This window comes from Hibiscus syriacus, unplaced genomic scaffold (assembly GCF_006381635.1).
Source record: "Hibiscus syriacus cultivar Baekdansim isolate YM2019G1 unplaced genomic scaffold, ASM638163v2 tig00110247_pilon, whole genome shotgun sequence".
Taxonomy (NCBI): Eukaryota; Viridiplantae; Streptophyta; class Magnoliopsida; order Malvales; family Malvaceae; genus Hibiscus; species Hibiscus syriacus.
This window is the reverse complement of record NW_024062645.1, coordinates 623,394-746,527: the sequence shown is the minus strand read 5'-3', so window position 1 is coordinate 746,527 and position 123,134 is coordinate 623,394. Positions and strand designations below refer to the sequence as shown.

The following is a 123,134-nucleotide window of genomic DNA, read 5'->3' as shown; positions in this document are numbered from 1 at the left end:
ATGACTTTAATAATTAAAAAATGTTATTCTTTTTTTAAAATTTTAAATTCGATCAATTATATTTATAAAAAATATCATAAATACGTTTAATGTCAAACCGGATATTATACATATATTACTATTGAGTAACAATTAGTTGATTCTTATTAAATAATCAGACAAAAACAAAACAAAATTTAAATTATTTTTTTTATAGTCACTTATATTTATTTTATTAATTTATTATAAAGGCAATCATTCAAAACAGCGTAGTACAGGTCATCATAGGACCCATAATGACACGTAAGAAAGCGCGAACCCATTTATAAGCTTACAAAAACGCCAGCTGTGCTTCTCAAAACGACACGTTTCATGTGAACACTGCTTTTGTGTGGTCGCCGATTCTTGCTCAGAGGTCCCACCTCTGCCTCTTGTTTCTGATGGGAAAATTCATAACTTGAATGTCAAAGATTTTGAAGGGATTAAAGTTTAATTATACTATTTTAGGGGAGCTTGGTCAAGTTAATAAACTTGAGCAATAGTATTACAGTTTATAATTGAATCACGGACATGGAAATGAATTGTCCGATGGCGTTGGCTGGTCCATCAATGACAAAAGACTCGATTCCATTGGAGATAAGATACCGTTCCCTTGCATGATATTTTCCTCTTCTTCCCCCCCCCCCATTTATTCGCTCTTTCATATTAAAACGTCAACCTTTATTGGTGTCTCTACAGCATCCAAGCCGCGTGAAAGCTAGCCTTTGATTTGGACATTCCAAACAAGTACGAGGCACTAGCAAGAGCAGAAGCCATAAGTTGTGGGCGCATTGCAAGTGGCAGTGAAATAAAGAATCAAATTCATTTATAGTGGGAGGTGAAGGTGTTATTTGAGTCGTTCATGCTTAACTTTATTAGGTTTGATGAATCAATAAATGTTCGATGTTGAACACTCGGTTGATGATTCCCCGTAGTGTAATGAAAAAAGTTGATTAATATTTAATGACTTGGACAAAAAATTATTAGTAGATGGATTTTAATTCAAAATTTTGGAAGGAACGAGAGTCTCAGAGTTATAGGTTAAAGGCTCCTAGAATTGAGATATTTTCAGTCTCTCCAAATCCTCAAAAGCTGATCAATGGTGAGACAAGATCAATAACAACTCCCCCAAGAGTTGACATGTCCCATTCCCAAATCTTGTTCGATTTTTCTGAGTCCCCAGAGCTAGGTGATTTTGTCGGCGGCAAAGACCCATCAATTTTTTTCGGACCTTAAATCGGAAATATCGTAAGTCGATGCGTTGATTTGCAACACCATGAACCATGCACTCTAACCATTGTCCCATGGAGGTACTTCATTGTATATAACCATGAATCTCTTGCCAAAACATCATGTTCGGATGGTAGGAAGATACAATGGGCTCAATTCTTTTAATATTTCCAAAAAAATAATATCCGACACTAGTATAATATGTGAAGTGCAAATGATCATACGAATAACAAAGCAACAAACAATAAAAAATATAGGATTGCCGTCGACAAAATCACCCAGCTTTAATACACTTTAATGGCGATTGAGGACACGACCATTTTTCTCCTTCTTGATCTGCTTTTCTTTGCTTGGTTCTTGTCGTTTCTTTTGAGTATTTGGTTGGGTTATGTCAGGAGCGTTTCTGCTGACTGGAGAAAACTGTTCGCGGCGGAAGATGAGCAATAGTTGGATTTTTCTTGTCGTCAGAGATTAAGGGTTTGTTGGCGGTAAAACCGCCTTGTGCTGTGTTTGAAGAAGGCATTTCAGAATGGAAAAATGCATTTATGGGTCAGTTTGTAGGTTCGGCTCCCAATTTTGGATTTCTGCAGAAGACGATCGAGCTATTGTGGGGAAACCTCTCCGATGAAGGTGAGTTTGGATGGCTCAAGTTTATTCGTATTTTCTTTTGTTAATTCGATTGCCAGGGATTGGGTTTTAGAGAATGGTTCCTGGCATGTGCAACATAAGCATATCTTTCTTAGAAAATGGGAACCAAACTTGAAGGAACTGAGTTTCGATTTGATTCATATGCCAGTTCGGGTTCATGTTTTTCATGTTCCTCTTGAGTTATTCTCGAAAAAGGGGCTTAGCTACATCGCAAGAGCATTAGGTAAACCTTTACATATGGATACTATAATTGCCTCTAGGGAATGACTTGAGTATGCTAAAGTATGTGTTGAAGTTGTTGCGGGTTATAAATTTCATGATCAAGACATACATCAACATACATCCATCAACATACATACATGAAGCATGAAATTTGCATCTTTGCATTCATCATTATGTACAATAAAGACCTTGATTTTCCCTCTCTTGAGGACAAATTCAATAAAACATCAAATAAATTTCATCTTGGCATCCATCATCACATCGAAGATAGTCAATGCATAGTTTTGATTTTTCAGGAAATCAATGTGCAAAAATGATCAGATGTCTCTAACTTGAAGAAACAATGATTTGACTTCCTAAAGTCAATAATCATATCTTCTGAAGGCATTTCCTCCAACAGCAGGAACAAGCGGACTATCGGTCTACTTTGAGATTGTTTCTTTTGAAACAAAGGGTCGTCTCGCTTAAGACAAATTTTCTTAAAAAACAAATTTGTCTCACTTGAGACAATTCCTCAAAACAAATTTCATTTCGTTTGAGACATTTTTCCTCTAAGATACAAATTTTGAGTTTGTTTCACTTGAAACAAAGTTGATATCACTTGAGATTGTTCTCAAAACAAGTTTTGTCTCTCTTGAGACAATTTCTTTTGAAAAAAAATCTTTGAGTATGTTTCTTTGGAAATAAAATTTTCTCTTTTGAGACAGTTCCTTTTGAAGAAAAAACCTTTGAGTATGTTTCAATGGAAACAACGACCATCTTTGAGATTATTTCTCTTGAAACAAGTCTTATTTTCCTTGAGATCGTTTCTCATGAAACAACAAACATCTTTGAGATCATTTTCCTTAAAACGAATTTTGTCTCTTTTGAGACAGTTTCTTGTGAAATACTCATATTTGAGATCATTTCTCTTGAAACGAATTTTGTCTCTATTGAGACAACTTCTCTTAAAGCACTATCTCTGAGTCAGTTTCTCTTGAAACCATCACCCTTCCTAAAGATGACCAAGACTTATCATAGTATGAGTAGTGTCATCCCCGACCATATATCCTTATCACGTAGGAGCCGTGTCAACCCTGGACAACCAAGACTTATCATAGTATGAGCAGTGTTATCACCCTTCCTAAATATGGCCAAGACTTATCATAGTATGAGCAGTGTCATCCCCAACCTGATCTCCTCATCATGAAGGAGCCATGTCAAACACAGATAACCAGTTGTCCTTATCACCTTTATATGGTCAAGACTCATCGCATATGAGCAGTACCATTCCCTGGCCAAGACTCATCGCATATGAGCAGTGTCAACCCTTGATAACCAGCCGTCCTCATCACGTAGGAACTGTGTTATCACCCTTATACGGTCAAGACTCATCGCATATGAGCAGTGTCAACCCTTGATAACAATCCTTCCTCATCACGTAGGAACCATGTTATCACCTTTATATGGTCAAGACTCATCACATATGAGCAGTATCATCCCCTGACCAAGACTCATCGCATATGAGCAATGTCAACCCTTGATAACCAAAACTCTTCATCACGTATAAGCCGTGTTATCACCTTCCCTAAAGATGACCAAGACTTATCATAGTATGAGCAGTGTCATCCCTGACCAGATCTCCTCATCATGTAGGAGTCGTGTAGACGACCCAAACTCTTCATCACATATGAGCAGTATCGTCCCCCAACAATAAACATTATCAAGGCCCAAAAAAAAAGGACTAGACGAAAACCGGTTGTCTTTTTCATCTTTGCCCTATTCTTGTTAACACAAGAATGTGCAAAGAGGGGCAGCTGTAGACACCCGTTTTTGTCCGGGCTTTAAAAATTATTATAATTACTTATGTTGAATTATGTTTCGATATAACAAATTTAAGGCAAAATGTTTTTGGACATGAATTGAATTTATTTAAAGTTTTAAAAAGGTTTCAAAAATAATTCAAAGTCCATTAAATTTGAATTTGAGAAAAAATGCTAAAGGGAGTCAAAGTGCATCCATGCACCCTTGCAGTGCATCCATGCACCTGCACTAGTGCATCGATGCACCATGCAGTGCATCCATGCACTCAAACACCGAATACAATTAGTGCATCGATGCATCCTTCTGTGCATCGATGCATCCTGCTGTGCATCCATGCACCCTGCTGTGCATCCATGCACCAAGGCTGCAACGGCTAGTAACGGCTAGTTTATTTGAATTTAATGAAGGGGTATCGATGCACCTTGATAGTGCACCGATGCACCATGTTATGGGCATCCTTTTTGAGTATAAAAATCATCCCCAAACGGCTCCAAAACATCCCCAACGGTTATATACGTCATCAAACACATTCCAAGCTATAAATACAAGCTAAGGACACTTGAAGAAGTAAAAAGAGAACAACCATCCAAGCAATCAAACACAAGAGAAGAGTTTTTCATTCTTATTTCATCTTTCTCTTGTAAATATTTTGTTCTTGTGAGCTTAATTCTTGTAAACACCTACTTTAGAAAGGTTTTCTTGTTTACATTTCTTATTCTTTTGTAAAGGGGAAAGGCTCTAGCTAATCCCGTGTAAAAGCTAGGGAAATGTTCTAGTTTAGCCCGGAAAAACTAGGGAGTTTGTAAGGTTACTCTTTATCCTCAAAAGAAAGAACAAATTAAAGATAATTTGTTGGAAAATCCTTAGTGAGGAACTAAGGTAGTAGACGTAGACTTTGGTTAAGAAATTCGAACCACTATAAATCGCTGTGCAATTCTCTATCTTTCAATCTCCTTACTCCCTAAACACAAAACCGTTCCGACCCCTCTTTGCAAACCGTTCCGGTTGTCAATTTGAGCTTCCGAAAATCCTAACAAATTATTATTATTAAAATTAAAATACAAATTTTGCAGGCTTTGAAGCCCAATTCAGTACAAGCTACCCAGGACCCAGTTATCATCCAAAAGCCTAACCGAAGCCAAATGGAGGTACCCAACACGGATCCAGACCAAGACATCTGGTTCAGACCTGAACCAACACAACAACCTGACTTAATATATTAGGGTTTCTAAACCCTAATTCAACCATCACCACCTCTTGGCTTTCTAGTTCCCAGCCATATGTGAACATCAGCCGCCACCGCCATGGCCGAGCAGTTCAAGCCAACAATATCTAGTCGCACCGCCGAATGCTCCAGCCGTCCGTCGAGCGAAGCCACCACCAACAACCGCCACATCATCAAATCTGTCAAAATCCACCAAATCAATAAAAATTATCACCACTAAAACCCACTCAATCCACCACTAAATCCCACACAAAATACCTACTTCACTATACCCACTAAACCTAATCATTCTCCACAAAAAAAACATCATAAATACATCACATGCAACCACCATTGGAGAGGAGGGATTTCGAACATAAAGAAAAAAATAGAAAGAGTTTACCTTTGATCCCTCGACGACTATAGATCCGATGATTGGACTACAAATCCGAGTGGTGAAGAGGCTTATGGTGGTGGGTAGGCCGACATATCTTAACGGTGGCCCCATCGGACGACGGGTTTAGCGGCGACATAAGGTAAACCTTTCGGTTTCCTTTTGTAGATCTAGGCTTGTGTGGACGTTTTTAGGCTAAACTAAGGCTAAATATAGGTTGAGGGTGACGAGATGATTAATTTGGGGTTGTTTTATCACTCCAACCGTCGTGTCGACCATCGTGGCTATCATCGGTGAATGACGACCACCTTCTCCCCGATGAAGGAAATTGAGAGAGTTCTATCTATGTTATTTGAAAACGAGGAGAAATGAGAGAATGAGGAAAAAACTTGCGTTTTGGGCTTAAATACGCTGATCGGAACGGTGTAGTTTCACACCCATATCTCAACGTGTTTTCACATTAGGGGATATTATCAGTTTAAGTCCCCCGTATTTTGTAATTCCATTATGAAACCACTATATGAAGTTCCATTATCTTTGACTTCGAACACTTACATTTCAGAATTTATATTTAAGTCCTTAGTTCATTTATTTTATCATATTTGTTTACATTTGACTTTGATAACATTATTTATAATTGTTTTATTTTAGTCACTATTGGATATTTGTTTAATTACTATTTGATCCTTGTATGTTTCTATTTATTTTATTTTAATCCTAGATATTATTTATGGATTATTTTTATTTTAGTACCGGTACTATCTAATGTTTGTGATTTTGATTCTAATTTATTTAAAATTATTGTTCAACCCTTTAATTTTTTATTTTTGCTATTTTAATCCTTTAAATTTCTGTTTTTGTTATTTTTAGTCTCTTAAAGTTATGTTTTCGCTGTTTTTAAACTTTTAAGTTTATATTTTTGCCATTTTAATCCTTTAAGTTCATGTTTTCAAGATTTCTTATCGAGTTTAAGGATTTTTCTCTGATTAATTAATTCGAAGCAAATCAATATTCAATAAACGAATCATATTTTAACTTGATATTTGATTCAGAATTTCCACCATTACGACAACGTGTAGACACAATACCAATTTTGGGCGATGTGGGGGTCTTAATCCTTCTCCATACGTAACCGACTCCCGAACCCGTTTTAATCAAATCTTAGGTAAACACATATCAGTTTTTTGTCTTAAAAATGATTTTTCTTAAAATTGTTTTTAAAAAAGACGTTTTTAGGTATTCGACCTACCTAACCTAAAGGTTGATGGCAACTCCTTTCCATTTTATTCAAAATCACCCAGAATTTCCAAAATTAAAGTCATAATTGTTTTTAAAACAATAAACAATTGTTTCACCTAAAAAATGGTTATGACACGTCCTTTGTGAAGAACATGATGGAGGGGAAATTCCAAGGGATTATGCATCCAACTACGCCAATGGGTTCCCTTAGAGTGTAACCTTGAAGCCCCTTGGACAGTTTCAACACGGTTCCATGGATTTTATCTGCTGCACCTGCATAGTAACGCAGCGTGTTGTCTGCAACTGGCACGTCCACGAACTTGCAAAGAGAGAGGAGCTTTCCCCCGTTAATGGCATCCAATGCTGCTATTTCTTCTACGTTTTCTTTAATCATGTCTGCTAACTTCATCATCAACCTTCCTCGCTCCTGAATATCCACTTTACTTAATAACAATGTACTAATCTCGGGATGTAGGAGGGACCTTATAACAATTTTATCAATATTTAAACAAGCGTTGGAGTCATTGCACGTGTGTGTGTAGGGGGGGGGGTTCATAAAGTAAATGCTAACATGGGGATCTAGTTTCATGGAGAGCATTGACCAAACCAAATAATCCACACGGGGACTAATTGTGTAATTGGACAAATGGGAATATAAGAATAGAAGAGCAGAAATTACAGAGCCAGAGAAGCGAGGCCAAGGACCATGGTCAAAAGCATGACGTGCAGCTTTCACAGCCAAATCAACATACTCAATGTCTGCAGCTGAAACTCTGTTGATCACATCCCCTGTTCTTGGATCCATTGTTTCCATCGTTTTCCCTGCCAATCTCGTTGTTTTCTTATAAAATAAAAATACTTGGAATGGATATTTCCTCAAACAAAATGGTAGGCAGCTTACCTGAAATGGAATCCACGAAATGGCCGTTTATAAAGAGTTTGGTGAATCTGATTGGTGGGAAGTTGGAACTTCCATTGCTGTGATTTGCCATCTCCAACTTCTCTTGCTTAGATCTTTCAGCCTCAACTTAAGCTCCTTTGCTTGTTTACTGCTTTTAATGAGTAGGGAGGGGCGGCATTTGACCAGACATGCACATGTCAACACTTGTAATATGTTATTATATAAATACTAATAACTTCTCCTCTACAACTAAGATTCCTTAATCAAAACACGGAAGGCAACATGTGATTGCTCTATACTAACTTGCCCTCAAAAGTCTCACATTCCAACTTATTGTGTTGAAGTTTATTATATTTTTTTATAGTCAATATTCGATTTACAGATCATTTTAATTTAAATCAATTATTATAAAAATAAATTTAAACTTAAAATGATAGTATTAATTAATTAGGTTTCTGTTCAAAAAATAATTAAGTAGATTAACTAATAATATTATAAAGTAGACGATCAAAATAACCTATTGAGATTAAATCCCAAATTTAAACATGGTTCAAAAATAAAATAAAAATTATAATATCATTAATTATTTCAAATAATTAATAATAAAAATTAATTAATAAACAATGAACAAATAAATTGTAAATAGGTGTATTTATTATTTTTAGATGTAAATAATCATAAATAAAATAAAGACACAAATGATTTCTTAAAGGAAGCATAAATTGTTGGAAGCTTGGTAGGCATTCAATAAACTTATAACTCGTATAATATTATTAATACAATCAAACTACGATAAAACCACGTATTATTAGTTTCGGTTAATTTACAGACACTTACGAACAAAGCTTTGCTAAGCTTCACTCTATCTAGCTTTTCTAAGCTTCACTTCTTGTCTCTCGGTTTTGTACTCATTCATACATATACATCAACCAAAGCTACTACACATATTTATAGGTAAGATAAACCACCTCGTCAAACTGCCACCTTATCTCCTTCATTATTAAGCATCCAAATGTTACTTGCTACAATTATATTCTATGGTGCTGCCACCATCAAATGTTACTTGTTGTCAACTCAAAAGAATCAAGTTTGATTCTAACACTCCCCTTCAAACTTGATATACCATTCCGAGTTTTTTCCATTTATCATCTTCAATCGATTCTTCATTTGTTATGAGATCACTCTTTGAAAAGAGCCTGAAAAGTGAAAATAATCGTTGTACCTCTTTAGTATCCTTCTTCCCTCGTAGATCTTCGAAATTTTGTGGGAGATACTTTAGGATTTTCTTGTCCATTACTATCATAGTTGTTGCTTATTAATGGTGATGCAATTGAATTTTGTTGAGGACCTTAATCATTATCTTTCTCATCTTGATTGATAAGATCTTCATCGTCTTTATCTTTATTAAAAAATAGTTCTTCAACTTTCTTTTTTTTTCCCCTCTATTTTCAGTATTTTGCCTCATCGAATTCGACATCTCTTGAAATTATTATCTTATTTGTAAGGAATATAGAGTTTATAAGCTTTGCTTCTTTCATCATAGCCAATGAAAATACATTTCTCTCCTCTTTATCATCGAGTTTCTTTCTTTTTTGCTCAGGAACGTGGGCATATGTGATGCACCAAAAATTTTGAGATGTCCAACTCTTGGTTTCTAACTGCTCCATGCTTCATTTTGTGTCATATACTTCACACTTTTGGTTGGACATCGATTCAACAGGTAGATTGCACATCGAACAGCTTCGGCCCAGAAATTTCTCGATAGATGCTTACCTTTTATCATGCTCCTCACCATGTCAATGATTGTGTGATTCTTTCTCTCAGCTGCTCCATTTTGTTGAGGCGTGTATCTAACTGTCAGTTAATGGATAATTTCATGCTCTTTGCAGAAGTCTTCAAATAAATTTGATGTATACTCGCCTCCTTTATCAAATCTAAGTATCTTTAAATATTTTCCACTTTGCTTTTTCTACCATTGCTTTGAATTCTTTCAATTTCTTTAGTACTTCAGGCTTTTCTTTCAGGGTATATATCCAACTTTTTCGACTAAAATCATCAATAAAAGTTAAATAGTACTTGTTACCTCCAAGTGATGGTATGTCAAAAGGACCATATATATCTGTGTGCATAATCTCCAACTGCTTTCGGGCTTGTCAGGGTCTACTAACTTCAAAGCTTTGTCTGTGTTGCTTTCCTTTAATGCAAGCTTCATATAGTTGATTCGGAGGGTTGATATATGGTAGTCCTTTCACCATATTTTCTTTCGATAACATCTTTAGGCTTAAAAACCAAGATGTCTATAACGTAGATATCACAACCATGAATCATCTTTGATTATTTTCTTCATGCACTTAACTTCTTCTGACTCGATGTCAATGGTAAAGAGATGATTTTGAGTCATACAACTTGGGAAATTAATTTTCTATCTTTATTTTTTATGGCAAGGGAGTGATTCCTCATCTCAACTTCAAATCTTTTTTTTCAAGAGTTGACCAAGGCTGATAATGTTGCTTTTTAAAGTCGGTACATAATACACATTTGAGATGTATTTCTTTTCACAATTCTTTTGTGTAATCATAACTTCACCTTTGCCTTTTACTTAAGCGTGTGAGTCATCTCCAAAAGTTACTCGACCATAGACGACTTCATCTAACTTCACGAACAGTTCCTTTCGACCACACATATGATTGCTAGCACAATTATCAAGATACCAAATATTTTTCTTAACTTCTCTATTTCCTTTGTGAGTTAGGAAAACATGAGATTTTTCAATATTTTCTTCTTTAGCTGATACTACATTATTTCTTTCTTCTTGTTTGGGAGTTGATTTACACTCGTAACTAAAATGACTATATTTATTGCAGTTATAGCATTGTACCTGAGATTTATTTCCCTGTTGATATTTGCCTTGGCCTCGGCCTCTAAATCCTCTTCCACAGCCTGATGTCTGATTGTTTTCATTTGTCTAAGTGGTACCATATGATTGACCACCACATCCACGTGCTCCTCTTCCACCTATAAATCTTCCATGATAACCACCACGGCCTTATGTGTAGCTGCTACTAGTTTCACCTTCATGAATATTAAGCTTGCTTTGTAGAGCTTGCTCTAAATTTTCAGAATCTTCATTTTGCATCATCTTTTGCTCATGGGCTTGGAGTGAACCCACAAGCTCATTGATCGATATTTAGGATAAATCTTTCGATTCTTCGATTGCTACGACCACGTAGTCAAATTTTCGTGTTAATGACCATAAAATCTTTTCCATCACTCTAATATCGTCGAGTGATTCTCCATTCCTTTTCATTTTGTTTACTACCCCTTTCACACAATAGAATCATCAATACATTCTGAATTTTCCATTTTCAACATTTCAAACTCTGCTCTAAGTTATTGTAATCGTAATTTTTTTCCTTTTCGACACCTTGGAGCAATTTTTGCAAAATCTCTCACACTTGTTTTGCGGTCTTCGCATCAGATATTTTTTCAAATGTTGATTCTTCAACACCTTGAAAAACAGAAAACAACGCCCTCTTGTCTTTCTTGCGAGATCCCTTCAGTGCCCGTTTTTCTTCATTAGTCAAGGCTACTTTTGTTGCTGGATTCTCGGGCTCAATGTGCCCTTCTTCAACAATATTCCAACAATCCTGTCTTTGTCTTTGTCTGAATGCTCCAATTGCCATAGTTTGTCTTTGTCAATCTTGGGATTTGGGTTGAATCATGTTAGCCATCTTCACCATCACGTAAACTCAAACCAATCTCAAATTAAACTTTGATACCACTTGTTGAAAGCGTTGGTGGATACTCAATAAACCTATAACTCGTATAATATTACTAATACAATCAAACTATAATACAACCACGTATCACTAGCTTCAACTAATTTACAAACACTTACAAACAAAGCATTGCTGCTGACTTCTTGTCAGAATCAAGTTTGATTCTAACATAAATAATAGGAGTATTGTTTGGAAGTGAACAAATTTTATTCGCACTGGGGTTGATAAAATGCATACGGATTGTGAATGGAGGGTGTCTTAAAAAATAGATGGGATGACGACACATTATAATGAATCATTCATTTATATAAGGATAAACTATACAAATAGTCTTTTATGTTTTTGGCTTGACTAATTTTGGTCTTCAATTTAAAAATTAAGTAAAAATGATCCCTAAAGTTAGCGATCCATTCAATTTTAATCCCTCAGCTATTAATTTTCGTCAACCCTTTTGTTAAGTCCCTAATAATGCTAAGATACTAAAATCGAACGGGAGTTAACGATCAAATGACTAAAATCGAACGAATCGATAATGTTAGAGACTATAATCAAACAAATCGATAACGTTAAAGACTATTCTCCTTTAATTTTTAAATTGGTATCAAAGTTGATCAAACCGAAAACATAAAGAATTATTGGCCGTCCTTTTCTCCTCAACCACAGCTTTAAGCAACACATGTTTCATATTTGGATTTTTAAACAGGTAATTGTTTAAACATGAGGTGAAGAGAAGCAAGTATTTGGGGCGAAAACCGCATTTTGATACAACTAGGAACGAGGGTAGAGGTCCAACATGTAAAAGAAGCTCATCCATCAACCATTACAATTTCATTCTTGCAATTTGCAATATGATGCTTTCTATCTATAAGCATGCATAAGAAATGAAATAATTGCAAGAAAACATATATGGGAACATCCCAACATACGATAAGGCAACTGCATACTGTTTTCAGGAATATGAACCAATTCTTGCTTAAACTTCCAATGAGTTAAAAGATAGGAGTACAAGAAAATGAATGGCTTCAACGAAACCAATGTGGCTCACACAACAAGGTTCCACACTTATTGGGTACTTGAAGAGGGTTGGTACCCACTAGAACCGTAGTCATATGCTCCATAACTAGTCTGACTCCCATAACCACTGCTGGTCGCATAACCAGAAACACCCAAATTTTCCACTGGGTGCGAGTAGTGCTGTTGAGTAACTGCCGCAGGACTTTGAGTGTGGGTCACACCATATGCTGCTGATGCATAAGCAGTAGGAGCCTCATAAACATTCTGCCCAACATAGTTATATTGCCCAGAATATCGAGCCGCTGGGCTTTGCTGTGCAGAGGGAGCCGGGTTTCTCCGATGGAAAGAAGGATAGGGACTTGAAAACTTAGCTTCTTTTGCTGGACGGAAAGCAGGTGGTCCACCGCCCCGAGCACTACCAGCACTATGACTTCGCTTATTTTGAGGCTTCCCAGCAGCTGATGAACTCTTTTTCCTATCTGACTTTACTTTTTCCAGCTGAGTGGCTCGCTTCCTTAAAAATTCAGTAGAGAACTCTGATTCAAGCTTATGGTCTTCAACGCATTTGATGATGGCTCTGATTGAATTCAGCTCCACATTTTTTGACGACTCCTGCATGATTAAACTCACTTTAATCTACAAATTTTTGCTTAAGGTTCAAAAACAAAATTCTACCCATAATCTTTTATGCTATTAAAAGATAAAAAGTGAAAGCGCATATACAGTTGCAGCTGTAGAAAATTTTCCATTCTTCAATATAGTGGTGGCATTCTTTTTGGAATTCTGCAGATAGGACTTAAGTAGAGAAACGGGAGGAAATCTTTCAGTAAGGCCAGCTGCTCTGGCAAAGTACACCGCCTCGATCTCTTTTCCATTCTTTATTAGTTCATCAATAATATCTGAAATTTCAGAAATAGTTCAATCAATGAGGTGCCATTCACTTAATTTCCCAGATAATGATGATAAGCATAACCAATACAAACAATTTGTATGATGTTTCTGGTCCCATTCACCTTTAAGTGATATCAATCACAAAATTCGCTTTTTTTTTTCTTGGAAGGGTATTCTTTTAGCCTATACTTTAGGTTAGCAAATAATCATAAAGAAAATGCCAATGACCTGATTTACTATAATAAATTGCAGGCTATATTTATCTACCTTTTAGCCCAGGTTAATAGTAATTTTTATTATCATAGATTTAGCTTTGTAGTTTAAAAGATTCTCTTTACATGAGAAGCACAGAAGCATAGATCTACAAGCTAAAGTTAGAGGAGGTAGGCAAACAATTAACATGAATATTGCGTGTGATTTGCTTCAGAAATCAGAAAAAGAACCACTTCACGACGACCAAATTGAAAAATTGAGCTTCATCTTACAAAAACATTGGCAAAGATTTGATGTTTTACATTCCAAAAGTATTTGGGTGTTGACATCCATTCTTATCATAGAGAGATGCAAGGCAGTCAAATACATATGGGTTATAATACAGCTCCTAGACATGACAAGTTCAAATGAACGATTTAAGTACAAGTAGATTCCATCAATGAATAACACATCCAGAGAAATAAACAGCATGGTGAGTCATTAGGTAAGTAAAGCCCAAAGTAAAGGTTAGGGGTACCCATGTTAAATAAAATACTCCAGAATTGCATCTTGAGACTCGTATAAATAATGTCTTAAAAACAGGATGGACTGAACAGATACATATTAATACCTACTAACACGCGTTACACAGTTTAAGGCAGACAATGATAATAACTCATGGTGTGAATATCCTTTCAGTGGCTGGTCAGAATGATGCAATCAGATTCACCAGAGATATCCACATCTATAAGCAGTAAATTGGAAAACTACAGTCATCAGAGATGAATACTAGGAGTCTAGGCCACATTATCCCAACTAGAATGCTTGATACAAATAAATTGTTGGGATGCATTTAAAAAATGACCAGTAACAATGTCGAACACAAAGCCAGCACCTAACCACATATAATTTCATCCTCAAAACATATCTATTTTCACATTTATTATCCCAAGCAAACTTAAAGCAACAAGCAAATCACAAAACTTATCACTTGAAAGCTACAAAATGAAAGGATGAAAACAAACCTCCCATTTTATTGCCAAAACCCAAAGCAGCAAAAAGCTTAGCCATGTCCCTCCTCGAGGAAAAATCCAAAACCAGTTTCCTCAAAAACCCCTCATCAAATCTCTCTTTCAACTGAAATCCAACCACCATATGCAAAAACAAAACAGCCTCCCCCGGAGTCAATCCTTCCCCTTCAATATCCAGGTGTGTCTTCCATTTCTCAACCAACTCCGCCGCCCTTTTCCCAATGCTCCTCGAAAACTCTGGCCCTTCCCCTTTCTTCTCCTTCCAACTCGCCTCGGGAAACAATGCATGAACCAACATCCCGCAAGCCCATCTCTTATCAGTTAACCCTAACGTTTTCCCGGTTTTCTGGGAAACAAAGTCTTCAAAAGCTTCTAAAACAAGCCGGTGCGGGTCGACGGTTTCGGATAAAGCGACGGAGATCTCCTCACGTAACGGAACGGATTCTTTCCGTTTCGAAACTATGAATTTAACTAACCCCGCCGAGTCCATACGGCGGGAGAGGGATTTCAACGTTTCGGAGATCTGGGTCGAGCATTTGGGGTCTCCGAATTCGGCGAGAGCGGCTGCTTTTAGGGTCTCGACGCGGGCGGCTGCTGCGGATTCGCGGTCGGGGAGGGAGGATTCTCGTTGGGAAAGGGATTCGAGGGTTTGAGCAAATGAGGAAGAAAGAGAGAGGGATTTGGAATCAAGGGATTGGGATTTTTGGGAAAGAGAATTTTGGAGGGAATCGAAATCGTTGGTCAGTTTTGTAAACAATTCGGTGCATCTGGATATGATTGCCTTTTGAGTTTCGAGGTCGTCGATGAATTTCTGAACTCTATCGGCCGTAACCGGCGGGTCGGTCGACATCGGTGATACCAAAACGGCAGCGTTTTGACGGACGTCGGAGGAGAAAAAAACTAAACACTAGCGAAGAAAATGGTCGGAATGTGGAGGGAGGTTTTAACGAGAAAGAGCATCGTCTACTATATATCTGAAAATATTATATTTATTTATTATTAGTAAAATTTTGGTAAAAATGTAAAAAAAAAATTACTGACCCTATTATCATATATAATAGGGCAAAGAGAGAGAGGATAGTATGTTGGCTCCCAACGTCAGATTTAAAGCAGTTTTCGTGGGAGACATCCGACAGTCAAAATTATAAATTGTCCACCGTGGGACTTGATCCCGACCACAAGATTAAGAGTCTTGGGCTCTTACCAACTGAGCTGGATGGATAATTTTAAAATGTAAAGTTAGCATATCTTATACACTAGGAAATGTTTCAGGAAAATCGTATTAATATAAGGTTAAAAATGGAGTGGTCAAAAATTTAATAAGATAATTAATAAATTTGGTAAATTGTTATCGAAAATATTGACAGTCGCATAATGTTGTAAGTGAAAAATATAAAAAAACTATTAAAAATTTGGTAATTGGTAAACTTTAGTTATTGGTAAGTATCGATATATATATATAAAAGTATCTATACTTACTTCAATGTAGAAAACAATAATTTAGGATTATCTTTTGAGTGAATTTTAAGATATTAATTTAGTAATTATAATCGTCTAATGATTTATTTTTATGTTGTGGTATATATTATTATTAAATTAAACATAATAAATATATATATATATATATATATATATTATAAATTTATTATTATGTTTAGTTAAAATTATTATATTTAAATTTTAAATAATATTTTATAAAAAATCTAAAAAATCAAATAATTTTTTATGTAAATGAAATTATTAATATTATATGTGAAAAATATGAAGAACTATTAGAAAAATTTGAAACATAAATTGTATAGTTTCTATCTATATACTTACTCTAAAAATATAAATATTATTTCGACAGTAAGCTATGTCCAACTATTGTTCTGAAAAAAGTATCCATACCTATATTGTATGTATCGATACTTATATTTAAAACTTAACCAATTAAAATAAAATAGACGATACCTATTATGTTAAACTACCTACCGTTTTGTTTGAAGGTTATTAATAATGTCAAGATAAAATAAAATAGGCGTTATCTATTACATTAAACTAGCTATTGATTTGTTTAAAGGTTAATAATAATGTAAAAGATAAAATAAAATAGACGTTATCTATTATGTTAAATAGTCTCTACCTATTACGTTAAATAAATCCTACCTATTACTTTAAACTAGCTATTGGTTTGTTTAAAGATTAATAATAATAATAATGTAAAAGACTCATAAGGTATTCAGTAATATATTGATAATATTGAAAATAAATTAAGTAATTAATCTATTTTGTTATCGTCAGATTTTTAATATCCCGTCAACTTCAAATAGACTCTACATATTACATTAAGTAAGCGCTACATATTATGTTATTATGGTTGATAATGTTTTCAGTAATTAACATATTTTGTTATCATCGAATTTATAAGGCCTATCAACTTAAATTTTGGTAATATTTTAGGTGCTACCTAATATGTTGATAATATTGATAACAAATTATGTAATTAACCTATTTTTTTATCGTCGAATTTCTAAGGTCTCATCAACTTTAAACAGACACTGCATATTACATTAAATAAGCGTTACTTGTTATGTTATTATGGTTGATAATGTTTCAGTAATTAACCTATTTTATCGTCGTCAGATTTCTAAAACTCCATCAGATTAAACTTTGGTAATATTTTAGGCCCTACCTAATATGTTGATAATATTGATAACAAATCAAGTAATTAACCTATTTTGTTATCGTCGGATTTTTAAGACCTCATCAGCTTTAAAAAGACGCTATATATTATATTGCATAAGTGTTATTTGTTATGTTATTATGGTTGATAATGTTTCCGGTAATTAACTTGTTATGTTAAAGTCAATATTTTTTTGATGCATTTTACATACGACGATAATATTTTCGGTTGTTAGCATTAATACTACCAACACAAATAACATTTTCGGTGAAAATATATAGCATTTCAAGTAGCATTTTTAACCGGTCACATATTTAATCAGTCATACTTTTTTTAATCGTATATTAGTCTGTCTCACAACATAACATTCCTTGTATATATTGTTAGTGAGAATCCAAAAAGTTGGCGTCGTCTTCTTTTTATTTTATTTTTTTACTTTATAATTTTAATATTAGTTGTCAATTGTTGGTGAGTATTATTATTTTTATTTTTATTATGTTTTTATATATTTTTTTAATTTTTTAATTTTAAATAAGAATATATGTTCTTGTGACACTTTTTTTTTGTTATTGTGACACGTTTTTCTTTGTTATTGTGACCCGTTTTTTCTCTTGCTCTTGTGACATGTTCTTTATGGTTTTTGATAAGTTTTTTGCATACCTCTATGGTAGTGATGTTGTTTACACAAAGATCCTCACGACATTTGTTTTTTTTATTAGTTTGTGACGATGACAAATTATCAGATCCTTCTTTGATAAAAGGTTAATTTGTCGATATAATTAAAATTATATAGCGAAATAGTTTGCCAAAATATTTGGTTCAGTCATTGCCCCTTTATCATTTTATAAAACGTCTTATTCGATAGAGACAATAAGTTTTATGAATGTTGTTGGATTTTTTTGTATTAGACGTGATTTTCAATGTAGGTTTTGTTTCTTTTTTGTATCTTCAAGTTTAATATCGGTGACTACTGTATAATTTTCTTTGAGTGCCTTATATTTTGATTCATTACATTGTTTTTATTAATGAAATACAGTTAACATACTTGAAAAAATGTTCACTTGTGTAGAGTAGCGCAGGCCGAAGCAAAACACAAATAAAACCAAAATATTCACATTGCTTTCATCTCCGTTGGCATTGATACAATCAGCTATATGTAAACCATGTTGTTCAAACCGCTTCCAGGTGGAGCATCTGTTGTAGTCTCCGCACTTGTGCTCATCATCTTCGTCGTGGTTTTAGTTACTTCACCCTCTTCAAACCCAAAGACCCAACCATCATCCTTCAATCCGTTACCCTCCAGAGCACCATCATCCAGGTGGTTCTTTCCCCGGACCCTGACATCAAGGGAAACGCCACCATTGGACTCACCGTCACGGTGGATAATCGCTTCCATCTCACCTCGATCCAAGCACAACATCAGCACATCGTCATCGTCTTCGTCTTCTCCCACAAGTTGGCCGCTTGAGCGGGGTTTTCAATTTCGCTTCGTCCACGACGTTGCATGGCAAAGTGAGCGTCTTCAACATTTTCAAGTTTAAAGCTTCATGTAGCAGAAATTGTAATATCTCTGTTTTTCTCCAAAACCAGAACGCTGATTCCGTTTGCACGTCAAAAATCAAGTTATAATTTCACCATGGATTCTGCTCTCCCACTATCGTTGGGTTTGACCCTTAAAAATTAGCACTAGAATTATTATACTAAAATTTATGTTATTAAATTGAATAATTAGTTTTCTATTTTGATATTAATAAAATAAAGTTTAAATTAAATATGATGGCCTTAGAGTGAGATTTTCAATAAACACAATTAGGACTTTTTCAAACTAAACTGGGGCTATATCTGTTACTTAGACCCTATAAGTAAGCAACAAATAACCAAATGAATCCATGAAACTGAACAATCTGCTGATGCTACAACAGATTGATGGAAAATTTCTTCATGCTATCATCATTCATCGTCGTTTCAGTCTCCCTTGTAATTTCAAAAGCTGAATCACAATCACACCTGATCGACCATCTCCTCGTCCTTCAGTCCCAATCGAAATCGGGAGTCATCCATTTAGACGATCAATCTGTCTCCAAGTTCTTAAGGTCCCCGAAAACCCCACGCCCTTACTCTCTGCTCATCTTCTTCGACGCCGTTCAACTCCGAGATAAATCCGACCTTAGCCTCCGCGATCTCAGCCAAGAGTTCGCCGTCGTCGCCTCTTCTTTCATCGCCAACCACAACTCGGCCAACCCCAAGCTCTTCTTCTGCGACATCGAGTTCCGCGAATCCAAATCTTCTTTCAACCTCTTCGGCGTCAATTCCCTTCCCAACCTCTACCTCGTCGGCCCCGCAGCCAAATCACTGAAAGATGACTCGGAACGAATGCAGCAGGCCGGCTTCACTCGATTCACCGAATCACTCGTCGATTTCATCGAGTCTAAAACTAAACTCACCGTGGGTCCCATCCACCGTCCTCCCATCATTTCGAAAACTCAAGTCGGTAGCATCCTCGGGTTTTTATTGATCTGGTCTGCGTTCGCCGCAAAAAAGGTGTTCAGCGGCGAAACCGTGTTACACAACCCTAGGATTTGGCTTTCAGGAGCCATTTTTGTTTATTTCTTCAGCGTTTCGGGAGCAATGCATACCATAATAAGGAGGATGCCGATGTTCTTGATGGACAGGGACGATCCAGACAAATTGATCTTCTTCTACCGAGGAACAGGAGTACAACTTGGATTGGAAGGGTTCGCGGCGGGTTTTCTTTACACGGTTGTGGGATTGTTGCTTGCATTTGTCTCCCATGTCCTGGTTTATGTCAAGGATCCAAAGGCGCAGCGTCTGGCTATGTTATTCTCCATCTTAGTATCTTTCTGGGCAGTCAAGCAAGTGATTTTCTTGGACAATTGGAAGACCGGATATGCCATTCATGGATTCTGGCCTTCCTCTTGGAACTAAAGCCCATCTCCTTTTAATAAAGGGTTAACTACATGGAAAATCACTTACCTCTATCTTTTGTCCGCTTTTAGTCACTTATTTCAAACAATATAAGATATGATCACTTTCATTTTTATTTAATTACGATGTGGTCACTTTCGTTTTTTATTTAATTAAGATGTGGTCACCCCGAGTTAATTACCGTTAAAAATAGTTAAATATATTGATATAATCACATATTTGGTGCCTATTATTTACATATTCTTTCAATTTAGTCATACTTTTCATAAACTCAACTCGACTAGAAAAAATTTCAAATTCAAATCGAGTTGTAAAATACAACTTGAATAACTCAAAATTTTTAGTAATTAGTGGATTGATTTTTAAGTTTGAGTTGAGTCTCTTGACTTTGTATCATAAATGTATATCACATATGAAGAAATACACATGTATTGTATACGGTTATAAAAGATCATTTAAATTGGAAAAATTATCATAACATTATAAGTATTTATAATTAAATTTAAAAAAAACTCAAAAAATTGACTAGACTCGACTCAAAAAAATTCCAAGTTAACTCTGAGTTGTAAAATAAGATTAAAATTATTTTAATTTATTAAAAGTATGATTAAATTGAGAGAATATGTAAATAATATGGATCAAATATGTGATTATATCAAAAATATTTAATTGTTGTTTGTCGCAACCGTCTTTCGGTTGTGCCCCCGGAATCGGGCTTCGACTTAAAAAATATGGATTGAAAAATAGATTGGAGTCGCCACCGATTATTTATTTAAAAATAAATAGGTTAACCGGATACCTTATTTCTTACCTGATCTGCGTCTTACCAAAGATATGTCGGATTCGGGAGTCGGTTACAGTCAAGGAAGGATTAACACCCTTGAACTGCCCTTTCGGTACTACATAATTTCCAGTTGTCTTAAATTAAGAAAATTGTAATTTAAATCAAAAGGTAAAATATCGATCCGAGTTACTTACCGTAGATTGCTTAAATTGTGCCCTTTGATAATAAAATGTTAGATAAAAAGGTCGAACCAAAAAAATAGAAAAGGGTTAAATTACAATGTTTCAAAGAATGTATACGATGAGGAATTAATTGAAATAAATAATGCAAAGAAAACAAGTTTATTAACGCAAAAAAAAAAAACATGCTAAATACGAGATTAAACCATAAAAGGACCACAAATAATGAAACAAATAAATCCCCGAAAATGGTTAAGAAATAAAATAATAAAAGGAAGTAAAGTAAAATAAAATAATAAAACAGAACGGAATAATAAAATAAATAAATATAAAGTAAAACAAAATGAAGGGGGGAATGAAAAGAAAATATGCATGTGGGATTTAAAAGATAAGTTAGAATAAGATATTTATATACATATAAAACAAGATGAAAAACAAAAAAAGGAAAGAGAATAAGAAAAAAACAAGATAATGGGCCTCTATGTCATCAACGGGAAAGATATAGTGAAGGGGAGGTTAGGAAACCAAGAGCCTAGGAAGAAGAAAAACTTAGAATGGACAAATTAGTTAGGTTATATATATATATATATATAATATGAAAAAAGTATTAATATAATAAAAGTAGGAAAGAAAGACTAAAGTAATATTTAACAATTTAAAAAAGGAAAACAAAATAAAAATAAAAAATGAAATAAAAGAAAGAAAAAACGAAATTAACAAAACAACTAAATAATTACCCCACTACCTAATAAAATAATCAACACTACATATTAAGATCACTACCTATTAAAATAATCAACACAACATATTAAAATAATCAAACCACTACCTATTAAAATAATAAACTACTACCTATAAAAATAATCAAACCACTATCTATTAAAAATAATCAACACTACATGTTAAAATAATAAACCCTACATATTAAAATAATCAACCACTACTTATCAAATCAAACCCACCATCAAAAATATATATATATATATATATAAAATATAATATAATAATAAATAAAAAAATATATGTAATAATAATAAACGAAATATAAAATAAAATAAAATTAAATTAAAATATGAACTGAAGGGCTAAATTGAAAATTAACACGAATTAAGTGTTCGAATTAAAAAAAAAATCAGAAATGTAGATCGATTTACAACGAAGTTGGGACCAGAATAGAAGTTTTCAAAATGACATTGACCAAAGCAGAGTTTCCCATTTTTTTACGAAAACACGCGGGTCTAGGGGTTATGGACCGGGTTGGGCGGTCCGATGGGTTCAATATTTAAGTTAAAAAAATTTTTAGCTTTCATAATCTCTCATTCTCAAAACAGAGAACCCTCATCTTCATTCGTTTTTCTCTCTAATGTTCTTCACAAATGAAGAACATGAACAAGCTTTCCAGAATCCGGCCGTAGGCCGCCCTTGCGCCACCTCGCCGCCGTCGTTGGTCGGCGACGGCCGTCGATCATCGGCGGCAAAAATATTTTCTTGTTACTTTTTCGAAAGCTTTTCTTCTCTAGTTTTCAAAAATCAAAATATTTCTTTGAAAACAAAGAAGCCTCGGGGTAGATCTGAGATCGAAAGTTTGAAAGATCCACCCCTCTGTCATCGGCCAAAAACGGTTTCTTGTTATCGTTTCCGAGTTATGTTTTCAGCAACGTTCAACATGTAAGCAAAAGAAACGAACGAACAAAGGTAAGAAAGAAAAAAATGCTACCTTTTTATTGTCTCTTTCGAAAATCTTTACAAGGGTTTGGATCTTCTTGGCTATTATGTGGGAGTGATTGCTACACAGTGAACTCGTGTGTGAATCCAGTGTAATCCGTGTTTTTTGTGTGTGTTGATTACAGCTTATTTATAATCTAGAAAAAAACCTATTTTTTTAGAGTTCTAATATGATTACAACACTGATTCTTTGTTATCTTCGTGAGTTGTTGGCGAGATTGGTGTTGCAACTACTGAGCAAGGGAAACGTGAAGGACAAGGAGTCTTCGACGTGGAGGAGTCTGTAGAGGAAACGACGCTGCTGGTGAGGGTGTGCTAGGGCTTCCTGATGGTTTGCTGCTGCTGGGCCATCTGGGCTGCTGAAGATGGGCCACAGTTAGGCCTAACGAATTGTAAAGGCCTGTTACAGAAATGTAAATGTATTAGTTTTGAAATAATAATATTCATATATTATATATAAAATGTGTGTCTACATTGTTAATGACAGTTAACTCGGGATGACCACATCTTAATTAAATAAAAACGAAAGTGATCGTATCTCATGTTTTTTTAAATCAGTGACCAAAAGTGGACAAAACATAAATGAAAGTAGTTTTCCATGTAGTTAACTCTTTAATAAATTATAGACTCATAAAATTATTTTATTTTATTAAATATTATCAATATTAGTTATATATTTATTTATGTTGTTGCATTAACTATTTAAAATATATATCATCACATATTTCTCTCATATCATATATAACTAATTTATAAACACCAAAAGTTACTACGTATATATACGAGGATAAATATAAAAAATACATAATTTCTACATACCAATTGCATGCTATGTCATGATCCAAATACGTAGGAGTAAGTTTGATCATCATATATATATAGGTAGGAAAGGAATTGAGATTAAATAATGAAAATAACCAAATGTTTAATTCTAAGTTATTAAACTAATAAATATCTAAATCAAAATTTAGTAAGATTGTGCTTAATTTTAATATGGTTTAGATTACGGTAAAGAAGATGATTAAAATGAATTAAAATGGGATAGTTCAAGTGGTAAATAATTTGATATCCTATCAGTAAAGTCTCAATTTCGAATAAAATTAGGTGTCCACCGCAAATTGATCCGGATTAACTCAAGCAAATCCTTGAAATAGGAAATACAACAAAAAAATAATAATGAAGACTTGTGGTTCACCCTTTAATTAGGCGCATCTCCATGAAACCATGCATGCATTAGGAAGATTAAAAAGAAAACCCATCACCCACATATAAGGGGATAGATTGAGATGTTGCTCTTTCGTACTGGAGTGGAATCATGATGGCAGAAGCTATCGGTTTATTAAAGCAGACGATGCTTTTGGAGGGCTCTCAACTCTCAAATAAGCACCCATTGCCCAACCTTCGAAGATAAACCAAATGCTTATTCCTCTTTGTGCTTATACCTTCCTTTCCTTCCTCTAAACAATCACACCATAAAATATTCTTTGCTTTTCAAGCTCTTTCACACGGCAACACAATAAATCACCCCAGAGTGAAAGGCCGGCCAAAAAAATGTGCTATGCAAACATAGCTTGTGCTGCCAAACGGGACGAAGATGGTTGCTTTTTGCAGGTGGCTGCTGAGCTACATGCACCAACGACTCGGGTGGCAAGGCAGATCAGGTTCGATGAAGCAGTGCATTTGTTCAACTACGAAGCACCCAGGGTCATTTCGGTGTAGGCACCACCATGCGGAATACGTGTGGGGTGGTCGATTCGTCGCTAAAAAGTAACTGAACTGCTATGTACGAGTAGTTGTAAGGTCTTAAAAAATTTGTAAAAAAGGGTTTGAAGAATGTGTGGCCTATGGTTGGGCAAATTAAAACGCTTTCTTAAATGGCTTGTCTTAATGTAAGATTTCAATATTTCAATGTAAAAAGAAGCTGTACAAAATCAAGGTAATGAGTTTCAGATTTTACCAGTTACGATCCACTCACAAGTAAGGAAAATTAACAACCTAGGCTTTTGGCCTTATTCCACTGTTCAAAAAGCTGTCAAAAGTTGATTCCTCGCCTCAGCAGCAGTCCTGACGAATAATTGTATGGTTTTTCATATTTACAAACGCCCCGCATAATACTTTTGCCTGAAACACAAATATAATGGAAGTTGGATTAGTAATACTTAGCTTTACTTCCGTTCCGGTCAATTAATCAACCAACCTGTGAACCATTTTCTTGAAATTTGGGTCAAATCATAGGCTTGCTTTGTGATTTCAGCATATCCAAAAATTCCTCTACTTAGTAGCATGAGAGCTCCTTCATAAGTGGTTAATATTACATATATTTGTTGTTATTTACTCTTTATTTTTGATTGGATGTTATTGATTTGTCCAAGGCTAATTCCTTGATTTCCAGTTCACTTCTTCTTCTTCTCTCCATTTTCTGCATTTATATAATATCATCGTATGAATATCCATCTAATATGTGTATAACTAATGTAGGAATCAACAATTGGAGCAGCTTTCTTCACTTAGGTTTTGTCACTGGATGAAGCCACCGTAAAGTTTAACATATGGGACACGTCAGGCCAGGAGAGATACCATAGCTTGGCTCCTATGTAGTATCGCAGTGCAGCCGCTGCTATTGTCGTCTACGATGTCACAAGCTTTGTAACTTGCCTTATCGATACTAATAGATCGCGCCATAGCCATACTAACGGTGATCGGTCTTTTCCAGGACACGTTCGAGTGAGCGAAAAAATGGGTTCGGGAAGTGCATAGGCAAGGTAACTTGACAAGCAATCTAAATGTTCTGAATGTTTTACTCCAAGGACTGAAGTTCATTTGAGGTGCTTGTGCCATTTGCAAATGAGAGCATATGAAGTGAGCTAATAATTCGTATTCCATAGATCATAGTACGTTGTTTGATTCATTTTTCTGCTTCAGGAAACCAGAAAATGATAATGTTCTTGGTAGCAAACAAGGTTGACTTGGAAGAAAAGAGAAAAGTGGGAAATGAGGTATCTGCAATCTGATGCTTTCTCCTACTTAATGAGTTACATACAACCAACTCCTATTAACTTTTGCGCAGGAAAGCGAGCTATATGCTAAAGAAAATGGCTTGACATTCCTCGAAACATCGGCCAAGACTGCACAGAACGTCAATACACTCTTTTACGATATCGGTAATACCGTGTTATATCATTTATTACCTTGACCTTCCTCTCCATTGTAGAAGGATTTGAAGTTGAGTTCTCAACAAGCTTAGTTACCATGAAAATTTACGACACTGGTCACAGAAATGCAGTGATGGAACCATAAATATTCTCCTTTCGAATTGAATCATCCTTCAAAATTTACCTGTTTATTAACGATTAAGTCGAGGGAATTTTCGTATCTTTCATGAAATATATGCCTAAGATCACGCATCTCTGGCAAGTCAGAAAATCTAGCAGTTGCAAACATTAGAGATGATCAGACAACCTCACTGCAATCTTCTGGCATTTATAATGATAATAAGCAACTGTTGTTTTTCATCTGCTTATCAATGATAAATTTCAAGAGAACAAACAATAAAGAAGTTCATAATTGTTTCATATCAAGAATGTAAGAAAACTATAATCCATCTTATGCCAGCTAGACAGGTAAAAAAAACCTTTACTGTTGAAGCATAGTTCCAAGGAAAAAATCATAGTGGAAAGTGAAACAAGAAAAAACCTTCCAGAAAATATGATCTGATATACCTTACACAATCCTTATCTTTTAATAAGCCACCCGTTTTGGCCAACAAATGCTTTAAGTATTCTTAAAACTCATGTTTTCTTTACTGTTGGCATCAGGAAATTTTGTAACTCCATTTGACCTCAAATCAAACTTGGAGCGACGATTGGACTCTAATAACTCAAAAACTGATTCCGTGAATTTAAAATGTAGATAAAGGAAACACAAAATCTGCCATTAACGAAGAAGAGGAAGAAAAGGCAGTTTGGCTAAGCTTCTTCACTGCCGTTTTCTATTTTGAAACGAACACTCGATTACAGGTCCACTGTTCTCAACTGAAACAAAAAGGCGTGGTATATCTACGACGTATACCCACCAAAGCGAGTTTAACGAAAACAAATGAAGGTTGAATAGAATGAGCTGTGAAATCAGTGAAAAAGTGTTACTAACGAACATGCATGAAAAATGGGAGTTTGGGTCAATATAGAGAACTGGAAATATTTACAAGATATTCACACTACGAAAACAACAAATTTCTTGTCTTTCTTTCTTAATCACAATTAGATCAATCATAAGAGTCTTTAAATGATGAGGAGCATCATAGCGACAGTGCGGTGGTAAAGTCTATCAACTTGGGGGCCTAAGCTCTCCATTGAAGCTCAATGTCTTCAGCTACCTTTGTGGCATGGAAGAAAGCACCCAGCAAACCACGCCTCGTAAACCCTACTGCATATAACCCATCTTCTCCTTTTCACCCGTTTTGGAATGGCTGCCTCATCAATGATTTTTTTTATATTATAGAATGCATTGTTTAGCTGAAAGCTATGTTATGAAATATTATCATAGACCCTTTCAACCCTCCCTCCAAAAATCAAGGAATTTGCAGTAACATTTTTCTCTCTCCACTATATCTGATATAGATAAGATGAAAACCTACGTCATCTTCCCATCATCTTCGTTCTACATTCAAACCCCGACTTTCACGCATCATTTATCCAATTTTCCACCATATATTCACTGTTTTGTTGTTTCTGCACTATCCACTTGAAGCAAAAACTGAATCTTCAACAAGAAAACAATGACAAAGTCAGCAAGTTGTTTGTGGGTGACATGTCCTATCATAATCGGTGCTGGCCCTTCAGGTTTGGCCACTGCCGCTTGTCTCAAACAGAAAGGTATCCCTAGCTTAATCCTCGAGAGGGCAAATTGCATAGCTTCCTTGTGGAAGCTAAAAACCTATGATCGCCTTCACCTTCATCTCCCAAAGCATTTTTGTGAGCTACCTCTTTTGGGGTTCCCTTCACATTTCCCCACCTACCCAACCAAAAATCAATTTTTGGATTACTTAGAGTCATACAAGAATCATTTTGGTTTAGAACCAGTATTTAATAAGGTTGTAGTGAGTGCAGAATTTGATCATCGACATGGGGCTTGGCGAGTCATGACGTCAGGGCCGAAACAAGAACATATTGAGTATGTGTCACAGTGGCTTATTGTGGCCACTGGGGAGAATGCTGATCAAGTGGTGCCGTTTATCCAAGGACTGAGTGATTTTGGTGGGCCTGTGATTCACTCAAGCTCCTACAGGAATGGAAGATTGTATGAAGGAAAGGAAGTTTTGGTGGTTGGGTGTGGGAATTCAGGCATGGAGGTTGCTTTGGATCTTGCCAACTTTAATGCTCGCACATCACTCGTCGTTAGAGACTCGGTAAGCATAGTTTGTTTCTTTCTTTCTTCCTTCTCATAATCATCTCTTTTTTAATAGACAATTCGACATTCTTGATGACATTATGGCAGGTGCACGTCTTGCCTCGTGAAATGCTAGGAATATCAACATTTGGATTGCTGGTGCAGATGCTCAAGTGGTTCCCCATTCGATTCGTGGATTGGTTTGTGCTTCTGATGTCGCGTTTGGTGCTCGGAGACACTGAAAAGTTCGGATTCCGTCGTCCCAAACTCGGTCCACTGGAACTGAAGAGCATATCCGGAAAGACACCTGTTTTGGATGTTGGGACGGTAGCAAAGATCAAGAGTGGAAGCATTAGGGTTGAATGCAAAACTTTTATCCATATAAATCTTGCATTCTACGAAGTGTTGTTAATTGAACTAATGTAGTACTGTCTATATAATGTGTTAGGTTTATCCTGGAATAGAACGAATAACGTTCCTAGGGCTGAGTTTGTAAACGGAAGGAATGAGAGGTTCGATGCCATAATTCTTGCCACTGGTTTCAAAAGCAATGTACCCCAATGGTTGAAGGTAAATGACCTTAACATGTGTATTTAGAAGTGATTGGAGGAAACGTTGTTGGTAATTTAATGTGCATGCAGGGGGCAGAACTGTTTTCAGAGAAGGATGGGATGCCGAAGCAGGCATTCCCCAACGGGTGGAAAGGAGAAGATGGGTTATATGCAGTAGGGTTTACAAGGCGTGGTTTGCTGGGTGCTGCCTTCCATGCCAAAAAAGTAGCCGAAGACATTGAGCTTCGATGGAGAGCTGATGCCACCAAGTTGCTCGACTTTACCACCGCACTGTCGCTATGATGCTCATGATTCGAAGAGACTCTTATGACTGATCTACTTATGATTAAGAAAGAAAGACAAGAAATTTGTTGATTTCTCAGTGTGAATATCTTGTAAATATTTCCAGTTTTCAATATTGACGCAAATTCTCAGTTTTCATGTTTGTTCATAAATAACACTTTTTCAGTGATTTCACAACTAATTCTATTCAACTTTAGTTTGTTTTCTTTAAACTCGGATTTGGTGGTTATAGTACAATGGTAAGTAGTTTTGTGAAAAAGTAAATAATGAGACTAAATTATATTAAAGAGATGTATATTTTGTTTGTTTGTAATATTATATCAAGATAATTTAGTAATTTTAGAAATATTAGAATACAATTTTTTTTTTTTGGAATTTGCATAACATAATTTTAATATTTATTTATAATAATAATATTTATGAATAAATGTAATTTTTGTATTTATCTGGAAAGCAGCAGAGTTGCACCAGTACGATACCTCTAAACTAAGAATTACAAAGACACCCAACCCAAAGTACAACCCCATTAAGTACAAAGATTAAAATTAATCAAGCTATTTATATTAACAAATTTGCCAAGAAATCCATATCTAATAGCCTCTTTAATATTCCTCAATACATCATGTCCAAGTCCCTACTTCCACTGGAACACCTTATGATCCCTCTCCCTCCAAACAAAATAAATGAAGAAACTCCAAATCAACCTCAAGATAACAGTGAGTAGAGACTCACCCTTCAGCTTCATCACAGCCTAAAGGAACTCCAAGTGCCAACCAAAACCCCCCTCTGCAAGCCATAAAGTCTCAAAACAACAAGCCAGATCTTTCTAGAAAAAGTGCAACCAAAGAAATTGTGGTCTCTCGATTCAGGCTTCATTCCACAGAGCACACAAGACTCTTCCACTTGCATCCCAAAAGCCTAAAGTCTATCCTTTGTTGAAAGTTTATTAACAACAACCATTCAAACAACCATAGAGTGTCTAAGAATATGAAAAGTGTTGGTAATATTGTGTGTAAAATCACACCGTTAGCACTGACTGAAAAATAAATAAATAAATAATTTAAATCAACCGAAACTATGTTGTGGTAAAAATCACTGTCTTAGAAACGAATTTGTCCCGATATGTGTAACCACTCCAATAGATGTATCGTCCTTCCAAGGTTAGCACACTCGCTCTAAATTCTGTACACCCGAAATCGGAGTGGACTGCTGGTGGTATTGCTCCTCTGATCGTCGAAAAGACTCAGAAGCTTATAAAGCTTTGAGAGAGTTGAGAGATGTTTGAGTGAATTGTGGATGAGTTGAGAGTGAAATGAGCTCTATATTTATAAGATACGTCCATGGTAAAAACGTCCAAGAAAAATCAGAATTAAAATTCTGGTTTAATTCTAGAAATTTAAACTTTTGTAACTCCTAATATTAATCATATTAAACTGCTAAAATAACACAATGAATCTGATCCTCAACACGTCCATATTCATTCTATAAAATAAAACTCATTTGTAACTACAGAAATAAATTTATGTAACTCTTGTAACCGACCCATTAACAACTTGTTCTTTATCTTGAATAAGGCTATGAAATAGTCCAGGTTCATCCAAATATTTCTCTGATTAATATTAAAAACTGACCGTTTGAATTATTATTTCAAAAATCAATACATACAGACATTTAATCATCTGTTACCCTCTGGAATTATAGAATTCAAACATACCTCTCGAACACCCTATAAATATAAGAAGAAATGTTCCTTCACAATCATTTCTTTTGTTCTATGAAAATTCCTTACGAATTTTCTCTAAAAAGATAGAATCCGCCGAATATGTCGAAGAAACATATTGCCACGAGTCATGATCCATGATCCACGACCTCAACCTCGACCCGAGTCAAGACGAGACAGACAGACGACGACATTGCTCGAGAAGCCCGCTTGTTCTCTATCACTCAACAAGGGAGTGGAGAATGCAAACCTTAAATATCCAATCCTAATGTATTTACTCACTCAATGTGGGATTGAGCATTACTAACATTACCCCACTAATGCAAAAGAATTCTTCTAAAAGTCAAAATAATCTTTCTAGAAGAGCAATAGCGAGATTAGTTTCTTAAGAACTAGTGAACGTATCTTAAACTAGTACACGATGATGATGAGCAATCCTTCTTTTAGATAAGTGAAACTAGTCTTGAACTTTCTAAGATAGGGGTAAACTCATAACACACAACTAACCCCTTCATCCAACTGAGTCCTCAATGTGTAAGATATATATATACAAAAGTATATATTTGGTCATCTTACCTCAGGATTCTAGTAAGTGTGCTATAAAAAACCCAATGTTTTTCATAGAAGGTGGCTAACCCTTCTCACTTATGTAGGTTATTTCATCAGGTTTATCTCGATATAAACCACCCTTAAGAGGGATATGAAATAATTAAAAGCTTATACAACAACTCAACCTTACAAAGGGTATGGTGACTTTCTTCAAGTTCATTATAAATGAACCACCCAAACTTTGGGATAATACGTCATTAAGAATAAATATTCAACCAGTTTAGTGGGTTAATTCGATATGTCATTCTCACTAGGACCATCCAAACTTTGGATTTGAATTCATTAAGAGTTTTTCATAAAACTCAACCTTTTCTAGCGATAAGCTCATCTTATCATTCTCAATTAGAATTACCCACTCAACTCTAGATTATGAACTTGTTAAGAATAGATATTCATCCAAAATGCATAAATTCATCAAGTCTTTCTCACTAAGACCACCCAAAACCCGTACTATGAATTTATTAAAACAATTAAGCTTAACCTGGGCATGTACATTATTCGTCATATGGATAGACATGGAGAAATGTACACTATGAGTCTTTTCATGGTTTCATTTAACCACTTTGAACTTAGATAACTAAGTTGGGTATCCACCATGAATTCCTCAACCAATGGGCTTTAAACCCATCCCCCTTAATGAATCTAGGACTAGCTTCTGACTTAACCCTTTGGTAAGATGATCTGCTAGGTTTATTTTCAACTTCACATACTCTAAGAAGAGCGTTCTATTTCTAATCAAGTGTTTAACATATTCATGCCTAATGCGAATATGTATTTTCTTACCATTGTAAGCTTGGTTCTTTGTCACACATATCACAGCTTATGAATCACATAGTAAAAAAAACAGAAGGAGTCGATCTTCCCCACAACGAAATTTCTGCTAACAGATTTCTGAGCCACTCAGCTTCTTGCCCAGCTAGATCAAGAACTATAAACTCTGACTCCATGATACGAGCAATACAAGTCTGCTTTGCAGATTTTTATGAGATTGTTGCTTCGCCTAAAGTGAAAATGTACCCGCTCGTAGAGCTTACCTCATCATTATTAGAAACCTAGTTGACGTCACAATATCCTTCTAACACTATAGAATAGCCAACAATCCAGTGCTCACCACTTGGATTATGGGTATATCTACTAAGTATGCTCACAGATAGGCAATATCATACCAAGTATAGTTCATTAAGAACATTAGGCTTCCGATCGCTTTATCATATTTATTTTGGGAAACGCTACTTCATTTATTCTTAAAGAGATGTATGTTAGGGTCATAAGGGATTCGAACAGGGACAACATCAAAACTGTCAAATTTCTTCAACAATATCTCAATATAATGTGCTTAACTCAAAGAAAATCCATTTTCGATTTTGGTAACTTTAACTCCTAAGACTACATCAACTTCTCCCAAATTCATCATCTCAAACTTAGTGGAAGAAAATCTTTTGTTTTATTAATGAACTTAATGTTGTTACTGAAAATCAACATGTCATCAACATATAAACTTATGATAACGCAATCAGCACCAAACTTCTTCGAATACACGTATGTATCCGAACTATTTACAATAAAACCAAAACTAAGAATAGTTTTGTGAAATTTCTCATACCACTGTTTAAGAGCTTGCTTGAGGCCATAAAGTGACTTTTTAAGTCTGCATACTTTGCTTTCCATGCCAAGTGCCTCAAAACCAAGAGGTTGCTCCATATAGATCTCCTAATCTAAGTCTCCATTCAGAAATGCAGTCTTTACATCCATTTTATGTACTTGCAACTTGTGAATAGAGGCTAAAGTAAATAATGTCTGGATCGTTGAGATTTTCGTTACGGCAGAGTAGGTATCGAAGAAGTCTATACCGAATTTTTTGAATGAACCCTCTGATAACTAGGCTTGCCTTGTACCTTTGAATATAACCATTTGGCCTCAGTTTCTTCCGAAAGACCCTTTTTTGCTGATAGTTCTATATCCCCTAGGCAAGTCAACCAATTCCCAAGTATGATTATACATTATCGATTCTAGTTCATCATTAATAGTTATTTTCTAGAAACTAGCATCAATGGATCGTATAGCTTTCTCATGAGTCTTAGGATCCTCATCTAATAGAAATATTTGAATTATAGGATCAAAAGAGAGTCTAAATCATTTATCTCAGAAATAAAGGAAGTTATGAAATCTGATCCAAAAGAGGTTTCAGTTCTTTATTTTTTACTTCTTCTAGGTTCGAATTCAATTTCTTGAGTAGATCTAGCAGGTACACTAGAAGAAGCGGATGGAATATTTTCTATTTATGTTTCTTTATTCAGTTTATGTTTCTTTAAAGGAAAAGAATTTTTGAAGAAAATAACATCTCTCAACTCACAAATAGTTATAGAAACATGAATCTGTATGTGGCACTGCTTGTAGTATACCCTATGAACACTGCATCAACATTTTTTGATCTGATGGTGAACTTCTTAAAGTTTGACAATTCCACTTTAGCCAGACACCCCCATACTTTCAGGTATTTTATATTTGGATTGTATCATTTCCACAACTCGTATGGAGTAGAATCTAATTTCTTATGAGGTACTCGGATCAAGATATGATTTGCTGATAGAAAAACGTCCCTCCACATGTTATCAGATAACCCAGAACTTATCAAAAATGAGTTCATCGTCTCTTTTAAAGTTCTATTTTTCCTTTCGGATATATCATTTTGTCGAGGAAAATAAGGGGTTAAAGTTTCGTGAATTATGACATTCTTCAAACAGATCTCTTTTAAGAAATTTGATTTGTATTCACCATATCTATCAGATCTAAGTCTTTTGATTCTCCTATCTAATTGATTCTTAACTTCTGCCTTATAAATAAGAAAGAAGTTTTCACCATCGTCTTTAGTTATAAGGAGATAAACCTTTATGTATTTCGAGTAATCATCTACAAAGGTTATATAGTAGTGTTTTCTTCCTTTACTTTCAGTGTTTATAAAGTCATCTAGATCAGTATGAATGAGTTTTAAGAATTCAGTCTTTCTCTTAGAAACAATCTTAAAGTGGGGTTTAGCATTCTTGGCTTCTATACAAATTTCACATTTGTTAAAGCTGGTTATGTCTAGTTTAGGCAGAACATTCATTTTCATCAATTTATTTAAAGCATGAATATTAACATGTCCTAACCTAGCACGCCACATAACAACATATTCAACAATAAAAGCAGAAGTAGTAGATTTATTCTCATTAAGTTGAGTTTCTATGACAAATAAACTCTCATTTAAAAAAACCTTTCCCTACATAATCACCGTTTTGAGAAAGTACAAGTTTATCTGCCTCAAAAACTAACTTAATGCTTGCCTTATTCAAAAGCCCTCCACTTATTAAATTTCTACGCAAGGCAAGTACATACAGAACATTATTTAAGGCCAAAGTTTTACCGAAAGTTAGCTTGAGTAAAACCTTGCCTTTGCCCAACACTTCAGAACTGCTGGAGTTCCCCATATACACTCGTCCACCTCTGTTCCCATCCTCAAACTCGGTGAAAATATCATTCCTTGCATATAAGTATTTGGAAGTGCCAGTATCAACCACCCACTCAGAAATATTCTCTACTAGGTTGACTTTGGAAACTACCACAGCAATGATGTCATCATTGTTCTCCGCAACATGCATCTGTGGCTTGTTGTAATTATGGTGGTCTGAGCAGTGTTTACATTTATAGGCTTTGTGACCTGCTAGACCGTAAACATATCACTTGAGCGGCTTTCCATCAGCTTTGGCCTTTCATGTTTTCTTGAAATTTGTGCCCTTCAGAGGTTTCATCTTTTTGTTCTAATTCTCTCATTTGACGATCTTTTTGAACTTAGATACTAAGGCACCATCAGATTCAACCAAGTTAAATTTAAAAGATATATGACTAAAGGAACTCGTAACCTTATCATTTATACAGTTGGTCTCCTCGATTTTCATGTGGCCCACCAGTTCCTCAAGTAAAAGAGCTATCTTCTTATGCTTGGTTGAATTGCGGTAGTCGGATCAGGACTTGGGCAGCTTTTCGATGATGATATTGGCTTAAAGTACTTCACGCAATTGCATTCCTTTAGCAACGATGTCGGCCACCATATTCTCCCAGTCATGGACTTGATCCATTATGGGCTTATCGTCCATCATTTAGAATTTGAGTCATTCTATGACAACGCATTTCTTTATGCCTACATCGTCAGCACTGTACTTCTTATCTAGAGTGTCCCAGATTGCCTTGGCACTTCTTTCGTTAATGAACATGTCAAATAATTTGTTAGACATGTGCCTGAGAATATGTCCTCACACAGTCTTATTGTCCTTCTCGTATTTCTCAGTAGTAGCAACAATCATAGTAGCAGCGGTTAAAGTGACATCAGACTGGACCGTATCGGCATTATCTCCGGTAACTGAGGTGGTCGGTGGAATGATAGGTGGTTTCTTAAGCAAAACGTAATTCAGTTCAAGCTGCTCGAAGAATATCAGTATCCGTTGGGACCATCTCCAGTAATTCTTTCCATCGAGTGTGTCGAGCTTGGAAAGATCGAGAATCAGCTTGCTCAAATGTGATGTAATATTTGGAGTATATGAATTCATTTCTAAATTGTTAGTAATATTGACTGCAAAATCACACATGTAGAACTGACTGGAAAATAAATAAATAATTTGAATAAACCAAAATCGTGTCATGGTAAAAACTATTGCCTTAGAAACGAATTCACCCTAATGAGTGTAACCGCTCGAATAGATGTATCCTCCCCCACAATTAGCACGGTCGCTCCAAATTCCGTACACCCAGAATCAGAGTGGACTGCTAGTGGTACTGCTTCTCTGATCGTCGAAAAGAATTAGAAGCTTAGAAAGCTTTGATAGAGTTAAGAGATATTTGAGTGAATTGTGGATGAGTTGAGAGTGAAATGAATTCTCTATTTATAGGATGTGTCCAGGGTAAAAACGTTCAAGAAAAATCAGAATTAAAATTCTGATTTAATTCCATAAATTTAAACCTTTGTAACTCCTAATATTAATCATACGAAACTGCTAAAATAACATAATAAACCTGGCCCTCAACACGTCTAGATTAATTATGTAAAATCAGCCCATTTGTAACTCCATAAATAAATTTTTGTAACTCTTGTAACCGATCCATTAACAGCTTGTTCCTTATCTTGAACAAGGTTGTGAAATAGTCCAGGTTATCCAAACGTTTCTCTAATTAATATTAAAACTAACCATTTGAATTATTATTTCAAAAATCAATACATTCAATCATTTAAACAGTTGTTACCCTCTGACCTCTTAGGCACCCTATAAATATAAGAAGAAATGTTACTTCACAATAATTTCTTTTGTTCTGTGAAAATTTCGTAACTATGCGGACCTGTCGAAGCCACGTATTGCCACAAGTCATGACCTTGACCTCAAGTCAAGACGGACAAACGGCGACGGTGCGGAGAAGCCCCCTTGTTCTCTATCACTCAACAAGGGAGTGGAGAATGTAAACCTTAAATATCAAATCCCAATGCATTTACTCACTCAATCTGAGATTGAGCATTACTAACAAAAAGCATGCCAAAGTAACCTACGCCAGAACACCTTTCCCTCTTCAGCTTGATAACAACCCACACTTCAGTGGTGGACCTATGTGGCCCAGGAGGTAGCAGTTGCATACCCATTCTCCTTAAAAAAATACTGATACTTAATATATTATATCAAGACTTAAAAATTATGCACACTTTTTTTTTAACTTTTTTGCACACCTTTTTTTTAATTTGTGCTCAAATGACGTGAGTAAGAAGCTAATATCAAGTGTCAACCTTCTATTCCATATTTTTAAATTAAAAAACTATTGATTAAAATAATATATATCATTTTTATATTTATAACCATTAATTTTACCTTTTTTAGTCTTTTACTCTTAAACTAAAGCTTTTGTTTTGTTTTCTAGTTCAAACCCACACAGGCCCCAACCCCAGCTGCTACTCAATTGTCGGTCCCTTGTTTGAGTCTAAACCAGCCGCCACAACGCCGTTCACCGGCAATTTTCTAGTGAACTTCCCCAACCAAGTTGCATGTAAGTTGTTGTTCATTTCTTTTCCTTAAATAGTTAGGTTATTCACTCATTCTTTTACCCTCTTAAATTTAGTTAAATTTATATTTGAGTTTTTAAGTTTTGAAATTTATTTTTAAATTTGAGTAAAATTAAGAGATAAAATTAAATTTTGAATCAATTTAATATATTTTAGTGATTTTATGAAGAATATTTGAATGTTAAATTGTGATATGTAAAATTACTAATATGTATTTTTGGGAAGGAGAAAAAATTGGTATACTAAATTTGTGCAATTTAAGTAGAAGTAATTTAGATATTTTAATTTTTAAGTTGAATCCATTAAAATTATTTAATTAGTAATTAAGATCTTATTTTTTTGATAATAAATATAACTACTAATAGTAAATTATAATCAATAATTATTGTGATTTGTAAATTTTGTAATTGTAGTAGTAAGAAGATGAACGATGAAAAGATGAACTCTCAACGAAAGAATAAGAATAGAACGTTGGATTGGTTTGTTCAAAAGTCCAAAAAGAATGATGCAAGTTCTTCTCAAGTGTCAATTTGTGTCTCATCACCGACTCAACCTTCAGCAACTCAAGTCGAACAAGAATTTTTTTTTCTTTCAAATAATATTCCCCAAACTCAAGAAATCAAAATGAGATCTACATGTATTACACAAGATGATAGTACAAAATTTGCATCAAGAGAGATGGAAAGCCAAGTTAATGATATTTCTATTCCACATAATCCGACTAAAAGGAAAAAATTATTGATTATCATCCAATGGATCTAGAAGCAGTGAGGAAAGAATACATACAAAAAGGTTCTTGCCAACCAAATAAGCACAAATTTCCTTAAACGGACTTCGGAAGAGGTACATTACAACGCTTTAATAAATATTGGTTTAATAAGTATTCTTGGCTTGAGTATAGTGTTTCAAAAGATGTTGCATTTTTCTTTGTTTGCTACTTGTTTAAGAATGAAACTACGTGAGCTGCAGGAGGAGATGTATTTTTTTTAATGGTTTTAGAGGTTGGAATAGGCCAGTTCGGTTTAGAAAACATGTTGGTGGAATTAATAGTGCTCATAATCAAGCTTTTTAGAAGTTTGAGAATTTAAAGAACTTTAAGTCATCCTTGAAAGTTTCTTTAGACCAACAAACCGAGCAAGCTAAAAGTTACTACCGAATTCGCTTGACTATTTCTCTTCATTGTTTGAGATTTCTTTTACATCAAGGATTGGCATTTCGTGGTCATGATGAATGTGATGAATCAAGTAACAAGGGAAATTTTCTTGAAATTTTGAATTGGATTGTGGAAAAGAATGATGATGTGGGAAATATTGTTTTGAAAAATGCACCTAAAAATAATCAAATGATTGCACATTCGATTCAAAAAGAGCTTATCAATTGTTGTACAAAAGAAACTACCAAGGCAATTGTAGAAGATCTTGGTAAGGATTATTTTGGAATAATAGTAGATGAGTTAAGTGATGTGTCTCAAAAAGAACAAATGGCTTTGTGTTTCCGTTATGTTGATAAAAAGGGAATTATAAAGGAACGGTTTCTTGGAATTGTTCATGTTGGAGATACCACATCTTTCTCTCTAAAAGAAACTATCTTTTCTTTGCTTGATGAGCATTCTTTGTGTTTTTCAAGAATTTGTGGGAAAGGGTACGATGGAGCTACTAATATGAAGGGTGAACTTAATGGTCTTAAAACTCTAATCATGAGAGAAACACAATCTGCATACTACATACATTGTTTTGCTCACCAACTTCAATTAAATCTTATTGTCGTTTCAAAGAAAAATAAAGATTGTGGTTAGCTTTTTGATAAACTTGGAGATTTGTTGAATGTTGTTGGATCATCATCTGGCGAAAAGATTTGCTTAAAGGAAAACATGCTGAAAAAATTGCAAAAGCCTTTGAAAATGGTGAAATTATGACTGGAAAAGATTTTGAATGTGATTGATTTGTATTATGCAATACATGAGGTGCTTGATTTGATTGGTAATATGCTCGAAATGGTGATGATGCTCAAAAAGTCGATAATGTGAGTTTTACAATAGAGTCATTTGATTTCATTTTCATGATTCACTTGATTAAGAGAATATTTGGGATTATGAATGAATTACACAAAGCTTTACAGAGAAAAGATCAAGATATTGTTAATGCTATATCACTTGTTACTTTAACTAAAGAAAAATTGTAAAATATGAGGGAAAATGAGTGGGAGTCTTTTTTTGCTACAATCACTTCATTTGTAAAAAGAATGACATTGATATTCTTAATATGGATGTTGTGTATACTCCTCCGGGAAGAAAGAAACGTTGTCGTTTAGATACTACTAATATTCATCATTTTTGAATTGAAGTATTCTTGGGAGTTATTGATATTTAGCTTCAAGAGTTAAACAACCGATTTTATGAGGTTAGTATAGAGTTATTTACTTATATGGCTTCTTTGAGTCCACTTGATAAATTATCTTCTTTTGACAAACAAAAGATACTTAGACTTGTTGAATTATATCCCGATGAATTTGCAAGTGTTGGTAGACTAGCCCTTTATGATCAACTTGATAATTATATTGTTGATATGCGGAGGGATGATAGATTTTGGGTATTGAAAGATATGGGTGAACTTTCCATGAAGCTTGTCGAGACAAAGAAGCATCAAGTGTACCAACAAGTCTATTTGCTCTTGGTATTGATTCTCCCGTAGCAACCGCAAGTGTGGAAAGAGCATTTTCTAAATGAACATCGTGGAGAATAAGTTGGGAAATAGCATAGGTGATCAATTTCTAAATGATTATTTAGTCACATATATAGAAAGAGATGTTCTTGTCCACATCAATGATGAAAAAATCTTGAAATGATTTCAAGGAATGAAAGCTCGTCGAGAACAATTGTAATTGTTCCTAGTGTTTAGTAATTTTTTGTGTTTTTTGAATGAATTATTATTTTGGATTTTTAATTATGCAACTTTTTTTATTAATGAATATTATAATATTTATTTTAGACCCCATTTTTTAATTTCTCGATCTATCACTGCCACACTTTCCTTCAGGTCACCCTAGAATGCATCACAAGGCCTTGAATTCTCGAATAGATGTATAATATTCTACATATTCAATTTTTACAATAAAACCATACGATAATAGTAATGAAGAACCTCTTCGATGTCGAGAACATGATCCACACTGCTCACTTCCATCATCTCTATCTCCTTCAGCTTTTGCGCCACTGAAAATTTCCTCCAACATGAATACCCTTCTTCCCTTTTCTCCACGTTGCCACCGCTCCTCGTTTCTGACTCATCAATGTCGTCATCTCTTCTTATTTCTCTTCTTTGTCTTGACTTTGTTGGAGCCCCACGTTTTAGTGAACTCGGCGTAGAACTTTTCATGCTCTTGGGGATTCATGGGATTGTTGTAAGGAGGAGAAGCTTTGGGTAGCTTATGGTAAGGCTCAACTTCGTACCCAATGTTGAAGAAAGATTTGAAACTCTGTAGGGTTCTACGAAAGAAGTTTTTGGTGTTGGAAATGGGATTTCTAAGCAGCATTAGTAAAGATTTTTGTTTGTTGATGGTGATGAATCTTCAACATGTAAAGTTTTTCTTTATAAGGCTACTTCGTTCCATTTTAATCTTGCTTTCGCTTCGCAGACGCTGTATTGATGTCTTCGTGTTTGATTATTGGGTCACCAAAGAGTCCCCACTGGCTGGTGAGCAAACGTATTAAAATGGAAACTTTGGGTTATGATTAATTATTTATGAGAAAATAACTTCAGTGACCGAAAATACCTTATAATATATGATTTTAACCAACCTTTTTTGGATTTGCGAAAATGACTAACAAATTCGCAACGCGAACTCCAATTTCACAACACAGGTTCCAAAATCGCAATGCGAATAGGTAAATCGCACCGCAAATTTGTAAATTCGCAACACAGTTTCCAAAATCGCAACACGAATTTGTAAATTCGCAACACATTTTCCAAAATCACGTTACGATAGTATTGTTTACCTATATCGGTAATTAGCATTGCGAATTTGAAAATCGCGTTGCGATAACACTGTTTACCTATATCGGTAATTAGCGTTGCGAATTTGAAAATCTCGTTGCGATAGTTCTGTTTACCTACATCGGTAATTAGTGTTGCGATTTTGGAAAATCGCGTTGTGATTTACATATTATCGTTGCGATTTACATATTCGCATTGCAAATTTGGAAAATCGCATTGCGATTTATCTATTTGCCATGTGAATTTGGAAAATCGCGTTTCGATAACACTGTTTACCTATATCGGTAATTAGCGTTGCGAATTTGAAAATCGCATTATAAATTTGTAAATAATGTTACGATAGTACTATTTACCTATATCGGTAATTAGCGTTGCGATTTACAAATTATCGTTGCGATTTATATATTCATGTTGCGATTTACCTATTCGCGTTGCGATTTTGGAACCTGTGTTGCGAAATTGGAGTTCGCATTGCGAATTTTTTGGTCATTTTCGCAAATCCAAAAAAAGTTGGTTAAAATTGTATATTATAAGACATTTTCGGTCACTGAAGTTATTGTAACATCCCCCATACCGGGTTAGTGATTAAATTGTGAAATTTTAAAATTTAGTGATCAAAGTTGATAAATTAAAAGTTGAGGGAATTGATTGAAATATTTGGTGTAGGATCAATTAGCAAAGCATGGGGAACTAAAGGGGCAAATGAGTCTTTTGACAAGGAAATAATTAAATGTTTCTTAAGGATATTTAATAAACCACGTGGAAAGCTAATGAGAGAAACAAGGTTCTGGATATTTCTTTCTTCTTCCTTCTCTGCCATGAAGCCAAGCTAAAGGTGAGTTTTCTTGTGACCAAATTCTTGATGAATTTAAGGTTGCTTATTGATCCTTAGTTGATAACTAAGCTTAAGGAAAGCTTAGATTATCTTAAAACCATAAGATGAAGAGAATATGAAGAATTAAAGAAAGGAAGTAAAAAAGTGAAATATTTGATTAGAGTTCCTAATAAGAATTAGAAGTGGGATTTGACTTGTCATAAAGCTAACTAAGAGGTATGAAGTGTTAGAATTCAAATTAGAACATGTTGGAATTTTGGTTAGATTCTTAAACTCTACATGGAGAATTGGATTTTTAAGTTTTAAAAGTATAAAATGGATAATAATTAGTTTAAATAAGAGTATGCAAGTTAAGGATATTAAAAGAGGGGAAATATAAAATGTTAAGTAGACTAAGAAGAGATTTCCGTGCTAAGATGACAATTCTGGGCAATGTGCATCGATGCACATTCATTGTGCACCGATGCATCAATAATAAATCCCAGAAATTGTTTAAGGTGCATCGATGCATTAATTTAAAAGAAAACATCGAATGTCATCGATGCATCGATACATAAGGATTGCATCGATGCACCCCATTAAATACAAACATCGAATAGGATTTATGCATCGATGCATGGTGTAGTGCATCGATGCATACCTCAATTAAAAGATGAAAATGGCTTTTCTTTTAGCCTAAGAAATGATAGTTTAGAATATATTAATTAGTATACTGATAAGTATCAATGAATCACTATGTAGATATCGAGCCTAAACGAGTTCTGGAACAATCGACAAGTAGGATTGATCGAGGGAAATACAAAGAAATCTAAGTGAGTGCATATGCATAACATGAATATGTATTCTATTTAGTTCTAGACTTGTGATAAGTCTAGATTTAATATTTTAATACATGATCGCATTTCATATTATGATACATGACATGAATTCATACTATATGCATTATGTGACATGATTATGCAAGAAAAGGTGTATGAGCTATGTGATAAAAGTATGAAAATAATATGTCTACGTGATACAAATTATGTGAATTGTGAAAGCCCATATTATGTAGATGAGAACTATATGTATAGTTGGCATGCCAAGGGTAGAGGGTCTACGCGGTCCTTCGGGATATATATATTTTCTTTGGAATATGTGTAAAGTCTTGTGAGACACATACTTGATCCCTAATATATGTATATGATTCTTAAGGAATGATATGTGGTCCTTATGGACATTATTATATGGCACTACGATGCAATTCTACGCGGCACTCCGGTGCAATTCTACGTGGCACTTCTGTGCAATTATACGAGCTGTGGTGACAGCATAGTGCACAACCTCACAATACTCACATACCTTAGGTTCTCAGTATGGTACCATGGGCTAATGAACTTAATAAGGTGAACTTATGAATGTGAATGTGATAAGTATATGTGTAAGAAACATGGTTCTGGTTATTGCATTGTTTACATACATCTTATCATTGCAACCCATCTTATTTTGGCAATTCCTTTATATTTATTGATATTATTATATTACCTCACTAAGTCGATGACTTAGCATATGAGTGTTTCACACGTAGGATCCGATAAAGTAGACGATCGAGGTTAAGCAGCTGGACAACATTACTCCTGCAACTATCAGATCAGAATCAACTTAATCAGTAGGTCATTTTGTTATGGAAATGGATGTTGGCATGTAACTAAAGGGTTAAGTTGTGTATGCTTTGAGTATTTTGATAAACTTGTATTAATATATGTATATTATTGTATTTTTAATAAAATAAGTTCAAATGTTTTATCAGTTTTTTTTAAGTATTGTTTTGTTTAGTCAATGTGACATCCTGGACTCGTATCCGGATCGGATATGAGTTGAGGGTGTTACAGTTATTTTCTCATTATTTATTCATCAATATAAGATAAAATAACTTCAGTGACCGAAAATGTCTTATAATATACGATTTTAACCAACTTTTTTTGGATTTGCGAAAATGACCAACAAATTCGAAACGTGAACTCCAATTTCGCAACACAGGTTCCAAAATCGCAATGTGATTTTCCAAATTCACAATGCGAATATGTAAATCGCAATGATAATATGTAAATCGCAGCGCCATTTTCCAAAATCGCAACGCGAATATGTAAATCGCAACACTGATTACCGATGTAGGTAAACAGTACTATCGCAATGCGATTTTCAAATTCGCAATGAGATTTTCAAATTCGCAACGCTAATTACCGATATAGGTAAACAGTACTATCGCAACACGATTTTGGAAACTGTGTTGCGATTTACAAATTCGGGTTACGATTTTAAAACCTGTGTTCCGAAATTAGAGTTTGTGCTACGAAATATGTGGTTTCTCTTGTATGTTTTGAAACGTGCCATTATTAGGTGGATGGCTATTTTGGGGGCTTCCCACCAAAGATTGATTATTGAGTATGGGGATTGCTACGGATTGAAAGTGTATGTTTTATGGTGAACCTGAAACTTGGGATCATCCTTTTTATGAATGTTTATTCTATGTGGGTATTTGAGAATCCACCACTGATGGAGTGGGATGATGAGCTCAAATGGGTCTTGTGATACCTTAAGGGTAAATCTTTGATCTCCTTTCTCCTTAAGATTACTAGATGTTCATTTATTTACTTTGCTTGGGAGAAACGAAAAATGAGATAGTTTAAAGGTGTGAGTAGGGAGCAATGTGATATTTTTGAGCCATTGTTGAAGTTATTAGAATGAAAACTATACATAGGGGTATAGATACAATAAATGGTGTTAATATGAGGTTTTGTTCTAGTTGGGGTATTCAGGTGTAAATATTTATAGGCTTTGTTTATTGGTTAGTTATTTTGTAGCTGTTTGGCTCTTTGGCTTATATTTGTTCTGGTTGAATGTGGACGGTAGTTGTTTCTACTTTTTTTTTGGATAAATGCAAACACAATTATCTAAAAAAATATAATACTCCAATATAATTTATGGTTATAAAATTAATGAATAATAAATCTTTATGTTATGTTTAAAAGTAAAATAATTTAGAAATGAGTTATACCTCCACAAATATCTCCGAAAATAGTATAACCATCCATATTTCATTTAGATATCATACTCCTAAGACGATCACAACTCCATAAATAGACCTTCAAGAGTCTCATATGATTTATAATAGTCAAACTCGCTCTAATAGTTGTAACCATCTTGTGTAAGTTAGCTTACAAATAATAATTGTTATCATGAGTATAACACCAGTCGCATTATAGTTGAGGCATTTATATCATGAGGAAAGGGAAAAAGAGGGGGTTCTCTCTCTTCCTTCATTTTATTATTCTTCTTCACTCTCATCTTCCCCTCATACTTTTATTTATCTCAGAGAAAAACACTAGCTAACAGTTGTTATCTCATCAATTGTGGCTCTTTACCCAAACTCGAAGGATGAGTTGTCAACAGTCTACGAGATAAATTTGTTTACATCAACAATTGGTATAGTGAACATTAACAACTTCTAACCTAAAAGAAATTAGTCTAGAATGGACCTAAAACCAAAACAATCAAGTTAATCTCCCTTCCTTTTTCTCAAAATCCTTTCAACCCACTTAATCTCCCTGACCAACAATAATAGTACACTTACGATTCATCGTATTTTAGATCTTACCAGACTTATTATGGCTCATATGATTAGTCTGGATAATGCAAACTAGTACTATCTTCAACCGTAACATCAACAAAAGCTATATTCTTGTGACTTAGAAAATCAACAAATTCAGTCTCAAAAATGAATTATGAAGCTTGCAATATAGTTCACGACTCCTTAAGGGTAAATCGAGGATATAGAGGTTCTTCCTCTTCAAGTAGCAAAGGATACCACAGGAGCAACGCGATTTAAAAATTCGCAACGCGATTTACAAATTCGCAAAGCTAATTACCGATATCGGTAAACAGTGTTATCGAAATACGCTAATTACCGATGTAGGTAAATAGTACTATCGCAACGCGATTTTCAAATTCACAACGCTAATTACCGCTGTAGGTAAACAGTGTTATCGCAACACGATTTTCAAATTCGCAACGCTAATTACCGATATAGGTAAACAGTACCATCGCAACGCGATTTTAGAAACTGTGTTGTGATTTACAAATTCGCGTTACTATTTTGGAACCTGTGTTGCGAAATTAGAGTTCGCATTGCGAATTTATTGGTCATTTTCGCAAATCCAAAAAAAGTTAGTTAAAATCGTATATTGTAAGGTATTTTCGGTCACTGAAGTTATTTTCTCTTGATATAATAATATCTTAATTACTAAAGTCGTTTAAATCATACGGTATTAATAATAATAATAAAATACGATAGAATGTAGAAATTTCGAGCTAGGGTTATGCTTTATCTTCCAATCAACTTTTGGTAGGAACATTTTGGATGTTTAGATGAATTGATTTTTTTCGCTTGTCTCAATCCGAGTCTGAGAGAAATATAAGCCGGGGAAAGATGAAGCACCACAAAATTAAAGTCTCACACAACTCCAGTCCGAGATGAACCCAAACTTTTAATAATATAAGCTCAATATAAATTAGTATAAAAAAATATAACAATTTAATATGATAAATATTTAAAATAGAATGAAATATAAATGAATAAATGGTAATTATTTAATTTATAAAAAATATAAATTTGAGGTCTTAGTTTGAATGCATCTAAGAATGAGGTATCCATATTTGGTGCTTCAGATAATCAATTGGAGGTGATTAGGTAGGCTTTTAGTTTTCAAATTGAGAAGTTATTTGTACGTTATTTTGGGGTGCTTCTTGTCACAAGGAAACTGACTGAAAATGATTGTTCTGCTCTTATTGGGAAAATTCAAGATATGCTCGGTCAATAGGGGCTAAGTGGCTTAGTTATGCTGATAGATGTCATATGATTCAGTTAGTGTTGTTTGGCATGTCAAATTTTTGGTATAGACAACTTATATTGCCTCAAACAATTATTAAAAGGGTAGATCAATTGTGTGTTCGATATTTTTGGAAAAGTGAGGACTCTGTTGCTTCAGGGGCCCGTGTTTGCTGGAAGCAAGTTTGTTTCCCTAAATCTAAGGGGGGTTTGGGACTTAAAAGTACAAAAAGCTTGAATAAAACTTGTACCTTGTCTCTGGTTCGCAAGATTCTGAAGGGAGAGGATTCTTTATGGGTTGCTTGGGTTAATGTTTATGTTCTAAAAGGTATCAACTTTTGGCAGTTTGAGGGAAAAGCTTGTGTTAGTTGGAACCTTCAGAAGCTGTTGGATCTGTAATGCCCGAATTTTGGGGGAGTAGTTTCGGTCAACCCGTCAGTAGATTCCATTAGATTTTTCAAGTCAGTTTTAGACCAATTCTTAAGAGTGTTAGGCTTAGGTTGGCCCAATAGTTATAGAAAAGTGGTTTTTTAAAAGTAAGTAAATAGAAGAAGGACCTAAAGTGTAGTATACCCTTTTTGTCAAAGCTAAAAATTTCCCCCCTCTTTTTATATCATTTCAAGTAACCAAACTCCCCATGATATCTCACCCACTCTTCTTCTTCTTCTCCCTTCAATTAGTTTCCATTTCTTCTTCCTATCAAGAGCATCTTAAGCTCCATTTTGTAAGTTTTCAAGCTTAGTTTCAAGTATTCTAAGCTTAGTTTGTTGTAGCCAAGGTAAGAATGTTTTCCTCCATCCTTCAAGCTTTGTTTTAAGCTTTATTTTGCAAGTTTTATAATTTGTTTTAAAAAATGGGTTTTATGGAAGTCAAGGGGATCCATGAATCCAAGGTTGGTTATAGTGTAATTCAAGTTACCTAGAGCATCTTAAGTTTTAATCCAAGAGATTAGTTAGTTTAGTAAACCCTTTTCTTGTCTTTTTTTAGTGCGGGAGGTGGGAGAAAAATATAAAGCAATACGGAAAGAGAAGTCACCCCTTGGTTAACTTGAGAGAGTTTCTAGCAAGCAAGAAGCAATGTAACACACTATTAACTCTTCCATACTCCTAGTGATCATTGGAAATGAGTTCTAGCTTGAGAGTAAGTTATGAAGCTTAGTGTTATATGTTAATGGTAGATTACATGATTTATGTTTTAAGCATGATATAGAGCCTTATTTATGATCCTTGTAATCACATAAGACTTTAAAGAATGCTTGGGAACCTCATTGAAATATAGCATTTTCATATGTGTTTTATGACTTCTGCAGGTAGAGTATTGATACTATAGGGATAATATCTATACTTGTTCTTTGGTTTGGGCAAATTCGTGAGTTTTTGGGCAAGAGTATCGAAACTTTGGGTCATAGTTTTGAAACTCCCAGAAAGTTTTGAAACTGGGCAGAAAAAAATGTTTAAAAGTATATGTACTTATATAAAGTATTGAAACTTTTGTAGGAGTATCAATACTCTTGGGCTAGTATCGATACTTTCAGTATGTTTTGGGAAAAAAGGTCAGTTTTTAAGGGAATTAGACTCAATGTACCCCAACACTTCAATATTTCCTCATATAAGACTTCAAGTGAGAACATTAATGATGTTTAATTCAAACGTAGAAACGAGAATAAAGTAAGGTGAAATAATACTAGCCTTATTTGAATGCTCAGGAAAATGACCAGGACACCCGAGTTCCTTCAGAAAATATAGTGGAGTCAAAAGTATAAATTCAATCTGAATATCCTTAGGAAGTGCGCAAGGCACTTTAAGATGACTTGTTTGGGCACAAGGTCCGACACTCAAGGAGTGGGCTGGTTGAGAGTATGGTGTCCGATGCAGAGATTTCGAGGGCCACATTCTCGGTAGACTAGAGGGGTGTGTGAGCTCCGAGATACAGATCCCTCAGCTGTACCATGATGTCTACCATAGAATAGAGAGTGAGTATACGAGTATACTCACTGAAGCATAACAGAACATATCAATAGACCAGATAGCAATAGACTTGATAGTTTGAGCATTTCAGTGACAAACTTTTAGTATGTTTTAGTTGTTAGTGTGGAGTTTAGCTAGTTAGCTCAGCCTTCGGATTGTTTTTCGTGGGCAGGTCAGTAGATCGACAGTTCGAGAAGGAGTATATAGATTATGGTCAAGACCCAGTGTAGATTCAGAGTATGTCTCAGCAGTTTTTGAAGTGCGTGTATATTTTATAAACCCTTTTGTATCAGTTGAGTCATACATTTTATTAAGAGTTGGTCTGTAATATTTTGATTGTAAATATTTATTTTGGGAGCTCCCCATTATAAAGTTTTATATTAATTATTTCATGGATGTTTTATTTGTGGAAATGGTCGTTTTATAGTACAAGAAAAGAGTAAGGTGTTGGTCAGCCACTCCGATAATTCCATATGGCATCTTACATCGATCGACTGTGTGTTGTACTGATCTAGGTTGTTACATGACCTCTGTGATTAGGCTCGTTCAATTTTTAGCATTGCACCTAGCCTTTGAGGCATTATTATTCGTTGTATTTTGGTTTTGGATAAAGGTTGGGGGTTAAAGTGGTTTGGCATAAGAGTATGTTCTTCCCTTTGTATGTTCTGAAACGTGCCATTATTAGGTGGATGGCTATTTTGGGGGCTTCCCACCAAAGATTGATTATTGAGTATGGGGATTGCTACGGATAGAAAATGTATGTTTTATGGTGAACCTGAAACTTGGGATCATCCTTTTTATGAATGTTTATTCTATGTGGGTATTTGAGAATCCACCACTAATGGAGTGGGATGATGAGCTCAAATGGGTCTTGCGTTACCTTAAGGGTAAATATTTGATCTCCTTTCTCCTTAAGATTACTAGATGTTCATTTATTTACTTTGCTTGGGAGGAACGAAACATGAGATAGTTTAAAGGTGTGAGTAGGGAGCAATGTGAGATTTTTGAGCCATTGTTGAAGTTATTAGAATGAAAACTATACATACGGGTATAGATACAATAAATGGTGTTAATATGAGGTTTTGTTCTAGTTGGGGTATTCAGGTGTAATTATTGATAGGCTTTGTTTATTGGTTGGTTGTTTTGTAGCTATTTGGCTCTTTGGCTTATATTTGTTCTGGCTGAATGTGGATTGTAGTTGTTTCTACTTTTTTTTTGGATAAATTCAAACACAATTATCCAAAAAAATATAATACTCCTATATAATTTATGAGTTATAAAATTAATGAATAATAAATCTCTATGTTATGTTTAAAAGTAAAATAATTTAGAAATGAGTTATACCTCCATAAATATCTCCGAAAATAGTATGACCATCCACATTTCATTTAGATATCATACTCCTAAGATGATCACAACTCCATAAATAGACCTTCAAGAGTCTCATATGATTTATAATAGTCAAACTCGCTCTAATAGTTGTAACCATCTTGTGTAAGTTAGCTTACAAATAATAATTGTTATCATGAGTATAACACCAGTCGCCTTATAGGTGAGGCATTTATATCATGAGGAAAGGGAAAAAGAGGGGGTTCTCTCTCTTCCTTCATTTTATTATTCTTCTTCACTCTCATCTTCCCCTCATACTTTTATTTATCTCAGAGAAAAACACTAGCTAACAGTTGTTATCTCATCAATTGTGGCTCTTTACCCAAACTCGAAGGATGAGTTGTCAACAGTCTACGAGACAAATTTGTTTACATCAACAATTGGTACAGTGAACATGAACAACTTCTAACCTAAAAGAAATTAGTCTAGAATGGACCTAAAACCAAAACGATCAAGTTAATCTCCCTTCCTTTTTCTCAAAATCCTTTCAACCCACTTAATCTCCCTCACCAACAATAACAGTACACTTACGATTCATCGTATTTTAGATCTTACCAGACTTATTATGGCGCATATGATTAGTCTGGATAATGCAAACTAGTACTATTTTCAACCGCAACATCAACAAAAGCTATATCCTTGTGACTCAGAAAATCAACAAATTCAGTCTCAAAAATGAATTATGAAGCTTGCAATATAGTTCACGACTCCTTAAGGGTAAATCGAGGATATAGAGGTTCTTCCTCTTCAAGTAGCAAAGGATACCACAGGAGCAACACGTTGGAACGGTTTGTGCATAGGGGTAGACATCAAAATGAGGTCTAGTCAGAGGAGCAATAATAAAGACTCGCTCAATGAATCATTGACTAATCTTCGATGTTTGAAATGTTGGTGAAAGGTATGGACAAGATTCTCTTATAATGATATGCAATTGTAACCTATGATGGCAAGAGGAGTCCATATCATAATCTTCTAGACAGCTCCCCATCAGGTATGAATCCAAAACCGCTAGAGTCCAAACAAATCTAATAAAATTTGAACCCGAAAAGACTCGAGCTTGAAAAAAAATTAGATTAGAGTCGAGACGATAAAAAATGACCCGTCCCTACCCGTATACATTCCTAGTTTTAAGACTCGTTAGAGTTAAGACTACCAAAAGCATAAAATCTTTTAAGGCTGTCATGTCAGGCCGATTCACAAAGAACACAACATTCAAATGAGAAAATCCCAATAAAACATAGAATGGACTTGCTACTAAGGTTAAAGTGCTACACCAATTTGTCCGTGGGTCCCAACCATCACCAAAAATTGTGATAGATTTTGATTAGAATCTTTAAAAGGGCTTAATTAAAACCATATTTTGAAGAAAAACAAACCATGTATTAGACCATAAGTTGATGACATGCCGAGTGGCTCAATAACCCAGAAAATGCGACAAATAATGGGGGAATGTTAGGCTGGCAACCCAACGAACAAGACAAACCAAATACATATGTATGTATGTATGCTCACTGCTAAAAACCAGATATTCTTTAATTTGCGTTCCTGTTTAAGGAAATGGGTGTTCTGCAGATGTAGGGGAGCTCATAAATGCAATAGCTTTGGAGCTCAAAAGGGACAGATAGAGAGGGAAAAGTAAAGAGAATGGTTCGGTGACCGGGTCACACACTGCATTTTGTCTTTCTTGAAACCTCAATTACCCATTTACTTTACCACTCTCAACTTTGTCATTCTCTTAAGTCTTTTACGTCCTCCCCTGCAATTTAGGATTTGTGATTTATCCATGTTGATGTATAACGTTAAACAAGATGATGATTTATGGTGGTTAAGCCGACTAGTCAATGATTTATGACGTTAATTGTCCACATGTTGACAAACTAATTTTGATGATTTGTTCAATAATATAATGTTGTATTGTATTAGCCACATGTTTGAAAGTAAGTCTCCATTGTCAATGGAAAAACTTGTCCTGCCCTCTTATTCCCTTTTCTTAGTTTAGGTGTTTACTTTTGAAAAGCAATGCTCCTTTGGTAATCATTAATGTAATTAACTTAGGTACTTCTTTGTTTCCTTTTTATCATCATTGGTCCAAGATTTATGTACACAGGGACAAACTTCCTTTATGTTTTGACATTTGCTCCATTATACGTCCGGTATCATTGCTCTCCTTCACAATCTCGAGTCGATTTTAAACATGGTTTAATCTTATAAAGTCGAGTGAAAATCTATTAATTTTAGTTTTGGTAAGCTAAGCACTTTAATTCAACTCTAAAGTCTAACTAAAAGCTACTACAATTGTCGATCACATGCAGTGAAACAAAACAAGTTAACACAGTCTGCTTGTTGCTTTCTTCTACATTTTCTATGACCAGTTACAGAACAATGTCTTCCAAATCTCTGTAAAAGCCTTGACGATTATCCTATGATGGTGATGAGAGTTCAACGACAGTAAGCACTGCAACAGCTGTTTCAGATCGTCCGCTCCAAACATCTGTCTCTCGATTATCATCTCCACCATTGATGTCCTAAAATCATTGTACGGGTCGCTGGAATGTTTCACCACAGCAAAGCTATCTCTCACTTTGTTTTTGTTGTTGTCATTATCATTATTGACCCCTTCCAATGGTAAAACCCCCATGTCGCAGCTCCGGTTCTTGGCCTTTCTCCGACGGGCATTACTACATCTTCTCTGGTCGAAATGTTGCCGGCCGGTGAAGGATTCGGTTGAATCCGACGAGAGGTTTCTCGAGGAGAAAAGAGTCTCGGTTTCGTCTTCACTGCTAAGCCACCACCAGCCACCGTGATGGCTATTAGCACTTCCTTGAGAAGACGAGCTGAAAAACGTGGCACCGGTCGACGTATTCTTGCTTTTGAGGTGAACCCTTTTCTTCTTCTTCCTCGTGATGCTTTTTTTCTTCTCGTAGAACCCAAAGTCTTTACAATCGGAGAAAAGATTCAATGGTGATAAAGAGTTACTACTACCGGCAGGGCATTTCTGGCCATCAAAAGCAAGGGCTGAACCCGAACCCGAACCCGAAACAACAAAAGGAGTGGAACGAACGAACATTCTACGTCGTGGGATAGTTTCTCTCTGTGTAATCATGACACAGTCATGTTTAATGGCGCTTTGGGTTGATTCATGGCGTTTGGGTTTACAAATGGAAGGGAAAGGTCGAGCCTTTGGCAGCGACGGTGACGGCGAAGGGTTGAACAGTTTGACGCTGTTGGGGGTTGGAGGTGTGGAAACGGGTTTTTCGACGACGTCGGAGACTTTTCGGCTCCGGCAGGATCCGAATGAGGATCGGAACATGCGAGAGATTCGTAGTTTGAATCGATTTTCCATTTTTGGAGAGGAAAACGGAGAGAGTGAGAATGTGTGGGAGGATTCTTTGTTTTTGAAGGGAGACTGGCTGTATATATAAACAAATAAAAGCTGCTGGTCTGGGGGGTTAATTTATAATTACTCAAATAAAATGCGTTCAAAAGTTACATCGTCAAACTTTTTAATATGGGTAAGCTTTTTAATATGGGTAAACTATGCGGTGGGTAAATTATACGAAGAGTCTCTTATGTTTTCAGTTTAACCGACTTTGGTCACCAATTTAAAAATTAAGTATAAATGGTCCCTAACATTATTAATCTATTCGATTTTAGTCCCTAATATTATTGATCCGTTCCATTTTAGTCCCTTAGCTTAAATTTGAAAATTAAATAATAATAATAAAGAATTAGATGGGACTATTATAGCAATTAAATCAAACTGCAACAACCAAAATTGGACCTAACGTGGAAGATGTAAAATGCCCCTTTCGGATTGTCTCATGTATTCATTGCTATTAATTATGCCTCCTCCACATCTCACTTTTACATTATACACATCTACCAAAACTATTCAAGTGACCAAACATTATTCAATTAAAATATTGCTACAAATATATTTACACAGGTATGAATATCTGTACTGGATGTTGATAGAAGCAATTAACCTTTATCAAGAATCACATCACCTGTGCTTTATCTGCATTTTGAGCGATTCACGAGATCCAGTTAACTACAGAAGAGTTCCCAGAACCAGAGATCTACTGCGAGGACTGAAGAAAGTACGAGTAATGCCAATGTCTGGTAACGGTTTAACGGCCACCCGGAAACTTCAGCCATTGTCTTCAAAAACGGAAGGGAACCATCCTGGAAATCTCGTTTCGTATTGGACCAAGACGTTACCCATTGTACACGGGAAGGAACCAGGTCGAGTTCCTCTCTTAACCGTCTCCCTAAGTCCGGCATGTGGCCACCTCCATATAGTATGGCCATCTTATTATGACCATTATCGATCGCTTGTCTCAGTGCTTCTATAGCAGCCCTGTTCCTCTCGCCGATGATAATCGATCTCTCTTCCACATCGGCAGTCACTTGAGAGAACCTACACATATCAATAATGCTTGTGACTTGATATACATGGACTTATGTTCAATGCCAGAGTACCCAAATACAAAAATGCATAGCTACTAACATTCAAAGCACAGTGACGCAAAAGTACACTCCCAACTCCCAAGTCCACAACTAACTCACTCGGAGGTTAGTCGTTTTGCCAGGAAAACCTTCATGGCAGCACCAAAGTCGAGCATCGATAAAGCCTCTAGCTCAGCATAATCTGATGTCTGGCTTCCCCCGTCTGCCTAAACACCGCTAATAACGAGAAAACCTACAAGTGGCATCGGTAGCACACGAGAAGCCCACAGAAGCTTAGATCTCCAAGGTTCAAGGTCCTCTGGGATTGAAACATACTGAAAAAAAGCTTTTGTGGATTTAAGAGCCATATCCCTTGCAAATGTGAAGAAGCTTTCACTTTTTTCGAGCTGGATAAAATAATATTTGAACATTAGGAGTAGGAGCATGATGAGCATCCAAGTCCAGAATGCCATGTTACCCGAAGTAACTTGAAGGTCTCGTAGTCAAGATCAGCATGGTACCAATTATGAGCTTGGTAATCAAGACAATCTAATTGGAAATCAAGCATAAGTATCCAAGCCATCTGTCGTTGAATGCATCCCAGAATGTTGAAACCTCGTGAACGAGAGCTTTTGAGTCTTTTCGCTGTCGAAGGATTCTTCTTATTTTCCAAGCTCTCCCTGATGGCCACCATCTCATACAGAACACAATCATATGGTGCAAGCTCCTTCTGAAGGGTTTCGAAGTATATGTAGCCAACAACATATCATAACATAAATTACTTGTAATATCATAACAATTCTACGTTTGAATTAGCCAAACATACTCTGCATCCGCGATATGAATCGTTGAGATCAAATCAACCTGAAACCATCAAAGAAGAAGAAGAGAAAACCCAGAATTAGAACCCAGAAAACCGATTCTTCTTCGAAGTGTTCATAATTCAAAAGTGGAGCGGTGGTATAAGTACCCGAAGAAAGGGATAAAAAAATAGACCAAGGGAACCTCTTAGGGTAACTAACAATAGCCGTCTGCAACTCGTCGCCACCGCTTCGACTCCCTCTCTTGAATCTCATGAAATCCGCTATCGAACTGCAGTTCAAAAACTGCTCCGGCGACACATCTTTAACAGTCGAGGAACACCCCAAGAGCTTCAACGATGGGTGTTTGGGAGTCTTTGAGAATATGGGATCGGGTTTAAAGAGTACAGGCCAAAAAGAAGTGGAATTGGGAGATGAATCAAGGTTTGAAGTTGAAGGAAATGACAACTAATAATTTTGCATGACAACTAATAATCTCCCACTTGAAGATTTGATTAGAATAATCATATCTTCACACCATTCTTTCTATCTTGTACCTTCATGTTGCTTACATTTCTGACAGGCCACAAGAGGATCGACATCAGGTAAATTTATCAGCATTAATCGCTTTCGTCATGAAATCTGCTATGTTGTCTTTGGTATGGATCTTCTGCATATCTACCGTCCCTTCTTCCACCTTTTCACGAATGAAATGGTATTGAACTAGTATGTGCTTTGTCATTGAATGAAATGCTGGATTCCTTGCTAGATGCAAGACGCTTTGACTGTCACAAAACAAAGAGACATACTCTTGATTATGCCCAAGCTCCTCCAATAGCATCTTCAACCAAATTGCTTCTTTACTGGCTTGTGTAGCTGCTACATATTCTGCTTCTGTTGTGGATGTAGCCATAACTGACTGCAATTTTGAAACCCAGCTTACAGCTCCACCAGCAACTTTAAACACATATCCTGTAGTAGATTTGTTTTTATCCAAATCCCCTGCATAGTCAGAATCGACATACCCATTGATAAGTAAGTTTGATCCTCCGTAACATAATGTAACATTTGAGGTCCCTTTGATGTATCTCAGGATCCTCTTTACTGTATTCCAATGCTCTTTGCCTGGATTCGCCATGTACCGACTAACCACTCCCACTGCTTGTGTAATGTCTGATCTTGTGCATATCATAGCGAACATTAAACTTCCCACTGCTGATGCATACGATACTCGAGACATCTCCATCCTCTCTTCTTCACTGCTAGGACTCATACTGGAGGATAATTCGAAGTTAATAGGAAGAGGGGTAGAAATTGGCTTACAATCTTGCATGTTGAATCTTGACAAGATCTTCTTCAAGTAATTCTTTTGTGAAAGCCAAATCTTCATATTACTTCTGTCTCGGTGAATTTGCATCCATAAAATCTTGTTTGTTGATCCCAAGTCCTTCATTTCAAATTCCCTAGCCAGTTGTGCCTTCAATTCTTCAATATGATCTTTGTTGGGTCCTGCAACCAACATGTCATCCACATACAACAGCAATATAACAAAATCGTTATCACCAGACCTCTAGAAATAAGCATAAGGGTCTGCATTAAGTATGTTGTATCCAAGGCACATAATGAAGGAATCAAATCTCTTATACCAACACCTAGGCGCCTGTTTTAGACCGTACAGAGATTTGTTCAACCTGCAAACCAAGTTCTTCTTTTCTTTTTCTTCAAAACCTTCAGGCTGGAGCATGTAAATCTCTTCTTCAAGATTTCGATGAAGAAAAATTGTTTTAACATCTAGCTGCTCTAGATGTAAGTTCAATGTAGCACACATTTCCAAAACTACTCGAACTGTTGTTAGTCGAACTACAGGAGAAAAGATTTCATTTAAATCAATACCTTCTTTTTGAGCATATCCTTTGACCACCAGTCTTGCACGATACCTCTCAACTTGATTGTCACCATTTCGCTTGATTTTGAAGACCCATTTGTTACCAATTGGCTTCCTTCCTTGTGGTAGTGGTACAAGGTCCCATGTATTATTTTTATGAAGGACTTCGATTTCTTCTTGCATCGCCATCATCCACAGTGAAACATCTAAGTTGTTTATTGCCTTCTGGTATGTTGATGGCTCTTCGTCCTCTGTTAAAAGGCAGTATGCAATATTACCTTCTATAACATAATCTGAGTACCAATTGGGACGTCTTCTCACACGATCTGATTGACGAGTTGTTTGAGCTTCAGAACTCTCTGGTTCTTGTTCATTATATGATGGTTCTGCTTCAGAAGAATCTCCTTGTTCAACCTCTTTTTCCACATGTATCTGTGTAGTCTCTGACTTTTCAGTTCTATCATCATCTTCTTTTCTTTGTAGCTTATCTTCTATAAAGATAACATTACTGATGATGATCACTTTGCGGGCAGTGGGATCCCATAAGCGATACCCCTTTACTCCATCAGCATACCCCAAGAATTTGTATTTCCTGGATTTTGGATCAAACTTTGAAATTTCTTGGGAGTTGTACATCATATACACAATACTTCCAAATACATGAAGGTTTGAATAATCAGCTGGTTTACCAGTCCACATCTCCATTGGTGTCTTCAGTTCTATTGCAGTTGATGGAGCTCGATTAACCAAATAACAGGCGGTATTGATTGCTTCTGCCCAAAATGATTTTTCTAGGCCGACATCCTTCAACATTGCTCTTGTTCTTTCTAACAAGGTTTTGTTCATCCGCTCTGCCACTCCATTTTGTTGAGGAGTGTTCGCCACTGTGAATTGTCTTTTGATGCCTTCTTTCCTACAAAATTTATCAAATTCTTCGCTTGTATATTCTCCTCTATTATATGTTCTGAAACACTTGATCTTATTTCCAGAATCAAGTTCCACCCGTGCTTTGAAGTTTTTGTAAGTTGAAAACACATATGACTTCTTCTTAATATGGTACACCCAACATCTCCTGGAGTAGTCATCAATAACTGAGACAAAGTATTTTGCTCCGCCTAGGGATGTAACTGGTGCTTGCCATACGTTAGAGTGAACCAATTCTAGAACACTTTTGCCTCTAGAATTTGATGTGTTGAATTTCAACCGGTGCTGCTTACTTGTTATGCAATGCTCACACAAAGTAAGTGATACTTTTGTTAAGCCTGGAAGTAGCTTTTTCTCCACAGGGACTTTCATTCCTTGTTTTGATATGTGTCCAAGTTTCTGATGTCATAGCATTGCATAATCTGAACTACATGAGGCAATAGAGGCTTCTGCTTCTAGCAAAGTCTCTCCCTTTAGCATGTACAAGTTTGTTGTTATCTTTTCGCCTTTCAGCACCACAAGCGTTCCACATAACACCTTCATGATTCCTTTTCGTGTTTCAATCTTACTTGCATTATTATCCAACAATCCGTAGGATAATAAATTTTTCTTCAGGTCTTTCACGTGCCGCACATCTCGAACAACTTTAATTGTTCCATCATACATCTTCAATTTGATAGTTCTCACCCCAATGATCTCTAAGGCATGATCATTGCAACTATACACAGATCCTCCTAAGACAGGTTCATAATGATGGAATCATTCTCTTCTTGAGGTCATGTGATATGTTGCTCTCGAATCAATGAGCCATATGTCTGCATATCTCTTTCTACCTTCTACGGTGGTTGACGCTTCACAACATAGAGCATCTCTATCATCTGAAGTGTTTGCAGTATTTCCTTGTGGATTGGAGTTTTTATTTAGACTCCAACAATCCTTCTACAAGTGACCCTTCTTTCAACAGTTGTAGCACTTTAAATTCTTCTTGCTTCTCGACTTCGATCTACCATGTTTGTAACTGCTGCTTTGGCCACGTTCTGTTGATCTCCCTCTCATCGTTGTCAACGCTTCTACTTGCTGCAGATTTACTTGTCTATCTTCCTTGTTCTTGCGTCGATTTTCTTCTTGTAGAACAACAGCTGCAACGTCATCGAAGACTAGACTGATGACATTATTGTTTGTCAAGTTGATGATGAGTTAATCATACGAATCCGGTAGACTTTGAAGTAGAAGTTCAGCACTTTCTTGTTATACTATTTTACAGCTTAAGGATGTAAGTTGAGAAAATAAAGTGTTCAATGTGTTTAAGTGCTCTGTCACTGAAGTAGATTCTGACATCCGGAGAGTGTACAATTTCCTCTTAAGAAAAATTTTATTGTGCAACGATGTGGCCTCATACAATTTGGTGAGATGATCTCATATCTCGTTAGATGTCTTCTTCTCCTCGATGCTTGACAATACTTCATCTGCTAATGCTAGATGAAAGTTTGTCATAGCATTCCCGTCCATTTCGATCCATTTGTTGTCGTCTGTGAAATCTACCGACCTTTCACTAATAGCTGCTAGACAACCGTCTTTCCTCAGGATGACCTTCATCTTCAATTTCCACAATGAGAAATTTCTCCCATTAAATTTTTCAATATCAAATTTCGTTGTCATAGCTTCTATTACGGATAGCTCCCACTATTTCAATATCGTGAATAGTTCTCTGGAACCTTCAAAGAATGGGTAATACCTTCTTACTTTCTTATGTTGGAGGATCCACCTTTTGGTGGCAACCACAAAAACAATAAGCAAATATTACACACTCAAATCTGGCTCGGATACCAATTGTTGCGGAAGACGGCTATCGAATAGAACAAAATCACAACTGATAATTTGAGAAAATAAAAATGAAGATAAAAGAGACGCAAAATTTACGTGGAAAACCCCTAAAAATTTAGGGTAAAAACCACGGACAACGGTAGAAGAATTTCACTATCAGAAAATAGGAATTACAACCTCTCTCGATCTACCAAGGAGAAAACAATGATAATTCTCTCTTGATAAAAAGGAAAAAACAACTCTCAAGAAACTCTCTAAATTCTCTCTAGTATTGGAAGAAAGCTAGAATGCTTTTGGGATGGTTTTGAAGCTAAATGAGCTAGGGTATTTATAGTAAAAGATTTAAGGACTAATCTTGAAAATATCCTAAATTACAATGACTAAATGTGAGATTTTGTCATGTCACTTTTCATCTATTATTAGTGCCAACTATGAACCATTATTAGTACCCTAAATTACAAGGACTAATATTTTGTATGACAACTAATAGAATATCCCTTTAAGGATTAGATACATATGAGTTAATCAATGTTTACAACAAAAGGAATGAATTGAAGCAAACAAAAATAAAATGGAAGTTCTTCAAAGCATAAGCTACATGAAAAACACAGCCCCATCACCAGCTTCCTAGTTTTCAGCAGCACATGCAACCTACAAATATACTCTGGAAGAAGATTGAATCAAACATTCTAAGCTTTGATTCGATGAGATCCATTAGTGGTCACTATAGAATGATAAAAGATATATATATTCATTGTGTTAGAAGCTGAATGCCTGTTTCTAGATCTTCCAATGTTATTGTGCACAGTTCATCGGCATCTATACAGTCGAAACTGAGCCGAAGATCAAGGTTCTCCCTAGCATTAACTAGCATCGGATCGACTAATCCTCCGTTCATCTCTTTGCGCTGTTTTTCTGTTGTTTCTCTCTCTATTAGTCTTGCTATGGCATCTAAACTGCATGAACTATGCAACTTAAATCCATACAACAGACTGATCTCTTTGATTATTCATCATGATATGGAGTACGTTGGCTAGGTCCTTGGAATTGAAATCACTAAAGTGAAAAAAATTTGTCACCCTCCGGCAGAATCCTTCTTTAGAAGCAATTACACGCTTCATTGGTTCGCTATATCCGGAAAATATGACTAAAACTTTTCCAGCGTCCATTACGGACATGATCTCCTCTAAAGCCTCCAATCCATTGTCCTTATCATCTGACTTTTGCATAGGTATTAACCTATATGCTTCATCAACAAAAAGAATTCCACCCTCAGCTTCTTGGATCTGCCAAAGATTAGTCCTTAGCTCATCAGCAAAAAGCATAAAAACCTCAACAACAACAAAATAAAAAATAGGGTAAAATACACGGGAGACCACTAAACTATAGTAAAAAATTAATGTGACCACAAAACTTTCAATCGAATCAATCAGACCACCCAACTATTTAATTGATTCGGTGACATGTTCGTTAATAAAAATTGGCATAATTCTATATTTGGTCCTTAATATTTATATATTTTATCAATTTAGTCATTATTTTAATTCAACTAAATAAATTTAATTATCCAATTAGAACGTTACACGTGTCAATATATAATTGGAAGATTTTATTTAAGAATTTAAAATTATTTAATTAAATAATCTTATATCCATTCAGGTGGTGACACGTTTCCCCACCCAATGGATGTAAAAATTAAAGGGACCAACATGCTCTCTAAGGTATTCGAACTAGTGTCATGCGAGGGGGAGGGATAGAGCAGGTGCCCAAACAATTGAGCCAAAGTTCCCTAATGATTTAAAATTACAACAATTTGTATTTGACTTGTAAAAGTTTGTTAATGATAAAAAAATTATACAAATTATTATTTAAATTAATTGTAAACTGTTTTTTTAATTAAAAATATTCCATTTTTTATATAAATTATTAAAAAAATTATTAATTCAAAAATTGACCGAATTAACCGAAATTTGTTCGGTTCGGTTAATAATTTTTAAATAAATTTCAATTCGATTAATGGTTAAAGAAAAAATTTTGGTTAATTCGATTTAGTTAATAATTTTCAAATTAATTCGGTTCGGTTAATAATTTTCAAGTAAATTTTGGTTCGATTAATCGAACCAAAATTAACCGAATTTTTACTTCGATTAATTCGATTAATAGTGGAAAAAACGGTTAATTTGGTTCGGTTAATAATTTTTAAATTAATTTGGTTCGATTAATAATTTTCAAATAAATTTTGATTCGATTAAGCAAACCGATTAACCGAATTTTTGCTTCGATTAATTCGGTTAATAATTTTCAAAAACAATCGGTTAATTCGGTTCGGTTAATAATTTTCAAATTAATTCGGTTTGGTTAATAATTTTCAAATTAATTCGATTCGGTTAATAATTTTCAAATAAATTTTAGTTTGATTAACCGAACTGAATTAACCTAATTTTTTTCTTTAATCGTTAATCTAACCAATATTTATTTGAAAATTATTATACGTGGAGAATTTATTTATTTTTTTTATAATTTATTTAAACAACTAATTTGTTTAATTTTTTATCCCTAACAAACTTTTACAAGCCAAATACAAATTGTTGTAACTTTAAACCAGTGAGAAACTTTGGTGCCTGCTCTATTCTTCCCCCTTTGCGTGACATTGGTTCAAAGCCCTTGGAGAGCATGTTGGTCCCTTTAATTTTCACATCCATTGGGTGGTGACATGTGTCAATACTTAAATGGATAGAAAATTATTTAATTAAATAATTTGAAATTCTTAAATAAAATCTTACAATCAAATATTGACACATGTCACGGTCTAATTGGATAATTAAATTTATTTAATTGAATTAAAATAGTGACTAAAAATATTAAGGACAATTTTATTAACGGAAACGTCACCACCTCTGTTAAAAATTAACGGCCAATGGTTTGATTGAATCAATTAAATAGTTGGGTGATCTGATTGATTCAATTGAAAGTTCGATGATCACATTAATTTTTGACCATAGTTTAGTAGTCTCCCGTGTAGTTTACTCTTTGCACTTCTGTTTACCTTGTCAGTTGGTAGAATTCCAACCATATGAAGCAATTTCCCAAGAACACGAGCAACCATGGTCTTCCCTTTTTAGAACCAATCATAAGAAGTGTGAAAACAACAGGTTTTATGGAGTATTGCTAAAAGATGGTAATCGATTTTGGGACATACAATCCTATTGTATTTACCTGTTCCAGGATTAACATGGAATGCCATATGAGGGGGTCTTCTAGTGCCAACTTTCAACCCTATAGCCTGCACCTTTCATCCAAGAGCATCTCCTTTGCCCATTTCCGAAGCTGTACTTTGAGCTCATGCAATCCTACGATATTTGACAGCTCCTTCTCAAGTTCGTCCATCTTAGCCTTTGCCTCACCGCATGCTTCTAGTGCTCTTATCTTTCGCTGTTCTTCAAGATGCCTAAGTAATAATTCCTGTAACTTCTCACTTCCAGGGCCTTTGGAGAGATGTTTTATAGGAGTCATACCCTCCTGCAGGTCAAAAGGTGAATCAACTACCATGAGTTGGTAATAAAAGATAAATCAAGCACTAAGAAATACACCAAGTAAATACGATAAATATTACACCGTCCTCGGCACTACAATCAGCATTTTACTCGAGTAGCGTCTTGACAGTTGCATGGTTGTCGGATCGAATCGAGTCCCATACAGCTAGGTGCAATGGTGACATTCCATTCTGCATAAATAACATGGATGAAGAAAATCCTCTACAGAAGTTGAATTCCACCATCAGGTTCTAATTGTGAACTATGAAAAAATCATTGGCTCAAACATATAGTTAGCGTCAGTTAAAATCATGACCTCATTCCCCATGGAATAGCTTCATTAAACCATTCCTCTATCCTTTAGCCAAGCAACTCCCTCCCGGATCTAAGCCGTAACAGCCATCTTTCATTGATCCTAATTAAAGACTAAAATTTTACTCTATAATTAACGCATTTAAAAGAGGTGCGGAAGGGTCAAAAACTTAACAAGAATTCAGGGGAAAAATGCAAGTAAATGATCAAAATCCATGTTTAATTTAAGCTCAAAAGCAAAGGAATGAATCTTACAACGGGGTTTCTCTCGTTGAGAAGAGAAGGCTTGTCATTAAGAAGCTTTTGGAGACCAACAAGATCCCAGACTGAACCAACCCATGAACTGTGATGGGCTTGGCAGATCTTGACCGTCGATCCCGACGCCTCTGCATCCTTTCAAACAAAAATAGTTTCTTTCCTCCTTTTCCTCTCTACATATGAAAAGTCAAAGAAGGTAGAAAGAAAAAAACAGAAGAAAGAAAGAAAAAAAAGAAAATGAAGAGAAGAATGAGAGGAATTGGATTTCGTGTCTTATAGAGGGATCGATTGACCCCGAATCCGACTCTCGCGCCCTGACTCTAACACTGGTTTTTCTTTAGCACTTTCTTTTCTTATATACATTTCTTTGGTGTTCTTCATTTTTACCAAATTTTTGCGGTTTGGATTTGGATCTGTGAGGACAACTAGTCCTTTACTCTCCTGTGGGCGGCGGAGCTTCCCAGTTGCCACTGGCCACCAGATGGCCACCTATTTTTAATGGAAAGGTGTGTGTGCTAACAGTAAGTGAAACGAGGATGGAGACTAAGGAATAAAAAGATGTGCAATCGAATATATTATCAAAAATATATTCTTAAACTGAGATCCGATGCTTTCCCGCTCCTCACCGCTGGTCATTTGCAAACCAAAGACATTTGGGATATTATTCGAACGCAGGAGCAGAAAGTTCCTTGGCATCGCTTAATTTGGTTCCCAATGCATGTTCCTAAGCACAATCTAATTGCTTGGATGATTATCCTCGACCGAGAGATCATCTTCAACGAATGAGAATCTGTTCTGAATGAGTTTGCGCCAATTGTAACTCCTTCCAAGAGACACGGAACCATCTCTTCTTTCTCTGTCCTTTGGCAACCGATCTCTGGAGCTCTATTCTACTGCTTAATGGTATGACTATTTCTTTCACTTCTTGGGATGAATTTTTAGATTGGGCCATCTCTGTTTGGAAAGGAAAGTCACTTATCACTGTCATATTGAAGTTTGTATGGTCTGCTTTCATTTATTTTATGTGACAAGAACGTAACTGCAGAATTTTCTCGAGTCGTTTAGAAAAACGTTGAAGCCTTGCTCAAAGAAATCAAAGAGGTCGTAGCCATTCGTCTAAGGGGCAAAACCATTAATAGACTAGATAGTTTTAACCTTACTCTATGTAATGCTTGGAATATAGTTTAGCCAATATTTTTTGTGTCTTGTCTGTTAATAGCTTCTTTTGTTGTTTGATTGGTTGTAGCAATATTGTTATTTTGGGTAATATAAAACTTTTGAATTATCCAAAAATATATATATAATATTATTAATCGGAAGTAGTTTAAAATGTTGATTTTTTTAAATGGATTTTGATTGTATATATTTTATAGTCTAAGGGTAACTTTTGTCCTAATTTAATTTTTAAAATTATTTAATTACATCATTATATAGCTTACCTCTAATTTAAAATTTAAAATTATAAATTTTAAAATAGAGTTTAGGATTTAGGGTTTAAATTAGGGGTATGATATAGAATAATACAATCGAATAATTACGATCGCTAAATTAATACGAAAATACAATAAGAGTAAAAATAATAAATTGGTTTTACTACAATGGTAAAAGTTACTCTTTAACTTTTTTATACTATTTTTTATTGATAATTGAAAATATTATATTATTTATAATATTTTTAGTTTAACTGAAAATAACTAAAATTAATATTTTAGATTACTTTCATACAAAAATATTATATTTTTATAATATTTTTTATTGTATTTATTATTTATCATCATTTAATTTTAAATTAGACAAATTTCTCAAAACTCGATATGAGTTATAGACAAATGCCAACCTTTGATTTTAAATTCTATCACAACTTTGTTCACAATTTAATAATTTAGTAGTTGGGATTTGATATTTATAAAAATATTGTCTAATTTTCTCTGATTTTCTTCTATCGTCGTTAATCTCTATTTTTCTTCTTATTTTTATGATCACAAAAATATTAATTTTGATATTGATAGTTTATTGTTGATATTTATTATTTTATTATATTATATTATATTATACCTTTATTTTTTTTATTTTTTAAGTTATTAATAACTATGATTTTATATATATATATTATTGTATGTTTTTTTACGTTTGATTGTTATTTTTGTTTTATCATTTTTTAATGTTAAATTTGTCATCGTCAAGACTGATTAAGATGACTTATTTGTTACTTGCTAATATTTAATGCTTTAAACTCTTGGATTGGATTTGGATACGTAATTGTGTTCGTGTATAGTTTTTCATGTCGTTCGACTCTGATTTGTGATTTTTCGGTAGTCTTCCAATCGACTCTTTTTATGGTTCATTTATCGATTTAGTCAGATTTGTTCGTATCTATCTTTTGTCCGGGTTTTATTTGGATATGTTTTTTAAATATTTTTCTTGTATAGTCATTATGTGATATTAAATGGCTAATTTATTATGTTAATGATTATAAAAAAAATTCTTATTATGTTTTTAATAAAGGTTGTGATCGTAATTCTTCATTGTAACTTGAATATTTTTTTTATTTTTAATAAAACTAGCTACTATTTGAGATTTATATTTAAAATTTTTTTTATATATTTTTATAAAACAATTATGATTAAACTTAAAAATTCAGAAAAAATTAATTTAATACTTTAAATTTAAGATAATAGGATTAGATATGGTAAAAATATGAATTCGAAGAGTTGATTTTATTAGATCAAATTTTTAAATCATATTTGAGAAGAATTTTATAAAATAAAATATTACAATGGAGATGGAATCAAATTTAGGGGTAATTCTTCCTTACGAAACTTAATTTAAGGTTAAAGAACGATATGAGATGAACACAATTAAAAATGTTATAAAAATTATAATATTTTTTGTTGGGTGTAACTTAAAATGTTAAATTTATAATATTTTTGGTTCAACCGAAAATATTATACAAAAAGTAACAATTTCGGTTGTCAACCGAAAATATTATAAATAAGGTTTTCAACCGAAAAATATTAATAAAATAATATTTGTTTTTGTGATTTTAGTTTTTTTATGTTTCTAAATTTCTGTATTATTGTAAATATTGATGCCATTTTAATTTAAAATCAATAAAGAATTATTTATTTTTGGTAAATTGAATTTGGGTTGGATATAATATAAGGAATTATCATTTTTCAAATTCAGAGCGGGTTTGAAATTATGCCTTAATTCTAACAATGAGAGCTTCACATGTACGTTTCAGAACATCCGTCTATAGACCCGTAGTTAATTATAGGGTGATGTTTTGTTGAATCTAATGACAGTTATAAAATATTTTTTTGATTATAGAGGATTGCTTTGTTAAGTCTTACGATTATTAAAAGTTATAAAATGACTACTCGACTATTCATATGTTTTAAACTCGTTCTTTTCCATTCGAAAAGTTTTTTGCAATATGAGTTGAATATTAACTTTTTGACTAATTTATAATAAAATATGATCTTATAACTTTAAAAGTTTATCATATCTCAATCAGTAAGTTAATGTCAAACTCATATGAGTGTAAAATTTTTTAATAAAAAAAAATTTATCTTATCAATAGTCGAACATATTAATAAAACAAGATATTATAATTGGAATCATTTATATATTTTATCTTATTATATTTAATAATAAAAATTTGATATTTTATTTTCTAGGAACCACGTCACTCTCAAGTCGTTGCAAATGAGCGTTGGATGTAAGCTGAGATTGCCTTTACTTGGAGTTGCAGGCATCTCCTTAAATAAATATCCTTCAAAATTTTACATCCTTCACCTACAAAAATGGGTCGAAAGATGAAACGACAGGTATTGGAGATAACATTTTTTTTTTTGAAAATTTTAAATTTTTATATGATTTTTTATTATTATATCTTTAATATAATTTATTGAAATTTTACACTTTTAATTATTATGAGACATTAAAAAGGTAGTTTTGAATAGGATGAGCATGGATTGGGTCGAGTAGATTTTTTGTCTAAGCATTCAACCCAAAAATTATATCATTTTCACCCGATTCAAATTTGATTCGATTTTTTTAGATAAAATTCGAACCAAACCCAACCCAACTCAATCCAAAATAATATATTTATTAAAAATATTATTTTTATTTAAAAAAATAAAGATTTAATTGAAAGAAAATAATATATAGAGGGTACTATTGTATTTATCTCTAAATATATAAAGTAAAATTATAATTTTTTTAGTCAGGTTGAATATTTTTCACTCTATACCCGAACTTGACCCGACCCAATATAACTTAAAAAAACTCGATTCGATCTAACCTGAACCCAAATTTTTTTAAAAAAAATCAACCCGATTGGATTGGATCGGTTCTATTCCCAACCGTAGTTTTGAAGAATATGGAGTCACAATCACATGATGATGGTAATCTTTAGGGAATATTTAACATTTCTCATAGCCATTTCTTGAAGCTACTTACAAACCACTTATGGCCAAGCAAATAACATCAAAGATAATGGATATGGGTGAATGAGTTAGATTTTTAGTCTATATGAAAATGATACTCATTTATTTGTTATTTAATCTGCTATTAGTTATTAGTTAGAGAAAATAACCTCATTGACCAAAAATGCTTTATAATATACGATTTTAATCAATTTTTTTTTGGTTTTGCCAAAATGACCAACTAAATCGCAATGCGATCGATAATTCGCAACGCGATCTCCTGTATCGCAAATCAGTTTCCAGATTCGCAACGCGAACTTCGACTATCGCATTGCGAACTTGGACTATCGCAATGCGAATATGTAAATCGCAATGCGATAGTCGACTATCGCAATGCAAACTTGGACTATCGCAATGTGAATATGTAAATCGCAATACGATAGTCCAAGTTCGCGTTGCGATAGTCGACTATCGCATTGCGATAGTCCAAGTTCGTTGCGATAGTCCAAAATCGCAACGATTGGTGGTATTGCATTTGTTTCTTAAGAATTTTCTCTAAAAAGATAGTGTTCGCGCGGACGTGTCGAAGACACGTATTACCACGACCACGACCCGACCCGACCCGAGACGAGACGGACGGCGGCGGCGCGCGAGAGTCCCCCTTGTTCTCTATCACTCAACAAGGAAGTGGGAAAGTCAAGCCTTAAATACCATTCCCAATAGTGTTTCCAATACTATGTGGGATTGAGCATTACCAACACTTGTTCCCAATACTATGCAGGATTGAGCCTTAAATAGTGATATTATTTTTGAATGTTTTGCTTAAAATTGCAATAATCGCGATTGATTGTAGATTGACTTTTAATTATGACATATTTAATCGTATAATACTAATGCAATTGGTTGCTGATTCAGTTGTTTTAAGGTGTATGATTGTTAATTGTTTCCTGAATAATCACATTGTATTGGAAACAAGTGTTGGTAATGCTCAATCCCACATAGTATTAGAAACACTATTGGGAATGGTATTTAAGGCTTGGCTTTCCCACTTCCTTGTTGAGTGATAGAGAATAAGGGGGACTCTCTCGCGCCGCCGCCGCCGCCGTTCGTCTCGTCTCGTCTCGTCTCGTCTCGGGTCGGGTCGGGTCGGGTCGTGGTCGTGGTCGTGGTCGTGGTCGTGGTCGTGGTAATACGTGTATTCGACACGTCCGCGCGAATACTATCTTTTTAGAGAAAATTCTTAAGAAACGTTGCGATTTTGGACTATCGCAATGAATTTGCAAGTAAATCGCAATGCGATAGTCCAAGTTCGCGTTGCGAATCTGGAAACTGATTTGCGATACCAGAGATCGCGTTTGGCAAATCCAAGAAAAGTTGGTTAAAATCGTATATTATAAGGCATTTTTGGTTAATGAGGTTATTTTCTCTATTAGTTATAACTATTAGATATTTTCAACAACAAAAAAATCTGCTATTAGTTTATAAAGGTTTTATCAGATTTAAAATAATACTTATTTCCTAATAAAAATTTATTTGATTCAACTTAATATTATCCAACCTATTATTTATATATATAATTTTATAAAAAATTAGAAAAATTAATATTAATTAATATTGGTTGTCGACCGTCCTTTTTCATATTATGTCTTTGTTTTTTTCTTGATTTTTTTCAATTTTAAATAAGAATCTCTATCATTGTGACACATTTTTCTATACTCTTGTGACATATTTTTTCTCTACTCTTGTAGCATGTTCTTTATGGTTTTTGGTAAATTTTTCGCATATTTCTACGATCGTGTTGATGCTTCCACAAAAATCTTCATGACATTTATTTTATGAATGGCTTATCGGTGGTTACGTATTATTAGATCATCTCTTTTGTAAATGGTCGGTTGCCAATATAATCAGAATTGTATAGTGAAACAGTCTGTCAAATTGTTTGGTTCGCTCACCATTTTTTATCACGGCATAAAGCGTCTCGTAGTTTTATGAATGTTACTAGATTGCTTTGATGTGTGGAAAGTTTAAGTCCCTTCGTATCTTTGGGTTTAATACTTTTATTTTATGTAAGAGTTTTTTGTGGCTATTGTCTCTAATTTTCTATTTAGATGTATTATAATTTTGAATCCTCTACTTTTATTAATAAAATTCGATTGTCATTGTTAAAAAAAAGTAATCGAAGAAATCATATAAATTTTTTTGTCCTAAATTTAAACTTAACTGGAATTTATATTAAAACACAATCATATAAAAATTAATCTAAATCCAACACTGATCCCTAATAATGATAGAAATTAATAATTACTAAATTATAGCACAACGGCTAAACTAAATAAAAGATATGTTGAACCTTAATTTATGATTTCTGCTAACGCCGCCAAAATCAGTGGAGGATTTAAACTACAAAAAATGGTCCCTGAAACTTGACTGAATAAAAAAATAAAATGTCAATTTAACCCATTTTATTAAATATTGAGGTTAAATTTATTAAATTATTTTACACTATAACTGAATTAATTGACACTATAACTGAATTAATTGAATATATAAATATAAAATAAAAAAATGTATTATTAAATTAAAATTTAAAACTATCACTTCTGAAATTTTAGTGACCTATTTAGTAAAAGGATTTATTCAATGATCGTAATAAAATCCAGCTCATAGTTTAGTGACAAACAATATAGTTTACTTTTTTTTCGTCGACGTAAACCCAATTTCCCGCAAATTTTGTTTCTCTTTCTTAAATTCTTTCCGACATTCCCTCTTTTTAATCAAAGACGTAGAAAAGTTTTTGATATATTTTTATCAGCCTTTCTTTTGTCGTAAAGAATAAAAAATGTCATCACCGTCAACGGGGGCTACTCCGGCTCCATCACCGCCGCCACCATCAACCAACTATACTCCTCCACCCTCAACAGTAGCTTCAGTTCCGCCGCCAACTAGCACTCCTTCCACACCCCCACCAACAGCAGCAACTCCGCCGCCAACTACCACTTCCTCCACACCACCACCAGCCGCTGCGGCTCCGCCGCCAACTACTACTCCTTCCCCACCACCTGCTATTCCATCTCCTCCTCCAGCTACCCCATCAGCTCCTCCACCTTCAATCACCACTCCGTCCCGTCCTCCTCCCTCTACTTCATCACCTCCGCCTACATCATCCACCTCCCCCCCGCCACCAGAAGCGGAATCCCGGCCCCCATCATCATCCAATCCTTCCATTCCGCCTCCCTCTACAACAACTCCATCGCCACCTGCCCCAAGAAGTCCAGGGACTCCATCGCCACCACCTCCTAGGAATTCGGGAACTCCATCTCCTCCGACGACGCCGACTTCTTCCGATTCGAGCAGTGGGATCTCCACCGGGCTTGTAGTGGGGATAGCAATAGGGGGAGTGGCGATATTATTGGTTTTGAGTTTGCTGTTTATATGTTGCCAAAAGAAGAGGACAAGGAGAAGAAGAGACGACGAAAGTTACTACGTGCCTCCTCCACCTCCTGGCCCTCCTAAAGGTCAGAAAATGGAATCAATTATGCATATTTATTAATATAATTAGATTTTTGGTTAGATCATTGGGAAGATGGATAACTCTGAATATGCTTTTAACTTCAGCTTTCACATGATCAAAAATTTTGACGGATTAAACACTTGCTTTTGTTCACACTGCGTCCTTTGAGCGCATTGTTATTCTTAATTGAATTTCAATTTTGACTGAGTTCGGAGATTTTATCTTTACTTGGCTGTTTGTGAATCATATAGGCATACGCATAATTGTTAAAGAATTTGGGCGATATCTTATTTTCTTGCCTTTTAACCATCATTCATGGAGCTTGTTGATTTTTACTTCCAGATAATCATGGTGGCCAGCAGTACCGGTGGCAACAAAATCCTCCCCTGCATTTCGATCATCATGATGCAGTTCCGCCTAATCCAACTCCTCCTCCGGTTACGGCATGGGGACCTCCATCTTCGGAAAGCTCTTCTACGCCACCAATGCCACCGCCACCGCCACCGCCACCACTTTTCATGAGCAGTAGTGGAGGTTCTGGCTCTGAAAATACTGTTCCACCATCATCACCCGGTCTTGCACTTGGTTTCTCAAAGAGCAAATTTACTTATGAAGAACTAGCAAGGGCGACGAATGGCTTCTCTGACGCAAACCTTCTCGGGCAAGGTGGTTTTGGGTATGTGCACAAAGGTATTCTTCCGGACGGGAAGGAAGTGGGGGTCAAGCAACTGAAGGCTGGAAGCGGACAGGGGGAGAGAGAATTTCAGGCAGAAGTCGAAATTATCAGCCGTGTTCATCACAGACATCTTGTTTCATTGGTTGGATACTGTATCTCCGGGGCGACCCGAATGCTTGTTTACGAGTTTGTTCCGAACAACACTTTGGAGTTTCACTTGCATGGTAAGATTGTCTTCGGTGTATTGTGAATGCTAAAGGACATTCGATTCTTATTGTAAACTGATCTGAATATTGGATACTAACTGCAGGAAAAGGGCGGCCTACATTGGACTGGCCAATCAGGATGAGAATTGCTTTAGGATCCGCAAAAGGACTGGCTTATCTTCATGAGGATTGTATGCTCTCTTATTCTCTCCCCTGCATAATTTGTCTAGATGTAGGATCTCAATTTCTTACTTTTGGTAACCATCATTATTGTTTTCAGGTAATCCAAAGATCATTCATCGTGATATTAAGGCGGCTAATATTCTTTTAGATTTCAAATTCGAGGCAAAGGTATTGGTTTCATTTTGATTCTTGACATTGCTAAATTGAAACTGTGTACTGTCTTGCTTCATTTGGTTACCAAACATATATGTTTTTCCCCTCTTGCTACATTTCCATTGAGATTTTCATGAAATTCTGTTTTCAGGTTGCCGATTTCGGACTAGCGAAATTCTTTTCCGATCTCAACACTCATGTCTCCACCAGAGTGATGGGTACTTTTGGGTAATAATACTTTATGCGTTGTTGTTGGTTGGTGCGTAGGATAAGTATTAAAAAGATTTGTTAGTGGTTTTAATTCACTTAATTCTCACTTTCTCCAGGTATTTGGCTCCAGAGTATGCTTCGAGTGGAAAACTCACTGAAAAATCAGACGTTTTCTCTTATGGAGTCATGCTTCTGGAATTGATTAGTGGACACAAACCGGTTGGCTCTTCTTACGCGGAAGACAGTTTGGTCGAATGGGTTAGTTATTACTTTGGTTTATAATGGTCTGGGACAAGTTGCAGCCGCAGAAGTGTCTATTTAAGCTTCTTAGAATCTTTTTTTAAGTAAACCTGTTTCGGTATTGTAGGCTAGGCCTTTGCTCTCAAGAGCATTGGAGGATGGGAACTTTGACAGTCTGGTCGATCCAAAGTTACAAAAGGAATATAACCAAACGAGATGGCTCGTATGGTTGCTTGCGCTGCTGCCTGTGTGCGACATTCAGCACGACGCCGACCACGAATGAGCCAGGTAAATGTCGAGTTGGTATTAACTGATGGTTCACGAGTTACTTTTTTTTATGTTCCCCTTATGATTTGACTCTGACCATAAACTCGAAACCAAGCAGGTCGTGCGTGCTTTAGAAGGAGAATCATCATTGTCGGATCTCAACGAAGGAATGAAACCCGGACAGAGCAATGTATATGACTCATACGGAAGCTCGGATTTTGATTCAAGCCAGTACAACGAAGACATGAAAAGGTTCAGGAGGGTATTAGGATCGCAGGAATATGGCCCTAATAGCGAGTACAGTGAGTCTACGAGTGAGTACGGTTTATACCCTTCCGGCTCAAGCAATGAAGGGAAAACCACCCGGGAAATGGAGATGGGAAGGATGAAGAAGAGCAAGCAAAATGATAGTGGAAACTCAACCTCTTGACCATGGTACACCTAATCTTCTTTGTAAAGGTCACATTCCTGTCCAAATTCCAGAGTTTTTTTATATATATTAGTTATTTACACGCAAGTAAATAATGGATACAGTCACTTTTGGATTCTTTGATTTGTTGTTGAAAATATCATTTGGATTTGTATTTATTAGCTTCTTTTTTGAGTTTGTAACAAGTTTGTCGCAAACTGTTGAGCATCCACCTTTGATTGACATTGATTAAAGAAAGCTTCACTTTCAATTTTTTAACCACTGGTTTTATCTCACAAACTATTGACACGACAATCTCTGAACGGATCTACTTGCAGGTCTTATTTCAGCTTCTTTATCAATTTATTGGTGCCATATAGGAGTGTAAGTGAACCAAGCTTTTTGTGTTTGTTTATTCTTGAAGTGTTCATGATCATTTAAATTTTAAGTTTTGTATTCGTATTAATTTATTTATTTTTGAAGGTGTTCATATTCGTTTGTTTATCGTTATAGAATATTTTCATTTAATTTTCGTGAATATGTTCATTTAACATGTTCATTTAATGTTCGGTAATAAACACTCTTTTCCTCACTTGATTGCAAGCCAAAAAAATAGTAGAGTTACATCACTAGTCCTAGTTCCTTAGGAATCACAATTTGAATTCCAAAGTTCATCATATGTTCAATTTAATCCACACCTTCATCGATATTTAGAATCAAGTAAACGAGTCAAAAAATGAGCTCATAAATGAGCCGATAAATGAACTTATTAATAATCATAAATGAATCGGACATATCTTTGTTCGTGTTTGTGCACGAACTAAATGACATCAGTGATTAAGGGGATGATTGTTATCCTTAGAGGTCCCAGATTCAAACACTAACAATTACAAGGTATTTGAACATCCATAGTTAAATGGTTGAGAGTCTTTATATATTAAATGAATATAAAAATTTTGTTTACACTCGCTTATTTAACTTAATAAATAAATAATTTGTTTAACTTAGTAAATAAATATAAAACGGACGCACACAAAAGGTTAAAAGGGTTCTTTAACAATTGATTGAATGCTTTGTTCATTTTCACCTCTACCGGGAAAATAATAGTGAAATTTCATAACCGACCGTCACACTGGAAATGCCCATATTCTTAATATCATTATAAAGTTAACACTAGTCTGTGAGTAGGTGAAATCGCAGCCGGGACACTAGGCCAGCCATACCAGAAACAGGTGATTCATGGTTCAGCAGAAATGTGTAAAAGACTATGCTGCTGCTGCAAGTAGTTGTGTTCAACTTCAAGTGGTAGACTACATCATAATGTGTTCCAAGGAAGTATTCATGAAATATATATACATATGGAAAAGAACTTGGACCATTTACATATTTCAATCCATTTGACACACCTTGGTGCCATCTAAATTTACAATTGTCAACATTACCAGTGAAGATTTTGAATCTGAGGCACGGTCGACACTTCCGGCTCTGCCTCCTTATATCAACCTAAGCTTATTTACAATGCTGCATCACAGAGCACTTGAAGTTTAGCATCTGCTGGTCCAGGGTCTGTAAAGTGGAAAGTTAGGCACAAATCTCCTCTATCAATCCGGTTAACAGCTGCTTCTCGATATCGACCACTACTTGCATTGTTTCGTTCACAGAGAATCCGTTTCTCCAACCCAAGTCCCATATTCCACTTGAAACTTCTTTGAGCTTTAAATCTCTTTCCAGCATTGAGTAAAGACTGCCGGTTGGATAGTTTTCACTGGCAAGTTCACTATAGCTTCTCAGAGACTCGATGCCATCACAAATTTCCTTCAACAAATGATCTAGAGAGATATGACTTTTGACATTTCCGACCATGGATAGAAGTGGAGAGGGGAGCATTTGAGATTTGGGAAAGCTTCTTTGTCGAATGATTTCGTTCACACAATCCAAGGAGAGTTGCGCATTGCCATCCGTGAAGTCGTTGACGCCGAGTTCTTGTGAAGGTATAAGAAGATTCACATGGAGATAAAAATGCTCCTCAACATGGTTGAGAAAAGCTGGATTGCTCAACAGCAAAGCTTTCAGTCTGGTCCCTCTCATGAAACTTTCACCGTCGGTTCCAATTGGTATGATGGGGTCATCATCGATGTCTCCGATAGAGTTTTGGTTCTTTTGATCATCAGTAGTCACCAGGCTAACATCACAAACAGAACTATCACTATTATCATGTTGTTCTACAAAAAAGAAGGAAAATTGAAAGAATTTGTTAGGTAAGCAGCAACTTTCTGCACACAGTTTTCTAAATATTACATAGCATGGTTAGCTAAAAGGCAGCTAAACAGTTCAATCTTAAACAAGGCAGCTGACTAATGTCGCATACATCAAATGCTTTAGGAAAATTTCTATCCTTCTTTATTACCTCTGCTTAGAACATCAGTGTGTTCTGTTTCCTCCTTCGTAGGAAGCCGATCTGCAGTTTCGTTGCTATCTTCTTCCAATGTAAGAGCAACCATCTTTTCTTCCGAAACTGTACTGTTTTCAGATACAACATCAATATTCTTCCCATCCCAAAGAATATCATCTCCTTCGTATTCTAATTTCTCAGTCTGCAAAGGAAATTGACCGCATTTAATTTTCGATGCCTGTTTTAAGTTTTCATAGCTTAATGCCTGTAGCAGAGGCATTTCCAATCTCTATGTCAACATGCTGTTTAATGAAAGTTAGAATTATGACTGCAGAAAATAAGCTTGACAGGACTCACAGTTAATTTAGCTGTTGTTGTAGCCTTGCTAACTGGTTTCTCCTCTCTAGTTGGAATCCTTCGCCGGTCTTTGGTAGCACGAGCTATAGTTTTCGGTCTGAGACTAGAGTTGGAGTTTGCAGTATAGATTCGTTGATTAGGCATTTTATATTTTGTAATATTTGATCCATTTTCAAGTTTACAGGACTTTGGAGGGTTAACCTTGGTTTCATCTTTAGACCTCGAAGAGTTCTTTGCTTTGGCAACCTCCTTGTTAACTGGTTTCGTGCGGCTTATCACAGGTTTCGGTATCCTTTTGATTTTCTTGTGAGTGGCCTCTTTTTTCAGCAATGGCATGGTTCGAGACCCCGAAGTTTTCATCTTCGTAGGATGCTTCTTTAAGGCCTCTTTCTCTTTGTTTTCTTTAAAACCTTCCCTCGAGCTAAGTCTCTTGATTGGAGCCTCTTGATTCGAGCTAAGTCTCCTGGTTGAAGGAGGCTCTTTTTCGAGCATAGTTTCTGTCTTTAAGCTTTCCTTCTCCTTAAACAATGGCACAGATTTATCTTGTGGTTGCAAGCATGGGTTAAGTCGAGGTTTTATGAGTACGATTGGAGGGAAATTGTTGATCAACTTCTGTTCCGAAACGAAGTCACTCCACTGATGGGAATCATTGTTGATCTCCTTGATGAAGTTGCTTTTCAATAGTCCTTTAAAATGCATGATCTCAAGTATGTCCTTCATTGTCCTACTCTCTCGGACTTTCTCCCGGAAAACGTATTCAGACTTCCTTACTTTTGGCCTACTAATTTCGAAGATATGTTTCGGTCGAACGAAAATCTTCTTACTCTCCAGCACTTCCTGGGAATTCGTCCGCAATGGTTTTGAAGGCAATTCTTCTAATCCCATAAGTTTTGCAACCAAACTGGGGCCTCTTCCCTTCTTCTCTTGAGCTGACAACGAGATAGACGAATCCATGGAAGTAAAGTTGTCGGTTCGGAGAGTTGAAGATCGGCTTGAGCTTGTCGACCGGATATCTGAAGCGGAGTCAAATCTCCCACCGAAACATCTCTTTTCTTCGACGTTTATGTTTGGCAATAGATTTTGCCTAGCTAAGCTGTCTCTAATCACTTCCCTAAGCTCCTCAATGCAATCTCTTGAAAAACCATCAGCAGAAAGGTGCAGATTTCGGCTTTCCTTGCAATAACTCCGCTCTCCAACCGGACTCGAATCCTCTCTCCGAATCACTTGTTCATTTCTCAGTCTCATCCCATCCCATTTCTCCTTTTCTTTCTTCCTCAACTTAGCCATATAATGAGAAGCTTCTTGCAATCTTCCAAGCACATGAAGAGAGTTCTGCAAATCAAGAGCCCCTTTGAACAAATCTTTCGCTGCATCTTTCGAATTCCCATCGCACCAAAGCCCTTTGGAGAATGAGTCAGTGACATGATTCAGCTCGTGAGCTCTTCTTGAAACCTCCAAGAGTTGATCCTTCACGTTCGATCGGTTCTTACGCTCCATCGTTGTCTCGGACCCGGCTTCGGACCTTCTAATTCTTCTGCACTCTACAACCCCCTTCGGATCATCACATGTAACAAATGATCTATAAACAATTGACCTTAAACTGTCTTGAGGCATGTTCTGTAAACCAAAAGCAACATTTATAAAACTAAGATGCTTGCAAAATACTCGGAAGAAAAAACCAAATCCACCAATACAAACATATTTCTCACCAGGTTATGCTTACATTCTCTTGGGGTTTCTACCCAGTTTTGACATGATCATCCAAAGCCGACAAAGCCAACACCTTGTTCGGCTCTGTTTCAAAACAACACAAGCAAAAACGTCAAACACTTTTTGTCCGCCGCCGTAATAAACAATAGCAACGCCATTAAAAAAAATGGGGAAAATATTACTCTTTCCTGTTGAAGTTTTCAACTTTCAACCTTTAGCTGTTGAAATCTGTCATCCAGACATCATAATTCCATGAGAGAAATAGATGAAGTAATTAACTTAGCAAAAGGGTAATCTTTTACATGCGAATGCATGTAAAAATAAAATAAAACAAAGAAGACCCAAGATTTTAAGCAGAGAACAGTAGGAGACTGGGATCCAATGCTAAAGAAGAAGGAAAACGGTGGGTGAACTGAATTTACACAAAATCTGTTTGGTTCTTTCTTATCCTCTATTAATAAAGGTTAAATTGACAATAAAAATATAATCTTTGAGAGTTAACTTATTGATTAGTGTTTAAATTATATATTATTTTATGATTAATTACTTAAGGATATTAAATTTCATAAATTATGTTAAGAATAATAAAATTGATTAATTTTTTATTTTTTTTTTAAATTTATGGTCGAATTAATAGGCATGATTTGAGACATGATACACCTGACATGACATCTAATCAACGTTGATGTGGCAGGTGACATGACACTCAATCAACAACTTTTAAAAGATCTAATAAGCGGTTTCTAAAAGATGGATGGATAATTGGAGCATTTCAAATAATTTAAAATTTAAGTTTTTAAGATTTATCTTTTTTATTTTTAGAATTTTAATTTTAATTTTTCAACCTATTTTTATGATTTTTAGAAGGCTACAAATACCCATTGAAGTAAGCCTAATAGAATAATCTTTTCTCTCTTTAGTTTAATAAAAAAAAAAATTTCGTTTTCTTTAATTTTCTTTTAAGTCAAGTGCTAAAGCGATGACTTAATTCTAACGTAAGAATTAAAAAACATTTGAATAACTTCGGAATATCTCTCTCAATATCTGTGTTTATTTTTCAAAATCAAAATAATTTTCAAAATCAAATATTGACTTTGGTCAAGATGTTACGATCAAATGTGTGAGATGAATGATCGACATATTGAAAACACATTCGACTTCTTGGGAACACACTTGACAAGATTGCCTTGCTAAGAGAGAATTAAGATTGAAATTAGTAGTTATTGAAACAACAATCCGAGTCGGTCTTCACGAACTTAAACGGTTATTGATTTACGACAATTGATGTTGATCAAATCAATTTCCAAAGCAGGGTCAAAGATTACCTTTGGTATTCAGTATACAAAGAAGAGTCACGAGGATTGTCCTTGTAGACAAAGTAACCCACGTAAATCCAAAGGAAAAATCTAATTTGATGATCCATAGAAATTGAGTAAAGCGATAGCCTAAGGTTGATTTTACCATATTGAATTATCTTTTAAACTTTTGTTTTAAATTTCTTTGAAATCTTTTTTATTTTTTCTTTATTTCTCTTTATATATAAATCCTCATCATTATTCAAATTCTTCTTGGCTCAAAGATTAAACAAAACACGAATAAATCAAAAAATTTCCTTAGTGTATGTGAGTAGTCTATTTTGGTTTCTTTTCATTTTCATTTACACCACCTATCAGAATTGCTTCGGCTTATTTACCATTGAAGTACACTTTAACATTAAAGTCGATCCTTTTAGTGGAAATCATGGGTATTGCCTTGCAGCTAAGGGAAGGAGAAATAGTTGGAGATCCCTATCAAAATCACCTTTCACCATCAAATAATTAATCAAACGAAGAGAATAAATGCAGTCACAAGACTCCTGCAATATCTATGTATGAATTGTGAATATCGTAAATGTAATTGAATCCTTGCTTCTCACCTCTTCCGTTGGCTGGTGCACGTGTAAAGGTTAATGCTTTCTTATTAACTTGGAATCTCCCTGCTCAGCCTACAGTAAGGTAATTTCTTTGGAAAAAGCACTCCACTAGTCTTTGTACTATATAGTATGGATTATATTTTGATCCTCTAATTTTAAAATAAGAAAATAAAATAGACTTAATTAAATGATATGAAATTAATTGACAAAATAACATGACATGTTCACATAACTTGATGTAGCCTAAAAGCACTCAAATTAAACTGATGAATAAAGCTTGAAGTTTTTTTGCTCATTTTAAAAGTATAAAAATCAAAATATAATCTTCATTATAGTATAAGGATCTGTATAGTAATTTTAATATATATATATATATATATTTAACTTTATGCTTGCTATAGTTTTCTTTTCCTTCATAATAATTAATTATGTTAACCATTTAGACTGATAAATAATATTTATAATAGAAAAAAGGGTAAACTATCTATCTAGTACCTAAACTATCAGTTTTGGTCCATTTTAATACCTAAACTTTAATTTTTTTCAATATCATATCTAAAATTCTATTTTTATTACATTTTAGTACCCTTTCGTTGAAAAACTTAACAAGTTTAGTACCTAAACTATCATTTTTTATCCGTTTTAGTACCTAAACTATTAAAAATTTTCAAAAGTTAAAGTTAACTTTTGAACGTGGTACTAAAATGAAATAAAAACTAAATTTTAGGTATGATTTTGAAAAAAATTGAAAATTTAGGTACTAAAACGGACCAAAATTGATAGATTAGGTACTAAACTCATAATTTATCCTAGAAAAAAAATAGTATATATCAAATTAAAGTAAAATGATTAAATTTCAAATTTAAAATATGGGTAAATTTTGCGTTTAGTACCTAAGCAATAAATTTTTATCCATTTCAATACCTAAACTTTCAAATTTTCAAAATTTAATGTTAAGTTTTTAACCAGAGTATTAAAATGAAACAAAAACTAAACTTTAAGTATGATTTTGGAAAAATTGAACGTTTAGGTGCTAAAACTGACAAGAGTTGATAGTTTAGGTACTAAAAACGTAATTTACCCTTTAAATATAACAGAAGGACCAAAACCATAATTTAGGCTTTAATTTTTAGAAAAAGACGGTCAGTATGGGCAATGGCTCCTCGTACTAATGTCTCTTAACTTCTGGAACTGATCTGATATGTGTAATTAATTCACAATCTTTAAGGTTTGGACATTAATTCTTGGCAGATTTGGTCAAAACTAAGCATTGCTTGGTGGAAAGAAATATTGAGGACCAACATTGATGACAAATTAAGGATATTTGATCTCTTCCATCAACCAAGAATGTTTCTGAAATCAGATTTTGATTTTAAGGAGAAAATAATAATGTATCGGTATTAAATTATGGTGAAATCAGAGTCGGATCGAGTCGAGGTCAGGTGGCTAAAAATGCACCTGACCCGCCTAATTGCCATCCCTATTTCCAGTTAACGAGCCACAGCAGTCAACCGAACAAAACTCCAACTAAAATGGGGCTGCTGAAAGAGAGGACAGTGGAGGAGTTGCAGCCATAGCTGGAAAAAGGAGAGAATTTAGTTAGAGCAGTTAAAACTTTGTCTGTTCTTCCAGGATATTTTGGGCAAAGATTTGTCCTGTCTTAACAAACGGCCATTTTTAGTGTTTTTTTTTACTGTAAAATAACAGAAAAACAACGTTAACCACTCGAAAGCTTTATCTCTTCAGTACAGCAGACAACTAATACATCCTGTTGGTTTCAATTGCCAGCCTCTCATTTCCATGGAGTAGTTTCCCCTGCACTAACAAACCGAACAAGGATAGTTTCGTTCCTTATTTATAGTCCTTTTCGGATTTGTTTCTTCTTCAATTTTTCCCTGCCAAAAAAATAAAACAAAGAAGAAGAAACACAGAGAGAAAAGAAGCTTACTTGACGATTGAACAATGGTTCGCGCATTGACTCGTCGGTACAGCACTCACAACTCGGGATCTTTCCGCATTATGAGAATGCTCGACAGTCCAGGGAGGCACCAGCAGCCGCAAAATTCGATCACGTGTGCTAATGATCACACGGATGATATCGATTATAACCTGAGAGAAAAAACAGTTCATCACCACCAACATATAGGAGATTGTTGGCCAGGAACTCCTCAGGAGAGGCCACCATCAGGTGCACAGTTCAGCATTTTTTTATGATGCAATTCATGTTTTCCTAATTTTCTTTCCTACCAAACACACTGGAATTCATTTTCTTGATAATGATATTCTTCTAATATATATATATATATATATATATATATTCGGGTTTGATATAGACATGGATATGATGAAGGAAAAGTTTGCTAAGTTGCTTTTGGGTGAAGATATGTCGGGGGGAGGAAAAGGTGTTTCTTCAGCTTTGGCTTTGTCAAATGCAATAACAAACCTAGCAGGTACAATACTCCTATCTAAAATCGAATAATCATACGCACAAGTTTTCATTCAGAAATTAAAATAGGAAAGAAACCCCGAAATCCAGAAACTTTAGGTTCGATCTCATCGATCTTCTAGCTTTTCCTTTACGTTTCCATGATGAAAAATCTTGTTCAAGTTTTGAGTTTCTTGGTCAATGATAATGCAGCATCTGTTTTTGGAGAACAAGTAAAATTAGGACCTATGGCTCCGGAAACAAAAGCAAGGTGGAGAAAAGAAATGGATTGGCTTCTATCGGTAACCGACCACATTGTCGAATTCGTTCCTTCACAACAGAAAACGAAGAACGGAACAAACATGGAGGTAACATATCTCTCTCCGAAAGAATATCAAAATTGCTGAAACTAAACTATTACTACCATTTAACCATTTTAACACCTAATACTTTATTTCAAACTTGATAGATTATGGTCACTAGACAAAGGAGCGATCTCCTCGTGAATATACCTGGCCTATGCAAACTCGACACCATGCTTATTGTGAGTAACTTTCTCCTTCTAGTTTTTAACCTGCAAAAGATCATTTCATAGTAAATCAAAGATTGATCAAATTTATAATGAAAACAGGAGACTCTTGACAGCTTTGGAGAAGAACAAGAATTTTGGTACGTGTCCAAAAATGAAGATCAAGAGAATGAAAACGGGCATAGGGATGACAAATGGTGGCATCCGACTGTTAAGGTACCTGAAAACGGGTTATCGGAAGCATCACGAAGGTGGCTGCAGTCTCAAAAGGAATCGGTGAATCAGGTGCTAAAAGCAGCTATGGCCATCAACGCTGAAGTCCTATCTGAAATGGAGGTTCCCGAAAGCTACATCGATTCCCTCCCCAGGGTAAAGAAATAAAAAATCCTCATCAACTGATTACAAAAGTTTTTATAATTTTTTCAGTTATCTTTATAGTTCTTCTCCATCATGTCTATGTAGAACGGAAAATCAAGCCTCGGCGATTCAATCTATAAAGGCATTACAGTGGAGTACTTTGATCCATCGCAATTCCTTGCAACCATGGATATGTCAACAGAGCACAAAGTTTTAGACCTTAAGAATAGGATTGAGGCCTCCATTATCATTTGGATGAGGAAGTTGCATCATAAAGATGGAAGATCTTCTTGGGGTTCGGGTGTCAGCTTGGAAAAGAGGGAACTCTTTGAAGAGAGGGCCGAGACTATATTAATCATGTTAAAGCAGCGTTTCCCTGGACTTCCACAATCTGCACTTGATATATCTAAGATCCAATATAACAGGGTAAAGCAAGCAAAGAATTTCGGTTTCACTTTTATCTATTCCGAAATGTATTCAAGGTTGATAAACTAACTTGGTATTCAATTTCACAGGATGTAGGCCACGCTATCCTGGAGAGCTATTCAAGGATTCTAGAGAGCTTGGCGTTCAATGTCATGTCGAGAATCGAGGATGTCCTTCATGCTGATAGCCTTACTCAAATATCATCACCGGCAAGATCTGAGGGGTCCTCTAGCCCCTCTGATGAAGACGCAATCGCGAAGAGTGCTGCAGACACTCCGACTCTCTCGGATTTCATGGGTTGGGGTATTGCTTCCAGAAGGAGAAATTCAACTGATCTAGAAATCTACTTCAAGGGAGATAATGACAAAAAAACTTCCAAGCCAACCCCAAAGATATCTCAGTATCTAGAGAAGCTTGAAAGCTGTGTGCTAAGAAATCCTAGTTCTTGTGATTGATAGAAGAAGGGAAACGAGAGAGAATAGAAAGAGCGAAAGATATGCAAAAACTGCGAGACAAGGATATATAATTATATATGGTTAGAAAAGAAAAAAAAGAAGCTTACCTCATGTAACTAATTTCTAGAGCTTTGTGCTGTGCTTCCTTCCAAATTTGGACAGGGAAGCGATTATGTGACTCATTTAACATTTGATGTATTTGGGAACTGCTTCCTGGCTGTCTTCACTATAGTAACTGTAATGTTTTGCAGATGAAGAGAGTTGATTGTACCTCTGGTCTTCATTCTATTTCTCAACAGTTGCTATTGTTGCTATACTATTCGGAGAAAAAAAGAGCAAATTAACATAAAGAATAAGAACTTACTGCACAGAGGAAACTAGCTAGTTATAAGCATAATCAAAAGAGGTGAATATGATGGTGATGTCTTGGCATACTCAGGTTTCACTTAAATCTGGTTAGAGCAAGCTTGTGAGCAAATTGTTCGCAACAGATATCATCAGCAGAACCTACTCTTGGAAAAAATGAAGTGAATGGTTTCCTCAAATTAGAAAAACTGAAATGGGTTTTTGTATGTAAACAAAGTTACACCTTCATATGAAGAAATTGCAACCTTATTCCTTTCTCTCTAGAAAGAAATGTCCTTCAATGGACAAAAACCTTGCTAAGCACAAAATGCAGCGATATAAACTCAGCTCAGGAGCTTTGAAACTATACAATTACAAGGGGATTCCAACTGATAGTTCATTACAATTTCCACAACTTAACATGAATGCCACTTGTCTCATATTTGAAAATCGATTACACAGTTGCCAAGAATCTCCACGGCCTCTATTCCTGATAGAACCGTGTACTGATCTGAGCAGATGGAAGCAAATGAAATATAAGTGATGTTTTTGTATATTTCCTCAGCAAGCTTTTTCGGTTTATGATAATTGCCATCGTTTAAAGGAGGAGAATTTGAATTGACTTTGGTTTGAGTGGTTGTCTTTGCATGTTCCTTATCATTAAGAGGCTGTGGATCTGTCACACAAGAAAACCCTGTGTAAACATATCAATAGGTCACAGTAAAGGCAAATCGGCTTCAACCTTCCTAAGCACATCATCAATTTAAGTCAAACAGGTGATTGAACTAACTAACCTTTCTCGACACATCCGAAAGAGATGCAAATTGCATGCATGCTTCTACTATGCGAATACTATGTATATCTCAGGAAAAAAACTTTATTCAAATAGAAATAACAGAACACAATATTAGCAATTTGTGAAGAACTATTGATGAACTAATTTTGGTCTTGCCTTCAGTTAGGGTAGCGGAATCTTCCTTCACGGCATGTGAGTTAGCTCGTCTAATGCATAACCATGTTCTTTCAGAATCATAATCAAGTTCAGATGCAATGGGAATATGCCAGTGGCCTTTTTCTGATTCTTGTTCGCGTGTCTACTGTTAGGAAGATCAATTCAGCACACCTTGTAGCTATATTCTGTCAGTTTATGCACTTACATTTATACAAAAGTTCTTAGGAACTTACCTGAATTACGACAGAACATGGAGGAGGCATGTGAAATACTGGACCAGCGTTTGAGAAACTGAAATGCACCTTAGATGCAGAAAAATATGGATTTATAATTAGGAAAACCGCTTTAGAGTATCATACTGAGAAACTGAGCATATTCATTACAAGGTTTATCAACTAGTTGGAAGTCCTTGAATTCTGGGAGCTTTAATTACTTGATGCCTTTCTTTCCATTTCGGAAAGAAGTCATTTCCCAAAAGTTGAAATGTATGGTCTCTCATCTCGTCATTAGTAACAATTAAGCACTTGAACTTTATAGCTGCATACAACCAGTACCTGAAGCACTGGTTATTACCCTTGGCTTTAAATGCATGTGCATTGGAAAAGTCAATCAGATGAAACTAAAACTGTAATGTCAAAAGTTGAAGCAATTATGCAAATAAGCAATAGTGCAGGTAAGCTGTAACTTGTGCTCGTAATTTCCTACCAATCATCATTGGATCCAGTTGGAGTTGCATATAGAGCATCAGCATTTTTCCACTTCTCGATTATTGCTTTATTTACTGGTTCTTCCATTTTCTGTCCAGTGATCCGTTTGTTATGCAAAACAATGAGTAGCCATCTCCTTGATGGAAGTTTCTGTCGTATTGCGTTAACAACAGCATTGACCTAAGAATTATCATAAGAGAAGCAATCATGAAAAAGCAAAAGAAAGCAATGTGGTGATGCTATAGTTAATCCTCTTCATTTTAGCCAAACTAACCTTTGATGGCATGAATCTTTTCTGGCTGAAAAGACCTACATTACCTGCATCAACCACAGCTTCAAATGGTCCACAGTAGTCGAGCCATTTCTGCCAAAGAGTTAATTTAACACTTTATCAAAACTTATGTACATGATTGTAGTGATTGAAAAATACATCAATACACTTTTCATACTCTAAACTTTTGAAAACTGAAGTTCTTCTCTCTTTTTACAGCTACAGATGCAACTGATTCAGCAAACTTCTCCATTTCTACAGGATCGAGATCTATTAAAGCCAACTTTTCCCCACAACATTGACATAAGGCGTCGACTCCAACAACCGTATGTGAAATATTCTACCGTCCTTTACCCAACCAGCCCTGCCCATGCCAGCCTCCGCCTCCATTTTCAATTGCCTCCTTCATTAATATCTGATCTATTTTTTGCTTCCCTACTCTCGAGGCTGCCTTGCTCTCAAACCATTTAACGATTACGTCCACGGTAGAAGGTGACACTTTTCTCACCTTGTTCTTAGTTTGTGCAGTAAATAGTACACTTTGTCACCTTTTCCGGATCCTACGCTAACTCTTAAGAGTGCCTCCAGTTCAGGCTCTTCTGGCTGAACGCCATGCCCCAACATGTGTTTCTCAACTTTGAAAGCTTTGTCGACATCTCCGGTACTGCAACAAACAGACAGAGCAGGACCATAAGACCGCAATCTAGGATTTATACCCCGCGGCTTCATTTGCTTCACCATATTAAATGCCATTTCACCATTTCCCATTGACAATTCCATTCTTGCCACAGCCGTCAACGTCGCCTCATTCATCGGGACATTATCAGAACACATCTTTTCGTAGATCTTGAATCCCTTAACAAGTGCATACTTCTTGACATCTTCACTTACCAAAATTTCATCATCTTCTTGACAACTAGGACCTTCTGAAAGTTGAGAATAAGGCTTTGCAGACCCATTCGAAAATCGATTCAAGTTCTTCTGAGAGAAACAACTGTCTATATGATTAAAACTTCTTCTACCACTAACAACCAATTCAGACGAACTAGAATTCCCAATATCATTTGAAATTTGTAACATATTCAAAGGTCGATTACCAGTACCACTTTTAGCAGGTTGAATAAAGCCCACAGCCGCAGAAGAGCAAAGATACAAAAGCACAGCATAATGATACTGCCCCATTGTAATTCCTTCTTTCAAAGCTTTATCATACAGCTGAATTGCACCAATCACATCCCCTCTCTTTGAACACATATCCAATTGACCCCTCAAGTTCACTGAAGGAGAATTAACCTTATCTTTCTTAGACTTCAGTGAAGAACTCTGAGAACCCATTTTTCTTGCAACCTTATCCTTTAAAACCCTCTTGTTCTCAGCCTTCCCTTCCAAGACAGAACTGAAAATGTTCTCCAAGTTGTTTCTTTCACCTCCACCATTTATAGACCTTGAAGAACTAAACCCAGAACCAGTTTCTTTCCCAGTATTGAAATTTGTAAACTTTCTTGAGGCTTCATGGCTTTTTATGGATAACTTTGCATTAAAGTGGTGCCTAACTGTTCTGGCGTGTGTTCTTCTATCTAAAAAAATTTGAGAAATTTGGAGTTTGGGAGGGGAGGGGTAAAGGAAATGAGAGAAGCAATTGAAGTTGAAAGCTGAAGGGTTCTTACAGAGAGTGATGGAAATGAAGTGGCTTTGCTGTTGTTGCATAGTGGTGAAAGTAAAGGAGACCATGTTTGCGAATGGAATAATTAAAAAAAATACATTTCAAATATTATCTTATATCAATCAAAAAAATCTATATCCATTAAAAAAGTAGTTATTAATAGAAACACATACAAAGTATAACTAAAATGAAAATTTTGTTAACGTATAGAGTTTGATTGTGAATTTGACATTTTGTAAGAAGTTAGTGGATGGCCGAAACATATAGGGTGGCCTAAATACAAATTCAATATTCTTTTGGCAACACGCGAACTTGCGACTTTCAAACAAGATGAAACCTATGCTACTGCTGTTTTGGAGATTCAATCGATCAAATCGCCCACACCAAGTATATATATATATATTGTTAGGAAAATAAACCGAGTACAAGTAATTTCCCTATAACCAGATTAGTGAGAATGCGAAATAAAAGCGGAAAAATAATACCCGAAAATTGATAACGGAGTTCAGCCAATTGTGTTTACGTCTCCGGGCTGCTGCAGATCTTTTACTAAGAGAGAAAATTTACAGGTGTTTACAAAACACTCACTACTCACAAGAAAGCTCTCTAGTATAGGAAGAAAGAAATGTTTTGGGATGATTTTGAAGCTAAATGGGTAAGGGTATTTATAGTAGAAACTTAGGGACTAATCTTTGAAAATACCCTAAAGTGCAATGACTAAAGTGAATTTACCCATTCCTATTTTCAACAAACATCTACCAAAATTTTACCAAACTTTGAAAAACATTTTTCAAAGAAACATTTACCAAACTTTGAAAAAAACATTTTCCAAAGTTGGTTGTCAAACTTTGAAACTTTTAACAATCTCCCACTTGAAGACTGATTTTAATATGTCTTCACACCTCGATCAATGCAGCAGCATGTCTGGTCTTGTTATTCTAGCATGCCAACTGAAGTTGAACACAACTTCAGTTTGTCCGTAGTCACCGTCTTTGTCAACATGTCTGCCAGATTTTGAGCTCCACTAATCTTTTCAAGTTTCAAAATCCCATCTTCCAGAAGAGACCGGATAAAATGATATCTCAATTGTATGTGCTTTGTCCTGGAATGAAAAGACGGATTCTTTGCTAGATGGATAGCACTTTGACTGTTGCAATACAAGATATTGTTTTCTTGTTTCTTGCCTAACTCTTCCAAGAAACTTTGGAGCCAAACCATCTCCTTGCTGGCTTCCGTAACAGCGACATATTCTGCTTCAGTTGTGGAGAGAGCAACTATCTTCTGTAGTTGAGAAACCCAACTCACTGCAGTTCCTCCTAGAGTATAGACATACCCTGTAGTGCTCCTTCTGATGTCGACATTTCCGGCGAAGTCAGCATCTACATAGCCTGTCAGTATCATATCTCCACCTTTGAAACAAAGTGCTTTGTTTGTGGTACCCCGAAGATATCTGAGGATCCATTTGACTGCTTCCCAGTGTACCTTGCCCGGATTATTCATGTACCTGCTAACAGCTCCCACTGCATGAGCAATATCTGGTCTGGTACAAACCATGGCATACATCAGACTTCCAATTGCTGAGGCATACGGCACCTTCACCATGTGTGCACGTTCTTCCTCCGTCTTTGGTGATTGGTCTTTGGAGAGTCTGAAATGAACACCTAAAGGTGTACTTACTGGTTTAGCATCTTGCATGTTGAACCTGGAGAGTACTTTGTTGATGTACTCAGCCTGTGATAACATCAAAGTCCCCGACTTTGTGTCTCTCTTGATCCTCATCCCAAGAATCTGCTTTGCAGCGCCCAGATCCTTCATAGCAAACTGCTTCGACAATTTTTGCTTCAAGTGTATAATCTCTTGCATGTCTGAGCCTGCAACGAGCATGTCATCAACGTACAATAATAAAATAATGAAGCTGTTATCGAACCTCTTGATGTAGCAACAATGATCTGCTTGGCATCTGATAAAACCACTGCTACTCATGAAGCTATCGAACTTCTTGTACCACTGTCTAGGAGCTTGTTTTAAACCATACAAGCTCTTCTTCAACCTGCATACCAGGTTTTTCTTGTCTGCCTCTATGAAGCCTTCTGGCTGCCTCATATAGATTTCTTCCTCCAAATCACCATGAAGGAAAGCTGTCTTTACATCTAACTGCTCAAGATGTAAATTCTCTGCAGCTACAATTTTCAACACCAGTCTGATTGTAGACAATTTTACGACTGGAGAGAAAATTTCATTGTAGTCAATACCTTTTTTTTGCTGAAAGCCTTTGACAACCAATCTTGCTTTGTAGCGTTTGCTCCCATCGTGCTCTTCTTTGATCCTGTAAATCCACTTGTTGTGGAGTGCTTTCTTGCCTGGTGGTAATTCAGCTAATTCCCATGTCTGATTTGACATAAGCGAGTCCATCTCATCTTTCATGGAAGACTCCCACTTGACTGAATCCTCCACTTGTATTGCTTCATCATAGCACTCTGGTTCACCATTGTCAGTCAGCAACAAGTAGTGTAAAGAAGGAGAATACCGTTGGGTTGGTTTAGGAATTCTGGAGGAGCGTCTTAGTTCTGGTGTGCCTGGTTCTTCTTGAACTGCTTCAGGATTGATCTGAACATCATTTCCAGAAATCTCCTCGAACTCAGCAAATTCCTTTGTTTCAGCTTCGGTATTACTTGATTCTGCGGTTGATCTATCTTTGTACATCACATTTTCATTGAAAATGACGTCTCTGCTTCTGATGATCTTCCGATTTTCATAGTCCCAAAACCGGTAACCGAACTCATCACCGCCATAACCAACAAAGGCACATTTGTTGGACTTAGCATCAAGCTTACTTCTTTCAGCAGAGTCTATGTGTACATAAGAAATACAACCAAACACTCTTAAGTGTGAAAGGTTTATTTCTTTCTTGCTCCAAACTTCCTCTGGTATTCTGCCATCCAAAGGAACTGAGGGCCCACGGTTGATCAAGAAAGCTGCAGTGTTGATTGCTTCAGCCCATAGAAATTTGGGCAAGCCGGCATGTATCCTCATACTTCTGGCACGTTCATTCAGAGTTCTGTTCATGCGCTCTGCTACACCATTATGTTGCGGTGTCTTGGGAACTGTTGTCTCCATCTTGATCCCATTGTTTGCACAGAAATCTCTGAATCTACTGTCTCTGTACTCTCCTCCATTGTCAGACCTCAACCGCTTGACTTTCAAACCAGTCTCATTTTCCACCATGGCCTTCCATTTTCTGAAGATATCGAAGACTTCTGATTCTTCTTCAGAAATAAACCCACACCTTCCTTGTTGAATCATCGATGAAGGTGACATAATATAGTGAGCCTGCAAGAGATGGAACTGGGGATGGTCCCCATACATCAGTATGAACCAATTCTAACCTTTCTGCCTTGGGTGTCTTGCCAATCTTTGCAAAACTGACTTTCTTTTGTTTGCCAAAGATGCAATCCTCGCATAGTCCGACATCTACATTTTTAGATCCGGCAGCTTCCCTTTTGACAAAAGTGTCTTCATCCCTTTCTCGCTCATATGGCCAAGCCTTTGGTGCCATAGGTTTGATTTTCCATCAGCATCTGCTACTGCAATGATATTCTCTAAATTTGAGGTTACATAGAGAGTACCAGTCTTCTTACCACGAGCAATGACGAGTGCTCCTTTGGTAATCTTCCATTCACAGCTTGAAAAAGTTGTGCTATATCCTTCTTCATCAAGCTGTCCAACAGAAATCAGATTTCTTTTGAGGCCAGGAATATGTCTCACTCCTGTCAGCTTCCAGGTGGTCTGGTTTGGCAACTTTAGTCGGATGTCTCCTTTTCCGACGATCTTTAAGGTTTCATCATCAGCAAGATGAACCTTCCCAAAATCACCACTGACATAGTTCTCCATGATTTCTTGGCATGGGGTGGAGTGGAAAGATGCCCCTGAATCCAAGATCCATGATTCAATCGGACTGTTGACGCTTAGAATCATGGCATCACCTGTCTCCTCTGTCACGTTGGCAGATTCCTGTGCACCGGTATCTTTCTTCAGTGCTCGGCAATCTCTTTTAAAGTGACCTTTCTTGCCACAATTATAACAGGTAAAATCTTTCTTTCCCGTTCTAGATTTTTCCCGTCTGGATTTTGATCTGCCACGATTTGAATATCTTTCTGAAGTTCTTCCTCTAGACTCCGTGTGCAAGGCTGAGGAGGTTGATGCTTCACCCGATTCTCTCCGTCGAATTTCTTCACTCAGTACCAGATCCCGAACATCGTCGAATTTTAATTTGCTGTTTCCCGACGAACTGCTGACTGCTGTAACAGTAGCATTCCAACTGTCTGGTAGAGATGATAAGAGAATTAAAGCTCGAACTTCATCATCGAACTCAATTTCCACTGAACTCAACTGGGTTGTGATTGTGTTGAGTTCATTTAGGTGTTGTGCCACCGATGCCCTTCCGTCATCCGCAAATTGAATAATCGCCTCATCAAATGAACTTTGTTTGAGGCCGATGGTTTCTCATACATACTGGAGAGAGCCGCCATAAGACCCGCCATGGTCTTTTCCTTTGCTATGTTGAAAGCAACATTTCGGGACAACATCAGTCGGATGACTCCGAGGGCTTGTCGGTCGAGAAGAGCCCAGTCTTCATTCTTCATGCCCTCTGGTTGCTTTCCTGAGAGAGGTTGATAAAGATTTTTCTGGTACAGAAAATCTTCAATCTGCATCTTCCAAAAGCCAAAGTCCGCACCATCGAACTTTTCAATTTTCACCTTCCCTTCGTCTGCAGCCATCGCTTCCACTCGAATCTGGCTTCTTTTGGATCGTTTCTGACAATTCTTGCGAACCACCGTGTATTAGAACACCACCGTCGACAAACTCGTATCGCCGACCAAAATTTCACTATTCACGAAATTCACTATTCACGTGAATAGTAATGAATAGTAACCTCACAGAAAAATTGACAAAATTCACAACCAAAAGCTCTGATTACCAGTTGTTAGGAAAATAAACCGAGTACAAGTAATTTCCCTATAACCAGATTAGTGAGAATGCGAAATAAAAGCGGAAAAATAATACCCGAAAATTGATAACGGAGTTCAGCCAATTGTGCTTACGTCTCCGGGCTGCTGCAGATCTTTTACTAAGAGAGAAAATTTACAGGTGTTTACAAAACACTCACTACTCACAAGAAAGCTCTCTAGTATAGGAAGAAAGAAATGTTTTGGGATGATTTTGAAGCTAAATGGGTAAGGGTATTTATAGTAGAAACTTAGGGACTAATCTTTGAAAATACCCTAAAGTGCAATGACTAAAGTGAATTTACCCATTCCTATTTTCAACAAACATCTACCAAAATTTTACCAAACTTTGAAAAACATTTTTCAAAGAAACATTTACCAAACTTTGAAAAAAACATTTTCCAAAGTTGGTTGTCAAACTTTGAAACTTTTAACATATATATATATATATATATATATATATATATATATATATTATTGTATCAAACAATCTTCAATTATATTGTTCCTCGTATTAATAGAACATTCCAAACTTTGTCCCCTCTACGGCTATATAAATAAACCCGAAGGCAATAGCAGTATAGCACTCGAAGTAACATTAACATCTTCGTTGGGAAAACCGATAGTGAACTGAAAACCAAGGCAACAGAAATAACCTAAGGAGTGAGCGATGTCGCAGAAACCAGTGACCATGGACGTCGGCAACGACGCCGTTGCAGTTGTCACCATCTTCAATCCTCCCATCAACGCCTTGGCTATTCCCGGTAAACCGCTGCAGTTCTCCATTTTTCATGTGGTGCTTTGAATTGTCCTTTTCTTTTTCAACTGTTGCAGTGATTGCTGGATTGATGGAGAAATTTGACGAGGCTTCGAGGAGAAACGATGCCAAAGCTGTTGTTTTAACCGGTGAGTTGTCATTTCCATCGAATCAATATTTTACGCTTGGAGTGCGATTTTTATCTGTTTTTTTTTTTGGTTCTGTTATTGAAGGCAAGAGAGGAAAGTTTTCTGGTGGATTTGATATCAATGTTTTCGAGAAAGTTCACGAAACAGGTATGAACTAATTGATTAGCAAGACTCTTTGCAGTTCCAGAAATGTTCATGATGGTGCTTATACAGGCGATGCATCTGTGGCGTCTGATGTGTCCGTTGCTCTTGTGCTTAATGCTATTGAAGGTCTTTCATCATCCTTTTACTTATTGTACGTGTCATAACGTTTTCAAAATAAAAATTCGAATTAAAAATAATTATGAATTTCGGGGTTTTTGATGAATTTGAGATTTGATTGAATTTGGAGTCGTCATCGACCTTTGAGTTAGGTAGATCGAATACCTAAATATGTCGTTTAAAACAATTTTTAATATGGAAAACACATGCATAACAATATTTACAACAAAAATATGAAGATGCATAGCACGTAGACATACACATATAAATATACATGCACGTAGACATACACATTAATATTTAATATGAAACACATGCATAGCAATATTTACAACAAAAATATGAACACCCTAAGTTAAGGGCTAATATACGATAAACAAATAATATAGGGATCAAAATGCATGAATACAAAAATACAAGGAGCTAATCAGACAATAATCCAAAATTTTAAGCATAAAATAGTGATCAGGGTGCATATAAACGAGCCGTCGCTATTTCCGATCCCATTTGGCCTCCACCAATAACGGCAACTTTCTTTACTTGCCTAGGTTTTAGACCAAGATCAGTAACATTTGGCACCTGAAAAAGTGAAACTTCAGGGTAAGAAATACAATGGAAGATCTCAATTGGTTCTAGGCAGGCCTGGTGCCAAGGCAAATTTGGGGCAGTCCTTTTGGCTTGCTGTCTTACAATTTTTATCACCTCCTTTACTTCAGAGAGGGACAATCATTTTTCTTCTTTGGTGGCAGCAAATGTTTGAGCTTTAGTTACGAGAGGGAAATTGACAAAGGATAAGGCAGAAAAAGCACTCTCGATGCTTTAGTTGGTCCAATTGACTTGACTCTTCCATATACAGCCCTGCCGATTTGGTGCCTCTTTTGGAGACCGTACGTACACAAAAAAACTTCCCCACAAGTCATTATTGACCTTATGACAATCGGGAAAGTGATAAAGAAAGTCCCTGTCATCGTCGGTAATTGCACCGGCTTTGCAGTCAACCGAACATTCTTCCCATATTCGCAAGGTCCAAATTTGTTGGTCAATTTAGGCATCGACTTATTCAGAATCGACCGGGTGATCGCCAATTTCGGCTTTCCTATTGGTCCTTTCCAGTAAGTTTCTTTCCTTTGCTTGGATAGCAAGGTACATATGTTTCCAGCTTAGGTGATCTCTTTTAACTGAGAGGAATTATGTTACTCCTAGTTGTGCTTTGCAGGCTTCAAGACGTATCGGGCTACGGAGTGTTGTTGGCACTTTAGAAAGAATTCTCGAAGACGTTCTCCGATCGAGTATCCATATCTCCGTTGGTTGAACTTTTGATGAAGAATGGACGAAATGGTAAAGAAAACTATAGTTGGACGTGTTTTCAAGGGATACTCCCAAGTAATTGAGGCATGTTCTGAAGTATTGGTAATTTCCAGGGAAAATCAATAGGAAGGGATATTATAGTTATGAGAAGGGAAGCAAACCAAAACCTGATCCTTCCATATTACCTATTATCCGCGAATGAGAGTATTATCTTAACAGCTATTATGTTAACTTTATGGCAGTGGTGGCATAGTGTTTTGGGCAGATATAGTTGGAGCAAATCATGTGTACAAAAGACTTCAAGAATGGTCAGAAATGTACGGAAGCTTCTACAAACCATCAAAGTATTTGGAAGAAAGAGCCATTAAGTGCATCCCACTGGTTACAACCTTAACCCCTTTCTTGTTTGAATAAAGTCATTGAATTATATTTAAACAATTATTTTTATTATTAAATTTTTAAAAGTTATAAAATGATCCTTAAATTTATCACTTTTATGAATCACATGCTCACCTTTTGTGTATTTGCAGAGTGCAGCAGCAACTTCATCTGTATCATCAAAGTCGAGGTTTTAATAAGTAGATCCTCTACATCTTATAGACATTGTGCATATCTTTGCACCAATTTCGTAAAAAAATATGCATCAACAAGAAGACATTGCACGTGCAGCCATAATAGAAGAGCGTGAAAAATTTTCATTTCAATGATGAAATAATATACATATAAACATTACGAACATCGTTGGTTGGGGAAAATAGCATCAATTCTACAAGACCGTGGCTGATTAAAGCGGTACTCGGCATTTATGTTGAATAGAATTCTAAGCTAAAACTTCATCAAGAATTATAAAATCCCCTCCCCCCATGTTTTTTTTCTTTTTGCTAAAATTAAGAATGGACTAATGAAAGGGCATGGTATGAGCTCAAGCCACTGAAAAAGAAAACGGATAAATAATTCAAACATGAGAGAATTTAATTCGAGCACCGGTCAGTGTCAAGAATGATGCCCACAATCACTTTGATATTGAATCAAAGCCGAAGGTGGGGAGTGAATGGTTGGTCGGAATAGTGGTATCATACCTTGGACTGATTGTCAGCATTTAAAATCTTTACATCTGTTTTTTCGGTTTTTGATTTAGCATCCCCGTTTTCAGGATGGTATGGACCTCTAGGAATGTCATTATCACCAGTGGTGACCACCACGGCAGTCATCTGAGATGTCTTGACTGTGGGTGGACTGACATTTTTTGCAGCTCCATTGGTAACGGATCCTTGTTGGTTCCCCGTCTCAGTGCTGGCCATTTCAGTGCCATTGCTAGGGGGTCCTCTTTGACTACCTGTCTCTGTTCTTGCTAATGACGAGCATTGTGTTTCTGTGATCAAAATAGAGCAGCATTGTCAATTCCCAATGGTTTATGCATGGAAAAGATAATACACCATGAAATAGATAACATATGAATTTAAGTTCTCCACTCTCTGCCACTCTACACTCACTTCATCATTCTGCCTCTCCGTGATGTATTACTCTGTTATTAGAAAGTTAGAGATAGTTCCATAATTTTAGTTTCTTTTTTGATATGCGCAATATAATTAGTCAGTAATGAATCAAATTTTTGGAAAAGGGAAAGGGAAACTTGCCCTTTATCTCTCCGAAAGTGATAAGCCTATTGAGACAATCTCTGAACTTTGTCAAAACAATTCTTTCCTGCTCTGCGTAAATCTCGGTCATGCCCTGTCCGTAAGGCAATTGTGAAGATGTGCTGCATCCTTGGCCCATGATCCTGTTAGGAGAAGCAGTGGCCATGAACATTGTATCTTGTTCATCACACATCAAGGCCAAAGTTCCTGGAGACATAGGCCTTCCCTTTGGCATATCAGCACTATCCGAGCTGCATTCTTCAGGGACAGCTTTATCAGCCTGGTTTGCACTTGAACAGTCATCAGCCATGGTTTTCTCGGCATCAGAATCCTTCTGGCTTTGTAGCCTGTCTTGAGCGGATGATGCAATGGAAGTTTCTGCATGATCTTCTGTCAGCTTTTTGGTCATGATTCTCTGATCTGAATGTATACAGAAATTTAAGGAAGAGCATTAGATGAAGTGGCAAATCTATTAACTTATTCTGACTCAAAAGTTTATTGCTAAAAACAAATTCAAAAAATGACAAGCAAGAATTCTTTGTGGAATAAAGTGTCCAACTATAATTTCTTACATGTACAAGGTATTTATGGAAACAACACCAGTTCCGATATTTAAAACAGTTTTAATGCATTATCCATTGACAAAGGAAGCCTAACCTTAAACACTGATATTATGTATTCATCTGAAAGAAAACCATATACTTTATTCATCAGGAAGGGGAAAAAAAGTTGAACCACGAATCTTTCTTTAACAAGTACAAGCAGAAAATTTCAATAAGCATCACAATATAAAATGTTTCTATGAACTGCTAGAGATGAACACAACGACAAAGCAAGTATAAGTTGATCATCATACATGATAATACTCACTGTTTAAGCAATAAAATGTGACAGGATTAAGCAAGTATAAGTTCAGACCAGTTATTTGAATGATTTCCCCTTTACCTGACACTGTTTTCGCAGCTTCTCCTGACAGAACTACCAAAACAGAGCAAAGCTCCTTCAAGTCCTGCTTTTGAATAATATCAGCTAACAGAGACCTTCCACCAAAATGCTTAAGTTAGTTTCCTGAACAATCGGACTACAAATATTGTTTGACCAGGACTCTCCATTTACCTATATGTAAATTTTGAAGGGCCTACTGCAGCAGTTGTAGTAGCACGAGAAACTGGTAGAGAAGACAGGGAAGAGGAGGGTGCAGAAGCTCTGATATGGGGTGGCTGATTAACAATGAGAAAAAAGAGTAGCAAATGTAAGTTCTAAGAGTACAACTAAAAGTAATTGTGTGGAAGCTTTTATGGTAACAAGTGAACCACAAATATTGAAACATGAGAAGAACTACCGACACAGTAAAGTGTTGATAAATATTCATGGATCAGACGTTTACCTGAGGAAAGCTTCCAAGCCTGGAAACAGATGGATCACTTGCGGTTGACCCAAAGAACAGTTCCTGACCTTTTCTCTTTTTAGACACTGGAGAAGATGCATAACCAGAGGACCCAATAGCTCCAGTTATGGCAGCATTTGCTGCCTGCTGAATATATGCCATATTGTTGACATGGTCACCATGAAAGAGAGCCTGTCTCTCTTCACTTCCCTCAAAATTTTTGCAGTCCAAGCATTTGCAGTTTTCGGAGCAAAGAATGTTGGCTTGGAAACACTCACAATACTTTTTAAGGCACCCGGATTTCTTACAATGACATCCTTTGTTGTGCTTTCCCACAATTAAAACTTCCCCAGCCTCTTCCTAAAAATAATTCAAAACTAATTACTATGAGAATGCCTATTGCAGCAAGCTTCAAATGACAAATTTTATATTTTGTTAATATAATTTTTCAAGAAGGAAAGGATCCTCTCCACACTACTTAGAAAGTACTGAAAATTTCCACTACTTTACCCAAGGGTGAGTAATAAACTTCCAACTAAATATATTACATAATTTTTTAATGATTTTAAATTAAAACGAAGCTAAATGAAAGCTAATTAAAAAGGATAAATGAATAGGATAAATATTAACTTAGATTTGGTTGAAACTTGAAAGTGTATTACTCACCCTTGAATTTTTCACTACTTTTTAAGTAGTGAAAAGGATCTTTTCCTTTGCAAGAATCTAACCATATAGAGTTTAGAAAAAAGGATATCAACTCTGTGCAAATATCACATGTGTAGCCATACATTTAAATGGAAGAATACCAATATAAAAGGTTATAAATATTCCAAAAGGCTCATCAAAGAGTAAAGGCAACAAAAAAATATTACCTAGATAGACATTTTGGTGGAGCCATATGAAAATTGGTATCTCCATGATAAAAGTTAGCTAAAAAATTTATGGCCTTTTGTTGAACCAATATTGTGCAAAATTATCAAGGTAAAATGTGAACTAAAATAAAAAGTCCAGCCACCATACCCTTCTATCCTGTGTGCCATGCGGGCTGCTTGCAATTTTTGGTCTGAATGCATTTGGATTGCGCTCCAAAGTTGCTTCAATAGCATCTCGTCTTGCAGTTTCATTCTCAACATTGTTATAACAATTAACACAGTTGCACCCATCACAATATATGCCAGATGCAAAGCACTCACAGTACCTGGTCAAGGCATTGCATAACTTTCTATATCTTATACCATAAAACAAATTAAATACAATTCATATAAAAAACTGAATACGGAAGAATTCATTATGGCAACAGAGCATAAAAGTCAAAGTACTTACAGTTTCAGACACCTAGAATGTTTACAGTTACACTGCTTCTGCTTCTTTGGTGTGCCATCTTTCAGTTCATTTGATCTTGGTTTTGCTTTCGGGGATTCTGGTTTTCTGAAGTGAGCAAGAAATAAAGAACAAGAACAAAGATAGAGAACAGATAATTAACTTCCATATTAAGAAATTAAAAAAAAACTGACATATTTTAAAGCAATCTTCTGTTCATTGAACCGTTAATTCCACCAGTTATTTAAACTACGTAGATTTTCATAAAATATCTCCATAAATGTCAAACACATTATCGTAAGGGTGTAAGAAAAACAGAAAAGAAAAATTAAAAGAGAATAAAACAAGTTTCATTGCAATTAAAAAGGTAAGAAAGGGGGGAAATGACCAATATGGTAATGTCCAAGAAACAAAATGTCACATCCTAGAACTACACTATATTATAGACAGAAATAATGGGAAACAAGCAGCAAAGAGCGTAAGAAGATGTCAATACCAATTTTTGGTTTCTAACATGTCATGCAGGAAATCTTGGTTAACAGAAAGTCCGGGTACCAACGCTCCCTAAGACCAACACTTTCTGTAGCAGTGCTCCTGAACAGTATCAATCCAATCCCTAAGTGCTCCAGCACTCCAGACAGTGACGGAGCTACATTTGAATATTAAGGAGGCCAAAAAGCCTAGGGACCTAAGAAGTATTTACTAAAATCTTTAGGGGAGGGGGGCAAGGCTTAATCCGATTAACATCCAAACTACGAGGGGCCTAAAATATATATAATTAAACAAAAAAGTTTGGGGGAGGGACTAGCATCATCCCTTACTATGGAGCTCCAGCATTTCAATGTTTTAACTCCAAAGCTTCACTCCTCCAGCACTTCAGTGCTTCAACACTCTAGAGCTTCAGTGTTTCAGCACTCTAGAGCTTCAGTGTTTCAGCACTCCACTGCTCTAGCACTCTATGGCTCTAGAGCTCCAAGTGTTTGCAGCTTCAGTGCTACAACGCAGTGCTCTAGCACTCCACTCTTCTGACACTGCAGCGTTTCATTCACTAGTACCGTAGCAACATAATCACGTTCTGTACTGTGGCACATAACTACTGCAGGAAGAACAGTGGAGCTAACCTGGAATCAGTGGGCAGGATTTTTGAGTTTACTTCACCATTGGGATGTTCAGGGAATGCCTCTGAATTGGAGATTGTTAAGAAGCCTCTGCCATAACCTTTTTCATTTCTTTCAGTATGCAACTTTCTCTCTATAACCAACCACCACATTTTTTATCTTCCCAAGCCACTTCTTTCCTTAACTACCACCATTTGCCAGCGTCTGTTATTCAAAATCTACTCCAATCATCCTCTCCGCCATCTCTCATGACATTCTAGATTACTAGCTTGCTTAATTTTCTCACCCTATCAGAAGAAACCCTCTACAGAAGTTATATAAGGTGAATGATAAAGTTTAGAGAAAATCAATTGATTCATACCTTCATTCAAAACAACGTTTGTTGAAGAAATCAAAGGAAGAAATAAATTATTTGAAGCAAAAACTAACTTTCCTAAAATCGAGTTTCCAAGAGGAAAAGAAAAAAACAGAATTTGACGCAAACATAGCTGAGATTACAGAGTTAGTGTTGAAGCATATGAAAATAAATGTCAATCCGGAAGAGCTCCTCACTATGTAGTATGTACACTCTCAAAAAGGAAAATAAACACGAACTTAAATTTTGTCAAACACGAACTAACCAAAGAGAAAACACCAAAAAAGTAAGAATCATTACAACAAACTAAAAGAAAACCACATTTTTTTATCAGAAGAGCTTACACAACTCTGCTCGAGGCCGTACTAGGAGGTTGCGCAGTGACAACAGGGGTGGTAGCCAAAACTGGCGGCTTTATCTGTTGCTGTTGCACAGTAATTGCAGCCGAAGACGAGGGCACACCTATCCTTTGGGTGGATTGCGGGTGTTCCGGCAAATTCACACCTCCAGAAGAAACCCCGCCAAAACCGGCCGTGAAATCGAGCTGCCTTGCTAGCTTCTTCGAAGGAAAATCCGCCGTATCAGATTGCACATTTTTTGGCGGGATTTCACCTCCTTCTTCTTCCCCCATCAATTCCAACTCCCCCCTAAATTAAAAAAAAAAAATCAACACACGGCTACAGCTAAAATATCCATCAAATAATATCACAAATTACCTTAAATCAACTCAAATTCAGAGACTTTTAGGTCCAAATCCCAATCTACAATCGAAAAAACTCCAAATTACCAAAACAACCTCGATTCCCCCAAGCTCGAGATTTCCACCATGAACTTCCAAATAATCGAGAAGATTTAGAATCCGATCGATGCATAGAGAGGGAGAGAAACTAAAGAACACTAAAAAGAGCAATATAAAGAGTTAGGGTTTGTAAAGCAGTGATTATTGAAGAAGAGGAAAAGAGAAGCAAAAGTGTTAAAGGAACTTGGTTTTGGCTTGCTGTTTCTTCTCTTCTTCCTTCATGTCTCCTCCCTCTCTCTTGCTAAGTTTTTGAAATTTATATTTCTATATATTTTTTGGGGTCAATTGGACGGTGGAGATTTCTATGGGATTGGTATCCGACGTTTCATGATAAAAATATTAATCTGACGGGTAAAATTCATAGGTGTGCGTATTGAGTGTTGCTGAACGTCGCATCTGATTTAATTAAGCTCTGGGGTTTTCCACAAGTCGTGTATGTTAAATAATTTACCTTTGAATTGTATTAATTTTTTCACTTTATTATTTAAATATTTTTTATTTCAGTTTGAAATTTCATGTCATTCCTTCACACATTTACTTTGCAAAATAAAAAAAAATTAGGTGAAAATAAAATTTATGAAATTTGAAATATTTTTTTTGTAAAATAAAAATATTAAATTCATATTTATTTTTAAAATAATTTTAAAAAATAAAATTAACATCGATCAATCGTGAATCAATATCAGTATATTCATATTTATTTTTCAAAATAACATTTCATTTAACCACTGATATCACAATAAATATATACGTGTGTCTGTTAAGGTAATCAAACATCATACTTTATACTGTAAAAAAACAGTACATTTTATAAGAACAATTAAGACTCCTCTATAAGATAATGTTGTCCAATCACAAATAAAGAAGATTATGAACTTGTACATAAAAAACAATTTCGAAGGTTTAACTTTACAAAACTCAGTAGTGCATAACTACTTTATTATACTGTACCCTATGAGGTAGATAAAATCAAATTTTCCATGATTTTCATTTCAAGCCCCTCGAGTAATCCATTCTCTTGGAGCTTTACACAAAGTTATTACAAATTCACGTGTTGTTCATACATCAGTTGTACCGGATTCATGATTTTCATCTCCAATTTCAGGTTTCAACTTCTTAAATTATACCTCAAAACAAAGAGGAACATATAATTTAAGCATTCACTATACCTCGATGCAGAGCAAGCTCAAGAGAACTGCATGGAAAAACCACTTCCGGTGTTCTCGACCTTGAAATGGCCGAAGTCACCGAAATCAGAGTCGGATCCCATGTCATCATAATCGTGCCACCCACCAGGCGAATCCTCATCGTGGTTGTTTTTTGTGAGAGGTACATGCAGCTCAGTAACGGGAAGTGGAAGAGGTTCTTCATCGAAATACTTGTCATTCAGGAGCTCCATTGTAGTAGCTCTACTAGCTGGGTTGTAACAAACAAGTCTTTTGACAATGGAGATTTCATCAGCAGACTTGTTCGGTAGGCAGGCTTCTAAACCGGTCGGATTTTCGATCTTGGCGAAAGAAATTGTTTTGTAATCAGGAAGTTTACAACAGCTAGGCCAGACTTCTTCAGTCAAATTTCCCAAAACATTGATAATTCTGCCGAGCTGATCAATGTCAGAAATTCCAGGAAAAAGCGGCTCAAGGGTTAGCAGCTCTGAGAAAATGCAACCCAATGACCACAAATCTACCTCCAGTCCATAGTCTGTCGATCCATACAGTAGTTCCGGGGCTCTGAACCAGCGAGTACCAACACAGGATGTGAGAGCACCATTTCTGCCATCCCCACCCTCTTCAGCATCGTATGAGTAAGAACTCTTGAGAGGATCATCGTCAATGTCACTTATGGTACCTGTTGCAAGACAAGAGGAGTATCCGTCGTTAATATTTGTTTCTTTGTCAGTTTCATCCACGGCATGTCGTTTAGCCTTGAGCTCAACTAGCTGTCTAAGATATTCTTCTCTATTAGTATCTTCCACCACTTGCTTATTAAATCCTTGATCTGGCAAACTATGAGCATCAGCGACAACATCTAATGGTGGAGTTACATTTTCTTGATATCCCGTGTTTTGTTCAACCGGCAGTTGATGGTTATCATCATCACCATCAAATCCAGGCTCCATGAGTATCCTTGCCTGGAAACCAAACGAAACAGACATGACACATGAAAGATGACGAGTAAAACAAATTTACATGGTTCTTAGAACACTATAATTCATATTGTCCTTTGCATTATTGAGGGACACACCATAGCATGCTAGGAAGCCAATTTACCAAGGCTGTGATAAAATCAACACGAACTAGTACTACTCAAACTAAGCACTTCTAAAGCTCTAGCAGCTAAGGAGCCATCAGCACAATAATGTAGACAAATTTTCCACTCTTCTGACAGTATCTAGTTTGAAACAGGAAAGCATGAATGAAGCACAAAATGCGGCCCATCACCAAATCCATGAAATTTCAATCACTAAAAACATGTTTTATTACTCGAAATAGAACCAAGAAACGTTGGTGCCAAATCTTGACAGCCTGTGCCTGCATTAACAGTTCATGGACACCAAAATGAACCATCATTTTCTGATAAAGCATGGCCCAATATGCTGATATTTCTCGTAATTAACCAATTATCAGGGAACCTACAGGATCTAAGGGAAGTGTTGTGATTCAAACAAAAAAGCAATAGTCCAATAGGATTCAGCATCAACACCTCTAACTAGTGCAAATGTCATCGCATCATCTATGACTAAAAATGAGGCACTTGGATGGAAAAAAGAACACCCATAATGCAGTAATTAGAAGAATCCCATCAACCTAAAGTATTCAATTTTTCACAATAACTTCACTAGCTTATGAATTCGATCACATGATTAGAAGCATCTGCTACATAGCTCAAGAACAAAAACAAGTTCAGCATAATTAAGATTAGTATTTTATTTATTTATTGTGGAGTCTAAAAGCCTAATGAACCGTTTTGGACACTAGCTACATGTTCATTGATCTATACAAGTTTACTTGATCATCGAGCTATTAACTCGAACACTTGGAAATTCCAAGTTCAACGCCTGCAACCGTGCCAGGAAATTATTAGCAAGCTCAAAATGTCAACTTTCCGATTGGAATAAAATTTAATCCAAGATCGCCGCATTTCACTTCCCAAAGCTTCACATACAAGATATGCAAATTGAAAAACCTAAGTTAAATTAAAGCTAAGAAAACTCAACATAAGTGTACCTGGCCAAAATCGGCTAACTTAAGAACCCCGTCATCTGAAACCAATAAATTCCCAGGCTTTAAATCCCGATGAACAATCATATTCCGATGACAAGCGTCGACCCCACACAAAATCTGGAGCATCCACCTCTTAATCTCACCGACCCGGATCCCTCCTTCCTTCTTTTTCGCGTCGCGGATAACCGCCGCCAAATCGGTCCTCAAGAACTCCAAAACGAGCACGGCGTCCTCGTCTTCCCGCCAAAAGTACTCGTGCAAGACGACTATGTTGGGGCAGTTATGAAGCATTTGCAAGGCCTCGATTTCCCTGAACGCCGATTGGTAGTCGTGGACTTCCTTGAGGGCGACTATGAGGTTGTCGGAGAGCCGACGCGCCCTGTAGACGTCGGAGTAGGCGCCTGAACCCACGCGCTCCAGGATCTCGTACTTGGCGATGACCTCGGGTCGGGTGTGGATGCTCCAGCTCTTCGGTAGTGGTTGCTCCATTTTCCCTTTGTTTGCCTACTGATTCTGTGAGGTTCTTTTGAGCTTCACTCTTTTCCGACTTTCGAAGAACGGAATCAAAGGATAAAGTTAGGGGGTTCAAAATTCGGTTTTAATCGAATTAGTCGATCGAATTGAATTAGTTTAATTAATTCGGTCGGTTACCGAATTAATTCGATCGGGGAACGGTTAAAGAATTTTTTAGAATTCGATTAACGGTTAATTCGGTTCGAAATCGATTAATTAACCGAATTAATCTTTAAATATAATTATATTAAGAGGCACAAACTATTTAAAATCTATTTAAAACCCAAATCAATATTAATTACTTAAAATATCAAAACTAAATGCAAAATGTTTGAATCAAATTAATTAGATATTATTTATAATTAGATATTATTTAAATTAATTGTAAAAATTTTTTTAATTAAAAAAATATTAAATTCTAAAATTCTAAAAAATTTCGGTTAATTCGAAAATTAACTGAATTAACCGAAATTTATTCGATTCGGTTAACGGTTAAAGAAAAAAAATTCGATTAATTCGAAAATGGTAGTTCGGTCGATTCGGCCACCGAATGAACACCCCTAGATAAAACGAGTAGGAAGAACGAAGAGAGACGACGTCGTACAAAACAAACTGTTGAAGTAAAAACGAAAATCATCCAACTATATTTAAATAATATTTTAGTCATTAAACTTTTAAGAATTTATTTCAAAGAAAATAATTAAACTTTATAAATTAAACATTAGATTTAATAAATTATTATAAAAAATTTAATTGTTCTCTCAGTTGACTAATCCGGACTAACTCCGTCGTGTACCTAATAAATTCGTAGAAATTATTTGTACACATAACTTATATATCAAATACAAGTAAAAACCAAAGTTGCTATTGAAGTTGGGATTCACATTATTGTGGTAACAATTAACAAACCAACAATCAATCATTTGTGTGATGTGCTTATGAAGATAACAAGGAAGTGAAGCCAATGAGAACATCAACTGCATTTTGAGCAGCCAAAGCGGCAAACAGAGAGGCTTCATTGGACAAGGCAGAACCCCCGCCAGCTAAATCAGACAAGGATCTGAATGCAATGAAAGGCATGTTCTGTTGGTGACAGACAAGGGCAACTGCAGCCCTCTCCATGTGGATTGCCGTTGCATTGAACTTGGAGTTGAAGAACTCACGATAAGCTCTGTTGTCCACAAACATATTCGAGCTTATCCCTCTTTCTACCCTCACCACCATCTCTGGTCTCGGCAAGCATGTCCCATTCACGCATCCACCGAGTCTCAAACCCTGATTGATTTTTAACACGTTAAATCTGAAGCGATTAACCCTTTTCTTGTTTATGCATTTGGCTTTTATCTCTGCGATGGCCAAGTAGAGGTGGTTGACCAGAACCCAGAAAGCATGTCGCCTAAGTTCAGGATCCCCATCCACTGGGAAAATCTCTTCGGGTTGATACCAGACGTTGTTGAGCAGATTCTCTGAAGAAATATTGCATTGTGTGCTGCTGTTGTAATCAGAGACCCTAAGGTAACCGATTTCTCTGGTGTGGTCTCCATTTGATTCTAGTGCTAGCCCATCTTCAGGCCCATCTCCGTACCTCTTTTAACAATATCAAACATTTTTTTACAAAAATGGTAGTAATTATTTAAGAATAATTACTATAACGTCTTTATATATATATATAGGGTTAATTACATAAATGGTCTTCCAATATATTTTATTATGTCCTTAAATTATTAAAAGCTATAAAATGACCTTTAGACTATAGAATGTTATTTGTTGAGTCCATCGGCTATTAAGAGTTACAAAATAGTCATCTAATTATTCATTATGTTTCAAATTCATTCTTTTATATTTAAAAATTGATTGTATTTTGAGCTTAATGTTAACCTATTGACTATCCGATCCCAGAATCTCAAACAACTATCATATCTTAGTCATCATGAAACATCCAACTTAGACAACTGTCAAATATTTTAACGGAAAATAATGAGTTTGGAATAAAATCAATAGTTGGATGATCATTTTGTAACTTTTAATAGTCGAAGAACTTAAAAAATAATATTATATAATCAAATGACCATGTTGTAACTTTTAATAATCAAAGTACTTAATAAAATAATATCATATAATCGGGGACCATTTGTGTTGGGCTGGGCCGCTGGGGTAAATGGGGGTACCTGTCCGTTCCAAAGGCCAGTATGAGCCCAAAACTGAGGGATGGTTACATCCCCAATCTGAAGCTTAGGATTTGCATTTCCTGCTATTCCATAGTGCAATACTCCCTTCACCTTGAATAAACTCAGCAGCAAGTGTGTAGCTGTCCCTGCATTTAGCTTTTTTTATATATACACCAGGAGGAAAATGGATTAATATCAATAACATCGAGGACCAAAAAAGAATAAAACAGATTATTAAATTGCAGATATGATCCATAAACTTTCATACCATGCTCAACCCTGTCATAGCAACAATAACCTTTTCATTTCTCAACCGTCCAATTCGAAACCTTCTTCCCGGATGAACAAAGTGTAAAATAAAGGGTTATTTTTATGAAGTGTAGGGCTGTAAATGAATCGAATTTTAAGGAATAAAATTGTCCTCATGTTTGTTTAAGTTTCTTTATTTTAAGGTTTATATGTATTTGTTAACAATTTTAAAATCGTTTAGTTATTTAAAATCGTATGTATTTATATTAATTTTTTAATAGTCGTGTTATATGCATGAATATGTTTATTTTATATTTTTACAAACATTAAACTAATATACGCGTACCGATAAACATGTTGACCCCATACCATAATTGTCTTATAAGCTCAAATCGGATCAAAATCTAACAAGAGTTAGGGTTATTTTTGCAACTCTAGCTATGGGGATGTAATGAATGGAGCATGAACGAATAAAGTAATGTTCATATTCGTTTGTTTATTTTTTGAAAGTGATCATGTTCTGTTCGTATTCATTTAAATTTTTAATATTGTATTCATGTTCGTTTATTTTTTTAAAGTGTTCGTGTTCAGATCGATTGACGTTTATGAACATGTTCATTTAAATACTAAAAAAACGATGAGATTATGTCACTAGTCCTAGAGCTCCTCATGCTTCATAGTTTGAACTCCAAAATTTATCCTATGTTCAATTTTGTCCCTACTTTCACCAATATTTAAAATGTAAAAAAAATATCAAGAAAAGAAAAACGGGGTAAACAAGCTTATAAGTGAGTCGATAAACGAGCCAATAAAGGAGCCTTAAATGAGCTTGTTCATGAATATAAACAAACCAACACACATCTATCAGTGTTCGTTTGTTTATTAAATGAACAGAGAAATTTTGTTCATACTCGTTTATTTTAAATAAACAAATAGTTCACGAACAGTTCATCGAACCTTATGTTCATTTACATCTCTAACCTAGCTATTCTACATTAAAAAGTTTAGCTAAGAAATTGGATGAAGTTTATAATTAATCACCTGAAAAATCAAGGTAAGGAAGCTTATGATCAGGCACAAAGGTGCCAGATTGCAATAGAGGATTCATCTCAAAGGCATTTGGCACTATTATGCCCAAGTATGGACCTTCCATGTTTATCCTATCGATCTTCCACAAAGTAGAAGGAACCAAACCATCGACTCCATTGATAACAGTCCCCAAAACAACAAGAATATGAACAAACAATACCATTTCCAAACTCAAACCCATCGTCTCCGATAACCCGAACCCTATAGAATTTTGTTTCATATGACCTGCAATTTGATGTGATTTTAAAGGTAAAAGATCGTACTCATACCCAACATGAATATATATATATATATATATATATGAAATAATGTGACAAAGTCATCAAGTGACATAAGTTAGCACTCAAAATGATAAAGTAACATGTGTCATATTACTAATTAAGTATATGTGAAAATACTTTAACTAAGGAAAGACACATGATTTTATGTTATGAGATGAACTTCTAAAATTTTAGAAATAAACGAATTTATAATATGCTAAATGGGAGAAAACATATTTTCAATAGAAAATACATAGAAATAATCTAAAATATATGATAATTTTAAATTTCAAAGGACGAATGCCCCTATCTGTCCCTCTCCGAGTCTATCCTTGATTTTGACCAAAATTTGAAACGTTGAGGCTAACATGTTCCAAAAAAAAAGGAATAAAGGCTAAAGTGAATATTTGGATAAACATTAGAGACTAATGTTGTTATTATGCTAATAACGTAAGGTCATCCTAACGTCAATTATGACACGTGTAACCCATATCAATTAGTGGGCCGAACCATGAGGGCCGGTGGTGACCACGGGTGCGGCGTGGTTGCCTTTTTACAACTATGGCCCAATGGGCTATAACCTTAACAAATTATTACATTGAGCAACTTTGTTTGATTTTAATGTTTACGAGTTATATGGCATTGCTAAGTACACCATTCTTATGGTAGGTTGCAACTTGCAAGCGTGTCGGAAGATCTCAAAACAAGGTGTCTTAGCATCGACAATGGGCTCACCGGAAGAGACGGACTCCTCCGGATTTTGGACAACGGAAATGTGAGAGTTGTATCATTCAGTGATTGGGAAAGAATAGACAATGAAGTTTGAGAAATAGATGATTGTTCCCTTTTACCTTTATAGGGTTAACTATACATATCCCTCCCCCCAAACATATACACCTGAAGACACCAAATTTTGTCCCGTTATATAATATATATCATTTAATGTCGTTACATTACATAATATACTTACATTATAGATTATATTATATAATAGTTTATTACATTTACATACATTTAGTTTACATGTCACAGGTCCGTTTCACAAATAAAAAACGTTTGCAGGCCCAACAAATCGCTGGAGTGCAGCCCACCACGCATAGGAATAGGGTTTTCTGGAAACCCTAGCTTGCCTCCCTCTTGTCCCAGCCGCCAAACGCCTCGACCGTTGGATCTAGATGAGATCCAACGGTCCACAATAGACCCTATTGTAGGGTTTTAACCTTCACTCATTTCAGTGCCACAACTGTCCCCTTGCAAGAATCCTCGTGTCCCACGTCTCACCAGGAGCCTATCCCCGGTTATCTCGGCACCAGTTCCCGATCCCCTCGGCGCAAGGAAAGCACACGAAGCCAACCATAAACAACAAGCAAGACAGCGTGTTAGTTTAGGACTTCAACAACCAAGCCGAGTTTTACTCGGATTAAAATTCTAAGATAGGGGTATTTGTTGTATTATAAATAGAGATCTAGAGGAAAGAAATAAGGGAGGAGACTGGTACACAAACACCACACATCTATAGCAAATATAGGGAAGCAAGCCGAATCTTTGTACAACGTTTGAAAGGAAATAAAGGTAGTGTTTTTACCTCGTTTTGTTCGTCCTTGGTTTCTTGCATGTGTAGTTACTCGCGTTTTGTGCTTGAAAACCCCAAAGAAAAACATTAAAAGCCGATGAACGGAGTAAGGGTGTACGAAAATTTCTTTTCTAGATCTGCACCCCTACGAGGCTTATTTTAGAAAATGGTGGTGTTTTTCGTGTCGAGGGAGAGAAGGGCTTTCGAAAAAACCATTTTTTTTAGGTTTTGCCGCCGATGAACGGTGGTCGTCGCCGTTCAACGGCAGCAGCGAGGCGGTGTATGGTTACCGAATTCTGGAAATCCGCCGTGTTCTTCATATATGAAGAACATGCGAGAGAGAAATGAAATAGGAGGGGGGGCTTTTGATTTCTGAGGAAAGAAATGAAACTAAAAAAATTTTGTTTGAGTCATATATCAAACCCGTTCCAGCCTTACGACCTGACCCGATGAACTCCTCGGACCCGCGTGTTTTTGCAAGAAGAGAGAGATTTGCGTTTTGGTTCTCCAGTTTCAAAAACATTTAATTTGGTCCTCTGAATCGATTATTGAACCCGAAATCCTTGTAAATTGACCCTTGAGTTTATTTTGTTTTCAATTTAATCCCTACTATTATTATATACTATATTTTCATTATTATTATATTTTATTCCCTTATATATATATATATATATATCTTATGTACATTTTTATTTTATTTTATTTTATTTATATTTATATATATATATATACATAACCATCATTATTTTTATTATTTTAGGTATTATTGATAGCGTATATAAACATATATATATATATTTTTTTTTCTTTTATTATTATATGTATATTCTTTATATTTTTTCATTTACTTTATTTATTTTTATTCTATTGCGTTTCCTTTTTATTTAATACATGTTTTATTTGTATTCCTTTGTTTTTATATAATTTTCATTTCTTTGTTTGTATGTTTTTTTGCTATTCATGCATATATATGTATATATACATTTATTTAGTATATTTTTTTATTATTTCTTTTCCTTTATTTATCTTATTTATCATTAGTTTATTTGTATTGTCTCCTCTTATTTGTATCATTGGTTTTGTGGTTGTTATATCTTATTTATTTTCACCACTCCAAACGTAACGTTTTCTTCTTAATGGTCTTCATTCAATTAATCAGTGGTAAGTAATTTAGGATCAAATTTTACCTTTTAATTTAAAATTACAACTTTCTTGATAAAGACAACTGGAAATTACGTAGTACCGAAAGGGTGGTTCAAGGGTGCTAATCCTTCCTTGACCGTAACCGACTCCCGAACCCGACACGTTTCTGGTACAACGCAGATCAGGTAAGAAATAAGGTATCCGATCAACCCATTTTTAATAAAATAAATGGTCGGTGGCGACTCCAATACATTTAATCTAAGTCGAAGCCCAATTCCGGGGCCCAACCGAAAGACGGTTGCGACAGCTTGGCGACTCCGCTGGGGACTCTCAAGTGAGTCAGGCTAAGGTAATTTTCAGTTGTCTTTTTAACGAAAAGGGTAAGTTTAAATTTTAAGGTAACATTTCGATCCTTATTGCTTACTTTTGATTATATTTTTTCGAGTAAATAGTTGTACTAACCGTTTTCTCAATGATTTCAGCCCTTAAAGTCTTTTTTCATCTAAGGCTCTAAACCCGAGCTCCGAACCCGTTTTAAGTGGGGGTGAAAACGACGCATTCGTGTGAATTTATTCACCGCATATGCCTAGCAAGTAGCCTTCGGGATTCATATACCTTATGTCTTCGTGTGAATTTATTCTCCGCATAGACATAAGGGAATGTGTCCCCTCGAGTTTAACTTAGTCCACACAAGCCTGTGATGGGTTTAGGACTAAGGGTCTGGTAAGCCCAAGGGGGCACCAGCAAGGAGAACTCGGGTATCGTTTTTTAGAACCTAAACCAGGAGACTTCGAAGAAATAGAGCCTGCCCCAAAACCACATTCCAAAACCAAGGACATTTCTTTCCTAACCATTTGTTTTTCCTTATGTTTTTTCTTGCCATTTATTTCTTGTTATTTTTATTTATTTCCATTTATTTTTATTTTACTAACTATTTGCCTTTGTGTTTGTTTTTTAGCATTTGCATCATAGCAAGAGGTCATTGATCCCTAAAAAGACGTTCATTACGCACAAAATAATCTGAATTAATGGATAAAGGTGTTGTAATACAAGAGATTAAAAACCCTGAGGTACGGCTATGGTCCGAGAAGACTCAGAAGGAAAAGGGAGACAGTATTCAAGACAGCTATGTGTCAGAGCTGGTTAGCTACTCCTCGATCAGCCTAAAGCAGAATGACGTACAAGAGCTCCGGGACATCTGGGACAGTTGGAAGAATGAGGTGAAACAGAAGTTCAGCCAACGGTACGGTGATGTTGCACTTTTGCTTCATGTTAAGATTGATGAGCCCCTAATTAGAGCCTTGGTTCAATTCTGGAACCCGGGATACAGTTGCTTCACCTTTAACCGGGAAGACATGGTGCCCACCATAGAAGAGTACACTACACTGCTGCATTGTGAAAACATCAAACTCGAGCGGGCCTACCTTAAGCACATTAAAAGTCAACCTTTCAAAAATGCACTAGCTAAGGTTGCCGGAGTTGATGAAAAATGGGTAACTGACCGAGCTTGATGTAAGGGTAGTGGAGAATGAATCGCTTGGCTTCATATCAAACAACTAATGAAGCACCATCCCGATGAGTGGAAGACAATAGACCTGTTTGCATTAGGTCTGTATGGTCTAATTATATTCCTAAAGACCTTGGGATACATCGATGCCACCGTAGTGGAGCTATTCGAACAACTCTCGAGAAGAGTCAATCCAGCACCAGCCATCTTGGCTGAGACCTTTCGATCTCTCAATCATTGCCGAAGAACTGGCGGAGGAAGATTTACCGGGTGTATTCAGCTCATTCAGGTCTGAATTCACAGCCACTTCTGGAAGACTAACGGGGTTGCCTACCGCCGTTTCAGCACCACCTATTCACCTCTAGGTGAATTCATCACCTTGAAATGACATGAAGGCGCTTCGAAGGAAAAATGAATGAAGGTCTTTACACATCTTCAGGACCGAGATATTGTCTGGAGAGCCCCCTGGTTATTCCTCAGTGATGTTCTTTTTCGATGTGGTGACTCCGACACTGTGACCTTACTTGGACTTTGGGGTGCAGTTGGGTATGCCCCATTGTTAGCACTTAGACAGTATGGGGCACGTCAGTTTGTCCCAGCAATATATGGACTAGCTAGATCAGAGTTTGAGTATCACGGTGACAGCTATAAGAAGATGATCAAGGAAGTAGCTGATTCATGGAGGAAAGTATTCTGGATGGATGTTGTAGCTGCCAGAAGCATGCTTACTCCTGATTATGTAGAGTGGCGAAGGTTAAGGAAAAATGACAATATTCCGATACCAGACTATGAAGACACCCGTACCATAGAGGAACATCTCATGCATGTCCCTTCTGAACTCGAGATAGCCAAGACCGAGTTTGAAGCTGTGAATAATGAGCTAAAGCAGAGGATAAGGGAACTTGAAGCTGAACGTTATCAGTGGAAGCTTGATGCTGACTCTCAGAAAGATCGAGCAAATAAACTAGAAAGAGAACAGAAAAGGGCCCGCTTTGAGCTCGAAGACCTGAGAAAGGGGTATCAAGATAAAGTCAAAGATAACTCCAAGTTGAAAGTTGCTTCCGAATACTGGAAAGACGAAGCTCATAGCCTGAAAAGGAAGTTCGAGGGGCCTGATGAGAAAGCTTGGAAGGAACAGATGAAGACTGCCCAAAGACGCTTGGCGGATAGTCAATATCAGAACCAGCGCTTGAGAGTTCAGGTAGCTGACTTAGAAAAACAACATGAGAAAAATGGCAAGATGATAGCTGAGTTGGAAGCTGTTGTAGATGGGTTCAAGAGGCGAACAAACGAGCTTCAGATAGTGCCCTTCGATAGAGGATTACAATGGCGTTTCCGTTGGGAGCAAGCACAGCTAAGGGTGAGGGCCCGAGATGCAACCATCCGAGATTTCCTGGATCAAGTGCAAAAAGCAGCCCGTCATCTTCACGGCCTAGCAAGGGAAGCTGGAGTGGTTCGACAAGGCATTCAACCAGTAACAGATGAAGGCAGAAGACTTGTCAACCTTTTGGAAGCCGTTCGGGGTCTAGAGGATTTAGTCCGAATGTACCTTTAATTTGTTTTTATGTCTCTAAAAAGATAAAACATTTTTGTCTGAATAAGGATTATTTATAATAATGAACACTTTTCTGGATCAATACCTCCAATTGCATACATCATACATTGCATTTCTTGCATTTTATATTCCATGTTTGTTTATTTTATATTTTCCATGTTTTTACATTCGTATTAACTAACAAAATATGTCTCAGACACCGAGCTTACCACCGCAAGCATCAGATACACATCACCCGCACAATACTCGAGCAAAAAAGAGACAAATGGAAGCCAGAATGGAGAAAATCGAAGAGAACATGGCAAGACTTCAAAAGGAATTAGAAGATAAGATGGCTCAGAACAGTGAAAGTACTCTGGAGTCCATAAAGAAAAATCAGGAGTCCTTGGTCGACCAAATCGTAGCCAAGTTGTCGGGTCTACAACAAGCTAGTGCATCAGGGGGCATTTCTTCCGAGGGGGTGGCCATACCACCAACCCCGCAAGTGGTTATCTCACCCGGAATATTACCCGGGGACGCATCTGCTACTAAATGGAAAGCAGCACTACCCGGGGACTCATTCGTTACCAAAACGAAAGTTGCACCTGCTGTGAAGATACAAACTTCTACGATCATCCCTGACGATCATCCGGATGATTATCATGTCCCAGACTTTGATGAGGAAGATAAAGCCAAAAAGATGGAAGAAAAGATAAAAATATTAGAAGATCAAATAAAGATGGTCCAGGGAGACCATGATTATTATGGAGTGGACGCAATGTAGCTGAGCCTAGTTCCAGACTTGGTGCTTCCACCAAAGTTTAAAGTTCCTGAGTTTGAGAAGTTCGACGGGAACAGCTGCCCTTCAGCCCATATTACTATGTTTTGTCGAAAGATGACAGGATATGGCGGGAATGACCAACTCCTAATCCATTGCTTTCAGGAGAGCCTGTCCGGTTCAGCTATTCGGTGGTACAACCAGCTTAGTCGAACTCATATCAAGACGTTGAAAGACCTAGCCAAGTCTTTCTTGGAGCAGTATAAGCATATCAACGATATGAGACCAGACCGGGTTATGTTACAAAGCCTAGAGAAGAAACACAATGAGAGTTTCCGACAGTACGCACAGAGATGGAGGGATTTATCTGTGCAAGTTCATCCACCCTTGGATGAAAAGGAAACTAGAAAGTTGTTTGTACAGACCTTGAAGGCACCTTACTTCGGGCACTTGGTAGCAGTCACGTCGGGAAGTTTCTCAAATTTAGTCATGGCCGGTGAAATGATCGAGTTGGCCATTAAACAAGGAAAGATTGAGGGAGGAGACTCCAGTAAAAAACCTCCCGTGAAAAACAAAGAGCGAGAGATTAACAATGTAAACACCTACAACGTCAGCAAGGGGGTTACGATCTCAAGCTCAAATTCCACAACAGCTGTGTCATCCGGTACTTCTAGACAGAATCAGAGAGAACCAATAAGGGAAAGGGAAAGGGAGCAGTTCGAACCCATTCCTATGACATATAAAGAATTATACCAACAGCTCTTCGACACTCATGCAGTGTCGCCTTATCCTATGAATCCAATAAGTCCCCCTTACCCGAAATGGTATGACGAGAGCGCTCACTGCGAATACCATGGCGGTGTGCAGGGGCATTCGATTGAAAGTTGTCTCGCATTCAAGAGACTTGTGCAACGAATACGGAACAAGAATTGGATCACTTTCAAATACGGAGCACCAAACGTCGCCCAGAATCCCTTGCCCAATCATCAGGAGACAGGAATCAATGCCATTACTACTGAAGGGGGCAGGAGAATTAAATCAAGTGTTTCGGAAATTAAATCTCCTTTGGCTTGGGTATGGAGCCAAATGGTAAAGGCAGGATTTCTTGCACCATATCCAGATACGACAAAAAATGAAGATGGTAACCATTGTTGTTACCACAACAAAGAAGGGCATAAAGTGCAAGATTACCCAGAGTTCAGATTGTTAGTCCAGCTCATGATGGATCGGAAGGAGCTGGAGTTTTACGAAGAAATTCAAAAGTCCTTGGAAGCAGATGTTTGTGCCACTGGAGAATCATCAGACAGAAGATTTGGTAGGGGTAGTCCTTTGATAATTACCCTTAAGGCAAGCATGATAGTAACAACACCAGCCAAGGTGGTAATCTCCTCGGCCTTTTCAATATAAGGACAATCGGCAAGTGCCATGGAAGTACGAATGTCAGGTGAGTACTTCCGGAGGATGTAATAGCAAAGTGGGGCAAAGGCCACTTGAGCCATTCAAAGAATATGTGCTAGTTGTCAATAAACCTATAAAGGAGGAAGAAGCTAAAGTGTTCCTCAAGATCTTGAAGCACATCGAGTACAACATTGTAGAACAGCTCCACAACATACCTACACGTACTTCAATGCTAACACTATTTTTAAGCTCGGAAGCACACCGAGAAGCGATGTTGAATGTCCTTAATCAAACGTTCGTGCCACAAGACATACCAGTCAGCAAGATGGATCGACTGGTGAACAATATTCAAGCTGATAATCTCATCTCGTTTTCAGATGATGAGATTCCATCCGGAGGAAGAGGCCGAACAAAGGCGTTGCACATTACTACCTACTGTAAGGGGCACGCTTTACCAAGTGTCTTAATCGATAATGGTTCGGCCCTGAACGTGATGCCCTCGATTACATTGAAGAGGCTACCAATAGATACCTCTCATATGATAGCTTGTCAGAATGTGGTCCGAGCATTTGATGGGACCAAAAGAGAGGTAATCGGAAAGATCGAGGTACCACTGACCATTGGACCAGCCACCTATGATGTTGAGTTCCTTGTGATGGATATCATGTCGTCCTATAGCTGTCTTTTGGGAAGACCATGGATTCATCAAGCAGGTGCAGTACCCTCCACGTTGCACCAAAGAGTTAAATTTGTCATTGACGGGGCCTTAGTAATTATCAACGCTGAGGAAGATATCGTGGCAAGCGTGACCACGGACGCTCCATACATTGAAGTAGACGAGGAAGCGGTAGAATGTTCGTTCCGCTCCTTGGAGTTTGTGAATGACACATTCGTGGCGGAAGAAAAGAAGATTCCAAGACCCCGACTCTCCAAATGCACAAAGATGGAGATCAAGAAAACTTTGGGCCGGGGTGCCAGAACCGGGAGAGGTTTTGGGAAACATTTGCAAGGAATGATTAATCCTGTCCTTCCTATCTCAAAATTAGACCAATTTGGGCTCGGTTTTCAGCCCAGTTATCATGAAAAGAGAAAGGAGATCCAAAAGAACCGGGAGAGAAGATTGGCCAGATTGACTGGAAACGAACTCCAATGGAAGCCTATGACATTCCCGCCGCTTTCCAGAATATTCAAGTCAGGTGGTTATGTGTTTGAGACCACCATATCCGAGTTAGAAACGGCTCTGGAAGATCTGAACATCAATGTCGTGACCACAGAAGATGTTGACAACGGAGATAGATCCGGGATATACCCTCTGCCACATGGGTTCGTGCCTAACAGTTGGTCGGTGGAAGAACTACCTGTGGTTTACAAGAATCTTTCAGAGTAATATTCGAACTATCCCTATTTGCCTATACCCGGGGCAATATGTGATCTTTTGTAAGGGTGAATAAACATTTTGTTTAAGTTTAATAAAAGATGCATTTTTCTTTTCCATGGCAAACAAATTTTTCTTTTATTTTTGAATTCATTCAGTACTTCATTTCCAGTTACTCTCAAAGTTAGTTCTTGACCGTTCCGTGTGGGATATTATCCTCTCACACATGCACATCTTCCTCCTTTCAGGTTCCCAAATAACGATAATATGGGCACTGATGATCCTGATCCAGAGATGGATTTTGAATCAACCATTTGTCTTGGGGAATTTGATGAATGCGATAATGAAGAGGAGTACAACTTGCCTACCGAATTGTTGAGAATGATAGAAAGAGAAGAAAAGCAAATACTGCCACATGAGGAGGCGATCGAAATCTTAAATCTGGGCACTGAGGAAGATCGAAAAGAGGTTAAAATCGGCACAACTCTTTCGACTGAAGTAAGAAAAAACCTGATAATCTTACTTCAGGAGTACGAAGATGTGTTCGCTTGGTCGAATCAAGACATACCGAGACTAGACACATATATGGTAGCTCACAAACTGCCAATCAAACCAGAATTCAAAACTGTGCAGCAAAAACTGAGAAGAATGCGACCAGAAATGCTCCTTAAGATCAAGGAAGAAGTCAAGAAACAATTTGATGTCGGTTTTCTCCAAGTAGCCAAATACCCGGAATGGGTGGCCAACATAGTGCATGTGCCAAAGAAGGACGAGAAAGTACGCATGTGTGTCGATTATCGGGACCTTAACAAGGCAAGTCCCAAGGACAACTTTCCTCTGCCACACATAGACACTCTGGTGGACAACACGGCCGGGAACGCCTACTTTTCATTCATGGATGGATTTTCGGGGTACAATCAGATCAAGATGCATCCCGAAGATATGGAGAAGACCACTTTCGTCACAATGTGGGGAACTTTCTGTTACAAAGTAATGCCTTTCGGATTAAAGAATGCTGGGGTAACATATCAGAGAGCTATGGTAACCCTGTTCTACGACATGATGCACCAAGAGATCGAGGTTTATGTCGACGACATGATTGTTAAGGCACAGACCGAGAATGAACATGTCGGGAATCTGAGAAAGCTCTTCCAGAGATTAAAGAAATTCCGGTTACGACTGAACCCTAGCAAGTGTACCTTCGGGGTGACATCCGGGAAACTATTAGGCTTTATAGTCAGCAGAAAAGGCATTGAGGTTGATCCTGATAAGGTTAAGGCTATCCAGAGTTTACCTCCTCCACGAACACAAAAGGAGGTCCGAGGTTTTTTAGGAAGATTGAATTACATAGCCCGGTTTATATCTCAGTTAACTGACAAGTGTGATCCAATCTTTTGCCTTCTCCGAAAAAACAGCCCTGGAACATGGGATGAAAATTGTCAGATTGCATTTGAGAAGGTAAAAGAGTACCTGTCCCACGCTCCTATCCTGATGTCCCATATCCCAGGAAAACCTCTGTTCTTGTATCTCTCCATATTCGAGAGCTCCATGGGGTGTGTCCTAGGTCAACATGACGAGTCCGGGAAGAAGGAAAGAGCCATCTACTACTTAAGCAAGAAGTTCACCGATTGTGAGGTCCGATATCCTCCTATGGAGAAGGTTTATTGTGCCCTGGTCTGGGCTACAAAAAGACTCCGACAATACATGTTGTATCACACCACTTGGCTGATTTCCAAGTTAGACCCATTAAAATACATGATGGGTGTACCTGCTCTATCCGGAAGGTTAGCCCGATGGCAGATGCTTTTGTCTGAATTTGACATCGAATACGTGAGCCAAAAAGCGGTAAAAGGCAGTGCCATATCCGATTTTTTGGCAAGAAGAACTGATGAGAGCTATGAGCCGCTGGACTTTGATTTCCCAGATGAAAACTTGATGGCCATATCTTTAGAAGAAGCAGATACTTCAACAGACATCTCCTGGAGAATGCATTTCGATGGAGCATCAAATGCATTAGGACATGGTATCGGGGCAATCCTGATCTCTCTGGAAGGGAGTCATTACCCATTTACCATCAGACTAAACTTTGATTGCACCAATAACATGGCTGAATATGAAGCATGCGTCTTAGAAATTCGGGCTGCATTGGGGCAAAATATAAAGACTTTGCGGGTGTATGGTGACTCAGCTTTAGTAATCTATCAGCTCCGAGGAGAATGGGAAACTAAGGATATAAAACTGTTAGAATACCGGAGACTAATGCTGGATCTACTCGAAGAGCTCGACGAAGTCACCTTCCACTACGTGCCTAGAGAAGAAAATCAGATGGCTGACGCTTTAGCTACATTGGCAGCCGCATTCAGGGCTGGTGGGGAGTCTGAAATGATGCCAATTAACATGCAGTTGTATGAGTACCCAGCTCATTGTTACCAAATTGAAGAAGTGAAAGACACTAAGCCTTGGTACTACGACATTCTACAGTATATCAAGCATCGGAGTTATCCAGGAAAAACCACCGAAATTGAGAAGAGAACCCTTAGAAGGTTGGCAGCTGGATACGTCCTTGACGGAGAGGTTTTATACAAGAAAAGCCATAACCAAGTTCTGTTAAGGTGCGTCGATGCTGAAGAGGCAAAAATGATAGTGGAAGAAGTACATGATGGAGTTTGTGTAGCACATGCAAATGGGCATATGATGTCAAGACAAATAATGAGATGTGGATATTTTTGGTCCACACTGGAAAGCGATTGCATCAACCATGCTAGGAGATGTCATAAATGTCAGATTTATGGAGACAAGATAAACGTTCCACCCCATCCGCTTCATGTAATGACGTCACCATGGCCTTTCTCTGTGTGGGGCATGGACGTTATCGGGCAAATCTATCCGAAGGCTT

At 36.2% G+C, this 123,134-nt stretch overlaps 9 protein-coding genes, 1 long non-coding RNA gene and 7 pseudogenes across 14 annotated transcripts; 6 read left to right on the top strand and 11 right to left on the bottom strand.

Moving 5' to 3' along the window:
• Positions 1-12,485: 12,485 nt before the first annotated feature.
• Positions 12,486-15,501, bottom strand: LOC120114855 (FRIGIDA-like protein 4a). Its single transcript, XM_039135636.1, has 3 exons — positions 14,561-15,501; positions 13,176-13,351; positions 12,486-13,064 (listed from the first exon to the last, which is right to left on the bottom strand). Exons 1-3 carry the CDS (start codon positions 15,414-15,416, stop codon positions 12,501-12,503), a joined length of 1,596 nt encoding a protein of 531 aa, XP_038991567.1. The 5' UTR covers positions 15,417-15,501; the 3' UTR covers positions 12,486-12,500.
• A 3,671-nt stretch (positions 15,502-19,172) lies between these two features.
• Positions 19,173-20,177, top strand: LOC120114856 (probable dolichyl-diphosphooligosaccharide--protein glycosyltransferase subunit 3B). The gene has a single exon (XM_039135637.1). The coding sequence runs from the start codon at positions 19,173-19,175 to the stop codon at positions 20,175-20,177; it is 1,005 nt and encodes a 334-aa protein (XP_038991568.1).
• A 4,239-nt stretch (positions 20,178-24,416) lies between these two features.
• Positions 24,417-26,971, top strand: LOC120114796 (annotated as a pseudogene).
• Positions 26,972-27,627: 656 nt separating this feature from the next.
• On the top strand, positions 27,628-29,104 carry LOC120114795 (annotated as a pseudogene).
• A 23,817-nt stretch (positions 29,105-52,921) lies between these two features.
• LOC120114794 (transcription repressor OFP8-like) lies at positions 52,922-53,924 on the bottom strand. Its single transcript, XM_039135574.1, has one exon. The coding sequence runs from the start codon at positions 53,900-53,902 to the stop codon at positions 52,922-52,924; it is 981 nt and encodes a 326-aa protein (XP_038991505.1). The 5' UTR covers positions 53,903-53,924.
• Positions 53,925-54,606: 682 nt separating this feature from the next.
• Positions 54,607-55,878, bottom strand: LOC120114793 (annotated as a pseudogene).
• Positions 55,879-60,995: 5,117 nt separating this feature from the next.
• On the bottom strand, positions 60,996-64,234 carry LOC120114791 (annotated as a pseudogene).
• Positions 64,235-71,798: 7,564 nt separating this feature from the next.
• LOC120114854 lies at positions 71,799-74,932 on the top strand (annotated as a pseudogene).
• A 1,256-nt stretch (positions 74,933-76,188) lies between these two features.
• Positions 76,189-79,676, bottom strand: LOC120114850. 3 transcript variants are annotated; one of them, XM_039135634.1, is made up of 4 exons: positions 79,288-79,676; positions 77,579-79,195; positions 77,237-77,423; positions 76,189-77,051 (listed from the first exon to the last, which is right to left on the bottom strand). In XM_039135634.1, exons 2-4 carry the CDS (start codon positions 79,190-79,192, stop codon positions 76,411-76,413), a joined length of 2,442 nt encoding a protein of 813 aa, XP_038991565.1. In that variant the 5' UTR covers positions 79,193-79,195; positions 79,288-79,676; the 3' UTR covers positions 76,189-76,410. The 3 variants fall into 3 exon arrangements, with proteins under 3 accessions (XP_038991565.1, XP_038991563.1, XP_038991564.1); XM_039135632.1 differs by having other exon boundaries at positions 76,189-77,057; positions 77,243-77,423; positions 79,288-79,675; XM_039135633.1 differs by having other exon boundaries at positions 76,189-77,057; positions 77,243-77,423; positions 79,302-79,675.
• Positions 79,677-82,917: 3,241 nt separating this feature from the next.
• Positions 82,918-91,595, bottom strand: LOC120114853. Of its 3 annotated transcripts, none has more exons than XR_005515432.1 (4): positions 91,583-91,595; positions 85,500-85,601; positions 84,138-85,358; positions 82,918-83,309 (listed from the first exon to the last, which is right to left on the bottom strand). It is a non-coding gene; the product is annotated as an uncharacterized LOC120114853 (long non-coding RNA). The 3 variants fall into 3 exon arrangements; XR_005515433.1 differs by lacking the exon at positions 91,583-91,595 and having other exon boundaries at positions 84,138-84,917; positions 85,008-85,358; positions 85,500-85,612; XR_005515430.1 differs by lacking the exon at positions 91,583-91,595 and having other exon boundaries at positions 85,500-85,612.
• LOC120114852 (rho guanine nucleotide exchange factor 8-like) lies at positions 83,137-85,407 on the top strand. The gene is made up of 7 exons (XM_039135635.1): positions 83,137-83,388; positions 83,534-83,650; positions 83,839-83,993; positions 84,095-84,169; positions 84,257-84,523; positions 84,617-84,937; positions 85,027-85,407. Exons 1-7 carry the CDS (start codon positions 83,163-83,165, stop codon positions 85,390-85,392), a joined length of 1,527 nt encoding a protein of 508 aa, XP_038991566.1. The 5' UTR covers positions 83,137-83,162; the 3' UTR covers positions 85,393-85,407.
• On the bottom strand, positions 85,911-89,394 carry LOC120114851 (annotated as a pseudogene).
• A 3,411-nt stretch (positions 91,596-95,006) lies between the features above and the next one.
• On the top strand, positions 95,007-97,386 carry LOC120114790 (annotated as a pseudogene).
• Positions 97,387-97,764: 378 nt separating this feature from the next.
• Positions 97,765-99,134, bottom strand: LOC120114849 (protein tesmin/TSO1-like CXC 5). The gene is made up of 3 exons (XM_039135631.1): positions 99,106-99,134; positions 98,449-98,868; positions 97,765-98,183 (listed from the first exon to the last, which is right to left on the bottom strand). The coding sequence occupies exons 2-3, from the start codon at positions 98,855-98,857 to the stop codon at positions 97,885-97,887; spliced, it is 708 nt and encodes a 235-aa protein (XP_038991562.1). The 5' UTR covers positions 98,858-98,868; positions 99,106-99,134; the 3' UTR covers positions 97,765-97,884.
• An 85-nt stretch (positions 99,135-99,219) lies between these two features.
• Positions 99,220-101,124, bottom strand: LOC120114789 (protein tesmin/TSO1-like CXC 5). Its single transcript, XM_039135573.1, has 6 exons — positions 101,090-101,124; positions 100,856-101,033; positions 99,836-100,195; positions 99,591-99,668; positions 99,394-99,457; positions 99,220-99,317 (listed from the first exon to the last, which is right to left on the bottom strand). The coding sequence occupies exons 1-6, from the start codon at positions 101,122-101,124 to the stop codon at positions 99,220-99,222; spliced, it is 813 nt and encodes a 270-aa protein (XP_038991504.1).
• On the bottom strand, positions 100,891-110,776 carry LOC120114848 (bark storage protein A-like). Its single transcript, XM_039135630.1, has 7 exons — positions 110,623-110,776; positions 109,601-109,668; positions 109,333-109,488; positions 108,503-108,751; positions 108,114-108,439; positions 101,159-101,255; positions 100,891-101,033 (listed from the first exon to the last, which is right to left on the bottom strand). The coding sequence occupies exons 1-6, from the start codon at positions 110,732-110,734 to the stop codon at positions 101,225-101,227; spliced, it is 942 nt and encodes a 313-aa protein (XP_038991561.1). The 5' UTR covers positions 110,735-110,776; the 3' UTR covers positions 100,891-101,033; positions 101,159-101,224.
• On the bottom strand, positions 104,423-107,140 carry LOC120114847 (cyclin-dependent kinase F-1-like). The gene is made up of 2 exons (XM_039135629.1): positions 106,655-107,140; positions 104,423-105,558 (listed from the first exon to the last, which is right to left on the bottom strand). Exons 1-2 carry the CDS (start codon positions 107,138-107,140, stop codon positions 104,614-104,616), a joined length of 1,431 nt encoding a protein of 476 aa, XP_038991560.1. The 3' UTR covers positions 104,423-104,613.
• Positions 110,777-123,134: the final 12,358 nt, after the last annotated feature.

What these genes read in the sequence shown, in the direction of transcription:
- LOC120114855 (XM_039135636.1), bottom strand. Translation starts at nt 15,416, where the DNA reads ATGTCGACCGACCCGCCGGTTACGGCCGATAGAGTTCAGAAATTCATC. An exon ending in TTTTGGCAATAAAATGGGAG is followed by an intron (nt 13,352 to 14,560) that starts GTTTGTTTTCAT and finishes CTGAAATTTCAG; the next exon opens with ATATTATTGATGAACTAATA. An exon ending in AATTTTCTACAGCTGCAACT is followed by an intron (nt 13,065 to 13,175) that starts GTATATGCGCTT and finishes TTAATCATGCAG; the next exon opens with GAGTCGTCAAAAAATGTGGA.
- LOC120114856 (XM_039135637.1), top strand. Translation starts at nt 19,173, where the DNA reads ATGCTATCATCATTCATCGTCGTTTCAGTCTCCCTTGTAATTTCAAAA.
- LOC120114794 (XM_039135574.1), bottom strand. Translation starts at nt 53,902, where the DNA reads ATGGAAAATCGATTCAAACTACGAATCTCTCGCATGTTCCGATCCTCA.
- LOC120114850 (XM_039135634.1), bottom strand. Translation starts at nt 79,192, where the DNA reads ATGCCTCAAGACAGTTTAAGGTCAATTGTTTATAGATCATTTGTTACA. An exon ending in CAACAACAGCTAAATTAACT is followed by an intron (nt 77,424 to 77,578) that starts GTGAGTCCTGTC and finishes TTTCCTTTGCAG; the next exon opens with ACTGAGAAATTAGAATACGA. An exon ending in CACTGATGTTCTAAGCAGAG is followed by an intron (nt 77,052 to 77,236) that starts GTAATAAAGAAG and finishes TCTTTTTTGTAG; the next exon opens with AACAACATGATAATAGTGAT.
- LOC120114852 (XM_039135635.1), top strand. Translation starts at nt 83,163, where the DNA reads ATGGTTCGCGCATTGACTCGTCGGTACAGCACTCACAACTCGGGATCT. An exon ending in TCAGGAGAGGCCACCATCAG is followed by an intron (nt 83,389 to 83,533) that starts GTGCACAGTTCA and finishes GGTTTGATATAG; the next exon opens with ACATGGATATGATGAAGGAA. An exon ending in CTAAGATCCAATATAACAGG is followed by an intron (nt 84,938 to 85,026) that starts GTAAAGCAAGCA and finishes TCAATTTCACAG; the next exon opens with GATGTAGGCCACGCTATCCT.
- LOC120114849 (XM_039135631.1), bottom strand. Translation starts at nt 98,857, where the DNA reads ATGACCAAAAAGCTGACAGAAGATCATGCAGAAACTTCCATTGCATCA. An exon ending in CACTTTCGGAGAGATAAAGG is followed by an intron (nt 98,184 to 98,448) that starts GCAAGTTTCCCT and finishes TTTTGATCACAG; the next exon opens with AAACACAATGCTCGTCATTA.
- LOC120114789 (XM_039135573.1), bottom strand. Translation starts at nt 101,124, where the DNA reads ATGAATTCTTCCGTATTCAGTTTTTTATATGAATT. An exon ending in TTCAGTTTTTTATATGAATT is followed by an intron (nt 101,034 to 101,089) that starts GTATTTAATTTG and finishes TGCCTTGACCAG; the next exon opens with GTACTGTGAGTGCTTTGCAT. An exon ending in GGCTTGGAAGCTTTCCTCAG is followed by an intron (nt 99,669 to 99,835) that starts GTAAACGTCTGA and finishes ATTGTTAATCAG; the next exon opens with CCACCCCATATCAGAGCTTC.
- LOC120114847 (XM_039135629.1), bottom strand. Translation starts at nt 107,140, where the DNA reads ATGGAGCAACCACTACCGAAGAGCTGGAGCATCCACACCCGACCCGAG. An exon ending in AGTTAGCCGATTTTGGCCAG is followed by an intron (nt 105,559 to 106,654) that starts GTACACTTATGT and finishes TTTGGTTTCCAG; the next exon opens with GCAAGGATACTCATGGAGCC.
- LOC120114848 (XM_039135630.1), bottom strand. Translation starts at nt 110,734, where the DNA reads ATGGAAGGTCCATACTTGGGCATAATAGTGCCAAATGCCTTTGAGATG. An exon ending in TCCTTACCTTGATTTTTCAG is followed by an intron (nt 109,669 to 110,622) that starts GTGATTAATTAT and finishes TTGTTCATCCGG; the next exon opens with GAAGAAGGTTTCGAATTGGA. An exon ending in TGGCCATCGCAGAGATAAAA is followed by an intron (nt 108,440 to 108,502) that starts GCCAAATGCATA and finishes AAAATCAATCAG; the next exon opens with GGTTTGAGACTCGGTGGATG.